This window comes from Chaetodon trifascialis, chromosome 8, assembly GCF_039877785.1.
Source record: "Chaetodon trifascialis isolate fChaTrf1 chromosome 8, fChaTrf1.hap1, whole genome shotgun sequence".
In the NCBI taxonomy this organism is placed as follows: domain Eukaryota; kingdom Metazoa; phylum Chordata; class Actinopteri; order Chaetodontiformes; family Chaetodontidae; genus Chaetodon; species Chaetodon trifascialis.
In genome coordinates this window covers 18435419-18577812 of record NC_092063.1, presented here as the reverse complement: position 1 = coordinate 18577812, position 142394 = coordinate 18435419, and the positions used below count along the sequence as shown (strand labels likewise).

The 142394-nt window shown below is 42.7% G+C and overlaps 10 protein-coding genes across 22 annotated transcripts in view; 4 read left to right on the top strand and 6 right to left on the bottom strand.

Moving 5' to 3' along the window:
• The window catches only part of slc6a17 (solute carrier family 6 member 17), a 21881-nt gene extending 3404 nt beyond the window's left edge, over positions 1-18477 (top strand). The window contains exons 2-12 of one of the 2 annotated variants that reach the window (XM_070967950.1): positions 703-1120; positions 4475-4632; positions 6548-6674; positions 8089-8270; positions 9107-9217; positions 9992-10233; positions 10328-10520; positions 11769-11961; positions 12067-12226; positions 13389-13551; positions 13745-18477. In XM_070967950.1, coding sequence (XP_070824051.1) covers positions 820-1120; positions 4475-4632; positions 6548-6674; positions 8089-8270; positions 9107-9217; positions 9992-10233; positions 10328-10520; positions 11769-11961; positions 12067-12226; positions 13389-13551; positions 13745-14107 — 2193 coding nt within the window. In that variant the 5' untranslated portion in view covers positions 703-819 and the 3' untranslated portion in view covers positions 14108-18477. Of the gene's footprint in view, positions 1-699; positions 1121-4474; positions 4633-6547; positions 6675-8088; positions 8271-9106; positions 9218-9991; positions 10234-10327; positions 10521-11768; positions 11962-12066; positions 12227-13388; positions 13552-13744 lie in introns of those variants that run through there. The other variant, XM_070967951.1, reaches the window with a different exon arrangement.
• A 16872-nt stretch (positions 18478-35349) lies between these two features.
• On the bottom strand, positions 35350-57669 carry kcnc4 (potassium voltage-gated channel, Shaw-related subfamily, member 4). The gene is made up of 4 exons (XM_070969405.1): positions 56343-57669; positions 41532-42468; positions 40622-40798; positions 35350-36834 (listed from the first exon to the last, which is right to left on the bottom strand). Exons 1-4 carry the CDS (start codon positions 56955-56957, stop codon positions 36767-36769), a joined length of 1797 nt encoding a protein of 598 aa, XP_070825506.1. The 5' UTR covers positions 56958-57669; the 3' UTR covers positions 35350-36766.
• A 2488-nt stretch (positions 57670-60157) lies between these two features.
• Positions 60158-62107, bottom strand: hspa1b (heat shock protein family A (Hsp70) member 1B). Its single transcript, XM_070969491.1, has one exon. It carries the CDS (start codon positions 62100-62102, stop codon positions 60183-60185), a length of 1920 nt encoding a protein of 639 aa, XP_070825592.1. The 5' UTR covers positions 62103-62107; the 3' UTR covers positions 60158-60182.
• Positions 62108-63197: 1090 nt separating this feature from the next.
• Positions 63198-80156, bottom strand: ahcyl1 (adenosylhomocysteinase-like 1). 3 transcript variants are annotated; one of them, XM_070967843.1, is made up of 17 exons: positions 79483-80156; positions 71501-71615; positions 70197-70340; positions 69298-69398; positions 69094-69196; positions 68476-68570; positions 68273-68379; positions 67305-67421; positions 67099-67162; positions 66885-66973; positions 66626-66696; positions 66225-66319; positions 65656-65754; positions 65257-65325; positions 65012-65090; positions 64675-64795; positions 63198-64543 (listed from the first exon to the last, which is right to left on the bottom strand). In XM_070967843.1, exons 1-17 carry the CDS (start codon positions 79672-79674, stop codon positions 64537-64539), a joined length of 1668 nt encoding a protein of 555 aa, XP_070823944.1. In that variant the 5' UTR covers positions 79675-80156; the 3' UTR covers positions 63198-64536. The 3 variants fall into 3 exon arrangements, with proteins under 3 accessions (XP_070823944.1, XP_070823946.1, XP_070823945.1); XM_070967845.1 differs by lacking the exon at positions 79483-80156 and adding an exon at positions 74340-74441; XM_070967844.1 differs by lacking the exon at positions 63198-64543 and having other exon boundaries at positions 64671-64795; positions 79483-80151.
• Positions 80157-80378: 222 nt separating this feature from the next.
• nfyal (nuclear transcription factor Y, alpha, like) lies at positions 80379-87560 on the bottom strand. 10 transcript variants are annotated; one of them, XM_070967494.1, is made up of 10 exons: positions 87406-87560; positions 86490-86594; positions 86236-86322; positions 85153-85299; positions 84656-84787; positions 84454-84556; positions 84168-84337; positions 82978-83151; positions 82207-82317; positions 80379-82040 (listed from the first exon to the last, which is right to left on the bottom strand). In XM_070967494.1, exons 2-10 carry the CDS (start codon positions 86568-86570, stop codon positions 81972-81974), a joined length of 1074 nt encoding a protein of 357 aa, XP_070823595.1. In that variant the 5' UTR covers positions 86571-86594; positions 87406-87560; the 3' UTR covers positions 80379-81971. The 10 variants fall into 10 exon arrangements, with proteins under 10 accessions (XP_070823595.1, XP_070823598.1, XP_070823600.1 ...); XM_070967497.1 differs by having other exon boundaries at positions 81008-82040; positions 86239-86322; XM_070967499.1 differs by having other exon boundaries at positions 81008-82040; positions 86239-86322; positions 87265-87417.
• Positions 87319-90063, top strand: ngrn (neugrin, neurite outgrowth associated). Its single transcript, XM_070967505.1, has 3 exons — positions 87319-88233; positions 88346-88456; positions 88561-90063. The coding sequence occupies exons 1-3, from the start codon at positions 88001-88003 to the stop codon at positions 89147-89149; spliced, it is 933 nt and encodes a 310-aa protein (XP_070823606.1). The 5' UTR covers positions 87319-88000; the 3' UTR covers positions 89150-90063.
• sort1b (sortilin 1b) lies at positions 90033-103615 on the bottom strand. The gene is made up of 20 exons (XM_070967493.1): positions 103007-103615; positions 101417-101476; positions 101096-101169; positions 100914-101016; positions 100625-100786; positions 100226-100299; positions 98956-99005; positions 98421-98548; positions 97629-97773; positions 96785-96940; positions 96208-96314; positions 95844-95943; positions 95579-95750; positions 95087-95277; positions 94785-94974; positions 94209-94325; positions 93335-93443; positions 93110-93222; positions 92817-92946; positions 90033-92106 (listed from the first exon to the last, which is right to left on the bottom strand). The coding sequence occupies exons 1-20, from the start codon at positions 103277-103279 to the stop codon at positions 92092-92094; spliced, it is 2469 nt and encodes an 822-aa protein (XP_070823594.1). The 5' UTR covers positions 103280-103615; the 3' UTR covers positions 90033-92091.
• A 3554-nt stretch (positions 103616-107169) lies between these two features.
• sypl2b (synaptophysin-like 2b) lies at positions 107170-110876 on the top strand. The gene is made up of 6 exons (XM_070969501.1): positions 107170-107295; positions 107439-107516; positions 108257-108375; positions 108493-108697; positions 109180-109368; positions 109462-110876. Exons 1-6 carry the CDS (start codon positions 107278-107280, stop codon positions 109582-109584), a joined length of 732 nt encoding a protein of 243 aa, XP_070825602.1. The 5' UTR covers positions 107170-107277; the 3' UTR covers positions 109585-110876.
• A 1321-nt stretch (positions 110877-112197) lies between these two features.
• atxn7l2b (ataxin 7-like 2b) lies at positions 112198-117070 on the top strand. Its single transcript, XM_070967517.1, has 10 exons — positions 112198-112316; positions 112904-112969; positions 113062-113383; positions 113843-114084; positions 114348-114430; positions 114609-114820; positions 115028-115199; positions 115335-115456; positions 115846-116545; positions 116740-117070. Exons 1-9 carry the CDS (start codon positions 112220-112222, stop codon positions 116540-116542), a joined length of 2013 nt encoding a protein of 670 aa, XP_070823618.1. The 5' UTR covers positions 112198-112219; the 3' UTR covers positions 116543-116545; positions 116740-117070.
• A 1064-nt stretch (positions 117071-118134) lies between these two features.
• On the bottom strand, positions 118135-125761 carry amigo1 (adhesion molecule with Ig-like domain 1). Its single transcript, XM_070968840.1, has 2 exons — positions 125232-125761; positions 118135-123898 (listed from the first exon to the last, which is right to left on the bottom strand). The coding sequence occupies exon 2, from the start codon at positions 123793-123795 to the stop codon at positions 122251-122253; it is 1545 nt and encodes a 514-aa protein (XP_070824941.1). The 5' UTR covers positions 123796-123898; positions 125232-125761; the 3' UTR covers positions 118135-122250.
• Between the last annotated feature and the right edge of the window lie 16633 nt (positions 125762-142394).

Below are 142394 nucleotides of genomic sequence, written 5' to 3'. Positions count from 1 at the left end.
ATGGGCTCTGCTGTGAAATGAATTGTAATTCAATCTTAGGACCTGATTCACCATAATGAAGTAGATTAGTGAAATACCTCACTTATGGCCCTCAAGTGCTGCAGTTTTACTACCCTTTTAAAGTACTCTGTGTACTAACTAGCAATCAGGAAAAGCAGTGCACGTGATTCTGAACCAAACCAGTTAAACTGACCGTCTGGCTCCTAAGCCATTTCCCTGTGATGTTGTGAAGGGCTGCAACTAATGATTATTTTCATAATCACTTGAAAATCTGATTATTTTCTCAATGAATTAATCAATGTCCAGCCACCACTTCAAACCCCAAAAATGGTTTTGCTAATATCACAGAAGAGTAAAAAAAAATCAACAAATGTTCCCATTTGAGAATCTGAAACCAGAGAATCTTTGGTAGTGTTACTATGAAAGACAAAAATAATCAAAGCTGCATGACTCATTACAACCAGTTCAAGTTTCATCACAAACAGTTTGTTTGATGATGCATTTAAAGTGGACAACTGGAACAGCAACTGACCTTTTACTCTTCTACTTTCTGTCATTCACTTAGTTTAAAGTTTTCAGTGCTGGTCGTTTCCATCTTGGGTCTCTACACATGAAGTGCTGTTCTAATAACATTCATGGCTTAGGCAGTAAAAAAGCTCTTTAGTTATTCCTACTTTTCCTGTCTGTCTCTTTTCTTCACAGATTTAAGAAAAAAGCACAACTTTCTGCTTCTTCCTGATCTCCCTCCTGTCAGTTACCTCAGGCTCCCCCCCTCACCTCCACCACCCTCCACCTAAAGGAGCTCCTGCTCTCGCAGCCATGCCAAAGAACACCAAGGTGACGCAGCGGGAGCACAGCAATGAGCCGGTCACTGAGTCGGTGGCTGACCTGCTGTCCCTCGAGCACCCCATGGACTATAAGAGCAGCCAGATGAGTATGGGTCTGAGTCCTGGCTCCACTGCTCCAGTGAGGGCCCTGCTACCCTCCCCTGACCCAGACGCAGAGGACGGCCGACCGGCCTGGAACAACAAGCTGCAGTACATCCTGGCCCAGGTGGGCTTCTCTGTCGGCTTGGGTAACGTCTGGAGGTTCCCCTACCTGTGCCAGAAGAACGGTGGAGGTAGGTGGATGGATGAGTGTGTGATTTTGGTGCATTTCAACAGTTCACTGTCTGAATCATAGAAACCTGGAGTTTTCTGCAGCCCAGTGGGCAAAGCGTAGTAACCCTTCCCAGGTTTGAAAGTCGTCCCTAATTGGGCCACTCATGGTGAACATGTGTCCCCTCAGGGTCCTGAGTAATTGTGAACAGCAAGAAATGCTGTGCTGAGTCAATGATGTTAATGCAAATCTTTTTATTAGTTCTGTAAAATCCTCAATAAAGTAAGCTGCCAGATGGAAGTAGTTAACATAATCGCAGATAACAGTTTTTATTTTACCCTTTTGTTTGAGCACGGCTTTTGCATTTTCCTGTCGGCGCTCTTGTCCAGGATATTGTTTTGTGCCTGGCAGCTAATTGCTGAGACGTGATTTGATTGAGAATGTCCACTGGACCCTGTGATTGGTACAAAATTGAATGATGTACTTCCCTATCTCATAAAACCTTCATTTGCATCACATTACAGAAAGAAATACTTCAACTAATTTAGCTCTTAGCTCCTCCACCAGATAAAGTCAGTAAGTACTGTCATGTATTGTCTGTCAGTTGTTGTCTTTGACTCACACACATAACTCTGAACAGTGAACCATCTGATTTTAAGATAGGAGTCAGTATAGTAACAAGAAAATGGTTACGCCCTGGAAAACAGCCTTTCTAAAATAATCCAGGATGTGATAAAGAAGATCTCTTTCATTGCTTTCACATTACTCTATCCTGTAAATACTTGAGTTCATCGTTGGTGGCGTTTGCCAGGCCAGAATTTGACTGATAGAAACTGTGCATCTGTTCTCAGCCTCCATCGTCCTATATTTTGATTAAAGGGATAGTTTGACATCTTTGGAAATGCATTTATTCACTTGATGAGAGTCAGATGAGAAGATTGATACCACTCTTGTCTGTACTGTAAATGTGAAGCTGCAGCCAGTCTGTTAGCTTAGCTTAGCTTAGCACAAAAGACTGGAAACAGCTAGCCTGACCACAGCTTTTCATTTTTACGCTTGGCTTTTTTGTACTTTGTAAACAAACAAGATATAATCTGTTAATTGAGGAGCTTTGGTGGAGCTGGTAAATTAATTCTCTGACCTTTGGACAGAGCCAGGCTAGCTTTTCCCCAGTTTCTAGACTTTGTGCTAAGCTCAGCTAACTGGCTGCTTGTGGTAGCTTCATATTTGCTGTACAGATTATTTTCCATGTAATTGTGCAAACGTTTTAGTATACAGTATACCAGTATCCAGTGCATACGGCCTGTGCCGCACCTTTCTAACTGTTCTCACATTAAAGTCCTGCTCAGCGTGCCTGCTGATGGGGCTGCAGCCTCCTCCTCCTTGATAAATTGCGCCCTGTCAGTAAATTAGCCAACTAATCATGCGAGTCAGAGGGGCAGTCTCTTCAACATTTCTCAGTCTCTATGAACTTGTGCCGTCAGCGGCTACAGGATGAGATAATTTCTCCTCAGAGGGGATGATGAGGGGAGATTGAGGAGTCTGGTCTAATGCTGTGAGAATTTCTCGTTATTTGCTTTCCTTGCAGGTTTCTCAGCCTTATCTCTTTGCTATTATGATTTGCTGGTATTGTGGTGAGATGAGAGGGTGTTGGTGACTAAGATGGAGGAAGTGGAAGAGTAAACACTGGTTTCCTGGCCTTTCAGACATTGTCGGCTCTACCCCGTGGGAGGTGTGCGTAAGGAGGCTGTTTGAAATGCATGATATAACAAAGCTGGATAATTTTAATCTGTGTGTATGTGTGTGTGCATCGTTTGCGTATCCCCCGCTGAATTTTGACTCAGTATGCTGTGCTGCATTGTCTTGTCTGGGCTTGTCTTAGAGATGAGGACAAAGTGTTTCCAGTCCATCTTTGTCCATGGCATCTGACTCTTTATCACTGTTTCTCATCAAGCAGAGTTTCATATTATTGTCAGTTCATTTTAAAAGAATATAAACAATCATCAATCACAAAATAAATTAATGTTATGTAGTCCGCAACAAAATCAAAAATATGGAATAAGAAACATGTTGACAGGCTGACTGACGATCTGCCTCAGTGAAGCAGTGGCAGACAAGGACAAGTAGGCACTTTTTGCAGGTCACAAATGTGTTAATGTTGATCCATTAACCTGGGATGCATGCAGTTAAAGTACCTACATTTTGTATATCAGATCAACAGTAAAGAGGCATTTATGGTGGCAACAACTGAAACCCTTTCGACAGCTTCCTTTAAATAATGTGTTTCTCTCATCAAAAAATACTCACCATATATAATGGTATTTGTCTCCTTGATCTCCTGCTCATCGCCGACACACAGCAAAGTATCATAGACCTCAATGTGCTAATCATGAAGATCTATAGCCTTGAGTCTCAGCTTAATCTCAAACGTTCTGGATCTCTTGCGTTAATCTGTTCATTTTTAATTCAGACGAAGGGTCGAGGTGTCATTAAAATGACCATCCTCTGATGTGCTGAGCGACATGCTGTTCTCAAAGTTATTGATGAATGGACCAGTCAATTTCACCATCCTGTTGCTTGTCGGTCAAAAACCTCAGGTGGGGTATTTCATATATGGATTCCAGCGTGGCTGAAGTGCAGTACATGTAGGGAAAAACAACAGAAGAAGGCAGTTACCTGGACAGCGTACCTCACATGTTTTGTTTTCCTCTCGTCTGTCTGCTCAGAATAGACATCAAAGATAATGAAAGTAGGCAGCAACGCAGAACTTCTAACAGTTAATAATACCACTGTGTAACATGACTCTGTGTCCCTGTCTTTGTGTCCTTTGTCTGCTGCTAGCTCTAATAGCCGCTCGTGACGTGATCAGTGTTTTTGATTGAGCCACACGTCACAGTTGCTTGTGTCCAGTCTGGAAACAGGCCACTCCCCCCAGCTGTCCATCAGTCTTAGCCCGCCCCATCCCCTGTGGCTGTGGATGGCTTTGTCACCATGGTGCCCCATCATGTCTTGACGTAAGCAGGACTGAACGTGACTTGTTGTCTTTGCGTGCCTGCTGCTCTCTCTGCGTTGTCCCTCTGCAAAAAGATGGTCCTGTCTGACAAAGTGGTCAATGGAAGCTGACGGTGACGAGGAAAAGAGGACCAAAGAGAGAGAACGTGTGCGAGGGAAAAGAGGAAGAGAAGGGAGTGGATAGAGTGAAAACAGAGTGGCAGAGGATAATAAGAATAGACTCCAAAAATAGGAGCTTTAACAATGAATGTAACAACGTCACCTTTGTTTTAAAATGAGCCTTTGTCCTTTACTATGCATGCATATCAGAAGTAGCTGAACACTCTATAGTAATGCCTCGCTCATCTGTCACTTTCTGTTTCAGGTGCATACCTGGTGCCCTACTTTATTCTGCTCCTCCTCATCGGCATCCCCTTGTTCTTCCTGGAGCTGGCGGTGGGTCAGAGGATCAGGCGTGGCAGCATCGGGGTGTGGAACTACGTCTACCCACAGCTGGGGGGCATCGGGGTCTCCAGTCTGATGGTAAGTGCCAACATGACCTCATTAACCACTGAAGTCATCATGGTCGCACTTCACAGCGCGGTATAATAGGGATGGGAAGGGAGGGGCCACCTTTTCAGAAACAGTGGTTCATCAGTCTGTATTCCCGTTTCAGTTTTTTTATTTCAACAATGCTTAATATGGAAACACACGGCTCTCCTGGATGATGTGACGATATTATAGATTTACAGTAGGACCAACCGTTCCATTTATTTCAACTTTGTTTCTGAGGAATTGTGTTTTATTTGTGATGGCCCTAAATACTACAATACCCATGAGTGCCAGCTGCCATTACCAGGAAGAATAAACCAGTTAGAATCAGAGCAGTACACAGTTCAACGTGCTTTGTTGTTGCAGATCACAGATAAGTTCTCCCAAAAAATCTTCATGTGCACAAGCTCATACTTGACTTCTTATCAAAGAACCAAATATTTTCTAATGCAGTTGTTGTTGTTTTAATATTAACAACTGTGTATTAACTGTTAGCTGATATTAAATGTGATTTAAAAATGTCTTATTATTTACCAGGAGAGTTTCATGCTCATCCAAGCTTCAGGGGAACATGACTGTCTGTACCAAAGTTCATGGCAATCCAGTCTCTAGTTGTTGAGACATTTCATTTAAAACCACAAATATTAGCCTCATGGTGGAGCTATAGGAAGAGTCAGGGGATCACCAAAGTCTTCAGGGATTCTTCTGGTGGAGAACATGAATATCTGGATAAAATTACATGGAAATCCTTGCTGCAGTTGTTAAGATATTTCAATCAGGACCAGAGTGGTGGTCCATATGTCACCTCTCCATAAAGGAGCCTGTCTCATTAAACTGTATGAGTGCCTACCTTCTGCAGGAAGGCTGATTTATTAATGACTTGCTAATAGTTGAGGTCTTCGTATTAGTGGAAAAACCCATGACAGCGAGCCATTGAAGCTGCAAAACAATCAACGAAGCTACAATTACAAAAGATACACAGCAAGAGGCCTTTGTGGCCTCACAAACTGACAACCAAAAAAGGTTTTTTCATTAGTTTTATTGGCTTATTACTGACCAGTTAGGCATTAACGAATGAATGGTTGATTTACCATTAATAATCCTACTGGTGACAATTTATGATCCCTTTTGTAAAATACAATACACAGTAACATCGTGTCATAATATGTTTACTTAATGATCACAGTAGGCATTGAAGAAATGCAGTGTGTGTTTGTGACCAAGATCCTGAAGCACCAAGTCCAACTGTTATTGAACTGGTTTTGTATCTAAGATGATAATTTTCCCACTTTGACTTCTCAACAGTCAGATATGTCATGTGCAGAGACAGTAAACGTGCTGTAGAGCTCAGTCACTTGAGTCCCTCTGCCTGCTCATATTACGTCCTCATGCTGTTTTACAGCTGGCAGCATGCAACGACCACTGCCGATCACTGTCATAATCTGTCCCCATCATCAGTCACCCATCACGTCCCCATTGCGTCAGCGTCATCGGCCTACAATATAATCAAGTCGGCAGTTGAGTCTGTCAGTCAGTGATCTGCTGCATCACTCTTTCTGTTTGTCAGTCCTTCTGATGGTGATTTCACCAATCGGGTGCAGAAGAAGGGAGTGCCTGGCCTTGGGCAGTGAGGCGTGTGGCAGGCCGGATATGGCAGAGGGAGATTCAGCAGCTATAAATACCTCCTCATAGAGAACCCCAGCCTTTGCCGCTGAGAGCAAACAGCTCAATAATTCATACAGAAGCTGTATGCTCAGTGTCTGTGCCCTGGCTCAAGAGGAGGCGTTCACCTCGACAAACTGCATGCTGTTTGGCCCCTGTGCTGTCAGTGTTTGTATGTCTGTGGTGGGACAGTGATTGTTTTTAGCAGTGGTAAGTCTTGCTGTTTTCTCTCATTTCCCCTCAGGTTTGCGGTTTTGTGGGCCTCTATTATAATGTGATTATCGGCTGGAGCATCTTCTATTTCTTCCAGTCTTTCCAGTATCCACTGCCTTGGGCTGAATGCCCCATCCAGAGGAATGGAACCCAAGCCAGTGAGTGCACAGCACAATTCACTGCACAACACACGTGAAAATGCGATAGAGACAACAAGAGACAAGCGCCCGCACAAAACAGCTTTTTATTGTACAGCCCTCGACACCGCATCAAGGAAAAATGAGCACTGCAGAGTCCTGAAAGAAAATTCCATATTCAGCAAAGAATCTCAGCAGATGCAGACACACACACACACACACACACACACACACACACACACACACACACACACACACACACACAGGCTGTCCAGTGCTACGCAGGGCGGTGCTTAAAGCTGCAGAACGTGTCTTTGCATCGAAGCAGCTTGCCTCAGTGTGGCTCGGCAGTCAAGCAGCAGGGTCTCAGTGGGCTAACAGAAAAGTGCTTGTGCTGTCTATATAACCGAGATGGCTCCGCTCTCCATCCTACAGAGCAGCTCTGTTGGCGAGGCCTGTCAGATGGTATGACCCGGCTGACAGTGTCAGCTGGTAGCCTGTGGTGGAGGCACATGCAGGTTCTGGCAGAGTAAAGGGCATCAGCCTTCATTATCATTCAAGGACAGCATGTCGACTCTGCTTATGATTACGAATGCAGCTGGGATGCTGTTCAGCGTCCAGTAGGATTTAGTTAAGCTATGTGCAGAGGTGGAACTGTGCAATTCTGAAATACTTGTACTTTACATGAGTATTTTTTCCCTTTCTTTGTACTACTGTACTATACTTTCTACTCCGCTTACATTATCTGAGGGTCACCAGTACTTGTTACTTTGCAGATTAAAAAGTAATTTTGCTGCTCATGCACACGCTCCATACACATTCCTGTCAATGGTTTCACACTATTACACTGAATGACACATGGCGGCTATGCTAAACATAGCATTGCAGCAGCAAAGGCAGTGAAGAAGAAAACTGCAAACTATCAAAAATGACTGTCAACAAATGTTCCAGAAATCAGTTTTGCAAAGGGAGGAAATGTACTCAGCACTGAATGTAAACAGAAACGTTCTGCTTTGGCAGATTGTTGCGCTTCTTTTAAGAAAATAAGGCTCAATAATGAGTAAAGGTTGCTTGTTAGGATGGAGGTTTTTGCAATGTATGATAGGTTTAAAAATATGAGTCATTGTTAGAGCATAAAATACTGCTTGCGCATGAATGCAGCAGCATAATACAGTGATTACAAGACTTTAAAAGGAACATTTCTGCATAATGTGTACCTTACCCATAATACTTACAAGTACATTGTGCTGCTCATGTTTTTGTAATTTGAGTCACATTGTGTTTGGCTTCTGGCTCTTTGCAAATACATTTAAGAAATAAAAGAAATATTTCAGGCTTCCTGTAAAACTTGGAGCCGAATTGGATGTCCATCACTGAGTCCGCTGTTGGAGAGCTATCTATTCCATCTCCTTCCGTTTCTTCGTTGCTTTTGCAGTCGTGGTGCCGGAGTGCGAGAAGAGCTCAGCCACCACTTACTTCTGGTACCGCCAGACTCTGAACATCACCAGCTCCATCGATGACACGGGCGGTCTGAACTGGAAGATGACACTGTCCCTGCTGGTGGCTTGGATCATGGTCTGCCTGGCTGTCATCAAGGGCATCCAGTCCTCTGGGAAGGTACGGGGTCTGCATGGCTTCACAGCAGGGGCACATCCTGCATCTATAGAGATTACCACACCACAGACCACTGTACACCACCACTGTATCAAGATTCAAGCAATAAGTGATTGTAAGAAAATCTTTAAAAGTCTATTTTTAATCAATGATTCATCCTAAGTGTTGTATTCACTTTGCTAATGCTTTCCAGTCAAAGGTAAGATGCTAAAGCCTGTCATCAGCCTGAACCTATTTTTGGATCTCATCTATATTATGGAAGAGAGACACATGCAACATTAATAAGCTTAAACTGAACCAAGCAAAGACCAGTTCAGGATGCAGATGGGAAATTCTCCGTTTGGCAACAACTGCAACAACATCCTGTAATCTCGATCCAGAGAGTGAGTCACATACCACAGTGCAACATCCAGCCCACATTTTCAATAGGAAAATACACAGATCGCCAAGGTTTGACACGGTTTTTTAAACACTAAACTTAGTAATCCAATTATCATAGTCAGTACTGCAATGATTCCCCGAAATGCTGGAGGAAGGATTTTTGACTCATCTCTCCAAACCTCAAGGAGTCCTCTCCACATTTGGTAAGATTTCACAGATTCAGTTTCAAGCGAGCACAAAGCAGTTTTGGAATTGATTCATCGTGTGTGTTTGTGTGTGCACGCGTGTGTGTGTGTGTGTGTGTGTGTGTGTGTGTGTGTGTGTGTGTGTGTGTGTGTGTGTGTGTGTGTGTGCATAGTTGCAGTTTGGTCCTCCTCCATGTGTGAGGCCTCAGAAGAGCGTGTCCATGGCAACACTGCACTGTAATGTACTTGACACTATCTCCCTCTCTCTCATAGGTGATGTACTTCAGCTCTCTCTTCCCATACGTGGTGCTCTTCTGTTTCCTGGTGCGCGGTTTGCTGCTGAAGGGAGCGGTTGACGGCATTGCTCACATGTTCACCCCAAAGGTGAGAGAAAAACTGGCGATTTTGACCCCAAAATGGAGTAACCTCAGCACAATAAAGATAATACCATATGTAGTTTAGTTGCTGCCCTGTGACTGATCACTCATTCATGGCTGTTCTAACAGATGTGTAACAGAAGTGACACTTTGTCTGTGCAAGCTGTTCAGCCATGAGTGGTTGATGGTTTTAACAGCTTTACCACCAAGGCCAGTCAGATTCACTCAAACAAAAATGCTATTAATAGCCATACTGTGTGAGGCGTTGGTTGATGTCTCCCTCTAGTGGTGAATATGTATAATTACGTAGAAAAATCAGCATCGTTGCATGCTGTGAAAAAAATTACTCTGTGATCATGCAGAGTGATTTATTTTGTGGTCTGCTGACATCAGATGTCAAAGGAGCAGACCAGATAAGATAAATTGTTTGTAGAAGTTTACTGACTATTTCTTTTTCCCAATTTCAGTTCCCACAAACTCACATGTGGGTCTGTTATTATAAACACATGGTGCGTAGCCAACTAGTGTTCAAACCCACAGAACTTTATTTTCAATTCTGTTCACAATCCCAGTGTCGAGGGAATGATATACAAACTAATGAAAAAGAGATTTTTCAATTTATTTTATCAGACCGTCTTGGAAAACAGTGTGTCATCACTGTGATGTAGTATATAAATATTGTCATAAAGTGACTTGAGGGAAGAGCATCAGTCTTCAAGTGGTTTTTAAGAGGATAAATGACAACAAACCTGACCGACATTTTTCCCCTTCTTCTCTCCAGCTGGAAAAGATGCTGGAGCCGCAGGTGTGGAGAGAAGCAGCCACGCAGGTCTTCTTCGCCCTCGGTCTGGGCTTTGGAGGCGTCATTGCTTTCTCCAGCTACAACAAGCGTGACAACAACTGCCACTTTGACGCAACGCTGGTCTCCCTCATCAACTTTGTAACCTCCATCCTGGCCACTTTAGTTGTGTTTGCCGTCCTGGGCTTCAAGGCGAACGTCATGAACGAGAAGTGTGTTGTCGAGTGAGTGTGTCGCGCTGTTCCAAACGCTGCCTGACCAGTCTCTCTTTGCTATAACCTTCACGTACTAACAGCCCACTTCTCCACATGCATGCAGAAATGCAGAGAAGATCCTGGGCTTCCTGAACACTGGTGTGCTGAGCAAAGAGCTCATCCCTCCTCACATCAACTTCTCCCACCTGTCCGCCGAGGACTATGCAGAGATGTACGGCGTCATTAAGACGGTGAAGGAGGACAGCTTCGGCCAGCTGGGCCTGGACGCCTGCGTGCTGGAGGACGAACTCAACAAGGTCAGAGGGGGAGAGTACACAAGCTGAAATGAGAATGTGATCGTTGGATATTTCTGAATAAGCAGAAGTATGTTTAGTTGTGGCTGCACGGTGGCGCAGCAGGTAGTGCGCGTGCCTCACAGCAAGAAGGTTGCCGGTTCGATCCCCGGGTCAGGCGGGGCCTTTCTGTGTGAAGTTTGCATGTTCTTCCCATGCATGCGTGGGTTCTCTCCGGGTACTCCGGCTTCCTCCCACAGACCAAAAACATGCTCATTAGGTTAATTGATGACTCTAAAATTGTCCGTAGGTGTGAGTGTGAGCGTGAATGTTTGTCTGTCTTTGCATGTGGCCCTGCAATCGGCTGGCGACCGGTTCAGGGTGTACCCTGCCTCTCGCCCATTGTAGCTGGGATTGGCTCCAGCCCCCCGCAACCCCGAAAGGGATAGGCGGTATAGATAATGGATGGATGGATGGATGTTTAGTTGTCAAAGTGTTTAGGTTTAAGTGGGGATGCACAACAAGTTGTTGTGCTGTTCAATCAAAAAATAACAGAATGGGAGGTTAAAATACTATGATACTAAATTAGTTTTTCTTCTGGAGCTGCAACAAATATTCAGTTAATCAGTCAATCAATTTGAGAATCAATTCACCACTTCAGTCATTTTTCTAGCAAAAATTCCCCAAAACAGTTCCTGTTTATCAAATATGAGAAATTGCTTGGTGTTGAACTGCTGATCACATAAAACAAGCAACAATCACTTTGGACTCTGGGAAGTTGTATCGACCACGTTTGACTGTTTATTCAAATTTTTGTGGAATAAACTTTTAATGGATTCATGGAGAAAACAAAGAGACAAATCGATAATGAAAATATTCGATAGTTGCAGCCCCAGTTGTACTTTGAGCACAGAGTGACATCAGTGTGTAAAAAAAAAAAGCTACTTTGCAGATGATGGGATCAGTCTATACCCTGACACTGACGCAGTCCCTATTTTTCTTTTTCAAATCACAGTGATACTGCTGACCTCTCCAGGCTCAGTCAGTCATCAGTGGATGTTTCCAAACTAATATCTTGAACTGAAAAGTGACCTTGCCACCTTTCCTCATTAGATAATAATCTCAGTTTTGGGTCTTCAGCTCCACTTTGCATCTGTTTCGATCACATCTTGAAATTAAACAAAGCTTGTGAACCTAGAAATGGAATTCAGTTGTTTACTTATCAGATAGTGTCAGTATTTTCCTTTAACCCTCTAACTCTCCGTCCTCCAGGCAGTTCAGGGCACTGGCCTGGCGTTCATCGCCTTCACGGAGGCCATGACGCATTTCCCTGCCAGTCCCTTCTGGTCTGTCATGTTCTTCTTCATGCTCATCAACTTGGGTCTGGGCAGCATGATCGGCACCATGACCGGCATCACCACACCCATACTGGATGCTTTCAAGATCCGCAAAGAGATCCTGTGCGGTGAGCAAACAGTCTTAATACAGTTCTTTTAATCAAACTTCAATCTCTTTTATTTGATGAAATTGCTTTTGATTCACGCTGTTTGCTTCTTCTTCTCCTCCTCAGTGGTGTGCTGTATCATAGCCTTCCTGTTAGGCCTGCTGTTTGTGCAGCGCTCAGGGAACTACTTTGTCACCATGTTTGACGACTACTCAGCCGGCTTGCCTCTCACTGTGGTGGTGATCCTGGAGAACATATCTGTGGCCTGGATCTACGGCACTAAGAGGTAATTTAGACTGAAGTCATATGTGGAAATGATTAATTTTCAGGCAGTGTGTTTGTTTCCAGGAGACATTTGCAGTGTTTGATCAGTTTGAGAAAAGAGCTGCATGTGCATGTGATCTGTTTCAAAACTGGCCTTCATCCAAAAGGAAAATCAGTTTAATAACCGCTTTTGTCCAGACTGAAAGAACTCTATATTGGATGGATAGCCAGGAGATTTTAATGGTAATTACTTTTGATGATCTCACGGGTCCCCTCTAGTGCCACCTTGAGATTAACAGTTGTGGTTTTAAGCAAAATGTCTAAACAGTTGGATGGATTGGAAAATCAGATACAGACATTTATGTTCCCCGCAGGATCATTCGTAATAACTTTAATGATTCAGTCACTTTTCTTTATTAGGTTGCAATTTCAATTTGCACAATACTTTGTACCAAACAGCTGCAAAACTAATTCCCATCAGCTATACTTTGTGTTTAGTGCTAATTAGCAAATGTTAGCACCACTCAGCAATACAGAGCAGCTAGCACTCCAAAGTGAGATTATGAACAGAGTAAACATTTCCTGCTAAATATTAACTTTGTCGTTGTGTGCATGTTAGTGTTCTGATACGAGCATTTAGCTCAAAGCAAGTAAAGCCTCACAGAGCTGCTAGCTTGGCTGTAGACACTTAGTCTGTGTTCAAACTTCCACAATGTTTACGGTCACAAAGCAAAAGTGGCATCCACGGCTTAACACCACTTTCTGCTTACAATCCCACAATGCAATACTAGGCATGTTTAGAGATGTGAAAACTACAGTCACCTGTCACCTCGAGGCACACTGTGATGATATAAAGTGATAATGACTCACAAGTCTTAGAAATCTCTATACACTGTCTGTATATAAGGAGTAATATTGGTATTGAGTGAACGGGGAGGGCATTTTGGACACAGCCATGACAGAAAACAACAAGCAATAGAGCCTCTCACAGCAGATATTTTGACTTGTCCTATAATGAAAAGCACAGCTGTGATTAATAACTGTAATGATGACTGCAGTCCCTTCAAGGTTTTCCAGTTCCAGGACTCTGGTGTTGAGCATGTTTGCTCATTGGCATGGCCAAACGGGACTTTTACTGTAAATGCAACCCCTTCCCTCTCTGTCTTTCTTTCACTTGCTCACAGATTCATGCAGGACCTGGAGGACATGCTTGGGTTCAGGCCATACTCCTTCTATTACTACATGTGGAGGTACGTGTCTCCAGCTGTCCTGCTGTTGCTCATCATTGCCACAGTCATGGAGATGGCCATCAGTCCTGCAGGGTACAACGCCTGGGTGGAGGCAGAGGTTAGTGTTTGGTTTCTCTTGTTTGTGTGTTTACAGAAGGAAACAAAGACAGTGGCAAAAGAGATAAACAAAGAGTGGAACCAAAACCAGATCTGCAAGATTATTCCATAAGTGCCCTTTTCCTCTTTCCCCTCCTTTTAAATCTCCTCGTCATTGTCTTCATCCTCTCCCCTCTGCACTCTCTCTTTGACAGGGTGCAGAGCGTTTCCATAGCTACCCTCCCTGGGCTTTAGGCATGGCCTACGCCCTCATCGTGGTGGCCATGCTGCCTTTACCCATGGTCTACATCGCCCGCCACTTCAACCTGATCTCAGACGGCTCCAACAAGCTGTCCGTCTCCTACCGTAAAGGCATGATGAAGGATATGTCCAACCTTGAAGAGCAGGACGAGCAGCGCTTCATCCTCAGCAAGAACCCCAGCGAGGCTCCTTCCCCAATGCCCGCCCACCGTGCTTACCTGGGCCCCGGCGGCACCCAGGAGATGACCAACACCAACTATGGCACCAGCACCAAGACGGGCTACCAGAACATCGGCTCGCCCGAGTCTGAGCTATGATCCACTGAGCTCATAGATCCTCCCATCCATTAAACCCCGGCCCTGCTTGAAGACAGACGAAGAAAGGGAGGAACGTCATGAGGGAGAGAAAACCCACTGCCGGTTGTTGCAGCGTTCATCACACCCTAACCCCCAGAGCTGAATCCCTCTATCCCCCTTTTCTGCTCCATCATTCCTTGCCTGTGGTTGTTCCCTTCTCACTTGCCGTAGGATCTGTGCTGCTAACTTCCTGTCAATCCCAGCTGGATCATGGGAGTGTGAGTCCCACCAGATATGATGACCTTTTTCCATCTGTCAACATTTTACAGGGGCAGAGAGAGAGAGGGACAAAGTGAGGAACAGAGGGAGGAATGAGGCTTACAAAGGCCCGCTGAGGGCTCAGATGCAGGATTTGTTTTGTGATAAGCTCTGGCCGAGGTTAAGGTGTGTGCAGCGCTAAAACGCGTGTGTAATCGCATGTGTTCACCAGTGTGGAGAGGGTTATTTTTTAGACGGTTGGATGTTGCTAGATCTAGGAGATCATCATCTTATTCTGGTTCAGTTGTAGAGGATTGTTATTTGTGGGGAGAGGATGGAAGGAGACTCCGGAAAAAAAAGACACTTTGTCCTGATCTGCATCAGCGAATAAGAGCATTTGTCACCGAAATCAAATTGATTACAAATACGTCCATAACAGTATAGGTCATTCTGATAGTGTAAACAGTGTTAAAAGCACATCTAACTTTATTGTGCCTATCATGCATCAGCAATAATAACCAGTCAAAGTAGGTTCCTCATAAAACTGTGGATCTCCTTCTATCCCTGCTTTCCCCACTGATGTAGAATACTGTACATATGTGTTGTGCAATAGTCTGAGATGTCACCGTAAATCGTGTATATACAACACAGTAGTGCAAAACGAGGGAAAGCTTTTCGCCTTCATGTCTTCTCCGCGAAAACACCGAAGCACAGGCGCCGCTGTTGTTAGAGCATCTTCAAGCCTTAACACAGAGCAGCACTTTCCTTTTAAACAACCTTTCTCCTTGACAAACAAGGCTCTGAAGTTGTTGCCAGCAGCGCTGCACACGTCATCTCTGTGCTGTTCCAGTAGCAGCTGGCCTAGAAGAAGCTTTTCCATTTTAATCAATCATTTGAATTAAGCGTTTCCATTTTAATCAATGCCTTAGATGGGCAGAGGTGGCAGTGCACGAGCACACATAAGCAGAGAGCCTTTCTGTGAGCCCGTCTGGCTGGGTGTTAGCGAGGCAGAGCTGAGCAGGAATTGGAGACGCGCGTGCACGTGCAGGTGTGCATGTGCCAGTGCACGTGCGCCAGTGTGCTGTCTGCCGCTGAATGAGAGTTCACGGTGACCCTGGCTCTTTAAAAATAGCTGCGTTACCCAGGGGAAGCCGTGGCAACGCACCATAGATACAGATCCTCTTCTGATGTGGAGGAGGAAGAGGAGAGCGGACACCTTGCTTTGTCTGCTCCACCTGCACGGCTGTTTGTTCAGCAATACGGAGATGAGATATTTTACTGTCCGACAAGAATATGTCTCTCGTGTCGTTACAGTGCACTGAGAAGAGGTTCAATGCCATGTGGATTTATCATACTGCGTCCCTCTGAGGATGTTCGGGTTTAATTATACATTCCTCAAATCGTGACCACTATGGACATCATTTCATAAGCACTACAATATACACTTTGATGTCTTTATGTGAGGTGTGAAAACTAAAGACTTTTTTATTTTCTAATGTGTACTCTTGTATGACAATGTGTGTTTAGGGGTATAATGTGGAAAACGTACTGTGATATACATGTTTGCAGCAACTGATAATACACCCAATTGACCACTGGGTGTCTCTGCTGGCCAGCAGAGGAGCCAGTGACGCTCTCCGTGAGTCTGGCCCCTCCCTGAGACAGCAACAATACTTGAGATTGAACAGATGTAGTGCGAAGCACAGTCAGTCACATTGTTTGGTGCCTGAACAGCATCTCTGTTGTCTGTTTGCCTTATGCTTTGGTCGTTTTGTTTTCCTGATCATGTTGTGCATTTGTGTAGAGTTTGGACAGGTGTCTCGTCTCATTCACTTGAGCACTTTAATTAGGTAGAGACCCTGGAGTTGTTTTTAAAGTGCAGATTCAACAAAGGTTTTGTGGAGTTTACACGTTAAACACAGAGTATGTATTGGTTAGCAATATTTATATATTTCCATATATATAGAAAGAGAGATAGAGGGTTGAATGTCCATGAAAGGCGTCTAGCTTCTTGTGTGTTAGATGTCTTTACACATTAAATTTGAGCATTATAGCAAGTTATAATGTGCCATATTATGACGTTAAAAGTACGTTAATATGTTGATTCGGCCAATGTTGATTGATGCTTCCATGCCATTGGCTGGCACAGCTAGATCCCCCCTGTTTTACATAATGTGTGTCTTGCATCTGCTCAGGTTTCAGGCTGCAGTACTTGGCAGTGCCTGCATCAGCTGTGTATATACTTTTGTATATACTGAATGATGATGACTAGTACCATTCCCTACAGTTCGACCATAAACCTACCTACCTTTAAATCATTCACCCCCCTCCCCTCATCCACCCACCCCGTCTGTCATAGATTTGTTATTTTTAGATATTTTGTAATCTAATAAGATGGTTTAAGTAGAGAAAGTCTGCATTACAGGGAGTGAAGAGCAGTACTACAGTGCTGTGAACCACTGTGAAAACAAAATAATAGAAAAATGAAGGGATCTTTCCACACTGGTTACCCCTAAATCACAGGAAAAGTGGTGGCTATCCACTTTGAATGTGTTAAGATGTTAGAAATTAACAACACACACTTTTCACATCATTTAACACCAGATTATCACAAAAATCGCTCTGATTTAGCATGCAAAAACACATATGCACACAAGAAGCCAGATGTTTTTGGCCAATTGCGACACAGCTGGCACACAACCACAGGTGAGTGCACTCACTTGCAGCTTTGGCTTAGAGTTCAAGCACATTTAGGAAAGCACAGGAAAGTGAGCACAAAGGAATTTCATGTCTTAGTGAGCAATCAGTCTCACCAGTCAATGAGTCAGTGTGTCTGTGTGGGTGAACAGGACGATGATTTGTAGATTATGTTAGTTATGCTCTGTTTCCTGCATACTCTGAGGAGTTGCTGGAGGATAAGGCTGCACATTGAAATGCACTGCCATCTTCACATGAAGCTAAAGTGCACCATCCATTTGTTCTGCACCTGTGCTGTGACTGCAGACTGATCTGCACAAAAAAAATCGGGAGAAATGTCACCAATGACATACCTGGACTGACGAGGAGGATCCTGCGCACAATCAAAACACATGAGTTTTTTGGAAACAGCAACCTCGCGTTGAAACTCAGTACATGATGCACAGTTTGCCACATTTTGCCAAGGAGTTCCCTCATCTTTACGCCAGGCACAGCCATTTAAAAATACTTCCAAACACTTGTAGTTCTCTGCACAGTGGAAAAAATATCTGCTCATATTGGTTCGGATTTACTCAATAATAAGGTATTGGCACATAGTATTGATATTTGATATTTATTGCTGAAAAAGACTCAACTCCAGGGTCTCTTTGTCTTCTCCGTGTGTTGGCTGTGTTGCGTTATGTACTACAAAGGAACTTCTAGAGATTAATCCAGTTAAATTACTGAGGTTAACTCAACAAAAGTAGAGAAATAGTGTATTTATTTAACTGTGCAAATAGTCTGTATGTGACCAAACCCATAGTTATATTTATAGTATTTAAGACAATTTAATCTGTACATATTGATGTACATTCTGATAAAATCACACTGAGTATCTATAGTAAGAGTGTATACTTGAGCTGTACATAATAATTGTATATTTTGAGATATTTTTTGATTTTTGTACTGTAGGTAATGTTACTTTGGTGTCTGTTGGTTTCTGGTGTTAGTGTGTGGTTGTTCCCATCAAAATAGCTGAGCAACTTTGTGTGTGTGTGTGTGTGTGTGTGTGTGTGTGTGTGTGTGTGTGTGTGTGTGTGTGTGTGTGTGTGTGTGTGTGTGTGTGTGTGTGTGTGTGTGTGTGTGTGTATAAAGTAAAGTATTTGTAGGTTTTTGGTGTTTAAATGTGTGTTTCTTTCTCCTCTCAGTGTTGTGTGCTGCTGATCTAATCCAGTAGATTAAATCCTGTTGTTACAGTGAACTGGGACCACTAATGTAAACAATCACTTCTCACTGTTTCTCACTGGAACTGCAAGTGGTTTCCAGCACAAAACCGGCAACACAACCAAAAGCAAATGTTTGACTATAACAATGAGCAGAAGTTTTTGATTGAAGAGAGTGGACTGTACAAACATGAAAGAGCGAACAGGAAATTAAAATAACCACTTTTATCAAACAGACCGTGTTGTGTGTCTCTTCTGTTTCTTCTGATTTATATGGAAGTCCAAATGCAAGGAGTTGTTTTGTTTCTACTCGCATGACTTCACTGATGCAGTACATTTCCAATCTATAGATCACTGGAAATATTGTGGGAAGCATCAACATTTTTGCACATTGTTGCATCATGTCTGACAAAAAGGGAAAAACAACATGTAAGACTGAAGACCAAACTGTGATGCTGTTTGGTCTGCCCACGGAACAAAAAGAGGCAGGAGGTAATATCATCTGACCATGATGGATATAATCCTAAAATCTAGTCTTCTGCCTCCAAAATGAGTCATTTCATATAATCCTAAAATATGTCATAGAGCAATAGATAATAATAGTCGTTCTTACCTGTTTATTAGCTGACTCTTATTGATAAAGTGATAATCATTTGCTGTATTGACATTCAATAACCCAAGAAGATATTTTGTTAAGTGCACTTTCAGCCCACCGCAGCTCCTTTGGAATATTGTACTCCTGCGGCTTCCTTTTAACATCTTCCCACAACTGAATTGACGGAATTGTTTGTCTCGTGTCCTACTGAGACAGACAGTCGGTCGGAAATGGACAGTTTGCTCTGGTAGCCCACAGTGGTTTGCAACATGTGCAGTTTAGCCGACCAAACCACCATGAGCTAAACTACAGCGTGTGCAGAGCTGTGCAGCACAGATCCAGGTTCAGCCAGCTCTAATAAGGCAGCACTGACACAAATTGGGCCTTCTGCCAGTGTAAAGGCTGCACACGTTCATATAGCCATCACAACGCGGACTGATTGTGGACTGTTGACAGGAATACATCATCTGCCTTTTAAGCTGCGAGGTCCATCACCTGCTGGCTCTTTACAGCTGCTCTCAGTGGCTCAGAGTTTATACAAGTGCAGTCAGATGGTACAGATTTACATCAGGGTCACACAGGAGACATATTTGCAGAACACCAGTGGTCACAATGGTGTGGAAATGTCCTCGCTCCTGCTTCTAAACATGTGGCTCCTGTTGCTTTCATGCATGCTGAAATTGAATGATTGAGATGAGTATTCCAGTCTAATTCTGCTGACTGGTGGATTTAATAATATGCTGCTTCACTCCCACAGGCCATCTCGGAGTGATGTTGCTTTAATTGATATTGGACTGCATGCACTCAGGGTTCCCATAAAGCAGGGACTGGTGCTGCTGCTGTGTTGGTTTTGGCCGCACAGATTGTGTGCGTAAATGTCAAGCTATTTGTCTCCCAGGCTGCGTCACACTTCCTCTCGGCTGTCCGGTGCACTTTGAAGAACATCCCACTATTCTGCATCCTGTAAACAAATCATTTCCCACCCACAGTGTAGAACATGAGAGACACAAATAGGCTGAGGTGACTTGATAATGCACACACAGAGTGTATATGCACACGCATTAATGGGAATCCCACCTGCAGGTTCCCTTACAGATGTTTATCTAAAAACAGGCCGCTTCCCATTTTCCCACTGTCCCGCCAGCTGATCCAGGAAAACACTGTCGACATTTTTCACACTTTGAGCGGCATTTTTCTGGCAGATTGGGATTGCGTGGGCAGAGATCCATCAGTCATATTCTCACATGGCTCTTTCAGCTGCTTCCACAGCAGAGGCCAGATGGTCCTCTGTGAGGCCTGCTCAGACGAGTAACCCGACAGCCATGACAGCTCATTAGTGTTTGACCAGCAAGTCTCACTGCAAACAATGATGAGCTTTAACAGCATTTTCAGTGAAGGGGTAAATGGTAAGTGGACTGTCTTCATTCACCCACTCACATACACACATTCATTCAATGGTAGCTAGGCCACCTGCTCATTACGATTTAACCATTCACACACATTGCTCAGTAGACAGGACGACAGTGGTTTCATGCTCTGGAAATGATGCTTTCTATTTCACTTACTTTCATTCTGATCCATTTTAAGGATCAGAACACAGATGTCAGTTAATGTTACTTTTTAGCATCGCAATGTGATAGGGAAGCAGGTTGGAGAGATGTGCATAGAAATAAATGCTGGTTTGAATCCTTGGACGGTCTGCAAAAGACTTCAAAATGTGAATATGTAACCATGTGAATCCCTCAATGAATTAAATAGAGCTGTTTTTAAGCCTTGCTTGCAGAATAGGTCCTAGGGATGGCAATGGTTGGTCTGTCTGTCCAACACCAGACTGAAATGCCTCAACAACTGTTAGATGGGTTAACATGAAATTTTGTAGACATTCACATTCCCTTTAGGATGAATTGTAAAGATTTTGATGATTTGCTGATATTTTCTCTGGCGCCAATCATCATCTCAAAATTTTTATTTGTCCAGTAATTTTATTTTATGACCAAATACCTGCTGAACATAAAGACTCTCCCATCAGCCCAATTGTACTTTGTGCTAACTGGGGTTGAATCAATTAATTGATTCATTTTTAACACTGATAATATTTTTAATCCAGAAAAATAGAGCTCTCTCGTTTGAGCCTCGCAAATGAAGTTATGATTGGCTGATTTCGTGTGTTTTATATCATTTTAAACTGATTATCTTTGGGTTTTAGACCTTGAGACTGTTGCTGGTTAGTTGTTCATTAGTTAGTTGTTAGTTGCAGTCCTCATGCTAAGTAGCAAATGTTAGCATGCACCTAGCCTTTTGGATTAGATGTGTCCTCAAGAATCAGCTGAGCAGTTACCTCTGACATAGCACTTCTTGATATACTTTGACCTGGATGGCTGCAAATCTTCTCTGACATAAGCAGGCTAGCATGCTACACAAACACTGTGAACTTGGTAAACATAGTGTGTTATAACATGTTAGCATGCTGACATTAGCCTTTCCCTCACAGAGCAGCTAGTATGGCTGTCGAAAAGAATCCAGAGACAATTGCAAAACAGTTCTTATGTTTTGCAGCCCTGTTTGTAACTCACACTTGATTTTCATTCTTCCACGTGGGACATGATTTGTTCATGCTGTTTGTCTTTGTCTACCAGCAGGACATCCTTAAACTTGTCAATGCAGTTCCATCACATTTACCTGACAGGCACAGCTTTGAGGCAAAGAAGCACTGTGCACATTTAGAAATTTCTGCCACCAGACACATACCGTTTCTGAACCATTACTTTGAAACACAGATAGAGATGTTCCTGACTGTACCCCTGCAGGGTCAGAAAATCCATTTCAGTAGCAGGACAAAAACAAGTTGGCGTATTGTTGAACTTGGATGGAGAGGTCGAAAACTGATGATTAAATATACTGCATAATCACGGCCAGCTATGTCATAACATTATTATGTAGAATTGTAAGAAGGTGAAGTGCTGATGGATATAGATAGCAGTCATAATCAGCTGGAAGACTATTCAGACACAGAGAAACAGGTAGAGCGGGTCACGAGAGGCGGCTGTTTCCACTCCATTTGTTTTTTCCTGTTGGATGAGCAACAAGTTGTGTGCGAGGCTTCATGCACTGCTGTGAGAGCTGCAGAGGTCAATTATCTGACGTGAGTGAAGGGAAGCAGGAAGCAATGAGACGCTTTTAAGAAACACCCAAATTTATCTCGGAACATTTGGTTTTCTAAAATATGATGGGACATACAGGATGTAAAGGTATAGCTGCTTAAGAAACAGTGGTCTTTACCTTCATGTTAAATACAAAGATCAAATTGTTGAGAATAATCCTTCACCACAGCAAAGCTTCAGGGCAGAGCAACGTAACAATTATCTCCACATCCAAGGCCTGCTGGACCACAATACACCTTGTCTTGCTGGATCCCAATTAGATGGTTGAGGCGACTGTGGCCCCAGACACCCACTGACAACCAGCTACCTTTAATAACGTAGGTGTATTAAAGAAGAGCCAGAAATATCTATGGACAGACAATAAAGACAATGGACTGTTTTTGACAAGAGCATCTTCCCAAAGCAGGGCTCATAAAGCAGACATTGGTGCACTGAAAACCTACTTATGCTGCGGTATGTGAACAACACTCAATTACAGAGAAAATGCTGCTGTTATTTCAGCAATCATGTTCAAATACACATACAGAGCGGTTCCATTCATCTTCACGTAAAAGCTGTGTGTGTGTGTGTGTGTGTGTGTGAGGTTGAGAGGTCACAGGTAAACAGGAAGACGTTTAAAATGCACCAGGAAGAGATAGGGGGGAGTGCAGAGGTCATGGATCCATCGGAGTAATACAGTTTAAACAAACAAGGCCATGGACAAACACTGCCATCTGACGCCATCAGTCATTTCTGTGAGTCAATCTGGAAAACATTTGTTTTCAAACTGAGGCATTTACACTGTTCAACTGTTTAAAAGCAAAAAAGAAGATAATTTTTCACCATGCATCCTTGTAAAGGAATACATATCATTCTTTAATGATAGATGCAGTCTGTCCTGAGAGTAGACGAAACAGAGAAAGGCATAATATGTGGATCTTGACGTCCAGTTTTCCCCTTAAAATAGCTTTAAGTTTGGTGGCAACAACATTTTCCCTTTGACATAAGACAGGGCTCTGAATGAACAGCAACCTCCAGGGCTGAAAAATGAAGCCAAAAACTGCAGTTCTTCAAATGGCCACTTGAGGCTGGCTCCAAAAGCGAATCAATCCCCATAGACCCCCATACTGAAATGGCCATAAATAAACAGCCTGGCATTATATTGGTCACCGTAGCTAATTTCCTTGTTTTTGACAACTGTACAAGCAGTAAGTTTTTATACAACTCACTCATTAAAATACATTAAGGCTTAAAGTTAGGCATAATTATGGGCATGGCTGCTTTGAGTGACAGCTGGTCACTAGGTTTCAGCAACCAGGCTTCATTCCACCTGCCTCAGCTCCACCCATGCTCCACCTCTTTACCATTTTTGACTAGCCAGCCACGATGGCGAATGCCAACCCAGTCTCACTCCGAATGCTGGACCACTAAACGGTTCCGCCATTTTACAGGGTTCACAGTGGTGTCAGCAGATGGACAGCATAACTCTGGTAATCTAAGAAACAACGACACTGAGACGCTGACATATGACAAGCCAACGAATCCCTCGAACATAAAAAGCTCTAGTTTCTGTAAAAATTGGATATTGAACCTATTTTGTGGCAAAGGGTTCTTTCAATTAGGTTATAAACCCCTTGGGTTCCTTACTGAACCTTTTTGTGAGGATCTTTTTTCTGAGTGTTCTGCGCTTCTAATCACTTCATTGCTTCAGGCTGTATCACGTTTACATTGAGTGAAACATTAACACCCAAGACTCTTGGGGTTCTAGAAATACTTGCCATGTCTTGTGCATCATTTTATATGTTTTTCCCCAGAATCCAGCCCGACATATTCCCCACTTCACAGGAAAGTTTGAGACCTCCCCTGGCATCTACAAAAATGTGTGCAACATGAATTTGTAGTGTGCAAATGCAACCTCTTTTACAGCAAAACACTGACACACCTTCTGCTTTTAAAGGAAATCTAGAGTTAAGAATGAAGATTTGTTAGACAATGTGAAAAAGAATTCCACCAACAAAAAAAACATTACTCATCAGACATAATAGCCTAAACCATGAGTATCGCCATGGCTTCCTGCGATGAGCGTAGTGAGATATCTGGCAGGAAGATCACTGAAAATATTTGGAGTCTGTTCATTCCTTCAGATTCATCTCCAGCAGCACCTGGCAGGAATCTTGTAAGTCAATATTGTGATATTGATCTCACTTAATCGCGGGTCTTAAATGAAAATACTACATCCTCTCACACGATGACAGCTCACACCAATTTCAATGGCAGACATACTGAATTTCCAACTCATGATCTCTACCTCTAATTTCCTGGAGGGAAACGTCAGAAATGTGAGAAATTGCATTTCACTGCAAGAAATGGCTCTGTGCTTGTATTGTGAAACACTCACACAAACACAGATAAGACATGGATCAATACAGAATATCCCCTATTGTCCCACAGTGGCCGGGCGTGAGGTGTGGGGTCTGGTGGTATCCCCTTTGTGAGTCTTCTGATGGTTGATGAGGCTGATTTGTTGCATTGATCACTGCATTGATTGAGGCTGCTCCTATAGAGATCCTCTTCGGTTGCTATGGTTTCAGGTCTACACTAAATCTGTCAGTTGATGCTGCCTCACAGGAGCTTTGGCTCACACCAGACAGGTTGGTGTGAATGAAGAGAGGGAAATCACCACCAGTGAATAAATAATCCAGATGGTGATGGCAAATGTACAGTGCCGACATTATGCTGCCAGTCCACTGCATGTCTAGTGTTTCGGTGTTTGTCAGTTTTAAAGTGTATATGGCAGCAATAGCTAGAGACATGTTGTTTTTTTTACAGCCTGGTGCTGCTGTGTAGTTTATTTCTTTATTCTTTAGAAACATTAGTGGGTCAGAATTTGAGACTTTACATTTTTTGCTTCTCAAGTCAAGTCTCAAGTCAAATGAAGTTAAACAGTTAGGTCCAACTCTAGTCTCAGATCATTTTATTTCAGATTAGATACACTCAGAGGTTTTGCTGCTAAAGCCTGACTTGGTCTGTTATGACAATTAGTGTTTGGACCCAATAGCAGACACACAGACAGGGATGAAGGGTAAAATAGGAATTTATTGAGCAGATAAGGAAGAAAAAAGGGAGAAGGAATTGAAGTCCAGAAAGCCTTAGGGTAGGGGCTCTTGGATAGATGATCAGTGGTCGTGGATGGAGGCAGGCTGGAGACTCCAGGTTTGCAGGAAGCTCATAGCTGAACCCGGGAATAGCAGGTAAGGCACGAGACTCTGAGGTGGAGAGCAGCTCAGAGAAAAGCACAGAGCTCAGGTGGTGTGAGTATAGCGTTGAAGGCACATGGTGATAGAGACGCTGGAGCTGGAGATCAGTGCAGGAGAACTGAGCACAAAGAAGAGAAACAGGCAACTCTACCACTCGACAGCAGAAACAATCAGGCCTCGAGTCATCGGCAGTCCACAGTCTTTATGCTGTGCTTGATTGTGATGAGTCCCAGCTGTGATGGAGTCTGCGTCCAAGCCACCTGGAGAACCACACCCAACTTCTGCCAAAAAAGGACACACAGGAACCAAAGGCCACATCTCTCCACAGCACACAAGAAAATACCAGAATGTCCCAAAACACCACAATTAGCTTATGGTGGCTGTAATGTTTCATTTGGCAGGTATCCCTCTTAAAGCACCACTTTCTGAGGAAATGGTCCCCATAAAACTGATAGTGATAGTGAGGACTGTGGATCATCTAGAGTAACAGGGACATTCGTCCTCCAAAAACACTGTGCCTTTTTTTAAATGCAAGAAGAGCATTTAAATTCCATTCGCATGCATTGTTTTAGGGTTGCAGCTGATTCCTCTTAGATGACTACTGTGAAATCTGTGCAAAAAATAGCTAGAAACCACTTGGTAAGTAAGGAAATAAGATTATTAAACATGCTAACCAAATAGCTCCGTTTAAATGGCATTGCCATCAGCCTCAGCTGTACTTTGTACTTTTAACATCAGGCATGTTAGCATTGTGGTTAGCATTTTCAAGGTAAGAAGGTTAGCATTCTGATGTTAGCATTTCATGCAAGTTAACAGAGCCACTAGCATGTCTCTAGACTCTAATGCCGCATTTCCACTAGCGCGGCTCAACTCAACTCGATTCTACTCTACCCAGTTGTTTTGTGTTTCCATTAGGGATAGTACCTGGTACCCGATACTATTTTTGGTACCTGCTCTGGCGAGGTTCCGAGCGAGTAGAAGCGATACTATATGTGTGACGTCAACAGCCTGTCGGCCACTGATTGGCCGGAGAGTGTCTTCACTGGTCTGCGATGTCCAGTCTAGTCTTGTTTGTAATTTGCAAGAATGGATCCTTCCATGTCTTGAGCCCACAGCTCTTTTTTTTCACTTTGCCAGATTCTCCAGGAGTTTCCTGAAACCCGGCTTGAAATCACATAACCCACCCACATGCAATCAAATTTTGCCTGACAAAGCTGCAATCAATACACAGACAGCAATATTAAATATTTAGCAACTTTACATTGTATACTGAGGAGCTGGAGATAGTACAATAAGTTTTTGATGAATAACGGTGGCGCCTTAATGATTCTCCACCTACCTAGGTATGGCCTCATCACTAATGCATCAGCCATTTAGTGTGTGCTGCCCTGTCAGAGGGGATGATTGCATCCATTCAACCTTTGTGCGGGAGTGCAGCTCTGACACGCCCCGTCTGTAACGACAGCTGAAGAGCAAGTGGCCACTGATTAGACCACTGCTGAGGAAGAATGCATGTTCCTGTTCTCTATCACTTCATTGATTTCAGGATGATGTTAAGACTTCATTATGCAAAAGTAATGACATACTGTAACTTTGGAAATTTGTAATGTGCTGTTATTGTAAAGAGAGCTTAGACCCTGTCAAGTTTAAAAAGAGGCCTTCACAGCACATGACAAGGTGTAAATATTCATGAGCTCCTACTTTTCACTTCTATTATATATTTTTTAATCATTCCCTTTCAAGAGTGACTGCATGAGAATGTATCTAAATGGGCATTAGTAGTAGTAGAGCCTTCAGAGGGAGTAGAGAAGAGGGAAATGCACATACTAATGGATGTGTTATTTCCCGCCTGTCTTTAGGCATAATGGCCAAGCTCTTACAGTGCGCAAACATCCCTCCCATCTGGGAGGAATATCATGCCCCTAACATGAATTTGCTAAATGGCAGTAAAGAGCTTTAAGAGAGGCTGTCCAGAAATGAAAAAAAGCTTCTTAAAACTTTCCGGCTGCTTAGTTGACACCAGATTCAAAACAAAGATATGTATAAAAATGTAAAAATGGTCAGTCAGTTAATCACTCGTCACTGATTGATGACATTGTTTGTAAGTTTGTTCAGGATATATAAATGTTTCTTGGAAAAGCACCCCGTGATTGTCGAACTGTTTACATACATAATCCACCTGGGAGATATCTGCGTATGAGGGGCTGACTTCTTGGAAAAGCAAAAAGAAGCAGCAGATGTTTTTTTTTGTGTTTTTCTTTTTTTCACCAGCTGGCACAAATCCAATCAGCCGGGTCACTTGGTGAAGGTTGATTGTTGAGACTTCCAGAGCAGGAACATGACTAAAATGTTCGACAGTCAGGAAATCACACATGAGTCAGACTGTAGCTCATAACGTACATTTCTGTTATGTTAATCACTCTGTATGTCATTATTCTATATGTAGAGCCTCTTTTCACTAAGACGCAAAACAAAATGCGAAAAACGTATTTCATCTGATACTGAATCCATGGTCTTATATAAGATGACATTTTCAGTTATAGAAATACAAAATAAAAGGCTCAATAATCTAAATGTCCTGTTACAGAAGAAGTTCATGTCTGTGCAGTCAATATGAAGCAATAGCCAGCAGCCGGTTAGCTTAGCTTAGCACAAAGACTGGAAACTGAGGGAAACAGCTAGCCTACTCTGTCCAAAGCGAACACAATCCACCTACCAGTAGCTTTAAAGCTCATTCATTAACATGGGATTATCAGTGGGACTAAATTTCTTGACCGGGTCCAGACACTGTCTTTGCTGGTTGTCTGGTAAATTCATGGTGAGGACGAGGCTCCAGCTCAGCTAACTGCTCGTTGTCTGTAGCCTCACATTTAACGGACAAGCATAAGAGTGCTGTTGATTTTCTCATCTAATAATCCCAAAATGTCAAACTGTTCCTTTTAACTACTGCATGTGAATATGTTTGGCAATGAAGTTTTGCATCATGAGAAGATCCACTTAAAATGCTCTGGAAACACATCTGTATGAACTAGATTCCTCATCACAAATCCAGACACCACCACCACCTCATATTTTTCTCCCTCAGTTGAGGCCAAATGATCTTATAATGAAGCAGCTCTGCTGCCCAACCTTTCCATTGGCTTGCAAGCTGCAGCTCTTCAATCACTTATTAAGATTTGGATGCACAACAGCTGAGTCTTCTGGACAGCTGATGGTAACCAATTAACCACATTCCCAAATGCAAGTATCTATACTCAGTCCTTAAAACAAAAACAACGAATGAAATCATTTACTCGGCTTCATGCACATTTTATTATTTCCATGATATCTATGTGGGAGAATAGCCATTAGTGGTAATATATCACTGATCAAACTTCTCTTGGATTATTTTAGTCACAAACTGTTTGTAAGTGACTCAGCTCTTTCCCATATGTCCTGATGACTGCTCTTGGCCTCCTCTTCACGGAACGTCATCACAATACTTTTCAGTGTCAGTAGCGGCCGGTTGTCATACATTATATGTTGTTTATCCAACTAGCCCGGATTAAAGTGCTAGTTTGAATAAAATGCAATGTTGTTTCTGATTACAGCGTTTCTGCATCCAGCTGCTGGTCTCATCATTATATGAAGGTGGCAGGAGTGAGGGAACCGGTGTCATTTATAGTCCATCAGGGCCAATGATGATGGAGCTCCCACTTTTTACCCCTCTCTCTCTCTGCCACCCATGATGCACACACACACACACACACACACACACACACACACACACACACACACACACACACACACACACACACACACTGGGACACAGGAGAACAGGGAGTGCTGTCCATTAGTGGCCCACATGAGACTGGGCTGCTGAACACATAATGCTTCTGCGGCGGAAGGAAACTCCCTTTAGGGTAGTTGACTGACAAATAATTCTCCTGCTCTTCACAGATCATTGCATCTCCATACATGCTCGCAGGCTTGGATTGGTTCTACTTATCATTTTAGGTTTCATTGTCATGGTCAGTGGATTTCACTTTAGGACAGTCATGATCATGACGCATTCTAGCAGAAACGTGGTGAAAAATGTTGATAATTGGTGACCTGATGAGAATATAGCTGCAAACAGACAGTTTGGTTCTAGTTGAAAAGACTCAGATTTCACACGTGATATTCTTTAAGAGAGTCTCTTTAAAAGAGTGTTGCATTATGGGTTACTTTTAGCCTATTGCTACGCTGGCGCAGTTCAGTCCTAAAAATGTCAGGAAGCCCAGTTCAAACTACTGAGCTGACAGTTTGTGTAATGTGCTTCACTGCAACTGAGAAAATAAACTCCTGCCTGGTGAAAATGAATTGAAAGCATCTCCCAGGGTCAACTACAGAAACACACCAGGAACTGAATCATCTGTCCAGCAGCTATTGGAGTTACAAATACCACGAAGTTGGAGCTCAGAAAGACAAAAATGTCAGAGAAAGTCATTCTGGCTGAGCCTGACAGGAGAATGTGTGACTATGTGACTGTGATTTGATGAAGCTGCACAAATGTGGGATTTACATTATGTAAATATTTCATGTTTTACTTTTACATCCTATAGTCAGAGTTGGCGAATATTCCGGCCAATACAAATATTTCTTTTCCGTTTGATTACTCGTTTTGGAAGGCATTTGGAAGCATATTTCATCACTGTTCAATCTGTGAACAACGTGAGATTCAACATCCCTAATAATGAGCTGCGAGCTGAGATCTTCTGCACCCCGTGATGGCGGCGGTGAAGAGCTCCTGTGGCTCTACATCCCCTCAAGTTGTGAAGGCTAATCGAGGTTAGCTCTCCATATCAGGATGACCCTTGAACTCAGACAGTGGAGCGCCCCAGAGCTCCATCTGCATAGCAACCACATCGTGCTCCTGTTTTCTCCCTCCTCTCATCTGTCCCTAAGAGGCTGGTGGAGCTGGACTTACAAATGTCTGACAATGTGGCATCATTGTGGCTTCGCTGTGGCTGGATTGTGATTTTTAATGAAGCCTGATGAAAAGTATTCAAACAAAATTTAATGAAGTATTAAATTGAAGAGAGTCTAATCCCTGTTTGAAAAAGCTGTATCTTCTGATTTAAATGAGAAAAACAACTATGTGTTTCAACTAGATTAATGGACAGACTCTTATTCTAAACGGAATGACTTGCACAAAGCGAGTTCAATACATTGATCCAAATCTCACTTTGCACCAATCTTCATTGTCCGAGCGCTCTTAGAGTTTGCAGGCCACAGCAATGCAATAATGATGCATAATTTATACATACATGGGAGGTCCTTATCCCTTATCTATAGTGGAAAGTCTGCATCTCCTGTTATAGGCCACCCTCTAAATAACATCATCATGAAGCCATAAATAAGTGGAAGTTCATTATTCCACCAGGCAAGATATGAATTCAAGATGGACCCTTTTCCACAGCATCGCACCAACGAATGAAATGGTGAAATGGCTCAGCTCAGCTTTTCTCCATGGAAACAATATTGTCATGACAACCTCTGACGGAGGGGAAAAAAATAAAACAAGGAATTGAGGAAACAATGAAAGGGGAGTAATCAAGGATGACAGCACAAGCCCTGACAGATTCTCCCTCTCAACTTCCAGCCCCGGCTCCTTCTTCTCTGCCCGAGCTCATCTCGTTTCACGAATCACAGTCTCACGAATATGTCAATCACCTCTCCTCCGGGCCCCCTGAGCAGGAGATGCTGCTTCACTAATGGACTTATTCAGGTGTGGGAAAACTGTCAGCTACTAGCATGATGACTGCTTTGTGTTGATAGAGTCATCAAAATGTGGCATTCAACCAAATCAATGGATCCAGATGGGCAATTATCACCTCTGAGCACAGAGACATGCACAAGTTTAAAGAGGACTGTTAATGTGCTGGTTCCCTCTGGGGTTTGAGATCATTTGTGCCGTATGTTATCGATAGTGTCGCTGCCGCAGTGCTGTTCAAACCAGGTGATTATGACGATACCTGTGATGTATGACCATGATATTCACATAGCTAAAGCAAAAATGACAAACATTAAGCGGCAGTTTGTCGACACAATGAGCTGCAGAACATCCGACATTGACTGTATGGAAATACATTTAAGGCTGGTGCTTAATTTGAACTACAGGTTTGATGCAAACATAAAGTAAAACATGTAAAGTTTCTCTCCTGGCGATGACTAACCCCCTAAAAACTCATTTCTGCTCATCAAAATTACGTATTTAGACATTTTGTTCCATGAAAACATCCCTTCGTGCTTTAAATAGATTAGATGGAACTCTACACCTTCACTTCATTTAGAATGAGCGGATCTAAATAGTCGTCATCTGCACCTCCACCCATCCCCCTCTCGTCATAATGATATAGCCATCATCTAATTCAGCAGCTTAGCTATCTGACAAACTGTTCAGAGTAATGTTTCCTGTAATTCTCAAGCCATATATAATGTCTTGTCAGCATTTGGCATGAATCATCCCGTAATTTGGCAGGCTAACAATAGCTAGCACACTGCAGATTTATTAGAGTCGATGGATAAAGCAGGAAAAATAAACATACTCGCTGCAACACCAGGATAAATACATGGAACAGCATCAGTCTTCAGTGGAAGGTTTATGGCAATATTTATCCGTTTTTGTGTAAAAGTTTCAAAACAGTGCTCTGGGAAAAGGCTGCTGCTGGCTACAGTTTGGCTCTCGGACTTTCAGATCCATATTACATGAAGGCTCATCATTTCTCCTTTTGAAAACAGAACACTTCTCTGCCATCGCTTTGAAAGTAGTGAAACTTGTAAAACCCTGATACAAAGCTCCAACCTGGCTTCTCGTCTGATGGCCTCGTTTCACCCCGCAAGTTGACAGGATTGGCTCCTTAGGTATGTGAAGTACAAAACTCTGGCTGTCTGAATCCATGTTTGTTATTGGCTCAGTGCAGTTCCAAGGCAGAACTGACAATGACTACTTTTTTTGCTCACGATATGTCTTGTAGCATGTACGAAAAAAATCAATTGGACATGTTAATGAGGTTAAAATCTTTCATTGGCGAATATTTTAAACAAAGAAGCAATGACATTATCACAGAAACGATGGAAAGAGCGCAAATCATCTGAAATCTGTTCTGTGGATTATTCTGAGCAAGAGGAACCTGCATCTGAAAAGAGACTTTTGAAATGATTGGGTGGCCTACCTGCCTGTTTGTCTACCTATGCATCTGCGTATGTGTATGCACTCTGCTTGTGAACTCACTGCACATAACCAGAGTCTTCCACAAGGCAAGGCAGATATATATGTAAAGCTATAGTGAGTGAGTCAGACAGGAACAGCAGGGAAAGTGCAAAATTTGCAGCTCCAGCTCTAGCAACAGCTCGCACTGCTAAACAAAGCAAGAAAAGAAAAACAGAAGTTGAAAAGGGACTTTGCCGTGTTCCTTCTTTCATTCATTATGATAATGTTGGGTGTTTTCTCATGAGGTAGCTGGATACGGTTAGCGATGACAACGATGAGCCGTGCTCCTCTCTCCAGGGCTGTCATGGACTCGTCCTCAGAGGGGATGGGATTTTTCCCGTCAGATTCTTACAAATTTAGCTCGCTCTTGTTGGTTCCTCTTGGTTCCCCAGCTTTCAATTCCATTCACATATACAGTTTTGAGGCGGAAGCAGAAATCTAAGAGATCCATATTTCAGAACCTGAAGAAACAAATTAAAACTGTCTGCATGCCAAGATACCTTCAGAGGTAGGTGAGAAATTTCATTTAATGCATTCGGCATATGAAAAGCCACCAAGCAAAATCCACTTGTCACACAAATGTTCAGTGTATCATAATGCAACCATGATTTCAATCAGATCTCAGGCTTGAGATGTCATCACCTGAACAGATGTGATGTATGCACTGCAATAACAACTGGAACAGAAAATCCCTCATGATGATCTTGTATGAACCTCATATAACCCCAGACGTGTAACACAGTGTAAAACTATTCGATTTCTGTTCTGCTCTCTGCCACTCTCACCCCATCCAGCTCTGACTGGTTTCATGACCTTCAAACTGATTATAAAGACACTGATACTCTCTGTATTCTTCTTCTTTCACCAACAGACTCTTATCTGTGTGTCTGAACCCCTTGCAAGGCCAAAATAAAACTCTCATGGACAAGCTTGTTTCAGCAATCTTTATTTCAGATTTCCACCACACTACAGTTTGTGGAGATGAGCTGGATATTTCTATGTATGTGTTTACATCCTTCAAGGTAAGAGTCACTATCAGTGCAGCCAAGTACTGTGAGAGACCATTTGTCACAGCTCCGCCCTGCTTCTACCTGACCAGTCAGTCTCTCTGTCCATGTTTAGCTTTGGTAAAAGACAGTGTCTGTTTTTTGTATGAACACATGCTCTCATGTTCATGCAGCCTTGATGGTTTAGACACCCAGGACATCTTGAGCCCCCCGCCCTCCCCTCCCTTCATCACCACAGTGCACTGCACAATACATCCCTAAACATCAAAACGTTCCTCATGGGCAACAACAGTAATGATGATCACGCTGAGGTGAGTATGTGTGTGTGTGTGTGCGTGTGTGTGTGTGTGTGTGTGTGTGTGTGTGTGTGTGTGTGTGTGTGTGTGTGTGTGTGTGTGTGTGTGTGTGTGTGTGTGTGTGTGTGTGAGGACAAAGAGAGAGTGGTGTTTCTTTGCATGTGAAAGGCACAGGGAGGGGGGAGATGGAGGCAGCTGAGCAGTAATTAGCGTTGCCTGTCATCCCAGATCTCCATGGAGATGTTTTCTGTATGCCATCTACACCTTCGATACATAATCATGGAGGCACAGGAGAGCAGGAGGCATGGCTGTGACTGCTGTTACACCACTTGGAGCAAGCACAAGATCAACCACCAGACTCCACTTGTGTCACCGCTATAAATAGCCATACAGTAGATGACACAGCAGCAGCACTATGCAGCCACAAACTGTGCGATTAATGGGAAAATTCCTAATGCACGCTATGAATGAAAATAAAAAATTGACATTCGATTCCCGGGTCGGGCCTTTCTGTGTGAAGTTTGCATGTTCTTCCCGTGCATGCGTGGGTTCTCTCCAGGTACTCCGGCTTCCTCCCACAGACCAAAAACATGCTCATTAGGTTGATTGGTGACTCTAAATTGCCCCTAGGTGTGAGTGTGAATGTGTCCCGGAAAGGGATAAGAGGCATAGAAAATTGATGGATGGACATTAACAACAAGATTTTATCTTCAACACCGGTGGGGAGATGGGGTGGGGGGAATTTTATTTCTATTGTGCATAGACACACATGCCTACATGAAACAACATCACACACACGCACACACATACAATATCTCACAGCTGGAGTTCAAATCCATCAAAGTCACCAATACAATCCATAATGGTGGGATATGAAAGTGATGTGCTGTGTGCTTCTCCATCACATTGAAATATATACAACAGAGAAAAAAGGAAATGAGGTTAAAAAGGTGAACTATCAAAACAATTATCTTTCATTATTGATTAACAACTACTTCATGATGCATACTCATATCATACACAGGACAAAATGGTTTAAGGAACAATCCAGAATATTGTACTGTGCTACATACGTACAACTGTGCTTATACATAATTACAGACCTCTGGGTCAGCACAGGAACAGAGCTGGAGTGTGATGAAGATGACATGGACTTTCACTTTGTTTATCAAACTTAAGGCCACTATGGTAGACCATGAGGAATATATTATAAGTCACAAGTGAAAGAAACGGCACTCCTCCTTCTCCTCCTCCTCCTCCTCCTCCTCCTCCTCCTCCTCCTCTTCTTCTATCCATGGAAACATGTAACAGGGTTTCAACAGATCTGACACAACCAGAAGTGTTAAGGAATAAATCTAATTACATTACTGCACATTTAAGCTCCATTACTAAACATGAGGCACAAGTGGAACTGATGGCATTGCACTGTCTGCATTTTTTACTAAGGATGGTACTGAAAATCTACCACGTAATCTAAGAGTCTACATTTGGTCCAAAGTCAACCAGTAGTGATGCATCAATTGTATACACCTAATGTAAAAGACAATACTGCTCCATTCATTTTTTTTTCTTTTGTTAAACTCTCTTATTGTACAAGGATTTACAAACAATGTGTTGCCTGAGCAGCATTCATACCACGCTGTGTCTCAACAAAGTATCTGTATGTTGTCTCTGTGGCCAGTGTTAAAGAGCAGTGGCACGACAGAAGGGAGAGACTGGATGACCAACAAAGAACTCAGGGTCTGTTTTGAAGAGGATCAAACAACGATTTCAAGTTTTCATCTAATCCTAGTTCACAGTAACTGTTTTGCTGGATAAACCCATATTTACAAGCAGTGGATGCTACTCAAAAAAATAATGAGTCATGATAACGAATGCAAAGGCATCGACAGACAGTTAAAACAGGCTCCTCTCTAACGTTAAATTATTGTGACTAAACAAGTAAGAGTCAAGGCTGACCAATAACTAGTAAGTTAGTTATTATTTATTGAAGCCAATCTGCCTCATGATGACTGCGTGGGTGTGGTCTGATCAGATCTGATTGACAGTGGCAGTAACAACCCACCAGCTGTCGCCAAAGTCTGATTCAAGAGTTGCTAAATCCTGATTGGACCCTGTAAACACATGACACTGCCTCTTTCCAATGGAGCCCCACCCACTTGAAATCAGTGAGAAGAGCGCAGAGAAAAAAGCAAACAGAAATCTGGAATATGAGATCATTTTGAGTTGATGGATCAACATTAGCAGAAAACAGCGTGTTTGTGTTTGACCCTGTAAGTTTTTATCAGCATATTTTTATGTCCTTTTTGAAGAACCTGTTAGAAAAGGTTGACTGAAACAGGAACGTTTACAAAAAAATTCCTCAATTTTTACATTTTGTTTCATTGTTTGAGGTTCAACTGGCACTCTTTAAAGACATCTTAATGTCATCTTGTTGCACCTTCTTCTTCTGCACTGGTATTATGGTTTTCTTGAGAATTGGCGCCACCTACTGCTTACTCTCGCTGAACCAACTCCTAATAATCGTGTAACGGTACTGAATGGAAACAAGCATTCATTCACATTTCCTTTCGCAATTCAGTTAAAATTTGTGATACATTTGGACGGAAACCATCCTGTCATATCAATCATAACACAAAGCTAATTGAGAAAATACATTGTCAGGGCCTTTAAGTCAAGCGATGACTAGATGACAAGCATATAAATAGTAGTCACTTTTGAACAACATACAATGCTAGATCATGCAAAACATGCAAAATGCTTTGTAACATGTAAATTAGTGTAAATATGATAAATCTGCTGTGTAACCGATTTTTTGTACGACAGGGATTTGAATGTATGACAGAGACAAAAAAAATCTTGTCTTGAATAAAAAGAATCCGGTCTGCAGTGAACTCAGGAAGGAAAAGAAAGCAGTGACGAGAGCTGAAGCTCTGCACAGCATGTGCTCTGCCACAAATTCAGGCTCTTTCTTCTTTTCGTGGCCAATCAGCATCAGGTCAGCGTGGTGACCTCCGGCTGAGTGTAGTTTCCAGTGGCGGCGAGGATGTCTTTACAGCTCTCTGTTAGGAAACACAAAAGACAGAAACACAATCATACACGGTGACTTACAAATATGATATGAGCACGATAGACCAAGAAAATGACTTTTTTCACATCGTCTCATGAAATATCTCTGCCGAGCCTCCTCAGGCTCTGAGTCAGTAATATTTTAACTCTACTCCACGGACAGAGAAATCCTGCAGACCTGAACTTCATAGACCAGCAGGAGGCTTCAGCTTAGACCACCTATGTTGTTAATGGAAACCTATTAGTGGTGATCATCCGGAGGAGTCACTTGGGAATATGGACGATCATCTGAGCTCAGAGGCCGTTTCTCTGCTTGTCTGTATATCCGCCTGCTGCTTCCTATTACAGCACTTGAACAGTTTGCCACAACCATTCTGCACCCATCGTACGGAAGCGAACTGCTGATTGTAATACAATGTGCCTTTCGACCAGGACAGTGGTTACTTTTCCACGTACGAATTGTGACGGCGAGCGTGAGCCCTGTGACAGATTCCCTGTGATGACCTTAATTGCTTGAAGTCCACGAGCATTTTGTTCCTGCTGCAGAGAGGGTGACCGTTTCCTGTCACTGATAACATCTGAGCATCTTCAGACCTGCTGCATCCATCTGTCCTTTTCTCTGTTTCCTGCCATACTGCTCTGGTGAAATATTATCTATACCATATATCCTGTAGCCCTGGAATCAAGCGAGCACCATCCCCTATGGGCATAGCTCTGAAGAGCAGAGCCACATAATCTCTCTCCATCTAGCCAACTCAAAATGGCAGCAATCACAAAGGCATGATTTTTTTTTATATATTCTGACTCTGCCATAACAATTGAATACTTGAACATTGTCTGCAGGTAATATGGACTGAAATGTGTTGTGTATGTGTGATTTTCCCCTGTAAAAGACTGAGATGTCATTATCCACATACTCACCAGACACAGGGCTCAGGATTGAATTACCCCCCTCCCATCTCTCTCTCTCTCTCATGTCTCTCTCTCTCGTGTCTCTCTCTCTCTCTCTCTCTCTCTCTCTCTCTCTCTCTCTCTCTCTCTCTCTCGCTCTCTCTCTCTCTCTCTCTGTCTCAAAGATTAGTTTTGAGGTGTTCTGGCTTAACTCAGCTTTCCATTTTTTTGGTCTCTGTGATCAGAAGACATCTCACTTCGCAATTTCACAAGTTGACCAGATAATTTAGGGTATTATTAAAGAAATGAGTGTGAAACTGGTTGAGTCGATCTGTGTTTTCTCTGTATTTGTGTCTTTCCCACAGCTGTGACTGCGAGGCTTTTATATTAGCGGATGATTTGCTATGAGCATTACTATGCGTCCACAAATGTCCTTCTTCTCCTTTATCTGACAGATTTAACTGAAGTTGTCTGTTTTTTTTGCCATATGCATATGACAACATGCCATTGAACCTACACCAATCTACCGCACTCAACGCATTCAGGGATTGATGAGGCTTTCAGGAAACACATCCAAATACAATTTCTTGTAATGGGCTGTCAAAAAAGCATGGGTATATACTCTCATAGGAGCCAAGCTGTAGTAAGTGCCCCATTTATGTGCTGTTTTTTCCTCCACAGTGATGTGCTAATGAGCTTTGGTAGAAAAATGTGTCTCGGTAAAGTGCAGTTCTGCAGGAAAGCACCTTCAGTTTTGGGCTGTTTGTGGACCGGAGTCAGGATGTTGACTTGGGTGGGATGTGTGCTCAGGATGTCAGGAATGAATCCATGACTGCCAAATATAGAGCCTCTTCTCACAAGGGGCTTTCGGCTACTTTGGGAAGCTCAGATGTGAGATCCAGTGGCCATTCAAGCAGAGAGAGACGGCAGGCTGACAGCGGATGTCAATTGAGAGAATTGAAGGAGCTTCGCCTTCTCCTTTGTATCCATGTTACCTGCTTCAGATCTTAAAAGAGTCAAAATGACAGGATACTGGTGGTACATGTTAAAAATGTGCAGTTTAAGTTGCAGTCTAATGTATATCAAAGCATTCTGGATGTCTACAAGATCCAACTTAACATGACAAATACTTGCACACAACAGGTTGTTTGGGACCTTGTGTTACTACTAACACTAACGTAGCTCTGTGAAGACGAGTATTGAAAAAATGCTCCTTCACTGAGCGCACACAAACAGATAAATGATGCAATTAGTACTTCAAAAGCTCTTCCATTGATTTCCTTTTAATCTTTCCTCTGAATAATGGCTAAAATCTGCTTTCAGTCAGATGGAGATTTCAAGAGAGTTTCCAACAGAAGTGTGTACATACAGTGGAGATTTTCTCACTTCTTAATGAGAGAACTGAAACCTTGTGGTATTGATTACAGACATAGACACAGACTCAGACTGACATGCACTGGGTTTGTTTTATCCAGACTGGTAGCATGGCTCTAGGGATGTCAATCAGTTACTTTGGTTGTGACTGAAATATCTCAGCGACTGTTAGATGGATTGCCACGAAATGACTTGAACACACTCATGCTCGCAATACCTGCAAAAATAATCACACTAAACTGGCCAAGTGAACGTGGTTAACATTACATCTGCTAAACATCAGCATGTTAACATTGTTAGCCATTAGCTTACTCACTTAGCATTTAGCGAAAAGCACTGCTGAAGTACAGCCTCACAGAGCTGCTAGCATAGCTGTAGAATCTTGGTCCTGTTTAAAGTTTGTTGCTGAAGCTGAGTGCACATGTTGTAGAATGTAACACTTTATGTCACCCGTAAACCATTTTTATTAACACTGTGACACCTAACAATTCCAATACATCATATCACATAAAATAATAAAACTGCTCACAATATCCTAACAATTGGATGGACTATCAAAAAATTTGGTCCCCAGAGGAGGACAGATTCTACTTTGACCATCCCGTCATTTAGTCCCATGAGTGTGTCAGAGTTCAAGGTGGGATTCAGTGCCTCTAAAACTTCAAACAGAATGCACATTATACTGAGGATAAAGCTGTTTAATTAAGCTAACGACATCCTCCAACAATATCTAGCGAACAACATTCCTCTGTCACAACCCTGAGGCCAAACTTAAAATGTTTTGCCAAACTACCGGTGAGATAGTGTACAGTAAGTATAGTGAAAATTTCCCTCGGTTTTTCATCTATCCATCAACTGTGTTTTCTTGAGTGTAATTACAGCAGGGGCTGCAAGCCTGGCTGTGGGCTTTTACTCTCGTTAAACCTTTTGACAGCTCAAAAGAGAACAAAATCATAAATACTGTATGAAGTCCACAGTTCATGTGAGGTTAGTTTGAGTGGGTCAAGAAATAAAAATCTCCAGTATGATGTCTCCACTATACACTATAGCTACCAAAGCCACCCTCAACACAGACATGCACGAATGAAAAACAACTTAAAGGAATAGTTTTATGCATTATGCATTTTATATCATTCTGGCCAGAAAATAGTCAACAAACATTGTTACAGTGAAACAAACAAGACCTTGAAAAGTTCTTTCAGGCAAATATCTTCATAATTAGATAACAAACATGAGTCATCAATCTTCTCACCTAACTCAGATGTATTAAGCAGATTTCCCAAAATGTTAAACTGCCAGGAACTAGTTGCATATAGTTTATGTCTCAAACCTAACCTCAGCTAACAGGATTTTCTTGAATACATCGTTCAATTCCCAGAGAGCACCAATGGAAGAAACACAAATGACCTGACCCCTAAAAAAACCAAGTGAACTGAAACCACAGAACAGCTAAAATGCAACACTACAAACAGTAAATGTGTATATTCAATTATGCACTTTATGTATGTAACTTACCATTATGGACGTTGGGATCTCCGGAGGTTAGGAGGAAGCAGGTGGCCTCTTTCTTAGTCTTGTCTCGCCCTCGGGGGCACCGCAGGGACCACTTTTCACTGGGGGACAGCGGCTGGGTCAGGCTGCAGCCTTCGTCTTCTGAAAGGGCCACATTTGCATCCCCGTTCTGTTTGGAGTCTGACAGGAAGACAAAAACACATGGCGACGTAAATGCCAAAGCTTTTACTGAAACTACCCTGAGGGCCCAGACAAAGGCAGATGTATACTGCATAAAATCGGTATTTTTCTGTGATGAAATTCAATTTGACTGAGATGTTATAAAAAGTAATTTGATCCCGGTGTGTTACTGTCTTTATGACTAAGTATAGCTCATCTGTCAGGCTGTTTGTTACTTTTAGGCTCAGGGCCACTAAAATACAAATGTTTCATTGATTAAATGTGCAGGTTAAATAAAACAATCTTTCTAAATTAAAAACCTAATGAGTAAACACAAACGGTAACATTAACATGAAGAGTCAGTTCACCCAGATTATAAAGAATCACTTTATCACTCGTTGGTATTCTACCATGCATATAGTTTTGTTTTTGAGGGATTCCACACTGCAACAAGATTTAGACAGAAATACAATGGAGACGAACAGAATTTTGAAATAAAAAAACAAAAATCTAAAAATTCAAACAACTCACGATTTCCTCACAATGCTGAGAAATCTACAAATCTACAAATTAAAATTTTTATATGGTAGAATTGAGCTTCAAAGAAAGCTGCTCACAGTGACGTCTGTGAAATATTCTGAGTAACTAAAACATCAGAAGTTAAAACTTGGCTAAGTACCTGAAATGGTGATGGAGAAAGTGTTTTTGCTGCGTTAGGGTGAACTGACCCTTTAATGTTGCATTGCGGCCTGACCTGAGCGGTTCCTGCAGACGCTCTCCTCTACAGCCAGCGGACAGGTGTCGCTCTGAGTGCTGTCTCTGTGGGAGTTTGTTTCCGATTTCCCAAACGAGGCCGAGTCAGTCGGAGCATCTGGGTTCGGATTGTGCTTCTTCTTCTTTTTCGGCAGCTTCTGTTTGGCCATAGCCAGCGAGTAGTACATCCCAAAGTTATTGACGATGACAGGGACCGGCATGGCAATGGTCAACACCCCGGCCAGCGCGCACAGCGCCCCCACCATCATGCCCAGCCACGTCTGTGGGTACATGTCTCCGTAGCCCAACGTCGTCATGGTGACCACAGCCCACCAGAAGCTGATGGGGATGTTCTTGAAGTGTGTGTGGTTGGAGCCTGTGGGGTCATCGGGCTTGGCTCCAATGCGCTCGGCATAGTATATCATGGTGGCGAAGATGAGCACACCCAGTGCCAAGAAGATGATGAGAAGGAGGAATTCATTGACACTGGCCCTCAGCGTGTGGCCCAGCACGCGCAGGCCGACAAAGTGCCGAGTCAGCTTGAAGATCCGAAGGATCCGGACAAACCGCACCACACGGAGGAAGCCCAGCACATCGCTGGCGGCTTTGGATGACAGACCGCTCAGGCCCATCTCCAGGTAGAATGGAAGAATGGCCACAAAGTCAATGATGTTGAGCATGTTCCTGATGAAAACCACCTTGTCTGGGCAGCAGATGATACGCACCAGGAATTCAAATGTGAACCACAGCACACAGATGCCCTCCACCAGGGTGAGGATGGGCTTGGTCACCATCTCCCTCCTCTCCACTTCACTTGTGACATTGCCAACTACAACCAGCTCCGTCCGGTTCTGTAGTTCATTGAAGGCTTCGTGGGTCTCCAGGCAGAAGGTGGTGATGGACACCAGGATGAAGAAGAGAGAGGCAAATGCAACTCCCTGGATAAGACAGATGAAACAATTAATCAACACAATTTCATGTTTTCCTGCAAATTAATGAGCAATCAGTACTATTTTTATTACATCAAATATTGTTTAATGCAACATCTTCCATTAAATCCTTTGTCTGCATGACTTGTGCCTCCAGTAGATTTTTCAATCTATGCCATAAGTAATTATATCATATTATTCTTTTTATCCAGCATCACAAATGAGAAGACATGGATGTGCCAATCATGTCTGTAAAGCAGCATGTTTTGGGGAATCATTTTCTGGTGGAGGCAGTGAGTGTCAGCTGATTGACAGTAAGCAAAGACTAAAATACTAAAGACTAAAACACCCTGATATGTGAACACTCAAGTAAGGCACAAAGAAAGACGATGAGACAAAGTCTGACAACATCAAAGTAAGGATGTAAGTTTACTGTGATGGATCATTGTCTGTGAAGTTAATTTAGCATGAACAAGAATGAAAGGCTGCAAAAAGCTTCATCTGAAGGGGAGTAAATGAGGCCAGCTATCTCCAACTATGCTGACTGCAGTGTGCAGACACCAGCAGGGAAACAACACCAATATACCAAATAATACAAAGGGGCTACCCGGACCACTGTGACAAACCTTCACCCACCTACCCCTAACAAATACCAGTATTATTCTTTAAAATGGAACAGCCAGTCTACCACATGGGAAAGAATATAGAGCTTAAATTGACTAACATTAGATAAATGCAGCAATGAGCAAAGTGGGAAGAACTGATTGGCTCAGTGTTCGAGAGAAAACACTGCAGTATAGGCTGAATGATATCTAAATAGATAATTTTATAACATAACAAGATCATAATAGGAAGATTTTTAGCAGCTGCTATTCAGCTTTGAAAAATATTTTAAAGGGGCTAAGAGTCCATGCTAGGCTAAGTTTACAAACCATGGTGCTTGGAGATACATGCTAACATCAGCATGCTAACATGCTCAAAATGCTAACATACTGATGTTTAGCACGTATAATGTTAACCGTGTTCACATCTTAGCTTGTTAGCGTATGAGCATTTGTTAATTAGCACGTGCTAATGATTAGCAACTCCTACACAAAACAGCTGAGACTGAGGGGAATGTCATTAGTTTAGCAGGTATGCGTAAACCAGTCTCGGACAATTTGGGCTCAACAAAGCTACACTTCATCCTGAGGAGGAAATGAATGCTTGAGTCAGATTTCAGGGTAATCCAAGTAACAAGAAGTAGTCTGCTGCTGTTTTGCCTGGTTCATTAGTGTTTCATTAGTTAGAATCCAATAGAAACGAGTGTCTCATCAAAAGGCAAGTATGATCTCAATATCTAAATATTATCATTTTAAACCAATCATGCGCCCCCAAAAGAAAAATCATGGGAAAAGTTTGAAATCAAACATAATCTACTTTGTTCTTTTTCATGCCATCCTATTACCTGCCAGGAAATAACTCATTGGCCACTCTACATAGAAGATTAGTGAGTGAAGTTTTTATTTTTTCTTTATTTGAAGAAGCACTTCGTCCACAGGAGTGTCAGGACAATGTTCTCAGAGAAAACAGCCCAATTTCAAAGCAATTACTCCCATGAACACAGAGACTGAATCATGCTGAGAAGAAACGTGATTCTATTAGCATGAGACCGGCCAGTCACGGACAGCAGGGGGCGCACACATGGTGCCAACACTGACAGAACGGACTGACTTGAAGAAAATCAAATATATCATGAGGGAAATTGTCTCATGGTTTTTGGTTCATTTAGGAACAACACAAGTGGAAGTGACAAATTGCACAAGAAGAAGGAGAGCTGAGTCATGAAAGATTTACAGTCACCTGTCCTGTTGTTACGTTGATCAGACATGTTTCAGTGATCTACTGCAAGCACAATATAACGCAAACAATGTCCCTTAATAACATAAACCTAAACAAAATGGTGAGTCAAACCACTTTTACAATTCATGGGAGGTAAACTGAACGATGTGGCTGCATGGTATTCACCTGACCCAGCACAATGGCCCTGCCTGTCTGTGTTTGTGTTAACACTGTGTGCTAACTCATACCCGATATGTCCTTATTGTTTACTAAAGCCTGGATTAATTGTAATGACTCTCCAACCTTTCTAATCTTCCAGCTGGATAAATATGTACCTGTACCTGCCTTGCATGCATGATTTTCTCCCTCTGGGGCCTCTCACATATCATTGCGCTTTATAATGTTTGGGTCTGTGATTAGAAAAAACAAATAAAGCATGTAATGTCTAAAGGGGGCACTAATTCATTGCGGAGCAAACAAAAGAAATAAGAACTGGACAGTTTATGGAGTCTAGAATAATAGCAGCTCATATTCAAGACAGCAAAAACTGAGACAGTGCACGCATGGAAATATACAGTATAAAACACATCTTATCACATCTCTATTGTGCACTCATGTAATGTGCAGCTTTCTACCGTGACAATCTCCTTCAGCTTTGTCCCTTCAGAGCTCCGAGGCGCTTGCAGCGCAGATCCCCTGAGAAGATGAGCCGCGGGACAAGGAGCTTCAACCTTGCCCCTGGAGAAGCTCAGAGTTCCCCCTGTTGGACATGGTTTCCCTGAACATCACCATGGCTAACTGTGTGCAGTGTGTGTGTTACAGGGCTGAGTCACGGGGTGTATCACAACAAGCCCAACAGCATAGAAACTAAATAGAAACTAACAGAAACATATGCACACGGGTGGATTTGCAACTAATTTGGCCAGTTACAGTGGCTGAGATTAATGACTGTTAACATAAAAGGATTTTTCTACAGTTCCCTACCAGTTTACAACCAATAGTGGAGGAAATACTCAGATAATTTGCTAAAAATACGCACTTTGCACAAGTAAAAGTACTGAAGTATTGCCAGAAAAAATTTATTTTAAGTATTAAAAGTCTAAGCAGATTTCCTTTTAACGCAGAGTTGCTTAGTTTAATCCGTAATCATCATCATCATCATCATATTTTATATGTTAAATTATGTCTTATCGCATTAAATCCTGCATTACGGAAACAGATTTTTTTGTACTTTCATTTGAAAATTGAACATCTCAGTAACACTGAATTTGTTTTACAGCCTTCATTTACTAAAAATTAAGCACTTCCTAACATGCGGCCACAGTTTCTGTGACACACAGAGAGAGACACAAAATATGGCTTTACTGTGTCCTCTCATCCATGTCTTCTGACTGGAAAGCCAGACAGATGAAGAAGAAGAGCCAGATATAGTTACTGCCAGATAATCGTGGTTTCCATCAAACCAGAGGGTTCAGCCTCTGTTGAAGCACCTCGGCAAGACAATTTCCAAAGTCCATTAATAAAATATGACCCTGGCTTTTCATCAACCCTCTCTGGACTCCTGAGTCCCACTTCTTCACTTGACAGACCTGAATAATAACCTGAATAATAGCCTGAATAGTGGAGCCCGATGTAAACACCAGAAGAAGAGCTGCTTAAGAAGGAGGGATATGTTACTGGTCAGACATATGTAGAGCAGTAATCAACATGTGGGACCATGACTACATCCCACCAGTTGCACCACCACAGCCCAAACCGTCGTTAGGTTGTGCAGCAAAAGCTTGACTTAATTGAATTTTGACTCCAAATTCTTTACACTGACCTCTGCAGCAGGTCCAGTGTGATTCTGGTGTTGACAGGAAGCACAAGTGAGAATTTTACAGGAGAATTCAGACAGCTCTGAAATTCAGCTGTCCGATCCACCAGATGTCACGTCTGGCAGAATATCAGGGAACAAATACAATGAATACAAGGTTAGAACATTTACACTGTCATTGTTCCATCCGAGTGATGCAGTCCAAGGCATTATTCTGTGAAATATGACAGCTTTTTGGGACTTTTTTTGTCATAGCTTCTGATAAGTTCTACAAAAACAGTTGGACTGGTATTCAAACAGGATGAAGGCTCAGTAGCCAGGCCGAATGATAGCTGGTGATGGACTCGGGAAAACAAAATGTGATTAGGCACTTCAAAATAGAAAGCAGTACCATCTCTTCATCTTAACAGCCCTTAATAAAAGCAGAAAAAGACTGAAGTAACAGAAGTACATTCCCTGTCCAGAAAATCTGATCAAATTAATGTCATAGCACACGTTGTACAGATCACAGTATGTGACACACCTGGGATTCGAAAATCACCGTGGCACACCATAGCAGACACACTCTGAAAAGTAAAGAAAGCAGTATTTTGTCATGCTAATGATCACCGGGAGCGTGTTCTGCTTTCACTGCACTGAAAAAAAAAAATCACTCCAGCACAGATGAACACACTCAGAATGAGTGATTGAATAATTTATTGCAGCACTAAAAGCGAATGAATTTACAAGCTTGATACTAATAAAACCCTGCAAACAATCCTAACGCAGCATTTAAAAATGTTACATCATTTGCTGTCCTGTGGACTCGACGATGGTCAGTTCTCAGGTGATCTGGCAGCTACGCATCTCCTACCTGACTAAATACCAAAATGTGTATCAGGTGGTTATCGTGTTTGACTGTGAAAAGGACAACAGTGATCATTTATGAGACTTAATTTATATACTCAAAACACAAGCGACCTTGAATTACCGCAAATTAATTCACCGTGAGAGCCTCAACACATGCAGGCTACAGGAGGTTCAACTGTTTACATGCATGTGTCATCGTCAGCTCTCTATACTGGGCTCATGCATCTATTCACATGTTCATTCCAAGTGACATTCATCATTTTGGATATTCTCAATCCCACTTTTCGAACTTTGCAGCACATCACACAGAAACCGCTGCTGCACTGAGAGTCAGTTTGATAACAAACCAGCAGCCATTAAATAAAACTGAGTCCTGCTGCTGTTCAGATGCTTGTGATGAGCCTGACAGGCTCTGACAGAGTTCAGTTTACTCAAATGCCAAACAGTTTATCCCAGGACTAAACAGAGCTGGGTGTCTGCGGCCAGGAGCACCTCCGCAGGGAAGGTGCTGGAGGTCCTGGCACACACGAGGACAATTTGCTCTGCTCACAAAAGGTTCAAAACCAAAGTCTAACACTAACACGACACGGCTTAACCTCACACTTGTGTGTGTTTGTGTCTGAGGGGGCTGCATGACTGCCCCTTCTCGTTTCAAAGCACTTTTGGGTTTGTAGTGAAGTGCCTGTCTCTCCAGCTGTTTGCATCTTCATTGTCTGCGTGTGTCCATATCTGCAAGTCTGTGTCTTGTTCAATAAATCGTGCAGCATTTAAACGTGTCTGTATGGTTTATTTGAGGCCTGACACAAAAAGGAGACCACAATCTCATGTTTACAGCGCAGTAGTGGAAACTTTCAACACAGCCACAGCGTCTTAGTGATTGCCATAATGTCTCTTTGCCACCACAGAGTGTTTCCATGTCGGCCGGCTGTTATACAAGCAAGAATCATTATGAGGTCAGATGAATGTTAACACGGAGTGTTTTGTTTTTCACTTCCTGAGAATCTAAATGAAGGCTCTACAATCTCGCTCTGGGGAAAAGCTGATTCAAACATATCTTCATTTATAGAGCATATTTGTTAATTGCCTACTGTATATCTTTTCTGCTTATTGCTGTCCACTTACTTCCTACCACTAAGTGTCTGTTTGTGTAGCTGTAATGGTAAATTCCCCAACTGGGGATCAACTGTTTCTTAGATTTTGGACTTTTGTGAAATTTTAAGGTACAACCACAATTCCAAAAAAGTTGTGATGCTGTGAAAAACATGAATAAAACAGAATGTGATCATTTGCTGATCCTTTTCGACATACAAGACACTTCATTTTATGTTTTATCTCATCAGCTTCACAGATTTTTGTAAATATCTGCTAATTCTGAATTTTGATGCCAGCAACACATTCCGAACAGTAAATAAAGACTGGGAAAGATGTGGAATACTCTAAAAACACCTGTTTGGATCATTCCACAGGTAAACAGGATCATTGTTAACAGGTGATAGCATCATGATTGGGTATGAAAGGGGCATCCTGGAAAGGCTCAGTCATTCACAAGTGAGGATGGAGAGAGGTTCACCACTTTGTGAACACATGACTGTATAAAGGAGATTACTACACTTTGTAAAACTTGTCGGTAAACACAGTTTGTCTGCAAATGACTGCATTTTATTTTAACATTTTTGGAATCTGGGTTGCACATGTACATGTTTCCATTTGATGCTACTCTGCTACATTTCAGAAACAATTATTTGAACATCTATTCAACTACATTTGTTTGACAGCTACCGTTCATAAGTCTGACTTGAGCAGCAATGACCGTCATGTGACGACAACTGAACCATCTACCTCTGCTGCTGGAGACCATGTACTTAAATTCAAGTGGTGAAATTTCACTTTTAATTGAGAGATTTTGACACTATGGAATTACTTCTTTTGCCTGAACCTGCAGTAACTGACTTTTGGGTGCTTTCATCAGAAACAAGCTATAAACACAACACTGACGAATCGTCACCTCCTAGAGAGTCAGAAAAGCGAATCTGTTCACATACAGCTGTCTATGCACACATCCAGCAGAGACTGAGTAACATTAGCATTGATTTAGAGTTGTGTTTCTGTCCATTGGGTGAGGGTAAGTATATAATATTCACTCTCCACCAACTCCTGAGGGCTCTTTAGCTGCTAAATATTTCGCTGTGCTCACCTGCTACTTTTGTTTTGCCATTTGGTGCTAAGCAGGTAGTGTGCAGTGGATTTTCACTGAGAGTGTTGCTATGAGAGCAGTGAGAGTGAACCAAAACACTAAAGTTGCAGCAGAACAACAAAAGAAAAGACGCTATAAAGCTGAAATAATGTTCTATATGAATGATGATACAGATGATATCAAAGCCTCTGAGGCCCACATCTACAGGAGTAGAGTACAGTGAGGCCTTTGAGGAAATGTAACACCAAACACTGGTGCTAAAAAGACATCAGTCCAAGGTCATCAGGTGTCAGTGTCCAGACTGAGCGTGGGTCCCTCGAAGGGACGTTCGGCCGGCCCCAGCTGGGAAAATCAAGAGCGGGAGGGAGTGAGGCAGGGTGCACGACAGGCAGCAGGCTGTGCATCAGTGTGCAGCAGCTGGGGAGTTCCATCACAACCATCACCTCCAGCTGTTCAGCATGACGCTCTGTTACTAACACGGACACGCCACACGCAAGAAGCACAGCGACGAGCCCACTGAGCAGTCAGCAGCTGCAAAGCCAGCAGGAGAAGCATCTTGTGGCGTTTTCTCAGAATACACGTCACACCTGAGGAGGACTGATGTCCAACAACAAGCCTGTCCGCTGAGAGAAGTCACTCATTATCACGTTCACATGTCGTGGAACCAGAAACATGAAGCAGAAGAAGTGTGATGATCTGAAATGTGATGTAAAACAAGATCAGAGGTGCAACCCCTCCGACACAGAGCAGATCATCATATTAGTGAGGAAGAGGAGGAGGATGGAGAGAGAGGAATTCAAGACCAACAGGTACAAGACAACGATGATGCCATCCACAGCCGACAGCTGAGGCCATTTTGGAGCAGAGACTGGGGATGAAGACCATGAGATGCACTGTAAAAAGGAAACACAGATCTCACCTGAAGAGGTTACACTGTCTGTGCCGCGGCTTCGAGACAAACCTGTGTGTGCCAAATCTCAACATAAAGAAAAATAACCAGCATATATTAACTGATCACCAGTCAAAGCCTTTCGTCGCTCTCCAAACAGTCGGCCAGTAAAAACACTGCCTGCACGTATTTGACAAAGATCTCAAATCTGCAAATGCATTAAAGTGAACAGAGAGGAACTTTTTGTTTTTCTTTCACTCTGGAATGTAAATACACTTTCAGCAACCCTGCTGAGGTTTCAAGCTGATAACAGCTGCTGCCTCGGCCAATCTTCCTCACTGATGAATACGCTGTTATTTCATAGTTATTAATTCAGCTGAATACTCTCTATCAAATTATTTCCAACTTTTTTTGACCAAATGGATTTTTTAAAAGGGAAAATCACAGAAAATTACCAGTTAAAGTGCAGCTAAAATATAAACAGTCCGCATCACTGATAATTGCTCGTTGGTTTATGTTGAAGATGATATTTTCAGTAATAATTATTTATTTTTTAAAAGACTCTGCAACTCTGTGCAGACTTTGTGATGCATCGCTGATCTCACAGCAACACAACCGATCTATTTTCAGCAAACAGGCTTAGAACCGAGCAGAATAAACAACCACCATAATCACACAGGATTACGTCCCTCTTTCACTGAGAATTCAGCGCTATAAAAGTCTCCTTAACGAGGCTGTGCAGCTTTGATGATGTGTGAAACATCAAACCCCGTGTTCCATTCACGGAGCAGCAGAGAAAGGTGTCAGCGGCGTGAACGCCGGGCCCAGAGGAATAAGAGGTTCTGCTCAGAACGCTCCTTTATTATTTATCAGCTGGGTGTCACACTGAGACAAGATGCGACGTGTGAGAACAAGCTTCAAAATCAGCAACGAGCAAAGCAACTCGCTGAAGGATACTGACCAATATTTTCTTTTTTAAAATCAACTGTTTTCACCACAGCACTTCAGGCAGACATGAGGTTTTGAGGAGACGTGGTGACACTTCTTCTGCAAAACTTCATAAGCAAATATATTGACATGATCCCCTGAAGACAGAGGAGAGATGATTTAGTTTGTCTTAGGGTTAGACTTTCCCCCCGATGTTAACATGCATCAATATCAGTAATATCTTGGCTCATATGACATTCTAATCCAGGTGATATGTTTGAATGTAAATGGCAATCAATAAAAACAGTCTTCTATTATTACCAAACACGCTGGTTATTGGAAATCTAGACTAGGATAATACGCATCAGCCCTCAAGACTCTCACATCTGTTTATCCCTTGGTCTCACAACAAAGACCGATTGATTTCTTTCTCTATGTGGGATACAATGCGTTGCTCTTTTCTGTGGGAAAGGCAGTTATAATTGCTCACCACTGATAACAAGTTGCAGCCCATTACCACAGCATGATTAATTAGAGGCACCATGGCTGTGGACTTCATTAAATATTGCATTAGGGAAGGCTGAATAAAGTTATCAGGTCTGAGTTAAAAGTTACTGTCAAACCTATTGCGACATGTAACAAAGCAAAGTTGGCTACAACAAGGAGCGTCATGAAGTTCTCCAGGTGTTTAAACTGAAATAACATTTAAATGAACCGCCTGTTTATTTCTATAGCAATGCTACCTGATCAGTGATGTTTGCAGAGTTTTGGCTCTGTGCTGCAGTTATTTGGTTTAAAAGTGAAAGAATCACTCTGAGGTTAACGTTCTGACTTTCAGTTTTAGAGGCACTGGAAAGCGCTCGCTCCACATTATCTGGGAGTGAAGAAATTGTCGACCTTTTAATACTCTGTTCCCAGCAGTTAGGACAAACAGCCAAGGAGGCTTGAAGGCCAGGACAGGAATGTTTTTGACTGGCCAAGTCAGTCACCTGACCTCAATCCATCTGAACGTGTGTTTGACAATATGAGAATGACTGCAGTCCATTCCTGACGAAGCACAGATAAAAGTCTGCAGATGTCTCTGAGTGATAAACCTCATGAACAGAGAACTTAGAAGCAAATATCAAACATGAGGAGTTAACATTAAGGTTAACTTATACAAACACTGTCTGTCCCCTAAAACTGGAGGACTGTGCAGAGTCTACAACCATGCTAGCAGCTCTGGAGCCAGTAGTACTTTGTTAATTCTTCTGAATTCTGTGTGATCCAAGTACATTTTGTCATCAGAAAGGGCGTCTAATCAGGTGGTGGATGAATAAAAGGGTGAATAAAATTTCAACAACTCCATAAGAAAATATCCAAAACTGAATGAACATCAATGGATTTGATGTGACACATTATTCTCTGCAGGACGGCCTCCACATGCAACTGAGCACACCATGGGTCTGACTGAGGCTACTCTCGCATTCTGGCAACTCTCCTCCTTGTTTCATAGCAATCCATCTCACAGTTGTTGGCCAACGAGGGCAAAAAGTCACACAAAGTTCATCTGATGTAAACGAAAACACCCTCAAATTAAAGCTGAGGGTCAACACCTTTATCTCGCAGCCATTGTTTCATACTGGATCTACTATGCTGGAGTCAAGAGCCATGACTGTTCTAACACCTCCTGACTGCACTGAGTGTTGCTGCTCTTTGTGATCTTCTCATGTGTTTGATTTGTGATGGTGCCATTATCAGACAACGCTCAGAGAGCTGCACCTCCAGTCTCGGATGATGGTGGGGAGGATGTGGCTTAAATGATGGACGGATGAACATCCCTCCGGCTTTCAAGAATCACATTACCTGAGATGAGCGTGGAGGCGCTTTGACACAAAAAGGCCATAAAGGAAACGTGAGTCCCTGAAAATTCCCTCTGCATCCTTTCACGATGCACACACAGCAAACATACATGAACCGGCTGCAGAGGAAGTGGACCGAGAGCATGATGGCGGGGTCAATATGTACCCGCCCGCGCTCATTCTTCTACATACTTCCAGAAAGATCCCAATCTGATTCGTTTACAAATATTCCGCGGCGAGAGACGCGACAAACATGGCAGGCTTCGCGGTCATCCTCAGATGGCACCGACGCGGCGGCAGCTGTGACTCAGAGACGCCGGTTGTTCCACGGTGACAGCCTGCAAACGCCACCTGGACGAGAAGCTAAAATAAACACTATCTGTAGTGAGACTGGCATGCGAAAAGAACACTATACTTCTGCAACGCTGCGAGAGTCTCTGAATAGACCATTCAACTGCACAATAAGGCAAACAGAAGTGAGGGTGAGCACCAGCCTCTCTTTCTGGACTAAATGTATTTTTCTTTTTGATGAGAGCTGCTGGCCCTTTGCCTGACAACTCCTGCTATAATGACACTCGATACTTGCTTTCACGTTTACTTCACTAAGCACTCTGCCGCTTTTGTTGCTAATCCATTAGGCATAGCATACTTTCAAATACTTACAGCTGGCTCATATCCCCTGTGGAAGAAATGAGAGCAAATTGATTTTAATTTACGACACAGCAACATTTCTTTTGTTGATAAACCAAACAGCAGTGTATCTTGTTCATCGTGAGAACTTTTTCGTGGGGTTGCGTCTGCTAAAATCACGAATACATGTCAAAAACACTTAAGCTGTGTCACGATAATGATCTTTCAATAACATAAGAAATCCAGAAATCTGCTAAAAAGAGCCAGCGGTGCTTCGATCAACGTGGCACTGAGATTCTTAATGTTGATTCAAACGGACGATTCTCTTTTCTCCTTCCTCGACGTGTATCTGGACCCTGTTCTTCTGTTTAATACACTGCGTGATTAACTGTATATGGATGTACACTCCAGCCTTTCAAACACTCATGTTTTGAGGACCTTTGAGTGCAAACCTTGAACAGGATGTGTGGGAACACTTCAGCATCACTGTATTTTCGCCATGAAACAGCATTTTCTCTATTTTCAGCATTTTGGCACGATTTCATAACCTAGACTGAAAAAACTGCTTATTCATATGACTGACAGAAACATTAAGTTGTCTAGAGAGAGCCTTGAATATATATATATATATATATGAAAAAGGGAATTAAAAGACCAGTGTGTAAGACTTAGGGGACCTATTAGCAGAAATGTGACATAATGTTCAGAATTATGCATTCATAAATCTATATTCACCTGAGAAAAAGAATCATTTTGTCTCCTTAGAAGGAGCTCTTTATATCTACAGAGGGCGGGCGGGTGGAGTTAGACCTCTGTGGGGTTTAAATGACTCGGGTGCCGATACTGATGTAACCCACATCAGATATCGGACAGACGTCACTGATCTACATACCGATCCGGATTCCATTGTCTACTTACAGTTATAAACATTAATTAAAGGAGTTACCAGAGCAATTTGCCTTCCAACAACTGTTTGCATGTGAGGCCAACTTAACCTACAGATCCAATATAATATTTCGGAATACATTTAAACTTAACATATTTTTGTATATTTCTTGCTTTTTTAATAAGATGTTCTGTGTGTGTGTTTACTACGGCTTCCTGTAACCTTACACATAATACTGTACCAACACAACAATAACAAAAAATTAATCTTATCATTAATAATGATAAGAAACAAGAGCTCCGGTCTCAGAATCAGGACTGAAAGGTTGAGGTTGACGTCAAGGATCTGTGCAGACAAATTCTTCCACAGCAAACAGGGAAAACAAATCCTTTACAGACTTGTCTTTGTGCACAAGGACACTGACTATGTTTACATGCTCATTCATTTTCCACTATTATTCTGAATATGGCCATATTCAGAATTGGATATGAGTCTTGTACACAGCATGTGGATATCACAAATTAGGCCTTGTTCCAAAGCTAGCATTTTATTACTCAGGTTATACGAGCATTCGGTCGTGGTTCTGAGTTTGCGACCCTCTGGCTCTTGCCTGTTTGCAGTCAGCTCTGTGCGCTGCCTGGACTGACGTTTGCAGGGCTGGGGTAGAGACGCATGCACAAAAGAAAAACCCACATTTCTGGTCAGAAGGAGAAACACACCTGCTTTTAAACACGATGAAAGACTTAGAAATCAACAGCTTTTTGGATATGTGTAAACACTGTAATGCTAACCTTTCCCTGTTTATTTTGTAGGTGGGAAACCACTTCCCAAAGTGGACTCACAGTTTGGTAACAGTATCCTCTTGTATTTATTTCTGTTTTCTTTCAGTGGATTAATCACTTTCACCACAACAGTGATACATGCTCATCAGTCATGTGTGTGTTTGTGGTTCTGAGTTACACTCACAAACAGAACGCTACTGCTTTTGTAGAAGTGACCAACTCAAACAAACAAGCAAATGTTTGGTGTGAGATTTTCCTCTAAACTGTTGTTTAAAACATTAGCAGAGTAACACCGAGGATGTTCATCAATCTTCTCTTTTAAGGATGTTCAATCTCTGGTTGGTGTGTGGGCAAGTCCACGTCTGTTCCTGGCAACGCAGTCAGTGGAACAGATGTGAAAATGTGAATGTGGCCAGAGAGCAGACATGTCCCTGGAAAAAAAATAATAAAAAACACCATCCAGACGAAGAACCTCATCGAGCATCAACTCAACCTGCCAAAAACTTCCCAGAAATGTTTCATATTCAAGGAAATCCAGTGAGTACTTGGACTTTAACAGTCACATGGATGTTGGTGTTGCCAGAATGAAAAACCGCAGATATTATTGTGAAATGCATGAAAAGTAGGATTACTGGCAACGCTCATATACAGGAGTTTTTGACTTGGTGGATTTTAAACCATAAAACATTTGAGGCCACTGAGGAATAAAGTGAAATGTGAACACCAGCACACTCGACTGGCAGGCTGTTGCTGATGTTTTATTGTTTTATTGTGTCCTGTGTTGATCTTGTGTACCCTGGAGGACTCAGTAGGCAGTACTGATATTGAGTGAATGATCCTGGTGAAATGGAGTAAATTGAAATTGACCCTTCAGACAACAGTGAGACAGGGGCGAGCTGGACTGAAACATCTGGTCCAGACAAACCCCGACTGTGCGGTGTAAACAATGAAAGCCTGGATGTGAGAGTGTAAATACAAACCCTGATAGCTTACACACACACACACACACACACACACACACACACACACACACACACACACACACACACACACTCAGCTGTACCTGGAGCTGGAGCTGCAGCTGCCTGATTGGCTGATCCTCGTGGGGACACCTGTTGATTAAGACAACGTGTGTGCCCCCCCCCCCCCCCCCCCCCCCCCACCAACGTGGAAAATCACTTTTAAGGCTTTATGGTCACACTGACATCTTGCTGCCCTTTAGAAAGAGAGAACACCTGGTGAACTCACCCTGGCTGCTCTGGACGAGTACGGGTCGTCAAACAAGGCCCAGACCTTCGGCTGCCAAACTTCGCAGCAGCCCCTCGACCTGTCGGGACAGTCCTCGATGCCGAACCGTCTCGGTATCTCTCGGTCGTCATCGGTGTCATCCGGGTCCGGCGGTTCAAATATATCCAGGGCCTCCTCCGCGTCTCGGTGTTGCCGGTAGGTCATCCAGCAGCACGGCTCCACGTCGGTCTCGTCAATCCCCCAAAACGCCAGCTCCTCCTCGAAGAGCGGCCCGCAGACGTCTGCCGGGCAGTGCAGCTTGCCGGTTCGGTAGTAGTTCAGCACGTAGGCGAAGATGCCGGGGTGTCTGTCGAAGAAGAACTCGGTGGCACTCGGGGGCGCAGCGTCCGAGTCAGAGCTGACCTGCGTGTCCGGGTCTGCCAGCCATGCCAGGCGTGTCCCCGGCAGGGTCCTCAGGGTGCTCTTGTAGGTTTCATGTCGAGTGCCGCCCACGTTGATGATAATTTTGTCCGAGTCTTCCCCTCTGGCCATCTCCTCCTTCAGACATGATTTAGACGGAGGTTTGTTGCCCGACTTGCGCCCCCGGTAAGACGAAACACACACCGAGCTTATCATTGAGACGCAGGGGTCTTCTGGCTGCTCGCCACTCCGTTACAAACTGGAGTCCAAAAAAAAAAAAAAGACAACTAAAAAATCAGAAAATCAACGCCAAGTGCGCCCTCATTTTAGACCCCAAGTCTTACAATGACCTATGTGTCTCATTTCTCCAGAAATAACAGCCTGATGGTCCAGACAGCCGGAGTGAGACGCTCAATAAAAACCACCTGTTACTAAACTCTGTCTGGTTCCGCAACAAAACACAGGCGGTCAGTGAGCCTCACTGTGTTCTTAATAGATTGCAAAATGTGACTTGAATTGATGCCTCCAGATGTTGCACTTATTCCCCGCCCCTGAACACGAGGTTGTTTCCAATTAACAAAAAAAAGCTAATTACGCACGGTAGCACGGACCTACAGGATGAACCACTTAACCTGACGTAATGTGTCACTCCTCATCCCCTTTTCACAAATCTTCGGCAAATTCTGCAACGCCAAAATCCCCAACTACTCCTGACAACTTTTCTCTCCTCCACACAGGACGAGGACGCCTCAGGTTGATCCGGCCGCGCATGTAATCACGCACTGAGATTATTCTTCCAGGTCCTCCTCTTGTAAAAACGCTCGGCTCAGGTGCCAGATGTGGGCTTGTTTTGCAGCTGGGGATCTGTTGCTTCTCCACAAGTAGCTTGTCTTCCCTTAGCGACACAGCCCGGTTGGATGGTGCGTTCAACAACAGGCTCGACAGATTAACTCTTTGGCTGCTGGCGGAGGCTGGCGCATTATTGAACCACTCCCTCTAATCAGACTGAGAGGATGGGCTGATGAGGAGAGAAGAGCAATATCTCAGGTGTTTCATCAACCCTCGATTTCCTGATTGAAAAGGGTAATTATTTAGCATATTGGAATCTCGATCATCATGGGAGCATGCTGAGCTGCACAGACAATGAGCTTCACATTCTGAGTCTTACAGGATATCTGGAGTAAAAAGTAGAACCAGCACTGAGCACAACGTGTGAATCGATCCTTTTGCTATTCCCATGACTACAGGATTTTTTGCACATTGGCAGATGGAGAAATACTACAGAAGAAGTGCACGGACACAGCGACATGACGTGCAAAGACATCTTACAGAACCTTAAATTAAAATTAGACCATTTCATTACTCTTTATTATTTGTAGGGATTAATGTTAACGTGGACGTTCAGCAGTCAAGTGAAGGCCCAGAAAGATGGGATGTTACCGTAATTTTAGGAGTATACCGAAATTATAGTTGTTTTTATGAAGCGACTACAAAGTGCGATCCAACAGGTAGCTTTGAGTCCTCTAGTGTGTTTACTACAGTCATGTGTTGCTGACGCCAACTAAGATCGCCACCTAGTGGATCCTTCAGTGAACAACACGTTCAACGAGCCACTGAAGATTGTCATTTGGTGATAATCAGTGGCGGAAGAAGTGCTCCCTTGCTTTAGTCGAGGAGAAGTAGTACCACAGAGTAAAATAAAAGTAAGATACAAAAAATCACCTGCAGAAGAACCTCACTGATTTTACACGTTTACACCTGTTTACAGGTGTGTATTAGTACTAACATTTACTGCTTTATTTTAAAAACAAGTTGTATTAAAGTATTTCATGGTTCCAGAAGGAGCTGCGTAGACTCTGATAAATGTTTTAAAGACGTCAACTTTGAAAATGACATAAATCTGTGCGTGTGGACATAGAAAGAAGTGAGCTCAGCAAACCTCTGTAGCCCACTCCTCATCTCTGCTTGAGGCTACACAAGCTAGCCGCTGCTAGCATAACAAACCCGTATCCCCGCTGAACTGTCGGCGGTCGAGTTGCATTGTGGGTAATGTATGCGCCAGGTTTTAACGAGGAAGTAGAAGATAAAATTAATAAAAGATACCTCTGGTTTGCTGCTTCGATTTTTGCCTCTTTATTTTCTTTTCTTTTTTTTTTCTTATATTGTCCATCGTCAGTCATTTATAGCAGTACAGTGCTGGAATCAATGAAGTACTTATTATTATTAATATTATTATTACTATAATCAGAATAATGTATGAAGTGTTACAAGTAAAAACTCATTATCTAGCATGGACCCTCTCAGTTGTATATCTTTTAATTTGTTATGATTACAGATGTGTAAAACTTAAGCCCCTGCACACCCATAGTACACCCTCAATTTTTTTCACTAATGTTGCCATCATACATGCCATCATACATCCCCTAATTCCCAGCATGCCTCCACCTAACCTACACCTGACAAGAGAGCCAATCAGCCAGAGTAACTGAAAACATTTGAGTGGGTGTGCAGAACCTTTAATTTACAAAGTAGATGATAGGTCTAATGAAGGTAGTGGAGTATAAGTAGAAATGAGCAGACAAGTGGAATGCTTAAGTAAAATACAAGTACCTCAAAACTGCAATTAAGACCAGCACTTGAGTAAATGGACCTAGTTCCATTCCACCACTGTTATCAACCCATGCTTTCTCTCTGTTACTATTTATTGCTATGAAGGCTCTCTGGAGTCTGTCTAAGCATAACGGGCTTAAGTCAGGAAAACATGCTTGAGACTTTGCCAGTATGTACAATGAAGCTAAAACACAAAGACACAGAAGCTACATTTGATTAAATTTAACTATTCATCTTGATGATGAGCTTTCTGGCATTAATAGGCAGGATATGTTATTCTGAACATTGTTTGTTTTCTTTTGACACCACGGTCAAAGAGATTTGCCAAATTCATAAAACACAAAGGTAGCTAAGTAGGAAAGGTAGAAATGTAGCAATCAAGCATCGTTACCAAGTTAGTTAATGATTCCCTGAAATAATTTTCTGGCCAGAATCACAAAAGGAAAAAGCATTAAATCTGTTCTAAATTAAGATAAATAGATAAATTGGTAGTCTAATTAGAAGAGTCACAAAAATAAACAGACACAGAGTTTCAGATTGGAGAAAGCTGTTGTCTTATTGTGTTTAATGTAATGTTTTATTGCACAGTGACAAAAATATGATTCGTTGATTATTGGAGTGAAAAACTGAACATTTATCATCAAAATCATCTGTAAATTCTGCTTTGCGTATTACAAGAAGAATTTTTAAAGATTAAAGAGAGTTGTATTTTTTAACCATTTTAATTATGACGTTAAGAAAAAAACAAAAATGTGAAATTCCAGTTTTGCTATCAACCAACAGTGATACGGCCAAAGTATTTATGTAAACAAAATGCTGACGCCCATGGTTTTAGTCCACTTCTTCAATAGTGGGGCCTGTGGAGCTGCCCCCTGCCTGGCTGCCGCAGCTTCCTGATGGTGCTGCTCCCTGGTACAACTTGGTCACAATCGGCTTGCACACTTTCTCTAGTTCTTTCTGCTGATGCTCATACTCGTCTTTCTCTGCCAGCTGGTTGTTCTCCAGCCAGGAGATCGCCTGGTTGCACTTGTCAATGACCATCTTTTTGTCCTCTTCGCTAATCTTTCCTTTCATATTCTCATCCTCGACACTACTCTTCATGTGGTAGCAGTATGACTCCAGTGAGTTCTTTGCTGCTATCTTCTCCCTCTGCATGTCATCCTCAGCTTTGTACTTTTCAGAGTCCTGCACCATCCGCTCAATTTCCTCTTTGCTGAGGCGGCCCTTGTCATTGGTGATGGTGATTTTGTTTTCTTTGCCAGTGCTTTTGTCGACGGCAGACACATTCAGAATGCCATTGGCGTCGATGTCGAAAGTTACCTCCACCTGCGGTACACCTCGGGGAGCAGGAGGGATACCTGTGAGCTCAAACTTGCCCAGGAGGTTGTTGTCCTTGGTCATGGCTCTCTCACCCTCATACACCTGAATCAGCACACCTGGCTGATTGTCTGAATATGTGGAGAAGATCTGGGTCTGCTTGGAGGGGATGGTGGTGTTTCGTTTGATTAGAGGTGTCATAACCCCACCTGCAGTCTCAATGCCCAGAGACAGGGGAGCCACGTCCAGCAGCAGCAGATCTTGGACGTTCTCAGAGGTGTCACCCATGAGGATAGCAGCCTGGACTGCTGCACCATAGGCCACAGCTTCATCTGGGTTGATGCTCTTGTTCAGCTCTCTGCCATTAAAAAAGTCTTGCAAGAGCTTCTGAATTTTGGGAATTCTTGTGGAGCCACCAACCAGGACAATTTCCTGGATCTTGGACTTATCCAGCTTAGCATCTTGCAGGGCCTTCTCAACTGGCTCCAGTGTTCCCCTGAAGAGCTCTGAGTTGAGCTCTTCAAAGCGTGCCCTTGTGATTGAGGTGTAGAAGTCAATGCCCTCAAACAGAGAGTCGATCTCAATGCTGGCCTGGGTGCTGGAGGACAGGGTCCTCTTGGCTCTCTCACAAGCTGTACGCAGCCTCCTCACTGCTCTCTTATTTTGGCTGATGTCTTTCTTGTGTTTTCTTTTAAATTCCTCTACAAAGTGATTGACCATCCGGTTGTCAAAGTCCTCCCCGCCAAGGTGTGTGTCTCCTGCAGTGGCTTTCACCTCAAAGATGCCATCCTCAATGGTCAGGATGGACACGTCAAAGGTGCCTCCGCCAAGATCAAAGATGAGTACGTTGCGCTCTCCTCTTTTGCCTTTATCCAGACCGTAGGCAATGGCTGCTGCTGTTGGCTCGTTGATGATCCTCAGAACATTCAGTCCAGAGATCACCCCAGCATCCTTGGTGGCTTGCCTCTGGGAGTCATTAAAATAAGCTGGAACTGTGATGACTGCATTTGACACCCTCTGTCCCAGGTAGGCCTCAGCAATTTCCTTCATTTTAACCAGGACCATAGAGGAGATTTCCTCTGGGTAGAAGGTCTTAATCTCCCCTTTATACTCCACCTGGACTTTGGGCTTTCCATTATCACTGATCACCTTGAAAGGCCAGAGTTTCATGTCAGACTGGACAATGGGGTCGTTAAACTTTCTCCCGATGAGCCGTTTGGCGTCAAAGATTGTGTTGGTGGGGTTCATGGCAACCTGGTTCTTGGCAGCATCTCCAATGAGTCTCTCTGTGTCGGTAAAGGCCACATAGCTAGGAGTGGTCCTGTTGCCTTGATCGTTGGCAATGATCTCCACTTTACCATGCTGGAAAACCCCAACACAAGAATAGGTGGTGCCCAGATCAATGCCAATAGATATTCCCTTAGCTGAGGACATCTTACTTGTTGAGTTCCTAGAAAAAAATAGGGGATCAGTTTTTAATTTTGTAATGCCACATATGAAACTGCATCAAACACTGCAACTGAAATCATTCAAATCTAGTAGACTATTGAGGTTAGTAATATTGATAAAACACTTGTTGTGCCATCTCTCATTTTTGTATCCAACACATATGTTAGAGGTTCAGCTAAAGTTAAGGAAACACTGACTGAAAAACCTCAACATTATTAGTTATGCTCTGCTGAGCAGACTGTTTCTTGGCATAAGTTTAATCTAATGAAACTGCTCCACTGTGGAAATATAAATAAATAATAATGGTAATAAATGTTACACTCATCAATTTGATTTATGTAGTGCCTAAAGTAATTATCTTTTCTATTTTCAAGTAATTTTAACACATTTTCTATAATTAGATACTCAAATTCAACAGTTTCTGTAATGTACTGTGGAATGAACTTCATACCATCATTAAGAAAGACATAATATAAAACAGAACTGCCGCATTAGCAGTAGTAAATTTTAATGACACCTTTCAGTGGATTGAAATAATGTCCGCAGATGCATCCTGCACTACAAAGATTTGTCACAACAGGAAGAAGTCTGCACTGATGTTTCCATTCAGATTAATTCAACCACAATCTGATAATGAATCGCTACTTACTGTCAGTGATAATCTCTCTGTTGCTCAAAGCTGTTGAAGGATCTCAGCAGAGTCTCCTAGAGCAGTTTCCTTGGTGTCTTGAGCTTTTGCCTCTGTGGTTCTTCTTGAACTAATGCCTGGACTGACTCAGGCCCATTGCTTATATAGTTATAACCAGATTTCCAGAACACTCCCACCCCCCAAACCCGCCCCGCCAGGCTCAGTGACTCAACTGTTAATATTAGCAACTAATGCAGCTGGTCTGGTGCGAGAGAGCCGGTGAATATTCCAGAGTGGGACAGCAGTCTGACGCTCGGCCAGCAGGGCTGACTGCGAGGGAACACAATGTAGTGAATGTAGCAGTAAGGCTCATTTAGGGAGGTATGTGGAAGAGTTAGCAGGCATGAAAGCAAGCTTTACCCTCAAAAACCACTGACCTAAAGAGGCCTCTTGCTTTCATTCTCTGGTTTCATTTTACTTGGCACCAACACATCATGTTAATGTTATTTTTCTCTGTTAAAAGAACTAGCTTTATTGCTGATTTAATGCATTCTTTTACATACATAAAATACACTTATGCATTTTGATCACATGAAATATTACTTTAGGTGACCCCGTTGGATCAAATTAAGACAGCAACAATCATATGGCAAACATAATGTCTAATATTTTTTGTCAACATAGCTCATACATTAGAATTACAATTAATACCAGAAGCAGTGGAAGGAAGACATTAAATGCACCACTAATAGATGTGGTTTTACAAAAGAGGAATGTTCATTTAATTAAGGTCGGTGCTGATATTCACGTGTTGTAAATGATTTAAAAGGCACATTCATACCATGGCCTTAAAGGTATTATCCAGTCAAAACACTTGCCAGCTGACCATGTTGCTCTTCAGTCAGACAGATCTCAGCTGGAATGTGTGTGAGGAAACTTGGTTTTAAATGAGGGAGGTCATAGTGGTTTGAAAAAGTCTCCCCAACATTTTCAGTAGTTCCTTTTTTAAGAATTCATACAGCCTGTTATCCTGGACATGTGACATTTTAATCTGGGTTGCAGTTTTTAGGATCTTTTTAGGGTGAGTGTTTAATGCCAACACCATGAGTCAGGGACTTAAAATGCACTTAGCCTTTTGCAGGCTATTAGAAAGTCTTAAAATAAACAACACTGGGTCATAGTGTTTATGTAACAAGTGCTATATTTCATCACTGTACTTGTAATGAAAGGGATGACTGGATGTTACCTTTTAGGGTGTGTATGCAGATACCATTCAATGAGATTATTCAACACATGTACAACAAACATTTCTAAAATCATGTACATTGTAATACAGAGTTTGTTTTGGCTAAGCCCAAACCCTGACTCATGGAATGTACTAACAAATTCTTAATGTCATCGACAGACAAAACATAAATCTGTCCCATTCTTATGGCCATCCTTTGGCACTGTGTGTAGGGTAAACAAACAAATCAACAAGATTGTGATCCAGACACAGAAGCATTAGCAACTAAATAAGTACATACACATGAAAGCATGCAAGCAGGCTTTTCTTTTAAACACGTGACAAGACATGTAAAATGTTAGTTGGTTATACAGTGTATGTTCTCTACGAGTCTTACTCTTATGCTTCATATGTAAAGCCATGTCTGAAGTGCTATTAATAAGTTACATTCAGCATAAGTAAAATAATTCCTCCGTTTTGTAGCAATTTAGAAAATAAAATAGATATCTCTGTTTATCCCAGGGCAACTGTGTGTTGAGGATCACACCATCAGTCAGACAGTCTCATTAATACCTGTGAACAAAATGCAGTGTTATTGTACACATGTGACTGTGATCAGTGTATTATACCACACTTAATATGGAAAAAATATAGGAAATGCAAGACAACCAAAGATCGTGACAGAGGTGTTGGGTGAAACCTACCTGTAATAATTCGGTTTGAAGGGGCCGTTCTTGTTGAGGCCCATGTACTTGGCCTGCTCATCAGAAAGCTCTGTCAGGTGGGCATCGAAGTTCGGTAGGTGCAAACTGGCCACATACTCATCTGGAGGAAAGACACAGAATGAAATCTCGAGCACACTCATTGGCAAGATTGTTCACCTGAGGGTGGCATTTTTAGGTCCAGTCACAAGGTGGCAACAATGAGCAACACAAATAAAGGTAGGCCTTGGTGACTAGGACACTGTGTTTTACATGAAGTTATATGATCATTCTTATACTAAAGCTAAAATCAAAGCATAGCAAATTCTGTTTTTCTTACCCATTTTCTTAGGCAGAAGATACACATCCTGTTTGTAACGCCCCTCTGGAGCATTGAACAACTCAATCAGGGCCAGGGCCTACAACCAACACAGACCACACAATGGTTGTAAGGCTCAAGAGGAATGCCAAGAAACTACATCTTAACTACAGAACAGCAGGGTGGGGTGGTGAGAGGGAAAAGTGTCCTTCACCGGCCCCAGAAGTGTCAGTGAAGGGCTCTTCAGAATGGGCTAAACTACTGACCTGAGTTGTAGCAGTGATGGACAACACGAACGTAGGCACTGTGGAGCAGCTCAGATTTAAGAGGCGACCCTGAGAAAATAAAGAGAAGCAAAAGCGGGGACAATATGACAAGCCTTTTTATACTTGAGCGGTACCCAGGGTTCAATTGGGATGTTATCAGGACAGATGACCCACAGTTATCATGACAATTTTTAGTTTTACAGCAACTGTAGGTTCTCAAATATGCTTGAAAAGGGAGCAGGGAGGCAAGGGGGATTCATTTGGTTGTAATCTGCTACCTCACTGCTAGATGCCACTAAATGCTTCACACTAGTCCTTTATGTGTGGTTTTAAAAGACACTAAGTGTGATGAAACTCATCGTAAGCTTCTGAAGGTGACAGAGTGTAGAGGGACAGTACCTCTGCAAGCAGAACAACCCTCTTTCCGTCAGGCCAGATGATGTGGTCAACCTGAGAGCGCACCCTCTCCCAGGTCAGCTCAGGGCTGCGCAGACTTGCCTGAAGACATAAAAGACGGATCAGGCCTACAACGGCATGACAAACTGAAATAGATTACAGGTAAAAGAACAAAGCTGAGAGGATTTGGAACAACAAAAGGGGTGACATTTATTTGTTATCATGTCCATGAAGAAAAGCACATGCAGGAAAACATCAAGAGAATTCAAAGAAAGAAAAGCAGAACACAAAAGCATGAGATGTAAAACAAAAAAGATGTATCCAGAGAGAGCTTGCTCCTTAAGTGGGGCGCCTTCTGGACTTCTAACTGGGCACTTTAAGGTTGGGGGGGTTAAATGAGGAATTAGACATGAAGCCATTTTGGAATTTGTCTCAAAGAAGAGGATTTTTTTTGTAAAACAACTGGAAATGTACATAAGTGTCTGGCGAGGAATATAAAACACGGTGAGCTGGAGAAGAGTTGTGACACTCTTATCTGCAGAACATGCATACAACACAAATGCACACGCTACCACATCAATCTCAGTATTGGAGTGTCCCATGTTGCACACGATGCAGCCATTCTTCATCCGATCGAGCTGTTCTCTGGTAACGACATTCTTGTTGCCTATGAAAAAAATGAACTTAATTAAAGAAGACTAATTTACTGTGTAAGTAGTATCATTGCAGAGGGTGTGGCAATAGTGACATCTGTTTCTGTCACAAGAATGGTTTTGCAGCTACATGTAAACTGGGACTACTACTATCTGACTAGCACACTGTCTCGAAAACGCATTTTAGCATTCAGGTGAAAAGTCTATTTTTGACCCAGAGACCTAAACTAGGATACTGTAATGAGGCGTGCATTTGTTTGCTGGAAACACTGCGATTATCAAAGCAGAAGTAATGGATGTCACTGCATGGGGCACAGTACCAGTGCAAGTTATCACCACGTCCATCTGGCGGATGACTTCGCTCAGCTTGACCACTCGGAAGCCGTCCATGCTGTGTGGATACACGCGGAGACATGTTTCCATTAGATTAAGCAGCACAAACACAGTGAAGACAACTTGAAACAAATGGTGAAGATAAATAGACTTTTGGGAATTATCATCAGCATGGAGACAAAAGCACAGCCATGAGAGCACATTTACTGATGGAGCAGCGCTGACTGGTGATGGCTAGTGACTCACCATGCCTGCAGGGCACAGATGGGGTCAATCTCTGTGATGCACACAATAGCTCCGAGGGCCTTTAGAGCTGTGCAGCAGCCTTTGCCCACCTACACACCACAGGACAGTGAAAGGTTGTAAACAGAGTTATAAAACACATGTAAACAGGCCTGCTGCACCTGTGAACATTCATCCATCAAAAGTGAGATTTTCCTTAAATCAAAGAATGATTCACCTCTCCGTAACCACACACGACTACTTGTTTCCCTCCAAACATTATATCTGTGGTCCTCTTCAAGCTGGCAGAGACAAGCACAATGACACACACTTTAATCCATCTGCACGACGCGAACACAGAAACTCTGCATGCTGTGAAAAAAGCGAAAAGCTGCTGAGACGTGTTTGCAAGCCATGGCGAGCTGGACGATGAGTTCCCCTCACCCATCCAGGATAGATTCACGGCAGCAGTAAAGGTTGTCAAATTTCTGCTTGGTGACGGAGTCGTTCACATTCATGGCAGGGACACACAGCTTGCCAGCCTTCGATAACTGGTACAATCTGAGAGGACACGGGGGGGGACATGAGAGGGGGGCATGTTCAGGCAGATACGCACACACATGCACATATCCACACACAAACTGAGCTGTAATCCTATGTGCCCTTATACTTTCCAGAGCGTCAGGGTAATTGGTTCCATTGAGAGTTGTACATGCACAGCTGCTGTGACCTGTGCTGGAGCTCTGTCATGTTTCTCAAATAGGCTCCGGTCAAATTCGGCCAGTGACCTTTTCAATCTACAGCGGGAGTGTGTATTGATACCACTATGACTTATATAACTGCTTTTGATACTGTGTGTGCTGACACAGTATGCATATCGTTCAGCAGGAAGCTTAGTTTGCCTCCAGGTCAGCTCCAACTAGAGGACAAAATACTGTTAAATGTCATGAAGCCTAACATGATCCACCTTTGTTTGCATCTTAAATCTTACATCCTTATTTATCAAGTGTTTACACTGTTGTCTCGTTCAGTTCAGTTCAGGTTATTTCCGAGTCATTGGAACAAAATGACCATAAAACAACTGCCCAGGTTTTAATCGATAGTAATAACTCAAAAAATTGCCAGTCTTTATGATTCTTTATGAGCTGTTCTTATTAATAGTCCATTACAGGCTGTCATAAACTGTGCCACACATGTCAATGCTGTAACTTATTGGTGGCTAAAAGATTAATGTTTTTTATTCTCATATTTCTGGCCATAATTGGCAGCCGTCATGGCCGTGGCCACCATCCATCTTTGCTTCGCTGTCTCCAAAATGTTGGCCAAAATGACAACAGGGACAAGATTTAACAAGACATTTTTCCTTCAATTCTCACTTCTCCAAAACTCATCAAAGCTACAGCCCACTTCACCTGTGCACTCCAGTGACACTCTCCTCCACGATGCCCCGGACCTTCTTGAAGACGCTGGGATACTTCTTGTACACCCAGTGGGTTAGGTCTCCACCATCGTCCAAGATCTAGGAAAAAAAAAAAACACAGAAGAGTTCATAGCATGAAGGATAACCTCTACAATCTATGATAGCACAGCAGAGCCCAGATTGTCAGCTTGATACCATATTGGCCTGCCAGCCCTCCGTGTTGACACAGCGATCGATGCACCACCAGAAGTCATCCTCTGACTCACCCTTCCATGCAAACACAGGTACCCCTGCAGGAAACAAAACACACACACTTAATGGTGAAGACAGGCAGCAGAGAACAAGAGGGATGGCCAGCTGCATGAGCAACAGGTCCATTAGAGCTGCATTACACAGAGCACATGCACAGATTGGTGGCTTTTAAGTTGTATTGGGGCGAATCCAACCTTTACAGAAGATATTTGAAACAAAATACATACAACACCACTCTTTAATGCATTCAAAACACCAATTAAGGCTAATATATATATATATATATATATATATATATAGGCATATGATTAGCTTATTTTCAGCTAACAGAAACCCTGGTTGAAAGTCATCTTGTTATTAATACTGAAGGTAATGCAAGATAACATCAACTGCTGGGTTAACTTAGTTTTAAAGGTTATTTAATTATCAGAAATACATGATTTATATCTAATGATAATCCACAAATCATGACAAATCTTAGTAATTCCTGATAACAGTGATGTGCACCTTGTCCTTCACAAGCTGACTCTCTGATGAGATTTAGGTGCAAACAAGACAAACCTGTTTCAGCAAGAGCAGCAGCCACCTCATTCTGAGTGGAGTAGATGTTACAGGCAGTCCAGCGACACTGGGCCCCGAGGGCCACCAGAGTCTCAATCAGGACCTGAGTGGGAACGATGGAATATACAGACAGATGAACACCTAGCAGAGGTGAAGAGGACAACAATCAGAGTGATCTCCAGTGAAAAGGATGAGAGGACGTACTGCTGTCTGAGCGGTGATGTGGGTACAGCCCACGATCTTGGCCCCAGCCAGTGGCTTTTCCCCCTGGGCTCTCTTCCTCAAGGAGATCAGGGCAGACATGTCTGCAGAGCAACACATTGAGCAAAAGTCAGTGGAAGCTGAAAGGACATGAAGGTCAAGTTTTGTTTGGGAGGGAGAAGAATGGTGGACCACTCTGAATACAAAAAGAAGCCCTTTCTACATGGTGGATGTGCAGTAAATGGCTGTAAAAAGGAGACTGATTAAACAACGATGTCAGCAACAGCTGCTGCTGCCCCGGCTCTGAGCCTGAAGAAGACTCGTCAGGTGCTCACACCTACAGATCACTCACATGGGCAATGTAAACAGCCAGGGACACAGAAGAGAGGAGGTGATTTGTACACACATCAAAAAGGAAAAAAAAAACAACAACAACCGCCTGAGATGGGAGAAGAAGAAAATAAGTAACAACTGATGAATAGAAGTGAGAGAAAGAAGTCTGATCATGTTTCCAGAATCATACCGACACGGCCCCAGCCTTGGGTCACAAGCTATTCTGAAATCAGGAGACGACCTTTATCAAACAGTGTCTAAGGAGCAGAACTGATGCCATACGATACAGATCTGGGAACAAAGTCACAACAGGTAGCACAAAATTCTCCTTGTATCGATGGAAATGATAATTCTCTCATCTGACTGTATCACAGTAAAATCAGAGAAAAAAAAACAAATTTTAAGACTACAAATCCAGGCTCAACTCAAACCCATTTAAAAACACAGCGTGCTTTACGGAATGATCAAAAAAGGATCTATTATTATGTGATATCCTATCTCATGTTCAGAAATGGGGGAAAAAAACAACAATCCTTTAAACATGAATGTGCCTTTGAGGTCAGACGTACCTTGTTCTGCGATTTCTATTTCGCGGCGGCCAAATTCGGCCTGCTTGATGTTCTTCACACAGAAGTCACTGCTGCCGTGAGTGTTGACCTGAGCTTTGTCCCGCGGGGAGGTCTCATCGTCGGAGCTGTCGGTGTAAGATGCAGCTGGGAAATGGAGAACACAAAAGGTCACTATTGTGGGAAAGAATGCCAAAGAGCCAATTATGAAATATACACTTCATATCCATTGTGTGTAGGGTGAAGCTTGTGTGTGTGTTTCCTGTGTGTGTGTGTGTTTCCTGTGTGTGTGTATACTGTACATACATGTGTTTATTACAAACAAGAGTGTGCTTGTGTGTATAGCCAAACTGATGATGGACTGATTGTTGACATTTGGAAGAAAAAAGAACGTTTTTTAACATAATCACACAATATGAACAACATTTCTTGAAGAAGAGTTCAGACTGATTCATACAAGGCAGAATATTTTACAAAATAAACAATGTTCAGGTTACAGCTTTTTGAGGGTACAATTCAAGCACTTTTCAAGCACTTTCAAGGTATCTAGACGAAAAATTTCCAGACTCTCGATGCCTTAATCATCACATCTAAGTTCTTACTATCATCGTGAAAAATGAAGTTTATAGAATCCCTCTATACTCACAGCTCAGCAGCTCATTTTGACTGTATGTCTTGATTATGATTATTTAATGTTGGCTAATTTCAACTCCAGGAGACAAACAAATATGATGACAGGATCATTTCATTTCAAATAGCAACATTTTTTTGCTTTACATGAGTAATTTTGTGGATGGAAACACCAGGTTATGTTGAAAATCAAGTATTTTTCAAGGACTATGTTCAAATTCACGCATATCCCTAACCTTGAAAACAACTGTTAAAATGAAGCCTTTTCCAAACTTTCAAGAGTTTGTATGAACCCTGAATGTTACTAAATGACCTAAAACCCAGTTTGGTATTTATATGCTACAATTTCTGTTTAGTTATTAGCTGATTTATCAGTTTACCTCCACTTATGTCTCTTCATGTGCTTTCATGCAATAATGAAAGCTTCTACATGCTGCCTTTGTGGGTGGGTGTGCATACTTCATTCCAAAAGACGACATAAGGACTTAAAAAATAAAAGCATAAAATTCATCAGTCAGCTTTCCAAATGGACAAAACGAACTATTACGATGAACATTTGAGAATCGAGGTCTTACAATGACCTTGAATCTCAACAGCAGTCGTTTTTAATTACTGCAAGTCGGTAAAAACATAGTCTGAGTTTCATCATCTCGTGGAAACCTTCAGGTGCGCAGTACCTGAGCTGTAGCTGTCTGTGGAGGACTGCGAGATGGAGCGAGAGAGGGAGCGGCGGCCTGCCTTGGTCGGGTACTTGCTGAATTCTTGTTTGTCCTCCGTGTTGGCGAACTGGATCTGGAGAGAACCAGAACAAAACGTTGCACAATGTAAACATAAAGGGCTGACAATGAAACCAGGGGAGGAACAAAGTGTACCATCATCATCATCAATCATCACGCGTTTACAGCGATGACACGCTCAGTTATTTGTTGACGTCATTTGTTCTCACTCTTCACGTTTATATTTGGACTCATTTCACCGTTTCAGCAACTAAAGCTGTCCTTTCAAAGGTAAATCAGAAGATCGCAGGTGGATCAGGAAGAAGGGAGCTGAAGACTATTTTTAGACGCTCCCTCCTGCTCTGTGATTTATGCTTTGTTCAAACACACAGGCTTCAGTTGTTGCTGTGGTTCATCGTGTCAACCCAACCCTTCAAAGGGCCCAAGATCAAAGACCTGGAAACACATAAAGTGGATCAGCACAGCTAGCTTGGCTATTTTCTAGACTAGCCTTTAACAGAAGATTAAAGTCTCAGCTGTCCAGTCTGAGGGGTCACTGAACCCAACCACAGTTCATCCAATATTTTCAAATCATATCCTTCACATAGTAAATAAAAGGCAGTGCGTGGAGTGAATCTAGCTCTATTTAGGGACTGGCAGGCTACAGTAAGACTTAAGATCTGACAAATCCACTAAGTGTCATTTTAACACCCTGAAACTGTAACAGTGAGGCTGCACCAGCAGACAGTCGACCGAAAGCTGGGTTAGTCAGGACAGGGAGGAGTAAATGGTTCAAATCCAGCAGAGTAATCTCAATACAAAGGTTACAAATGTAGAAATACTGTATTTTCATATACGTAGAGGTCCAGGTGGGCTGCAGGCTGTAGCTCCTATTTTGCTTACAAGAGACTGTTTCTAAACAGAATGATGAGTTGCTCAGCATTTTACTTAAATAGGAAGTCTGCAGGTGGGTTTCAGGTCTGAAGCTCATGGAGTGCTTCAGTTTTAGTGCATGTCGCTTTCATTGATCTGTTCCCATTTAAGGCTCTATGATCACATATGAAAAACAAAGGTGTACAACTGCTTCCCGAGGCAAGGTGTTGACGTATGAACATTATCCTGCAGAAAGGAAAACCGACACCTTTCCATGAAGGTCTACTGGTGTCTCAATGGCAAGTGTGTTGGCTCAGATCCAAGCTCATACTCTGATGTTGTGCCTCTTGACTTTCTCACAACTCTGTGTCATGTCACAACACTGTATAATGTCATGCAATCAAGAAGGTTGGATTTTTAACATCTACACACAATTTTGTCATATCGACCGTTTACATGTGCTTTTACGGGTTGTTCAAAGCTCATGAAAAACGTTCAAATGCCTCTTGTTGCTTGGACTTTCAAATTCCTGATCATCTGACTTATACAAAATGCTTTCTTTAATGGTAGTCTAAGAATCCAAGCGTATACTCGATCGTCAGCAGTAAACGTCTTCACCTTTACTTTCTGCGCTGCTTTGTTCTCGTCCTTTCTCTCAGTGATGAATCCTTTCAAGTTTCTTCAGTCGTTGAGACAATGCCACAGGATTTCTTTGTTCTCTTATTTTAGATGTCCATAGGATGTGTTTGGACTGAAAACTAATGTGCAGGCTGGCAGAGTTGACACAACACACAGATGATAAATCCGGGAACACATGAATGCCGGACTTTCGGCGCGTCGGGTAACATTTGAGTGTGATGTGCACTGCACACACAGACGTCAGCCTACCACAGTTCGTACAGGTAAAGCTTAGCGTTAATGATGATGACACTGAGGAGTAATTACCCTAAATGCAAATCAAACACACCGATGAGAGGATATTTCTTAGAGTGTCAGCTGGATGACACTGGCATGCATGACTCAGTGGCCTGGTGGTCATCGCAGAAAGGAAGCCAAGGCTGATTGAATGTTCTTCACATGGACAGAACCGACATGACTTATAATCCCTCAGGAAATACCTCAACACCAGGGTACAACTTCTGCCTTGAGTGACACTACATGGATACACACAGTTTTCACTAAAAATCTGAGAACTGTCATGATCACCGCTATGGCTCCCATTCTTTTAAAGCTAAAGAAACTCTGTCAGAAATGGCTAAAACTGCACCAAGGGTTTATATCTCACAACCCCCCCTTCATGTGGAGTGACACCTGGGCTTCAACAGTCCTCTGTGTCAGTATAAAGAAACTCAAGAAGCTTGTGAGACAGTGTGAACCGAGGAGATCTCTGCATGGCTCTGTTTTCACAATTGAGAGTGTGCTCCGTCTCATACACTTGCAAAATACTTCTTTTATGTTTGCTTTGCATCAGTTTAGACTCTGGAGGATTCAGCAGAGGTTCTGCACAGTCTCTTACATTGTCCTCCCCTAATTCACGGGCATCTGAAAAATCAGATACTCCTTCTGTTGCGGTTACGGCATTAAGGAAAACAAGAGGTTAATCTGATTAACGATGAGTTACTCAGTGTTACTTAAGACACTATTCTGCTTCTGCTACTGTTACACAGTGAACTACCCCAGAGGTGAGCTCTGTGAATAAACCTTGGCCTTCTCAGGTGAACATTTTTGTTGCAAGTCAAAGAAAAACACTTGTGTGTGTGGTCCGCATTGTTGCAAAAGATGTACAATCATTCTACATAACAGCAAAAAGACAGAAAACTTTAGACCTGCCAAAAGTAACTCCAGCACATCTGTGTGTGGGATAAGCAGTATCTTTAGGAATAAATGTGCTGGATGAGTTCCCGCTGATGTATTAGTAGCGACTCACCCTTTCTTTCCCGTGCCCATGTTTGTGTGCCATGGCTGCCAGTCACTGCCTGCTCTCTGCACTTTTCCAGCCTACTTCCCTGTGCCTGTGTGTCCTCTGTGTGATGGTACTAGGTGTCCCTGATGCTATTATCCCAGAACACTCCCAGGCAGAGCTGGGGGGAGGTTCCCACCTATTATCATGATTTCTAATGGCCAACCTGGAGAGGGAGAGCGAGGTCTAGAGAGAAAGGGGAGGTTGATTCAAACTGAGCCCCCCCCCCCCCCCCCCCCCCCCCCCGTCCGGTTCTGCCCTTGATGACCAGCTGCTAAACTCAGTTGCTTGTATTTTATGCTAGATTTTTTGAAGTACTGAGAGAGCAAACAAGTTGTCAGATTCAGACATATGCACACACAAGAAACACGTTCTGAGAAAAACAAACATGTACACACACAGATGAAAAACAAATTTGCTGCAGCTATTTACTTTCAGGCTCCCGATTTGGACTACTAAATAAAAGGGGATTGACAGCAGGAATTAAACCCTGTTTCCATTAGCCTTCTGCTGCATCAATAAGCGGCCCATCTAGTCCCATCCTACAGCTAAAAATACCCTTTCTCTCTTAGATAGCAGGCCAGGTCACAGACTTAAGCTGTTGTGTGACCGTAAAGGGTTCAGTGGAGGCCTGGCATAAGGTAACACAAACTACTTAGCCAGTCACCACCAGCGCTCTATAGTACCATCTAAGAAGACACAGCCTAATCCACACAGACCTTTAAATGCTGACAACTCACAGTCGTCATGTTCAACAAGTCAAAAGCAGACGTATTTGGCTTGAAGATTTAATTGAGTACAGACAGTAGAGCAATGCTCAAGTCAAAGAACTTCCTCAGACAAATAATCAATGTGTACACTCACTGTACTCCCTCCAGTCTGCAAATGCGCCTGTTTAGATCAATGCATGCATAACGGATTACACAGTGTTGTTCAAAAAACATACACTGTGATAATCCTTCCTCCAGAGCTCTGTGACCTTCAGCAGAAACCACTGTACTTCTTACCATCTACCTCAATCATCAGTGAATATGTACATCGAGGTAACCCACGAGCTTTTTTCTACCCTAGCATCTACAACATCTGGATAATTTTGTTCTAAAAAGTGTAAAATGGGAGGGCAAATATTAAGGAAGCCAGAATGCTTAGTACAGCTGACCGACAACAGCTGGAACGTGATGAAAGTAGTCAGTATGGATGTGTTATATTTCTCATCTTATGGAGACTTTCCCCTCAATGTTAATATTGGTCACACTGTGCTGCAAAGACAGCACTTTCCTTATGTGGACTACGGCAGACTGAGTTCCAAGAAACACTGGAAAAGTTGTCTTTTTTAATACTAAGCAGATGGATTTAAGGTCAGACATTTTTTCATGTGACCACAACATCTTTCAAATTAGTCATTAAGTCTGTGTTTGTCAGAAAATGTAACAGTACTGACGAATGCGATGCTTTCAGCCATTCATTGTCAGTGTGTCCCAGTCTGATCCCACTAGGGGTCACCAAAGTCACACATCTTCAGATCCCACACATGATGTAGAGCAGGGGTCCTCGACTCCATCACACAGACACTGTGTATATCATGTATGGTCTATATCTGAAAAAACATGGAAAGCTCATAATGATCACTACTGTAGATGCTTCACTGGAAAATGCTCAGACCTCCATCAAGGAGGAAGTCAGTGTTCAATATAAAACCCACAATTCAACTAGCAATGAATTAGTCCCGATCTCAACAAAAAACTTCCTGGGAGCAAACAAAAATACTCAGTCTGAGACTCAATGTAACAGTTGGCCAACGAAAATAAACCCAAGTAGTGCCTCTTGCATCTAACAGACTAGCTGAGTGATTCTCCCACAACTCCAGAGTTTCCTCCCATAGTCCAGCCAGCATGCTGCTGTCGGCTCCAGGGAATGGAGGGCCTGGGAGTCGAGTGGTTTGATGGAGGATCAATAGAGGACAAGGGATGGGGTTGGAGAAAATCTGATTCTGTAAAGCAGCCGACTATGAATTACAGACTTTATAACTCACTGCCAGGGGTTTGCTAATCGACGCTCATTCTCAGGATGGACTAGGCCTCTTAGATGTGCACATTTTCCTAATTTATTAACATTCTGTGGGCCATATGTGGCCTGCTGCTGGGGCTTTAAATTGACATTTTTAATCTGACTCTGTGCCAAAGGTGCGAGGCTGAGGTGAGTAGAGACTTAGTTTTACATAACTTACTGCGCTGTATGTTTCAACACCTTCATTTAAATTTGCCAGAAGGGAAAAAAAAATCTGCATTGACCTTCATGAAACTCTGCCGCCATAATGTTGCCAGATGAACAAGATGAGTTAGAGAAAATAAGGTATGAACATTTTGGAGAATCGCTGTAAAACAGCCCACAGGGATGAGATCGAAACGATGATGCATGAACAAACTCACAGTGAGTGAGTCCCATTCCCAGGGGGCGTATTGTGTAACTGCTGGATGGATTCACAGAGAGGAGGCAGAGTGATGGTGTTCTTTGACTCACCCACCCCCACACTCTCTCTCTCACACACACACACTCACTCACATTCATTTCATTTTTAATTTGTAACACTGTTTTTGTTCACAGCACCTGTCGGTTGATCATGTGACCAGCACCAGCCTCAGTTCAACAGTCATCCAACGCCACTTTTTCGTGCTGTCGTCCTAAATTTGAATCAGTTTCATCTTGTTTTTCATTTGCATTATTTGTTTCACTCAGTTATTTGTTTCCATGCAGACAGGTGGCTCAGTTTGACACAAGGCTCTCACATTTATTCATAACACACTGCTTTGTTTTCACGAGCGGAGTGAACATTCCTACCATCCAATATGTTTTCAGTCAGGCTCCCTGAGGCGGCTCACGGTCCACACGTTATTGCCTCGACAGACAGGGGGTCTGAGCGAATGTTCTGAAGTCCGCGAGCCCTGCTGCTGGGAAAGGTGATACTTCTGTTACTCTGATTCATTTGTCCACCTCTCGTCGACTGACTTGAGCCAAAGATTTCAATTTTGCTACAATCAAATCAGAAAGGCTGCTTCACAGGCAGGACATCACTTAGAATAAACACTGCTGGCCAGGATTAGTTAACAGAAGTCTTGGGACATTACAAAGTATTAGCCCGCTGTTCTTTCAAATTTATGGTGATTTTTAAGGCTGTATTTATTTGTTTGTTAGTTTATTTAACAAGGATCATACAGAAAAACATTGTTATATAAGGACAAGCAATGCAAATTATGTAATTTACATAGAGACGTCTATAATCTGCCCATAATTACCATTGGCAAATACTCAGTCTGCTGTCATTTAGTCCCTGATGGTGCTGGTCTGTGTGATTGACTGTCTGCCTGTGCCACTGCAGCTTTCCTGTGCGAGGCACAGCTTGTCGTGACTTCTGATTCTGCAATGCTTGTAACTGATATGCAAATTCAGACAACATCTATCATAAATTACAGCTAATAACGCGAAGGAGCCATGTGAATCTGAGCCACAAGTCTTTAAGGCAACATAGAGAAGTGCATAAGGCCACAAACATCCCAAACCATCAGAAATCACACAGCATGAAGAGGAGCAGCAACCACCACTCCTGCATGTGAGACAGAAGAATTATATGAAGTTCAGCAGCTGTCAGCCACAAGCACCACAAACTATTTCATGTGTCATGTCTTACCAGACAATACTGAATTTGTAAGGTCATAAGATTCTGCGCACAGAAAAAAATCGAAATATCTGTAACTAAAAAACAGGAGTACAATACATGAAAATGAACAAAAACTGAGGATGAGGAGGACATCTGCAGTACATGGTGGTGTATTTACCAATACTTATATATATAAGGCCATGACATTCACACACAGTGACGGATCAAGCTCTAGCTCTTAAAACCACGCCAACATGTGCGTCAATAAGGACGACAGTGGTTACCAGTTAAAGGTCACCTTGAGGTGTAGGAAAATGTTTCACAATCAAGTTGACAAACTTGACAACACCATGGTCTCAGAAAGTCTCTGTGACAGTCTGGACTAAAAGTGCTCACAATAAGTGTAAAAAAAAACCCCCAGCAACATAAAAAGGGTGCGTTTCTTTTCAACACCTGAAACACAAAAAGAAGCCATTCACTGTCTGCTCCATGTTTATCCACCTCCTGCTGCCAGCTGTTAGACACGCTGGTGGATCTGTAACGAGATGAGCAGCCACCTCCAGGGACTCGTTCATTCTGATGATTGTTATGCGCCGTTGTGTAACAGCCAAGGAATTCAAGGCCTTTTCTCACAGGTGCATCGTGTGCCGCTGATTCATTTTCGTCATGTCCTCATCATGTTCCTAATGTCACTGATTAATTTTGGTCAATTCAATTCATGACAGCAATTCATGGATTGAAATTGTCTAGAAAGCAGAGCCTGTGCCTTATTAAACAGCTCGGAGCGTGCAGGCCCCCTGTCCAGGCTCAGGTATGTCAGGCCATGTATTTCCTCACTCTGCACAGGCCTTGAATCAGAGGTTTAAGAGCTCAACTCGGCTTTTAGTTGTTTCCTGCCTACAGAACACTGGCATGATGTAGACATTGTGACTTAAATAAACAGGAAGGCAGATTTGAACAATAATCCAGTCTTGATGAAAGCGCCATTGAAATTATATGTTGTTACCTCAGTAATCACATAGCAAACGCTATGATTAGACATGTGAGAAAGTGAAGCAGAGCTTTTCTTTGGGGCCCAACTTCCCCAGATTCTTCAGCTGACTGTGTCTATTTTAAGTAGTAAATAATATTTCTCATGGAGTGATGCCTCAGTCACTACAGTACAGTACAGTACAGTCACTGCTATGTGTGCTGCTGCTGCATCTGCATCTGCATCATCATCATCATCATCATCATCATCATCACATCCATCTAAACTCCATTAAGCTCCCTGCTGTCAACTTATAGGGCCGAAAATGCAGACGGTGCCTGTGAATACGTGATGAATCAACACATTGCACGGCCTGCCCTCGCTGTACAGTAGTACTTCATTGTAGTACAGTGCGTACCGATGTGGATGTCTGCCTCCAGCACACGGTCTTCGCAAAGACTGATGGCGAGCAGCACGTTTCTTACCTTCTTGACGGATTTCAGAGTGGGGACTGCGGTGAACGCCGCGGAGGGCATTTCCCCGACATTCATATTCACATCACTGCTGTTCTTGCTCACAGTCATCGCTGAATATTTTTCTGCGACGTTTTCGGTCTCTTTGACATATTTCGTGGCTTGTTTGACCTCCGCTTTGCTGTCCACGGCCGAGTCGCTCATTGCATCCAGGTGGCGGTGATGCTGTGACTGGAGGGAAAATGCCGGTTCTGGACTGAGGTCGGACTAACGTTAGCTTCGTCTATCGCCTTCTTGCTCTCCTCGTCAAGCGTCGTGGCTTAAAATGGGCGAGCTGAAGCACTTCCACTGGACTAGTAAGCTTAAGTAGTCTGCTTCAAGAGAGATTAACCCTTTTTCTGTCTTCAGTACTTTGGAAAAGAGCGGGTCCTCCGGGTGTGCTGTCATCCACAGACAGCAACATCTCCAGCAGGGGGGGCGGTTCGTTGCGGCTGTCACCTGAGCAAGTGGGCAGTGTGTGGGCGGTGATGATCCAGTCAGCGCCGGTGCGCAGAGGAGACTCGTTACTCGTAATAAAAATGGCGTTAGTTTGGGTTAATTAGCTGCTAAATTCATTTTAATTGTTACTACTTATCAGACTGCTGTTTGCTTGCCAGTTGAGTCTCCGAGGAGGCCGAGAACAAGTCCCGCCTCCTTTACTATGATTGGCTGGCAGTGGCACAAACGTCTAAACTTTGCAGCGTTTGATTGGCAGAGCTTGCTTGGGACAGTAATTAACCTGTGAGGTCTAGTTCCTCAATCGTCCCATACGTGGAAGAATTTAACTGAACTGTGTTCAATCCCGGGATCTGACCCAGGCCACACAGACACTGATAATGATAACAGTTACAGAAGATAACTATGTTATTGATAGTCAGAGTCTGAAAGAAGTTTTATTTTGAAAATCAGGTGCATCTGCCTGTGCCCTTGTGTACATGTCAAACCGCTCGTGTCGGTGACGTGATACGGTAATAAAAATGTAAGCCCACAAGCTGGCAAAAATTAGTGAAACACAAACGGAGCTTCTTCGGAAAGGGGAAAAGGCCAAATGATGAGACAAAAGAAGAAGACCCTGCAACTTCCAAGAAAAAGAAAGCTGCATGTAAGAGACAATATCAGCAGTCCTGCTTAAACTACGGGTTTATCGCTTCAGGTGATTCTCGCGCACCAAACCGCTCTGGGTAATATGTGGCGACGGGCTCGCGAATGAGGCAATGAAGCCCTCTCGTAGAAGAGAAACAAACGCAGGGCTCCCACTAATTACAACAAATACATTTAGGGTAATGGTGAGTTGTATTTTTAACGATTAGTTTTTATTCGTTTCTATGCCGGTCCGGCAAATTACTGCTTTACGTGAAACCGGTCCGTGGCGCGAAAAGGGTTGGGTACCGCTGAAGTATTGAACAAAGACAGCTGCCATGAGGTTTTGACAGTATAACAATGCATACAACTCACGGGATATACTGAATGAATGGTAAAAGAACAATTGTACAGAACAACATTTAGTCACTTAATAAAATTTAATTGACATAGATTTCATGAACTCAATGTCCAACCTTTTTTTATTATTAAAAAAAAATAATATTGCAGATCTGCATCTGATGGGTAAAAAAAAATCTATTATCAACAATGAAAAAACGAAACACTTGAGTGGACTCACCAATGAGGAAGTAACTACATGGATTGAATAGGAAATATGATGTAACACAACAGTCTTTTTTCTACAAACACTATTTCTAACCACAAAACTGTATAAAATGCATCCAGAGAATTGGGAAAATTAGTCAGCACATCTGATACACACAGGGGAAGAAAAGAATCTCTGTACAATATCTTCACATTTGTATCACATTTCAGTTTTTGCTCAGTGGACACAGGTTGGACGTATGATGCTGAGTCCATCCCCCAAAGAACACGGGTTGAAAAAAATTAAACATCAAAATATCACAAGCATCACATAAAAGATATTGGACACAAGTGTAGCATCAATGCTTAATGAGTGTCTCTGAAAAGAAAAATTCTGTACCATTTACAAAAAATATTTAAAGCAAAAAGTATCCACTAGTGACAAATTCTCATCTTTTAAACAGATCAGGGTCTGACACGGTATGGCTTCGCAGCTGTCTTTTCCTCTGCGTGACTAGCCCTGGTTACCCATGACTTCATGTTTCATTATTGTCCAAATTATGAAAATAAAAAGCTGGTCCTAAGTGCTCGACCAGTTGAGCTGAACGTGGAAGCATCCTCCATTTTAAGAGACATAGACCAGAGCGGTCCACAGGCTCAGCAGCCACATGGTCAGCTCCCCGGAAGACCGGAGGATGACAAAAGAAACCCAGTGGCAGTGCTGTGGTCTGGTGTATGGTGATGGAGGGGCAGAAGGGTGCAAGAGGAGGTGATGCGCCTGACGTGTTAGCTGGGATGAAGAGTCTCAGGCAGAAGAGATGATGTCGGCGGCGGTGCTACGAGACTCGGATCATCTGAGCCACCGTCTCATCTGCTGCCTGGGCAGCATCCTGCTGTTGCTGCGCCTGAGGAGGAGAACGGATCTTCGTAACAAATGATGAGGTGTTTCATGTCGACCCCAAACTGTCGCCCAATTCCACATCAATTACAACTTAAACAATCTTTGAGAGGAAGTCGAGCGTTGAGTGGAGTGGAGATGTAGGTGATGCTTTTCTACACAGAGCTTCTTACCTGCGCCAGGGCCAAAGCCATTTCCTCCTTGTCCTTAGGTGAAAAGAAGCGTCCTCCATCTCCTCGCTTACGCTGCATGGCGTGACGGTGACGAGACTCATGAAGGTATTTCTGCCAAGAACAAAGTGGATGTATTGGATATAGGGTTTGCATTATCCGGTATTACTTTTTTTTTTTTTTTTTTTTACCATGAAAGTCCAACATATTTAAATCTCTCTGGTCATAATATGATATATAATATGAAAATAACTGACGAGATGTGAAAGTAGTCTGGCTCTACACGCTGGTTTAGCTGCTGCCTCTCTGTTGCCTGATCCAAAAAGGTATATCTCTAGAGGGATCCTTTCCATAATGCCGTCAGACATTGCAGAAACAAGCACTTTTAGTGAATGTACACTGGTGGTGTGCAAATGATAATAGGGCCCATAAAAACACAATATTTGACTGGAATTTCTCCCATTGGTCCAGGATATTGAAATTGGCATCAATGGAAACCCTGATTGGATCATGGCCAGTTTAACATTGTGAATGCATTGTGCCACCTCTGAACCAGAACTTGTTTCAAAGGTTGCCTCACCCACCCCAGATAACAAAGCCCATTTTCTTACTCGTCTCTTGTGGTATTTAACCACGCAGGCCCTTGACCAGGTCTTAGATCACATGGCTAGATAGCACTAAAAGTAGGTGTTGCATACTTTTTATTCTTTTGTATTTATCTGGGATATGTTTAATTTCACCCTAAATGCAGAAGGGTTGGAAACAGAGGCTTACCCTCCTCTCTTTGGGGATCTTGCCCTCAGCCTCCAGCTTGGCTCGGGCCTGTCTTCGCTTCAGGATGCGATGGTACTGTTTGGCATTGACATACAGAGGCTCCTCCTCAAGCATCTCAGCCCCTGGCAGGGGGATACGCTGCATGGTGGGAACTGCACCACCTCCAGGTACCATCTGATAGAGGGAGAGACACAAACAGGGACGCAATGCTTAGAGCATCAGGCAAGGAAAGCATACATATGCTGTATATTAGCATATTGCACAAATGAGCAATTCCTGTGCAAATAGTTAAATCGTGGTTATCAAATACTGATATATATTACTATATCACAATGCAGCTTTCACATTTAGAGTCTTTAATTAGAGGCCATGCACACCCCCACAGGTGTTCTCAGTCATTCTACCTGAACAGACTCCTCTGTAGCCTACACTGGATGGAGTTATGCTGGTAACTGCATGACAAACCCAAATAGCCTAAACTAATAAGAATCACAAAGGTTCAAGTTGTCCCTCAGTGTCAAAGTGAAGGAGATGTCAATCGAACACAAATCGACACAAACACAGTCCTGAGAAAAGGTCTGTTCTGGCAAAATAAGTGAAAACACTTGTGTGGGTGGATAATGGGTGTTTGGGGCTTTGAATAAACAGTTATACTCATTGCAGTTAACAGCATGGTTCAATACATTTAACTAAGCTGAGACTAAAAGTACAACTTTTCAATAATGTTGGTCAGGACGTTCCATGGTTACATTACAATATGAGTTCACTAGAAGAAAATAAATACATTATTCCACATTTTCACAGTCTCACAATGCTCATTATGATTAGCACAAAAATTAGAAATTGATAAATGACCAACTACATTTGGTGCTCTAAAAAGCTCTGTGACCTTCACCACACTGCACACCCTTGTGAGAGTGTAGATCAGGGGTGCCCAAACATTTTCTCTTAATGGAACAAAAGCAAACTGACATCTAGCACAAAGTGCCACTCTGCCCACCATGCTCAGATTACGGGAAATAATTAATCAGGGATCCAAAATATTTAAAGAGCCTTTTAACTTGCAAAAATTAAAACTTTTTTTTCCCCTACAAAAACCTGGCGGGCTAAATCAAACCTCACAGTGGGCCAACTTTGGGCAGCCCTGGTCTAGATTTAAAAAGAGGGGGGGGTAATAAGATTTTGGGTACCTCTGCACAGGGTCTTACCATGACCATTCCACCTGCATTGACCATGTTGCCAGAGACGGGCAGGGTGACGGTCACAGTGCCTTGGCCGCTGTTCGTAGTGTTGGTGTTGGCACCCCCTGCCTGCACAATCTGGGCGCCTGCCAAGCTGGCAGCTGGAATTGTGATCATTCCTGCAAACAGATTATCATCACCATTCTTATTCAAAAAGACAACTCAACAGTGCCCCTGTTTATAAAGTCCACAAAGCAGAAGGCAAACACAAGATGTAGGAGAAAATTGAGTGTACCCTGCTGCAGGACGGTACCATCTGCATTGACGGGCTGGTACACAATGGTCTGTCCGTCGGCTGTCTGTGCCACCTGTTGGCCCTGGACACTGATCTGCTGCCCCTGTGCAACCATAAGTAAGGAGAGAAGACACTCAGTAACCTAATATGCTTAATAATTTGATTACATGTATTTGCCATTACATTTGTCAGAATTTAACACCTGGTTCTGTCCAGCCGTGATGGCTGTCTGGGGCTGCTGGATGATGATCTGCTGGGGCTGACCCTGCTGGCCCTGGAGCTGGAGAGTCTGACCGCCCTGCAGCTGGATCTGACCCGGCTGCACCAACTGGATCTGCACATGGACAAAGCGCCACAGTACACAGATGAGCCACAGTTCACTTTTGAATTGGATGGTAAATTCAGCACACTGCAGCAAGGTTTTATTTACATTTACCTGCAGTTACCTTGAACATCTACACAAACACACCTCAGGAAAACACTTTAAATGAGAAACACTCAAAAATAATTACACATGCACAGCAAAATCTAAATCAAGTTATCATTACGTAAATACACAAGTCAGCTGATAATGAAAGCCCAGTCACACTGTGCTTTTCATACTGAAGTATTCCACCCAGCCTTCATGTCAAGCAATACTATTCCACAGAGAACACTAGTGCAACACAATTAATCTGGTAAATGACCCTCATCCTCTACCTGCTGTAGTCCCTGGGCTCCAGATACAGGGACCTGCATTATGGTTTGACCCTGACCTCCTGACATGGCCTGCACCATTATGGGTTGCCCTGATGACGTGATGAGCTGCCCACCGCTCACCTGGACCATTAGAGGTTGTCCCTGGACCTACAGAGAGAGACAGAAAGCTGTTGTAGGTATACTACCAGTATTTGTTACCTCAGTATCACTTAAAGGTGACTCAGATGATAACAAGCAGATGATGTCACATCAGGTGCATCTGGGATACAACGTATTTGATGAATAGCTGTCATTCTTTCAGTTTTGGGATGTAAAAGCATGAGACCTTCCCATCCAATAGTGGATCCAAACCATAGCCCACAGTATAGTCAACTATTTTTGTCATATACTGCAAAACACAAAACCTCTATACTCACTGGTTTTGTACTTACTGGAGTACTGCTGCTGAAGCAAGAGGCTGCACAACATTCATTTCAACTTGATGTTCTTAAGATCACATGTTTAGACAAGATCCTAACATCAAATTAAATTGCATTCACATCTGCAACTTGACAAGTACTAATGGTCCAACTTGCATCCATAAATGAATAGATGAAAGCTTGTGTCAGCAGCCGTATCATACAGAAATAAATGGCAGCAGGAAGGAACCCACTGACACGGTGCAACAGTAAGAAATATACAGCTAGATGATGGGAAGTGACAGCCAGTAATGACTATGAATCCATGCTGTTCAATGCTGGTCTTCTGCTGAACAACAAAATGACTCACGTTTCAAATGGCTTTCATCGTCATCGGGAAGAACACTGTCTGACTTACAAAACTTGCTTTTAAAAGCAAGAGACGAGCACAACAGTAGTCTTTTGACAGTCATGAGAGCATAAGCTGAAACCCGAGGTCGACACAAAACACACTGTGCTGAGAAACATGCAGTACAGGCAGCTGCAAGACATGCCAGGGGAGAGCGGATGAACCAAACAGCACAGATGGGTCATGAAAAACAGCCCTGGTTGTTGCATGCAAGCTCATAGGCTGTAACACTGTCATCACTGTCATTGCACTGACACAGGGCGGCGGTGACACCACTACCTGGAGTGTCTGCACCTGCTGGCCTGAGGCCGTCACCACTGGCGCCTCTGTTTGCAGCTGCACAGCCGTCACTGTGCCTTGTGTCTGCAGGCAAGGCAGGACAATACAGTCTCAAACAAGTAGCTGTCAGGATAATAGACTGGATGTGGAATCCGCTGGAAGGTTTTAATTCTGGGTACCAGGTACCAGTGATCTTACAGTAGTGGATTTGATTAATTGATTGTATTTACCTGGGTAAACTCTGAGCTCACCTGCTGCTGGATCTGTCCATTGGCTGTCTGCACAACTATCTGCTCCCCAGTAGTAGTGGTGGCAGTGGTGTACTGCTCCATAGCTTGTTATTGTCACGGTCCTCTCTGGAGACAAAAGAAAGACACATATACAGTATTGGCTAACATTAGATTTGTATGTCTGTATTTCTGATGAGGCACATGACCTTCTTGGACATCCAGATGAAGAAAACATACAAGGTTGTTGATCTTTGATAAGCAACCCTTATCAAAGATAACGTTACTGTTGCCAACTCAGTGTTAACGTTAGACATTAAAATAAGGACAGGTTGGTGGCCTTTTTCATTTCAACTCAACGCGCTGATTTATGGCATACCATCAAATATAATGTATAAAATTAAGAGGTGGCATGTGTACCTCACAGTGGGCGGTATAGGTCAGTCGCTGCCTTGTTTTAACGGGGTGTTTCGTGCACACGATGTTTAGATGAGCGCTAACAACGCTAGCGTCAGTCATATATAGCTAGCTGAAAAGCGTGGCAAATGCCAGAAAGCATAGAGCGGAGATAAGCTAACAGATACAATGCTAACATGAGTCTTTACGTGGGCTGCTGTTTATTAACGTTATCGATGAGAGTTTGCCGGGCAACGCTTCGCAGACGTCGGCAATATCAACCATTCCTTTGTTTGAGATTCGATATTTTAGCTAACTAGCTAACGTTAGCTCGGGCTTGTCGACTACCAGAGATCATGTTTCTTTGTAGGAGCCAACATTTCGAACAAGAAGCTGCTCGCACCCTAACCAGCCCGGGACGAAGCGGTCGAAATCACACTGCCATTCGAGTTTTTTGCATTTAGCAGGGTTAGTAATTTGGTTGGTCCATAGCAAACCAATCCGTGCTGACAACTACCAATGCCTTCAATCGGGTCTCCCTTACCGTATCTTCGCTGTCCGGTTTCCCTCTGATTGGCTCTAGTACAGCTCGCTAAAGCCCAATCAACAAAGTGAGCGGACAAAATGGCGCAAATGAAACAACGGCGCCTGGGAGGAGGTGCGCAGCTGCATGACACATGAATATGGGGACGGAGCGGGGTGCAGAGTCTGTGACGCCCGGCAGATGTCGCCATTTGACTGACTGTATTTTCTTTCCCTTTGACATTTCCCCTGGGATATATTCTTTCTTCAGTTGATTTATTGATCCTATTGTTTGGACTTGACATTACATACATATCCGTCTAATCATGGGATGGATGATGTCGTTGCGTGTCGTGTTACTAGTGAACATATTTCTTCAAGTCAGGCCAACTTAATAATTGCACCTCCAGTGCGCTAGGTGTCAGTACTGCACCGTCTTTATGTTGTGACAGTGATAGTCGCGGAAGTACATCTACGATATTTCACGGTATTGGCAGCATGTTGACTGAGGTTACCAGTTATGGTGAAGGAAGGTACTCCGTTGTAAAAGAGCGGACTGTTTGGCAAGATAAGACAATCATACCGGCTCAAAAGCGGAGGACACACCGTCTGTGAGCATGGCTCTCCGGCTCCTGTCCGTCCTTCGCAGGCTCGGTGCTCAGACTGTGACTCCCTCAGTTTCCATTAACAGCTGTCGATTTGCAAGCAGAGGTGCCGGCAAGGCATGGATGGGACAAAACCATGCGCACAGAGACAGGGTGTCAAGCAAAGCTTCAAGATACGGTGATGATGAAGAGCTTCGACTGGAGGATGTAGAGGATGTGGAAGACAAGCTCCAGGCCTTGGTTGAGTAAGTGTCAGCAGGAGTAACTACACGTTATTCTATTGTAAAAAGAACTTGATGTGCAATGCTTTGTGTGTGCTGTCAATGGAGAATGAAGTCACTTCTCCATGTTCTTCAGTGAGGGGAGGAAGAGGCAGAAGACTGTGAAGTATCACATGCTGAGAAGGCAGATGACTCCATCAGGAGCTCCACGGAGACGGTTAACCTGGGATGCTATCGAGCAAATCAGGTGAGGAGCATTGTGATCTCAGTCCAACCATGTACCTGAGAAATTGCTTTTCTGTCTTCAGTGCGATTGCGTGAGCACGGCTTAAAATGTCCCTCAATTGTCAGATATCTGAAGCAAGAGCAGCCGGAGGAGTGGACAGTTGAGCGTCTGGCTGAGGGCTTCTCTGTCACCCCTGATGTCATCCTGAGGGTCCTCAGGAGCAAGTTCGTCCCTGCTCCTGAGAGAAAAGTCAAGCAGGACGCTAAAATAATCGCTGAACTCAGCAGTCAGCAGGTGCTGCCTTCAGGTGCCGGGACAGGGCCAGACAGGCTCAAGCTGCCTGGAAGCCGCACACCGGCTGTGCTTCCACCTGGCAGCAGAGGTGATGCAGTGGTGCCTGTGGCTCACCAGACTTTGATGCTGCGAGGTGCAGGCTCAGGATCCCTGACCAAGAGTCCTGCCCCTGTTACTCAGTTCAGAGCTGGTATTAGTAAAGATGCTGCAGTGACAAGATCAACAGAAGAGGACAGAACCACTAACGTAGATCCTACAGAGGAGGAGGAGGTGGAGGTGGAGGAGGAGGAGAGCTGGGATGGACGAGTGTTTACAGAAGAAGAACTGGAGGAGTTTTTGGAAATGAAAAAGCCCTCCCCTGCCGTGCAAGTCGGGAAAGGCTTCTTTGATGCAGAAGGCAATTTTCTGTATAGAATCTGAGCACTTTGTTTGTTGAACTGTTGGCTAACCATACGAGATGTTCAGATTGGCATCATAACACTCAGTGACTTTCTGAACAGATTATTGTGCAGACTAAGCAGGCAACATAAAAACATGTCTGTCATTTATTTCAGTGGTAGAGTGTAACTTAGTACATTTACTCAAGTACTGTACTTAAACAGTAATTAGAGTTTGTCCTCTCCGTCAGTATTTTCTTCTCATGCCACTTTCTGCTTCTACTCCACCACATTTCAGAGGGACATTGCAAAATAAGATGTGTGCACACAAAACATATGAAGAACAAACAAAATCAGATTTTTTTTGCTATAAAGTACACAACAGTTCCACCACTGATTTGTTTTAACGTTTTTCTCCCTGTGCGTTTCCTGATCTCTGCATCCATTCTTATATGTACATTTTTGAATAAATAAACAGAAATAAATGGAATTTTCATCAAATTAGCCAGAGGACACAGATGAACCTGAAGTTGTACTTCAAGAATATCTTTCCCTGCTTGCAGCAGCCATCCCACAACCAGAATGTCTTTTCTTAACTGATCCCTTTGCAAACTGATGACCATCATGTAAACTGTCAGTGAGCCACAGTGAGCTCTTCTGCAAGCCTACATTTCTATTTTTATTTTCCATCGCTGTTTGTAAGAAATAAGAATCAGGTGACAAAAATAGAGGAACATATGAATTTATTGGCAAACCCAAAGAAAATTGCCTCAAATATACAGAAGAGAGAAACATAGCAGATACAAAGATGTAACCTTGTATATTTACAAAACCATCACAATGACTTAATTTATACAGTAGTTTTAAACTGTAAGAAAAATGTGTTACCTTCACTTAATGCAATGAACCATCATTAAATATGAACTCTCCACATGGCTCCCAGTGTAAAGCAGCTACAAAATAACCCTGTTTTCAACCTGTGTTTTCTTATTTGAGTTCACTCTCTTGTCAAAGTATCACAGCCAGATTTTAGTCTCATGCTAAGACATGAAGGAGCAAATAACCAGATGTGGCCATTTACTTCACAAAGCAACGTGGATTTAAATATTCAAGATGAACATGCAGTTCAATGGGAGCTTGTATGAAACCGATTTACTGCTCGAGGATTCATCTTAGGCAACAAGTGCAACTGAGGAATGACACTCACACACTGGATGAAGACTGGCTGCACGTGATATAAATAATTATCAGTAAATAGACGCTGGCCACGCACTGGGAGGGCCTCACATCATATCCTCACACCAGGCACTTGTATAACCACATCCCATTTACTGCACTCTGAACCTGCTAGTCACAAATAAATAAAACCGCATTTAACACAAGACAGACGAACAAATGTGCAGCAGATGTTTAAAAGAAAAAACCCTATAAGACGAGATAGATGAGAGATCTGTTGAGAGGCATTAGCCAATCCAGTCTAGCTTCAAAATGTCAGCAGTATCAGGGTGATTACAAAACAAACAGTTCACTGTCAAACACACGGATGAGAAACTTGCAAACACTCTGTTATTTCAGAGAATTTGCTTTGCCTCAGAGACAAAAACCAATTTAAAAAAAGTCTCACACGGCATTGCTGCTTATACAACCTCGTGTTACCTCTTCTGAATGGCTACGTTAATTATGCTATACAACATTTACATAATTGCTTTTCCACATCACCTGTGTCGCCAAATTATATTGATGCATTCATCTGATCGGATGTAAAAAATATCTCTAGATATTTACTATCAAACTAGAATCATTTCTGTTATTTCTAAACGTCCTTGAACGGCAATTTGTTACACGAGTTCAAAAGTCTGTTAGTACAAAAACTGCTCAAGTGATTATAAACACGACTTGAATATGACTACAGTGATTATTACAGTCTTGTCACGTTAATCATTAGGTCACATTTAGGAAAAAGGTTTAAAAGGTGAAGCTCCAAGCAGTCAAGGGAACTTATGCTTTAGACGGAACGGCAGACATTAATTTCTGATGGGACAAATCCTGTCATGAAACAGACACACTTCACCATCCTGCACATTGATGCTGATGTGTTCCACAGAACGACATCTCGATTCATCCAATGCAGCAACTGGAGACAGAAGAGATATCATGCCAACAGGATTATTTAACGTGCGTGGGCAAAGATACTGAACATATCTGAGCATGTTACTGCTATGAGCCTAATGCAAATGGACATTTCCACTTGTGTCTTATTTCTTCTCCATGGATCTTTGTGCCATGCAGAACTGAAAGTATGCAGGCTTGGACTCCAAATACAGACGACAACAGGGGATTTCACAAATCAGTGCCCGGAGAGGAGGAGGATTAAAAGCTAACATTTACATATTCTTGGCCATCTGAGGGCACACTGCAAATACTTAGTTAAAAGTAGGGATTAAGACTCAAGTGGTTTGGGAGAGTTATTAGCCAACTACCAACAGGAACCTTTTAAACACCTACCAAATTGACACCACATCGAAAAATGGCAAAGAAAAACCGGTTTATGTACAAGTGCACAAGAAAAAGGACACAGATCTTCAACAGATGTGGGAAGTATTTCCAGGAGCACTCTCAGGTGAATGGCAGGACCCGTAATGCAATGGTGACGGATTTATACAACTAGCTTAGCTTCAGAAGCCGTTACTGCAGCTCTGTCAGTAGTTCAGATGAGTTCTTCGTTGCCTAAAATAAATTAGATTCAAACTCAATCAAAAGAATCTAAAGCACAACACTACGAGACCTCCTTCATAGTTCTCCTCAAGTGTGTCATCAGTCCCAGGAAGCCTCCATTCATTCATTATACTTCATAGATGACAGCAGAGTGACACAGACTCTGTCTGGTAGCTGAGGCCAAACTTCATACTAGAAAAGAAGAAGCAGCTGGAGACGAAAGTGTGACAGGAACCGGCCAGCGGGTGAACTGGAAACCTGTTGTGCCTGCTATTCAAGCATGTCCTGTGTAAAGACAAGAAAAGAATATGCTGGTGAAGCCAGAACCAATACAAGTCAGCAAAGACACCATTATGGTTATGTTTACACATAAACACCTGACTTCATTACTCAGTGACCGAGCAGTCGCTGAATTCAGGTTAATGTCATAACTTTGTTGGTATAATGTAAAATCACTCTCTGATAAAATAATAACAGTCAGGACTGACTTACTCTGAAGTTAAAATAATTGTTTGAACATGGTTTCATTTTTAGAGAAAATGATGTGTGATCAACAGCATGTAGGCAATAATTTGGAGTTCAAAGCTGCAAAGCACGAGTGTCCCCTCGCATGGGCCTTGTTTCTGACTGCCCGCATCAGCAAATATTAGTTTATGAGGGATTTTAGTATCAGTGTATATGTTGCCTGATAAGTAACAAGAAATAAACTGTTAAGAAAAGGTTTGAGGTAATTTAGCAACGTGTTATTACACAGTTTGTCCACCAGGGAGCACTGAAAGGTTTTCATCAGTTTTTTCAGACATAACCATCAGTCACAATTCTCAAGAAAGCACAATTAAGAGATCCACGTCAAGTGTTTGTACTCATAAAAAGAGTACAAACACTTAAAGATACACACACATTGTATTAATGCCACTGCTTAACAATGGCCCAGTCCTGATACTCATGCTTTTATCTTAGCCTGTGAACAAAGGAGGAAAAGATATCCACTGCACCTCATCTGAGTCGTCATGAAACTCGATCTTGCCGTTTTGAGTGTGGTTGGTCTCCAGCGGGTCGTCCATCCCTTCAGCAGCGTTGTCCTCAACATGCTGCTGCAGCACAGAGTACCTGTGAACCAAGAACCTGCAGGGTACATTTAGAAGACTGTCAGCTCACTTAAAGCCATGTGAGAAACACAGAAAAACACATTCAACATGTAAAACACAACTTGGGACAGCAAAAGAAAAGGACATGTTGTCCAGTGGAACTACACGTGTATGAGGAGAGACAGGACAGATGCACCAACCTGCCACCACAGACGTATTTCTTGACGAAGACAACTCCCGCCGCGGCGCCAAGCAGCACGATGATGATGACTGTTATCACAATGGGCAAAGACTTGGAGGAGCGACTGTCCGTCTGTGAAAAAACACAGCCGACCAGATCATTAGGAAACAGCAGCACAGGCACAGATACACTGCAGGCAATCATACAGCACCGATACCAAGTCTCAGTATGCAGAGGTACTGACCAGAAGCTCTGGGCCCACCAGGTCGCTCACACACCTCATACTGAGGTCGATCTCTTTACGCTCAGGCATCTGTCCTCCCTCACATTTGTCCCCAGGGATTTTCCTGTAGCTGTGGACCAAAGACACAATCCAAAGTGTGTGACTGTTAGCTGTTCACTGATGAGCAGATTCTGATGAATGTTCCTTACACGGGTGAAACAATCTATAATGCGCAGTACTTTGGGGGCCAGGTGGTTTCAAATGGCAAATAGTTAAATGAAACATTATTAAAACATGAGACTCACTCTCACCCTCATCTGCTTCCTCTGACTGGTCTCTGCATGACAATTACTTCCTCATTCACATCTCTTGTCTCCTCCAGCTCTAACAAACACTGACACTCTCTGAGGCCTTGCACAAAATATGTTTCTCACTTTCATATTCGCAGTTTAAAGCTTCATTCATAACACTGATGTTCAAATTGTAAATCAACATTTGAATGCAGTGCAGGTGGGGTTTTTTGGCATGTCTATTCATTCTGTTTAAACCAGGTATTTCTGCACAGCTGCAGATGAAGATTATGCTATGCTAATATCATTAATATCATCCTATTTGTAGAAGTAGGTCCCAGTGGTGGCTGCTTAGGACGTGTGACCAAATTCCAACAACTCCAGACGGCTGTCAAGTCCTACAGTCCAAATAATTTAGTTATGTATGTATTTAATGTATTTATGTTGGCGAAACTGATGATTTATACCTCCTATATCTTCTCTAAAGGAAATTGCCTGTTGATGGGATAATATTATTATCATTAATGTTAAACTATAACCTTGTTTTAAGCCAACAAGAGTGACACACAGAGGTGTGCTGGACCGGGCTGAAGCCGGAGCCTTACCCACTCGTCTGCAGTTGCTCCTCTTTGCCGTGCAGACAGAACTCAAGCACTTTGCCTTTCAGGTCCGGCTGCTCCACACACTCCGAGCTGTTCTCCTGACGGTAATATCCGAAGTCGCTGCAGAGATGGCGAGATGGTAAGCAGGGGAGAGAAATCACCCACATTCACTCTTGCCTCTGTATCTGATGAATTGTTTGGTTCAGTACTTTTTGAGTTTTGTTTGAAGCCACAATTCATTTCTACTTAAAGGAAAAATCCACTTCAGGATGCGTTTCCACCGCTTTTCAATATGGGTTTGGCGTGTTTGATGTGGACTCTTTCTCAAGTTACAGTATTTTATATTTCTGCATCCATTACAGAGTAAACATCTTTACCTTTATGCCTCTATTTAAGTACATCTCAATACCAGCAATTTATTTCCAGTAAAATGTCTGACATTGCGTTTCACTTCCTGTTAGTTTAAAGCCAACCAATGCCAACCGCAAAGACAGCTCACTATGAGCATTAGTGTGTACATTAGAGTATACGTTGTGTAGAACTAGTGTGTAATATGGACACGTTGGGGACACGTCTTACCACAGGAAGTCATCCAGGGTGCACGGACACGGGGTTGGCTGGGTGTTGACCTGGTAATCCCGTCCGTTCCAGCAAACAGAGTCTTTCCTGAGGCGGAGGAACTTCTCTTTGTATCCCAGCATGCACCCATCGTTGGGGTCACTGATGTCATCAGAGTGGGCCAACCACTGCACATAGTCCTGGTCGTTGCCTGCAAAACATCAATATTTTTGACCCCATTTACGTATGACCTCAAATAAATTGCAGACTTTGGACAAATTAAAATGGGTTTGTTGTATCGAACATATTATCGTGTCACTCACAGTCTCTGGTGAGAAGATCCCTGAAGTCGATGGTGATGGAGATCCAGTACTGGCTGAGGAGGGAGTTTCTGTAGCCCCACACACTGACATTCATGGAGCGAGCTCCCGGCTCTGACGCCAGCCCAGTAAAGTAGATGGGGTCTTCAGTGAAGGTGTACACACCCCAGCACTGTCCTTCATCAGTAGAAAATCTGTCAGGACGTGGAAGGACATACAAACATGAGCACAACCCCAAGAAAGAAAGCAGCTATATGAGAAGGAGTTAAGCAGGCAATCGTACCACTGCCCTGATGTTAAGAAGGCACAAGGCTGATCTCAAGTGTGTTACTGCTTTAATGCAGTATTTCATTTAACATTCTGCATTAAGCTTTTGTCCTCATGTAGTGGATTATTCCACCTACACATGGCCCACCAGGAACCCTGGAAACATTTTGTAATGGTGCGTAAGAAAATGAGCTGGTGGCTGGTTAAATAAGGGTAACTGTAACTCACTTGATCTTGTCGATAGGTTGAGTGGGGCTGTGCTCCACAGCAACCAGCAGGCCTCCAGAGTCCAGAATAGCATAGTGATGGGGCCCATTGAGGGCCTTTATCCAGGTGTAGCCCCCATCATCAGACACATACACGTCAGGCGTCATTGCTGAGACGGCATCACCAACACTCCCTAATGAGATACACAGAAACTGATAAAATGGCAGAAAACCTCGAGTTTGTCCATTTAATCAACTTCCCGTTTATCCAGAAGAAAAGAAATTACCATGAGCTAAGATGAGGCCCACAGCGTTTGGTTCAGACAGAGGCAGCATGGGGACGTCCAGCACTGTGGTACTGTAGGCTGCGTGGATGTGGAGACTGCACTACACACACAAACACAAGCAGCATGCAGCCCAGTTGACTCTTTATAGTACCAACACAAAGCAACATGGAAAATAACTACAGTCACGATACATGGACTTTGGCCTTTTCAGCACCACAGTTCAAAAGTCATCTTATTAAAACTCAATTCACCATACGTCTTACAATGGAATACAGTCTATAACCTACAAAAGCACACAGTTTCCATCAAGACCAATCAAATTCCCATCTGTTGTTCTGTAGACACACCACTTTCCTCTCCTTACCTTGTCTGGGTCTTTGGCTGTAGCGTCACACTTGCTATCAGCAGGTTTCCGCAGGGGGACCCATTCCCCTCCCTGATCAAAGGACTCCACAGTCTGCACGGAGTTATCTGGAACAACCAGGTAACGACACCTTATTTACGGGTAGTCTAAAGCATTTTGCTGATGATGCCCCCATCCAAAAACAATGTGTGTACCCCAAATTTATAAGTAAGGAATCCAACTGTCAGGCCCATACTGCCCTGGCAGTAACTGTAACCACAGAGCTCTCATGTGGAGGCAAGAAAAGAAGAAGACTGAAGCATAAGGAGAATGATGGGGGGGGTTCAACAGAAAATACAGGGAGCAGCAGACATGATGGAGTTAAGTTTTAGCTGGTGGTATTTCTGGTGAAGAGTCAGCCAGCTGCTTCAGGCAGACAGCACATCTAACACTGAACCACTAATTAAATATTTACCTAACGCCCTGCCTCCAGTATGTAATGGAGAAGTCATACATGTGTGCGTTTTATGGGGGGAATTTGAGTACAGGCGTGTGCTGCTATTCTTTTATCTACCCAAAGGCACATGAATAGTGCTACCTTCAGCCAGGACGCTGGTGATGAAAACTCCTCGCAGGGAGGTCACATTAGTGAAGTCTGTCTCGCCCCCTGTGGTGGTGTAAAGGTGTCGCTCCAATGACTTGGAGTACACAGTGCCCCGGTCATCTGACACATAAATGGTACCAAATCCTGTGTCTGTAGAAAAAAAATGAAATGAGTTAGATACCAGCTGGATTTCATCCAAATGTATTGCACATTTTTGCAGTTCTCCAGTTATAAAAGCATTATAACACTGCAGAAGAAGAGGGCGCAACAAGATGATGTAATTAAAAGAGCACCGGCGAGCATCAGATGGTGAAAAAAAACAAAGAAGAAACACAATGGAAATATGACATTTCTGTGAGGAGGGTTACATCAGATCTGCGTGGAGCGACGAGGAGGCGTTTGAATGTGCAGAAAGAGCTTCTTCTCTCTGAGCTGAGTGTTCACAACTTACAAACTTGCTCGAAAAAGGTGTCTCTATCTCCCGTTGAGTGCATTAAGTCTTCAAAAAAGGCAAAAACTACCACAAGCAAGCATAATTTTCAAATTTAAAATTTTTGAATTTTGCTGTTTCTATCAAATTTGCTGTTTCTATCAACCTTTTCTGATGTGATACTTCAAATTGTGCAGCATGCGTACTGTAGAGAAAATTCAGATGCAGCATTACACTGATAGTATAGAATTGCCCATAAAAAACAAGACATTTATGGAGTATATGTGTTCGAAGTTCACTCCACTGTATGCATCTGATGATTAGCCTTTGTTTTCGTTGCTCTCTTATCATTACTGCTCTGCTACTCAACATGAAGAGTGAGCAGCTGAGGTGTCTGTGTGGACTGACCTCCGGGTTCGTCAACGTGCATGAAGACCATTTCATCATTGGCTGCCAGGATGGAGTAAAACTGCTCGTGACCAACAGGGGGCAGCTGGGCCATGTTCCACGTTTCGCCCTGGTCCACGGACACGTGGATCGCCCTCAGGGTGCCCTGCAGAGAAAGAGGGAAAAATGACAAGACAAATGATTTGCGGAGCAATTAGAGACCTGAACTAACAGACTACAACCACGCTAATATGTTTTCGTTTTAAATCTAAATGAGCTCTGTGCAGACAAGTGTTGTAGCACCATATCAGAAATAACCATCGTCCAGGCTAAAAAGCCAAAAGTCCACCTGTCTGGACTGTAACACAATTCTGGAGTTTTTAACTAAAACGGGGTCAGCGGCTTTTCTGAAAGTCTCTGTTTTAGGGGTTAGAAAATGTCAGAGCAGTGTGATAAGTTCACCGTTTTAAATCGAAAAAGTATGAATGTAACCACAGACTCATACGTGATAAAATGGTTAAAAGTTCCCCTTTAAAATACCTTTAGTTCATGGCTGATACTTACTGAATAACTTCTCTTTTAAACTACACACAGAAAACAAAAATATCTACTAAATACTACAAAAAAAAATATGCTCCTAGTACAACCCTGTGACATACTATATCTCACCTCAACACAGCCCACTGGATTTCAAATCGAGTCGACTGGAGCTTTTTCTTATGAACACAAAAGTCTAAACGATCATTGTTCTGCCTCTGGATGCCTGATCATGTGTCTGTATCTGCTGGTGAGTTGGGCCAACTGTGCACTGACCTTGCCTGTCATGACAGAGGCAAAGAGAAAGCGTCCACCCAGACCAAAGGAGTATATTTTGTTGGCGACCGTCTTGGTGGTTTTCCCATAGTCTGTCGTTCTCCTCAGATCCAGCATTCCCCGATCACCTGAAAATAAAACAAAACATGGGACATCTTAGTAATCAAAGTGCAACAAAACATGGAAATTCACGAGTGAGTACACATAGTATTTAAGAGGAATATGAGACTTAATCATGAAATAAGGACAAAATATAAATACTTTGCTTCATCTGGCCGTGATCATGTTACCTTGACACCATTTATCATTTTAATTTTCATAATCCAAATTCAGGGTTAATCAATGGAAAGCAGGAGTTTCAATAAAAACATGTAGATAATTATAGTTTAAACTGTCTTGAGGAAGTTTAAGACATTATTTTCCCTGTAATGCTCCTCAGTAATCTACGTGCACAAACAAAAAAAAAAACGATCTGTCTTTAAGTTGACAGGCTAATTTTTCATCTCAGGTTTTACATCAAGACGGGATCACTTACTGCACGAGCCGTTGAGGCTGGCTGTGAAAAAGATGGTGTTTTTGCTCCCCCTTGAACCAGAGTGGAAAGACACAAGCACATCAGACAAGCAGACACGCAACAGTGTCAAGGATATGTAAGCAAAGAAGACACAGGCGGCTTTTCTGATAAGATGTGACAGTTCTCGATGTGCTTAAGTGACAGGGAGGAAATCAGGTCTCATACTGGATTCTTTGTGCATTCTCAGTCCATTCCCATAATAGGTTTTGTTTGTTGTCAAAGTAAGCATCACATGACGTGGCTTATCAAATACAACCATGCCCTTCTTAAATATGTGCTTTCCTTGGAGTGCAGTGTTTTGACTTCAGAAAGCTGCTGCCCCAGTTGAAAATGACCCATTTCCCTGAGTCTGTTCAGATCCTTGGGACAGTAACAAAGGTTATGTTTCAGACCGACTGTTTTGTATATAGAGTACTCTAACACACAGCAACCTTGAAAACAGCCTTAAAATCGAAACTAAAAAGGGATATAGAGCTGCCAAGGTTCGTCAGTGACATGTACCAGGAAGTGCCTCTAAAACAACAGCCAGGGCTTGGCCTGCAATGCAGTTTTACAGCCTGTTTTGCAAAGGTGCAGCACTTATAAAAGTCTGAGGAGAAGAACTATGAACATTTTTGCCTGAGGTTATTACACGTCTTACAACAACCTGCAAGAGAGAAATGGTTAGCATGACACTGAAGTCAAATATGACACATAGATGATAAACAGAGGCAGAACTCCACTGTCTTCATCACCTGGAATAATTCACTTACAGAAGGAACTAAAATGAAAGACTTCACAACAGAGAACGCATGACTTCTTCAAATCTTTGACACTTGCCAGAACAATAAGAACGACGCTGTTCCACTCATCTCTGATCTCACTGAACAGAAATATTTCCTGTGACTCAGGGTGTGGTCGAATAATTAAAAGAAAACTAAAAAATGTTGATGTTACAGACATGGGTGCTGCCAGGAACTGCAGGGCAGCATTATCTCCTTCCCTTCCCTAAAGGTTGGCTCTGTGTATTCTATGCTAAAGGAGAAGAGACAGGAAGCATTTAGGGAATTTAACCAGCTCTTATCATGGTTGTCACTTGGATACCTCTGGGTCATTTCACTCAGTTACGAACCTTCTGAAGCAAAAAAAGACTATTCAACCTCATCCACAGTCACTCACTGAAGAACACCACCGCCTGTTAATGGGCACCTGACAAAGTGTGCTAATATCATCACCTTGTCTCGTCTCTTACCATTTCATCAGACACACCATGTCATGGAGCTTTTTCCAGGTGCTGCCGAAATCTTCAGACAGCCACAGTTCATTCTGAAGACAGCGAAACAGGTTTATTAAATTATGAACTCAACAGTAGTGACACCACAGAGGAGAGCTGACCATAAACACCATGGCCATGTTAATAAATGCACTCTGTGCAAACACATAATAAATGACTGATCATTGGCGTCTACTTGCCATGAGGAAGTGAGATGATGGCCTTTGCTTAAGGTTTTTACAACAGGCCATGAAAACAGTCGCTCACCAAAATGAATGACACGTTTCAAATATCTACCACACCCACTTGTTTATACAGACTAACTAACATTCAGCCTGGTCACTTTCCCAAAACAGCACCTCAATATCCACTACTTACATTGTTGCTGAGGACCACCAGCACATTGGAATTGTCAGGGTTGTATGTGATCTGTATCAGGGGCATGAAGGGCAGGTCGTGGTGGTTGAAACTCCTTCCAAAGTCATCGGAGACAAAGATCCGAGACCCTTGACCTCCAGACACTTCCGCTGTCAGGATGACCTGCAAGCCAGAGTCCAAACTTCAGACTGATGAAACCACACAGGATGGTGTGATGTTAAAGCTTCTTTACAGCAGCCAGTGCTGCGTTTCTAGAAACTTGAGACAACTAAATGAGGATGTGACTTACTTTCCCAGAGTTCTCAGGGCCGATAGCGATGCCAAACTCTGATCTGATGAAGGTGTTGTTGATGAGGCTGGTCACATCCTCAAATGACTTCCCATAGTTCTCACTGACAGACAAGACATTTCATCAGAAAATGAATGCAATCAAATACAAATCATGCGCTTTTTCTAGCTGGTGAGACGTACCTTCGATAGAGTTTGGATTGCCCAAGTCTTATCATGAAGAAGGGCACCTGAAAGGTTGTCAAAGCCAGGATGACCTGCCAACAAAGACGGTTCAGACAGGTTCAGCTTGAGGAAAGTGGAGCACGGATCATTTATTAATGTGCATGAGACCCTGGTGTGAGGAACTCATCATGTAATCTATGAGCTTCTTTGCAGGCAGAGTCCTCTGTCACTTTCATACAGTTCACTGAATAATCCAGCCAAGTTTGTTCTACTCGTGTCACATTGGGAACAACACTGTGTGAGAGACATGTGAGGTGCAGAGAAGAGCATAACACTCACCCCCGTGCCATCTCCAACCCAGGCCAGCGACACTGAGCCACTCAGGTCATTGAAGGTGTACTGAGGAAAAACAGATTAAAAACAAACATGTTAAAAACCACAGCACCGGTTGAGGAGTATGTTTAAATATCTGTGTGGAAAAAGGGGTGAACTGACCACACAATTAGAAACTGAAATTAAAACCTATTCAGGCATTTTTGCCTTCAGACTGCATTTCTGCGTTGACTGGTTTTCCGTGTCACCCTGTGTTCAAGCATAAACGACAATGTGTGAAACATGAAGCACCACTTATCAGACCAGACAAGCATTTCAGCAAGCACCAGGCCCCAAGCCAAGCGCTCCCAGCGCAGACTTGTGAATCCCACCGCTGAATAAAACTGAGGTCAAGAATCAAGTTTTCACTCTGGAAATAATTCTGTGCAAATCAAGTCAATTTAGCAGCGTGACCCTAACAAAAATACTTATATAAATGTCTTGATTCCTGAAACCCATTCAGGAGCCCATTATTTGTTAACTATGTCAACATTCACAAACTGTTTGAGGCAGGTCTCTTTCAGCATCTTGTGCTGTAAGCAGCCCCAGCACCGGTGGGACCTGCAGCAGCAACCTCGAGGGGAGTGACGAAGGTAAGCTTCTAGAAATGCTGTTGACTTCAGTTTACTGAGGCCAAGTACACAAAGACTGCAATGCAAAGTTGATCACATGGCAAAGAGGAGCTAGGCAAATAAGCAGAACAGGCCTCTGCTGAGCTCAGGCTTCTGTTTGTTTGGAGGCGAGCACTGCATGGATCATTTGGCTGCTATCTCTTCTTCTCTGCAACAATGATGAATTCCATTACACATCTGGTGAAACCAAATTTAGCCTGCTCTCATAAGCAGGATTAAAGTGCAACTAAACACAAAATACTGTAGCCTCCCTGTGTGCTAACTCCTCACCATACAGACACAGCTTTTAATTACAAAATAACTACCAACCAGCAGGTCACATGGATTCCCCTGGGCCAATTTCCCTATTAACATTCAGGCAGCTTCACTGTCAGTGAGGCAGAGAAAAGTGGGGAAACTGAAGCACAGACCACAGCTGCATCCTTGAGAAGAATCAGATATAGGTCACGTCCATTTGTGGAGCATTTGAGAGGTAAACCGCTCTGGCTCAGTGGAGCCTACGTAGATCTTAAAGCATGAGGAAAATAGACCTCGTTGCAGTTTCACTACGCTGCCTTCACTGCACCAAATATAAAAGAAAATCATGGCAGTCCAACAGGAAGGCAAGAAGGTACCTTTAATGGCTGTTTGAGCATGAGGATAGGTGTAGGAAAACCCAGAACTTAGACTCTGGCAGGCGTTTTGATGGTGATACATGCGGGTTTTTGCTTTGCAAGATGAAAAATAAATTTACAGAGCAACATCTAACTGTTACCCTGGGCTTCAGCGCCTACACTTGAATGGAAAAGAAACCCATCAGCAGCGAGGTTTGTGAGTACACTGAAGAGCTGATTAGGCCTGTTAGTGCACCTGCGCATCATCTTCTCTGGGCGCATTTAATTGCCAGACGAGCGAAGAGTAACAGGACCTCAGTTGGTTAACTTACACGGTGGGTGTTGTCAGCTAACTTGGTGCCATATCCTTGAAGAGCTTCACAGGAGTCGCCCTGTTGGGTGCTTCTTCGTTTTATCTTGTGGTTTGGTGATCCAGACAGCCATGCAGGCAGAGACCTCTTGGCGATTTTCGCAGCTTTCTCCTCAGTGAGTGAACGCCTCACAAAAACCGACTGTCCGAAGGGCTGCGATCCCTGCTGGAAATCTACACCGGCGGTGAAAGTGGAGACAGATAGCAGCAGGATACAGTGCAGCAAAAGTCCCATTCTCGTTGCTAGTGTCGCTGGCAAAGAAAACTAAGCAAAGAAGAAAAAAACACCCCAAAACGAGTCTTTGCTTATGCCGGTCTTGCCTGGAAATTGAAGGTCGCTACAGCTCTGCCGCGGATGACATCAACAAAACAGTAGTCCTGACAGCGACTATTTCGGTCTTTGAAAACACGGAGCGTCCTTAAAGCTCCCACTGTCCCCCCGCACAGCAGCGGGAAAAATTGTCAAAGCAGGAGGGGGAAAATTGCAATTTTCCAAATCAGCCGCAGTATTTAACACCAATTAATCGCGCGGTAACTCCTTAGCTAACATGATTCATTGTAACGATGGGGCAAATTGTGTCTGCGGGTCGTAATGCACTATGCAGAGAGGAGCCACTGTGATTGGCTGTTGGTCTATTCTGGTCCACCTATCCGCTGTTTTGATTGGTTCGACTCGTAAGAGGCGGTGTCAAAAATAGGAGCAGCATAATTAGATGTCAAAGCCTGTCTAGATAGGTTGAGCAATACTACCGTGTAACTCCATCCAACCAGAACTTAGTTTAAAGCTGAAAAACTGCACTTATCGCTCGCTATTATGTGTATTTCGGGAGGGGCTTTAAATAAACACAGTTAGCAATATTGAAGTTTGAACAAATTACGGTACACACAGTAATAACAGTGGAGTTGCACCCTTAATGCTGCGTTATAGTTAATTGGCTCAGCATAATTACTCCACCCACAGGTTAAAAAAAAAAAATACGCCCAAAAGGTTTATTAAATAAAAAGGACGAAGGTATATTGTGAATTTTAGCACATGTATACATTTTGCCATATAGTCTCAGCTGATGAAAGCCATATTCTCTCGTTAACTTATTGTTACCTGTCATATCATAATATTCATTCATTCATAATTTATAGTTAATTTCTTTATGCAAATAAACAATTCACAGGTGAAAATGGCATTGGGAAATACTCCATATGCCCACACATGCAAACCAACAGATGTCCAAAAGTAATGTAACATATATAACATAATGTAATATAATATCTGATTCCATGACATTTCACGTCAATTCCTTGAATGCATTAACAATTAAATGCAATGATAACCTGTTCATCATATACCATGTACCAATGAATTTCTTCACACTATCAGGGATTAAACATCTGGGTCTGCTGATGTTGGGAGGCTAAAATGAGACATTAAATCACACTGAAACTCAGTGATCTGTCCATGAGTTCAACAGTCTCACCATCAATGAATTGAAATCCTGAAGAGAGAATATTTCAAATGCTCTCTTTGTGCAAGTGTTCATGAACACTAGAGGAAGAAATAGCTTATATAATGAAATTTGTTGTAATGAAAAACATTTCCTGTAACAAGGGACTAGCAACCCCTATTTAATAGTAGGTATTTTGGAAGAAATTGCTTATTACGCAGACAAAGTTTATTGAATGCAGTATCTTATTTATGTGTCTGCACTCCAGTCTCAGTTTTCAGTCTCTACAAGTCTGCGGTAGCTGAGGGAGTGAGTTTATGATTGTACTCATCATTATCAAGAAAAACAGGAAAGGGGGAAACTAACCTCTCTATCATATGATCTGTAAATGAATTAGAGTGGATGTTTTTGTATAACCTGCTGCATTCTTAACCCATATTGATTAATTGTGTCAGTTGCAATGAGTGAAATTGTGCTCTTGATTAAGTGTAGGCATGTGATTGGGCAGTGGGTTGTAACAAACCCATGACTTCAGGTCATGTGTTGCAGAAAAAAATAATAAATCCCTGTATCCATAGCTGCCATAGGCCTGACTGAATAGATCTGAACAACAGAACACAAACTGTAACCTGCATGTAACAATATGCAGCATGAGGTTTTCCCTTGTGGTCTGCCATGTCATCTCTTCTGCAAACCTCCAGTTGAGCAGGATGGGACATTGTTGCTTAGTCACATCAGCAGCATAACTGAAACTCTGTTGGTATAAGCTGGAAGAAACCAGGTCACAATGAGTATTTAATTATCCTCATGTTTACCCTTCGGTGTGGCACAACCTGTCTGACAAGTTTGCAAGCATACAACAAAAAAAAGGTGTCATCTCACCACAGCCAACATTAACAAGCTGTTGAACAAGTTTTAATGGTTTCCCTGAAAGCCTTAACCTGAGTCCACAACTGTGCCTCATAGCATTAGGAATGTCCTTTGTATGTGCTGAGTCTTGCTTGTGTTTTTTTTTTTTTTTTAATTCCCATATTCTCCCAGAAAGCCAAACAATCTGATCTGGAGAGCAGCATTCCTCCACAAAGGGGCTGTACAATGGAGTTGCAGCCCCTCCCCCATGGCAGCCCAGTCAACTATTAAAAGGTGGGGAACAAAGCCACTCTTATTCCTTTGAGATGTACTCTGTTAGCATGAAAACGGCGCCTTTCAACAAGGACCCTGGTTTTACTGTTTTGGCTGCATGGTGTGTTGAGAGAAGGTTGGCAAATTAAGGGATGGAACTGAGTCTACCTACATTTCCCTGCTTACCAAACCCAGGAACAAACATTTCCATTGAACCAAACTGAGGGAATTACATGGACAGGCTGTGTGTGACTGAGTTCAGCCCAAACTGATGGGAGTCATGGGAAACAGATGGCTTGCTTTGGATACAGGGGGTTGGTTCAGTGATACTCGTGTTGTGTCTGTGGAAATGGTGACCTCTAGTGAAAAGTTACGACTATTACCGTGCATTAATTCCCAGAGCATTTCTGTTCTCTCTCCAAGCTCTCATTTCAAATATTTCCATTTTGTAAAAATATACATATGAGCACTACCACAGCCAGATGAATCTGTCAAGGGGCACAAGGGTAAAAAATAGTTGTTGGGCCCTGACAGACCCCTCAAATCTCCTGCCCTCTGTGCACTGTGTATAAGCCCTGCAACCTCCAAGTTCTGTATAAGTACAGTGCACACAGAGGACAACACATGATGTCATCACACACCCAAAAACCAAGAAATTAACGAGTATGGGCTTGTGAAGTGTGAGCACAATATAAACTAAAATAAGAAAGATTTCCTCTAAAAAGCTGGACAACAAGATTAGAATCATGGTGAAACCTCTTAGCTGATATTGCACCTTGGTGTTGCAAGTTCTTATAAAAAAAAAGGCAATTAATCAAATTATGAGCAAACTAATTAGCATGCAGTTTGGGGCTCTTGAGGTTCTCAAACACATATCACAGATTTAAATGAGACATTATATAGATGAAAATGCTGCACAATAACATCAGCTAACAACATAACATCATACATCTCAGAAACATCTTTGCTTGCCAAGTATGTTGATAAATACAGGAATTTCACTCAAGTTCTGTACAAGTACTGTAGCTTTCAATGTACAGTGCAGAGGACCAATTCATAGGGTGGCACAGATACAGTCACACAGCTATGCAAAGACACCAAGTAAATAAATAGAAGCGAACTTAAATATATAGCTGTCATATACAGGCAATCTATATACAGATTATAGAGATTATATATAAAGCATGCCAGTAGAAATTATGTGAGAAGGCGGTCTTACGTTCTGATGTAAATTATATAAAGTAAGACCTGTACAGTGTTAAGTTAGTTCCACTACAATGATGCAATAATAATCCAACAGTGTATTTACTTCGTTAGTCACTCATTTATCCATTCATTTATGCTCTGACAGGAGCCCGTCCGCATAATGAGTACTTTTACTTTTGATACTATAATCAAACATTTACATGTGATGAACAGTTTACACAACGCGCAGGACAACGAATTTAAACACAGACACACAAGCGCTGGACTACAATTTCAACCATTTTTCACCCCTGCGGCCACTCTTGTCCCAGTAGCGCCCCTGCCGACGCCATAACGTCACTGGTCACGTGCTCTTCCTACGCTCCGCTGAAGTTGGAGAAAAGTTTGACAAGCCCCGAAAGAGCTGACAAATACCCAGGAAAGGACACACGTTATCCATAGTTGCCGTCTTTTCTCTGGACAAACGATGGAATCCGTCGCCCAGGTAACGGCGCTGACAGGAAGCGTGAAACGTTTGATGGCGCAAAGTGATTGGACGTTTTTTTCCAGCTCACACACCTAAGTTTGTGTGACTTATTTCGCAACGTAACGGCTTCTTTCTTGCATCGTGTCTTTGTTTCCTATCAGAAAGTGCTGACTTCAGGCTTCAGTCTTGACTTGGGTCCTCTGAAAGAGCCGCTGGCATTCATCCGTTTGCTAGAATGGGTAAGTTTTTTCTTTTCCTCAAATCTTTTTTTTTTCCTTCTTGCCATATGGTCTATGGCGGTGTATCTTCAGCACGAGCCCTCCATCCTCTGCAAGCAGAAATAGCTTCCAAATTGATTATGTTGTTTGTCTTGTGACCCGCTGCACGCCTGCAGAAGCTGTGTCACTCACCCTGTGAGCTGTAACACCGTGTCAAACATGGTATGACCGGGGGCTTCATTATGTTTGAGCACAGCACATCAACATGTCAGGCTGTGAGCTCCCACCCATAGGAAACGGTAGTTCGTGTCAATGCACGTTAGCTTATTCAGTGTGACACCTATGGCCAATGATGTGTCTTAAAATGTTGAAAAAGACTGTTTGATATTAAACTTTTTTAAACCAAATGGTCGAATATGTTAGCTTTTATTTGCAGGTACGTGGTGTTGTGTGTGTACCACTTCCGGATAAACTGTTGTATTCTCAATGTCAGCAACTAGTTTAAGATGCTTCTATGTGCTTTTAAATTTGAGGACTTCATTCTGCTTTGAACTCTGCACGCCATGCACAGAGATGGCACCCTGTGATTAAGATGATTTCCTGTTAAAACACGTTGCGTAAAATAAAAGGAAGTGTGTGTGTGTGTGTGTGTGTGTGTGTGTGTGTGTGTGTGTGTGTGTGTGTGGTAGTTTGACCAGCACTGTGTCCTTAACATCCTCATTACACCTACATCTCCTCTTATCTGGTGTCTGTGGTTGTAGGTGTTCTCCATATTTGCCTTTGCTACGACTGGAGGTTACAGTGGCACCACCAGCGTCAATGTCCAGTGCCAGGGGAGCAGCAGTCAAATAGTACAGGCACACTTCAGCTACCCGTTCAGGTGTGTGCGTGCAAACAAAAGCAGTCTCACACTCATTTACAGGGAGTAATCATCTTACTGGAAAGTGTGTGTTTACTTTTAGCGCTGCCATGATTAAAACATGCTGTGTTTGCACAGGTTGATGCAGAATCCTTATGATGCTCCTGACTGCAAAGTCAATCAAACTACCACCACTGCTTACTACCTGAGTGGAGACTACTCATCCTCGGCACAGTTTTACGTCTGTATTGGAGTGTTGGCCTTTCTCTACTGCACTGCCACACTAGTTCTCTACTTGGGCTACCAGCACGTATATAGAGAATCAAGTCGTGGTCCCATTGTGGTATGTTTGTCTCTGTCTTTTTTTTTTTTTTCAGTTGTTTGGTGAAATGCTGGCACTCAGCCAGGTTCTCCTCTCCATCTATAAATAGCTTAGCATTGGATGCAGATGAAATTACAAGGTGCAAGTGTTGCATGTGTTTCATTTGAGCTGCTATGTTAATTCAGTGGCGACAACACTGATCTGAGTGGATGAATGTAGGTCTGTCGACGCAGGCAATATTTGTATTTTAAGTTTTGAGTGTAAAATGTTGCATCTAACGTCAGCTGATGGATTTTGAGAAGTCTGCCTCATCCTGGAATCCAACTGGAGGTCAGAGAAAGTGCATTTCACAGAGTTGTGTAAATGAAACCACGGGAAAGGTGTGGTTCCCAGTCAACTAAGGAACATGTACTGGGCAGTCTCTGTCCAAGACAGCTCCTTGAGTGAAGCTACAACTGTGGTCAATTTAATGGTTTAATACTCATCATTGTTTCTTCTCTAAGGACCTGTTGGTGACTGCGGCCTTTGCTTTCTTGTGGTTGGTGTCATCCTCTGCTTGGGCTAAGGGCTTGTCCGATGTGAAGTTGGCCACCAGTCCTTTAACCATTATGACCGTTCTTGCTGGTTGCAAGGGTGTCAACAAGTGCACCCCAGGTGCTGTGCCTCACATGGGCCGACTTAACGCCTCCGTGGTAAGTTGTATGCAAATTAGTCTTTTCCAGACATGCTTAAATTTGTGCATGTAGTGGCTTGTAGTATTTGACTTATTCCTTATTCTTTGGCAGATTTTTGGTTTTCTTAACCTCATCCTCTGGGGCGGCAACTGCTGGTTCATTTACAAGGAAACACCTTTCCACAAAACAGCCACCCCGCCTGCAGATGTGGAGGGGGGAGCCGGGCCAAAGTAACAGCACAGCTTCCTCATTTGAAAATCTTAACATGTAGTGTTATTGAATCATTTTGAGTCATTTTGGTACTAATTGTTCAAAGACAAACTGTAGATTATGCAGCATACATTTCCAAAACTGACTGCTCCTTTTTTGCTATGTATTCATTTTATACTTAGGGTTTTGTATTCTCACGTACATTCTGGACACTAAAATTACATTTGTTCTTAGTGAAATCAATACAGTCAAGAAATCGCAGCAGTCAAAAACATTATTGTCATAGATGCTCAGTTTGTATGCTTTTCCTTGTTTATACCCATGTACCCAGAAGTGTCCCTTATCTAAAATGGTACTGCAGATGTGGACTGTACAGCTTTATTGGTGATAAATCATAATGAAGCATCACTTTGTCAACCTGCCACCTAACAGCAGTATTTTTGTACAGTGCATCATTTCTGCATCAGCATTTTCTTAAAAACTCAGGGCTATTAAGTGTACAAATTATAAAAGACCTAGTAAATATAAAATACTTGAAGTTCGTTTATTATTAACACGAGTCTTGGCTGTAGACTAAATTAAAGTTTAGTCCGAAAACATCTAGTAGGCATCAAAAAGTGTTGCTACAGTGAATTAATGTCAACTAGTTTTTCATCAGAAAAAAATTAATTCAGTCGCCAATATGAGATTATTTATAATGGGTGAAAGCAATTTTATTGAGTCCCTTTTTTTTGTCTTAACTTGCACCTCATCATCTCACTATGTGTGGCTAAATTCACCATTTTTGCCTGGCAGCCGAATATTCTGTTGAATGTAGTGGATATATCTGTTTAGAGCATTTAAAACGGTTATGCCTATGTGTAGAAATGTGTTATCTTTTCTCTGAGAGGACATGATTTTTTTCCCTCTTTGTCCTCCTTTTTATAATGTTTAAATCAAGGAATTTCTTTTCCCAGAAAAGCCATGTGGAATTTCAGTGCCAGTGTACTATGGGTTGTCTAGCCTTAGGTAGTTTGTTTTTCATAAACAATGGACTGATCTCTAACCTGTTAACAATTAACTGCATATGTTTTTTATTGCATTTGCCTGGCTTCTACCTCCACTTTGTTTCAATGGAAGGCAAGCTGTTTTTCTTTGTTACCGCCATCATTTTGATTTCCTACTTTGATACAGCCTTGCTTGATTCACAGTGTCCAGCTTGATCCACCACTATGTTGATGAAAGTGTCACATAGATGAGATTGGATTTACAATTACAGTCCAGGAAAACACTGCATGGACATGAAATGCTGTGCATCATTAAAAAGAATAACTGGCTTTGCTGTTGTGTGTCTGATTGTTCACTGGTGGTAGCACACACACTGATAGTGTTGTCATGGGACTGGTGAACAAGATCTGACACAAGATCTGACACCTCAAACGTGAGCTGAAGATTCACAGAGCAGATATTCAGCAAGCAAGGCTGGGTAATATGCAATACAATTTGAAACTCACTAGGGGGCAGACATGCTGTTTCTACCAGACAACATCATCTGACAGCACAAACGTACAGACACATCCTCAGCCTCATCAGTCCTGTCCAGTTTGGCTTATATTAACAATGTTTTGCTCTGTCACTGATCAGATGTGAAAGCATTAGTACCTGATGCATTGGTGTTAATACTCAGCAAGACTGTAACAAAACACCTTCAGGCTTTGGTCAGGCTGCAATTTACAAACTATACACAAGTTTGCCGTATTGTTGAGCTCAATGATCAAGATAAATCCTTCATCAAACAAAAATGGCAAACATTCTCCAGCTTCTTAGGTGTGAAGGATTTGCTGATTTTCTCTTTACTAACATCTTTGCATTTTGATCTGTTGGTCGGACAAAATAAGCAATTTGCTAACATCAGCTTGACCTTTGTGAAATTGAGATGAGTATTTTTCATTGATCTTTTAACATTGAAGGGATTCAAAAAGATAATGAAAACAGTCTCTAGTCTTAGCCCAACAGATTATATGGTATCTCAAAAATGAAAAATCCAATAGGTTATTAAACTGAGAATACATACAGCAGGGTACCTACGTAGAGCATAGCTGTGTTAAGGCCCTTTGTGTTATCAGCTCTGCATCTGCACAGAGTGCTCATATGTGTGATCTCTATCCATTTTTTAATAAAAAATGTATTTAGTATTCAGCATGGCTGCTGTGATGCATGTATACTGTAAAATCCTGTAAAGATACAGCTGACTTTCCAGCTGCTTCATCGGCAAGGGGAGATGTAACACCAATTAGCGGCCCCTGGCATCTCATGATTCACACTCACAATCTATTTTAGCATCTATATGTAATCTGATAGTTATAAAAAAAGAGTTTAAAGGACATTTAGCTGGTAGCGTTAGTCTTACATGGGTGACATGATTTTTTGAAACTATTATCATTTAGATTATTCTGTCATTTATTTCTTTAGATAGACACGTTTAGAGATGTATTCGCCTTTCCATTTCAGACATTAGAACAGACTGTGCTATGACACTACTGCAGACTGAGAGGCCTGGTCGGGTTCAGATGTGTACAGCAGTGCACAGCCACGCGGTTTAGCGCGGCGGCGAGCACGGTGACGCGGATGTGATGCACGTGAACAGACGGTGTCATCGCGTGAGCGCGCAAGAGCAGCAATGGCCGCTTTGGATCGGCGAAATCCTAATCTCGACGATTTTGTCGGATTAAGCTGGAGTTGTTGGGTAGATAGGGTGAATATTTTGCCGTCTGACGGTGAGTCGCACTCCCTGTCCCAGACCTGTTTTTATCAGGTCACAGTGTCAATATCCTGTGATTTATTTTCGTTACATACACATAGAAGCGGCATAAAGGGCGACCCAAACAAAAGACCCACTGGGTCCTAGCGCAGGGTGAGTTTGCTAAAGAACAACAAACAAGAAAAAACACATTTAAATAATCGTTTCTTAGACATTTAGTAATGTAGTGATAAAACACTAGCTAGTAAATACAACACGAGCGCCTTACCTGTGGACAGGTAGATGCACCGTTAGCGTTAGCCTGTCAGCTACTCTCACACCAATCACAACACAAACGTTCACGTACTTAAGGAGGATTTGTCTAGTTTGCTAACAGCAGAATTGACTAGCTAGCAGCTTCCACTGGAGCAGATAGCAAGGGCGTGCATGACAAGTTTCAAGAAGAATCTCCTCCAATCTGGAGCACAGACTGATGTGAATGACCTGTTCCGGGTTTTACTCGGCAAAGCTTTCTAGATATCTTAGTACACCTGCCTTTTGGAAGAGGCCACAAGAATGTCCCATCCCAATATTTCATGCTGACTGTTTTTGCCTTTCATGCAGCCAATTGTGAAGACAGCAGCAAACATGTGAAGAACCGCTCTGAGGCCATGACTCTGAGGAAAGAAGGTGAAGATGTTGATTCATGAAACTCAATAGCTGTTCAGTATCACCAGAGATGTGCATTTCACTTTAACTCTATTTTGTGATCTTTTCTACAGACATGCACATATATGGTCACTGCCCAGCACGTGATGAGATCTACCTGGTGGTGTGCAGCCACTGTGGGCAGGTGGTGAAGCCTCAAGCCCTCGAGAAGCACTGTGAGAGGAGGCATGGTGCTCTCATGAAGATGTGTGGCCAGTCATCTGCTTTGGCTCCACAGCAGCGACCTCGCCCTGGCCGCCCTCCTTCACATCTTTCCTCCTCTAGAGAGAGGCAGAAGGATGGCAGATGTCATGAAGCCAGTGCCAGTGCCTCCTCCCCGGCTGCATTACCTGTCCACCAGCACAGGCCGACCAAGACCCAGAAGGAAGCAGTGAGGTACAGTTTAAGATTGTTTACGTCATAACACCACAAGAAAAATGTGAACTACACTGATATCGGAGATGCTCAACTTGCTGAAAAGTTTATCTTAATAGATGTGATCCTGTTTGCATCCTTTTTTTTTTTACTGCTTTGGTTGAAACTAACTAGAGCTGTAAGAAGATAGAGGTGGGTTAGACAGTAGAATGCTTGTTAGTATCATGGAGGAAAAAAAATAAGTAGTTTGACTTTGAATGCAGTAGCTATCTTTGTGTATATGCAAGTTCAATATGTCACTGACCCAGCTGGCAGAGCATAAGCTAAGCTGTTCAATCTGATCCCAGATGGAAACTGTCATAAGTTTTATGTCATTTGTGATTTGCACAAACCTGAATTCTGTCACTTCTTGTGTATTATATATATATATAATTGTAAGCGTGTTGATTCTGAAGTGTACCTCCCCAACTTTCTTTGCAGTTTTCCTTCAGTGGAGACATTCCCTCAGGACAATCCTCCCCCACCACAGCACTCCTCCTCCATGCCTCGCCCACGGGTTCCTTCATGGCACTCAGCACCCAGGCCCCCTGGCCCCTGTTCTTCCTCCACTTCTCCCTCAGAGAGACCCTCGGTGCCAAAGCACACTATTGGGCAGTCCAGTAAGTCTCACAGTCCTCTGCGGGGAACGAGAACCTACAGCCGAATCTACAAAATCACAGACAGTAAGCCTGCTGCTTTTCTGCCTTAATGTCTCTAAACTGTCGAGGACCCTTAAACATTTGGTGTATTAACCATTGTATGCTATGTTGTGTGTAGTATTTGCATAATAATATAATTCGGACTGTGTGCAGAAGTGTTGCCTATTTCTGTATTTTGGGGTAATGACCATGTGGTGGTCTGTAATCTCTCCACCAGCATGGATCATGTTGACTGTCTGTGTCCTCCTGCTGCTCACTGACTACTGTGTTTGCTTTTTTTCCCACAGAGAAAGAATGTGACCTGAATAAACACTGCAGAGTTCTGGATCCAGAAAGGAAGAAGCTGTGCAGCCGGGAGCTTATATGCAGTGTAAACTCTCCATGTTACTAGTATCTGTATTGTTGTTCATTATTAACGGAGATACAAGTCTTCAGTTGTAGAGGTTGCATTTGTTAATTGATACAGAAACATGGACAATTTACTCTTTTTTTGGGGGTATGGGATGTAACGCCTCTTTTTTCTCCCCTGTGCTGTTCTGTCTACACAGACTGACTCCATCCACCAGCAGCAGAAAGTGATGGGAAGGACTAAGACCTTTGATCAGTTGGTAATGGAGCAGAGAACGGCCTCGGCAGGTCGAGATATGGAGCAGCTTCTTGTCAAATCAAAAGACAAAGAGCAACATTCGGAAGCTTTTGAAGAGAAAGCAGCAACTCAGGGCAGTAAATACAACTTCAACAGCAACTGTCATATTCTCAGGTATGAGGTTTTTTTTTTTTTTTTTTTTTTCAAAGTTTAATTACTTCACCAAAATACGCTGGAGATCATCACCCAGATAGGGCCATCCTGATGTTAATGTGTTTCTATCAGAGTCATTCTTTTCCACGTAGAATCTGGTGCTCTTGCGCTGATCTCTTGCATAAAGCATCACTTGCATTTGTATTCTTTTGCCTTTTGCTGGTCCAGGGATTCATCAAGCAGCTTTCCAGAGGAGGAGGGTGACAGCACTGTGGATGTGGAGGTACAGCCTCCCTATCCCTTCAACCAGAGCCTGCTGTCAAGTGAGGAGAGTGAAAACGATGAGCAGGAGGAAGCCACAGACCTGCCTGCCACACCCTGGCACCCCAAACCTCTCGGGGTGAGTGTGCAAGTGTTTGTTCAGCTATAGTTTTGTTTGAAGATCAGTGTAGAAGGTTAGGGTTAGGGTTTGTGATAAATTTACAAAATGAAAATGAAAAGGGGGTCCGTACATAAACCTGTTTCTGCTCTGTAGGTGTGCACTTTTGGATGCCGCACATTAGGCTGCAGCATCTTCACATTCGACCGGCGTTGGCACCACCTACGGTTTGCCCTTGGTGCCATGTTGGAGCACCATGTCAGCACACACTTGTGGAAGTGAGTATCACACATCTGTACTTACCAGAACTGTCACCTACTGGAGCACTGAAAGGTGAAGAAAAGAGATGCTCTGTGAGTCGGGAGACACCTAGCCAGGATCCAGTATCTGCAAGTGTCTGTCCTTGAGCTAGACACTGTACACACTACAGGGCACTACCCTTCAGCTCGGTCTGGTTTCTTTTCTCCAGGTTATTACATAGCAAGGCTTAATTTTAAGCTGCTGGTTGATCAGACTTGATCACGGGGAAGATAGCTAACATTTTGGGAGAATCAGCTGCTGGATAATCTGTCTCAAAACAAAATGAGACTTTAGCTGATGCACAAAAACCACTTCAGAGTACATGAAAATATCTAACCAGTGTCATGTTTTTCCTCCTAACTTACAGGAAAATGCCTCAAGTATCATCAGGTCTCAGGTTGCATCACGCCACAGCTCCGACTGTTGGATCACCTGTCAGGACTGGGGCCAGACCCTCCAAATCCACTGGCTGCCTCCGCCTTGAGTCTACCTCCCAGGGACAACTGGAAACCAAAAGCAGTCAGCACGGTGCTCACAGTACCAAACCACCTTCTTCCACCACCTCTGTGAGCCTTGGGCCTGGCCGACGGCGCAACCCTGTCGGGCGGCCCAGCAAAGCTCAGCTAACAGAGGTGGAAGTTATGCATGATGCACCCGCAGCACAGAAAGCTGCCAAGGTTTCACACAGTGGTGCTGACAAATCCTCCAAATTCATCAGGGACACCCCCTTCTATGAGAAGGGCCAGACGCACGTACCCTCCTCTCAAGGGCCAGTAAATGGTACCTTCCCACATGGAAAGAAGCCATGTCCTCCTCTCAACCGCTCCCCCCACAGCAGAGGGAGGCCCCCAGGGATTCAGCAGAAGGTGATGGGCTATGACCACTGTAGTCTTTCCCAAAAGCGCAAAGGCAGCAATGAGTCGCTGCCCCTCTGCTCCTCACTATCCAGAACCTCCAAGTGTCAGCGCTTGTCCTCACCTTCCCGTTCCGGCCTCCCTGCCTGGAAGGGAGGGAATATTGGGGACGTGCTTGCTTGGGGCATGGAGAAAAGATCCGACTCCTAAAGAGTGAGTAGTCTAGCTAGCTGTGGCGAAAGGTTGCATACATCAGTGTTTTTCAATGGTGTTGTGGATCTATCCCTTTAAACCTAAAAAGACACAAATGAACATGTTCTTGAGCTGAACTTGACTGTGTGTTTTTGTTCTTTTAACAACAATGAATGCACTTGAAGGTGACAGTTGTTCACGTCTCATCTTCGCAGCCATTAAAGAGGCCGTCTGCCTTAAAAAGACCACTTGGAGAAGAGGCCTGCTGCAGGCTGCAGTGGCTGTGCAGCACAGTATGAGTGCATGAATGTGTTTAGTGTGTGTGTGTATGTTGTGACTGTTCATGTCTTTTTTATACACAGACATCAGGAATAAATATTTGTCCGCATATTACCGTATGTGTGTATTTTTGCAAAATGTCTATTTTTCTACATGATTAAATGTGTTTATAACCTTTGTAATGTAAAAATACCTCAATCTTCTCGTCATGCTGCTAAGATGAAAAGTCATTTCATGTCAAAGCAATTAAAAGCAATTCTTGAATCTTATCACCCTGTATCCATTGTTATTTTGCTGTGGTTCTGTGCTAATGGAGCATTGAAGATAAGAAAACTGCGATTTTGGTCAGTTTAGTTTACTCAGACTTTTAAAACTGCCGTATTTCAAAACTTTTCTCAAATTTTGCCAATTGCCTCTGGGATTGTATTTTATTTTGTAACACAAGATGTCTATCTAGTATTTGGGAAAAACAGTCAAGTAGTCTGGCAGAAAGCATAGATTTATTCCCATTTAAGCAGGGAGGCTCAATTAAACTTAGATTATTTTAGAAAAGTGAAAAAAACACAACATGCCACAACATTTCCTTCTATGTAGAAATATATTGTGTATGGTCTCATAACTTTAATAAGCTGGGCCGCGCTCCAATGCACCTGTCAGACATTAAGGTTATTCAAGTAGTTCTTTTTACATGTATTTATTATGCTCATGCTTGTTTCGATTCTTACCTCCTCAAGTAGTTTCAGGTGGATATAAACATTCAATTTTTAATTTTCTACTGCTGTATAAAACAGGAAAAAAATTGGTTCAAATTTCTCAACTCTTGTACTGATCACTAATTCTGTAACGGTTGATGGTAGAAGTCAGTGTTTACATGCAGCAGTACGCTTCCTCACTTGGCCACTAGATGGCAGAAGCCATCAATGTTTCTCCTTGGCAAAAGCAGAATGGTAAGCCTTTAACCATTTTCACAGTTATATAAGTACAGTGTTTATAAAGCTACTTCGCTTGTTATACTGTGGTCACATGACACTTATTAAAAAATCATCAAAAGTATCTAATCTTTCAATGTGATAAACAGTTATAACTTACAGCAAGTTTATACATCACACCCTCTGTCTGTGCAGACAGCAACTCAGCTCTATATTTACTGTTGGCACTTCTGAACATTAGTCATAGTAATTTTGGCAAAATGTCACAGCTTTGTCCTTAAAACACTCCATGAGACATGATCCACAAAGATTTAGAGGCAGATCAGTAAAGGACCATGTTCCTGCTGTCGATGGTGTCTGTAAATAGCAAGAAGCAGCAGTAAAAAGAGGCAACACAAGGTGTAAATGTTGATCTTTTATTCAGTCAAATGTTATATCAGTATTCTTATCTTTAATGCCTACAAGGTTGCCCCTATCCTGCAGTCAGAGAAGCTTCTAAGTGTACCATGCAAAGCCATTCCACTAGCTGTGAGACCTTTCAGATTTTATGGCAGTGACCACACAGCTCATTTTTGAAGCTGTGGTCAATCAACTCAGTGCTTGTAAAGCTCTTAACAGTTCCATTCTTGAAGTAGCACATTCTTAAAGTGGTGAGCTTTTAGCCCCACCACCTCAAAGATGTTTTTCCATAATGGCCACTCCATAGATGAATGGAGACAAATGGATGTCCGGCAGTGAGAGACCGCTCCCTTCTCTAATCTGTGAGATGTGATCGTTAAGGGATCAATTAACGTGCTATTACCACAGACAGCAAAGGGCCTGTGAACTGCACAGATCTCAAACTAAAGATTTAGTCTTACTGATGCTGCAAATGTGAAAACCATTCAAAATGCAGTTATTATGTTTTCACATCGCATTACATTAAAACTTAAAACTGACATAGTCCTGAGAAGATTTATTTACCCTCTGTCCTCAAATCCATTCAAAACCCATCATGTTTCAGGAGTTCACTGGTGAGGGAGGAGAGATCAATTTTCCTACATTTCTGGCTGTTATAAAAATACTCATTGACTTTTCTTATAGACTGGCATTAATTGTCGTCAGGTATCCCTTGCTGAGCTCACCTGCCTACCTGCAACTCCCTTCATCACCCAAAACAGCCACCTGTCTGATAAAGCACCATGCTTTCTCCTTGAATTCCTTATGGCTTTATGAGCAAAGTCAAATTCGGACTGAAAATAACTGGCAGCTACATACTCACAGTCCATTAGGATGTTCAGTGATTTCAAAATTTGCCCTCTTCCTATGCACTTTTTGACGCACGTTCAGTCTTTTTTTTTTTTTAACCAGTATTCTTCAGCAGAGTCAAGTGTAAAATACAGCCTATTTCAATAAAAAACTAAACCCCACCCCGCTTAAAAAATAAACATTTATGTCAAGACTTGAATGTTGAAACAACTAACAGTAGCACGGCGGCAGACGCAATGCAAAATGATCAACAACAACAGATTATACAAGAATACAGTCAGTACACTGGTAGAACATAGCAGTACACAACTAATCAATACTGAACACAGAAAAGTGGGTCTTAATACATATATATATACTGTATATAATATATAGATATATATAGGAAGGCAGATTTGCTTTGGAGAGAACAAAGCCACTCTTCTCATCTATGTCAGGACATTCGCAATAGCACTTTGTTTTCCTCTGTACAACTTCTATTTTAAATGACAACCCAGAGGAGAAGACCACATATTAGCCACGGCAGATTTAACTCAGTCCACAGTGGGGAACTGCGCAGCAGACACGTGCTAAACCTTGATGGTCTGGCAGTTCAGCGCGTGCTATTCAACAGCCAGAATATCTGGGAATGATTTTCATTTTTAGCCATTTCACATTCTGGCATTCTGCAGCCTCTCGTGCTGCCTTGAGTGAACGGGCCTTGAAATCCGAGGGATTTTAGATTGATCCCGCGGTGAGAGAGCAGGGAACAGCACATTTATTTCATTTGTACGGGGCCTGGATCCCTAAAAATGGGACAGATTCTTCGCCAACAGCAGCCAGTCTGCAGTAGAGCTAAATGTGGCTTCATTTAAGTGAGTCTTGTGGTATTTTTGCTGCTCTCTATTTCTCCACCTGGTATTCCTATGTGTGAGGAATGGAATGATTCACACACCACCTCTCTGATAAGTGTGACTTCCTTTTCACACCCACACAAGAGATGCTGTGGTGCACACTGCGACTGTGAATATAACATCAATTTTGCGTAAAAAAAACTACTGCACCCAGAAATGTGTATATCTTAACATTTGAGAGCTATACTGGCGTTTAATTGCAAGATGTATGTGGTTTTGCATAACCCTCTGTTCTTATATATATAAGGTGAAAAACTAAAAGGCAGTGAGGATTAAATTAATATTTTCCAAATTCTTATCTTATACTTTCCAGCCACGTGACTCAGAAGGAGAGCAAATGTTCAATGAGAGCTGCAGGCGTTTCCCTCATAAACAAATTACAGACTACTTAAAGGGCATCACATTCATCGCCTGGCTGAATGGCTGCTTTTGAACGAGCAAGGGCAGCCTCGTAATGCAGGTACACAAACAAAGCAAACACATCTGGGCTGACAGCGTACAGGGAGCCAGAGAGAATGGCTTTGTGTTGCCGTGACTCATGATAACACACCTATCCCCTCCTGCTCAGAGGGACAAAGACATGGAAAGCAAAGGGAAGCAGCAGCCCATCAAAAGATGCAATTAGCATTTACGCCAGGCTAGCTTTGTTGTATTATGATACAAACAGTTTAATGAAATCACTCTTTCTTGTCTGAGCCAAGACACAGTCCCCGGTTTAAAACATTGTTCATGAAATTTGCATGTGAGGTTATGGTTATGATTGCAGGAAATCAAGGGATCTTCTGAAGGTTGCAATGTGTTTTCTGTCAGTAGCTACTAACTCTAAAACCAGCTCTCTCCTGTCAAATAATGTACAGCTTCATCAGCACTATTCATAAGCTTCATATTCTGGAGGAACCCTGCAGGTTTAATTATGTGGCAGACTCTAATGTTTACCTGCCAACATGATGTACAGCTGTTTCTACCTACCACAGGGCTAAAACAGCTACATTTTTCATTAGTGTGACACTGCTAATTGTCCATCTGAGCAAAATGCTAGCTCACGTCAATATATGACACAATTCATAACACATGAACACACTAAGCTTTATGTTTCGTTGATCAATGTACATTAAAATATCTAAGAGTTTTGTGTAAGCTGCACATTTTACAAACAGGAAAGACTAAAATTAACTCAAGCTGGCAGCTTTTTAGCTTCCTGCTAGTGTGACTGAGGAAAACAAATGCTATAACTTGGCCAAGAGGAGGAGTAAAAACTCTGCAGTAAGTGGCACCTCAGTGGACAACAAACACCAAACACTAGCCTGTGTGTAGTTGTGTGAACCATGGTACCTGTCTGTATACAGAATTGAGACAATAAGTTCATTATCAGTCATTACTACAGTAATGTCTATCTGCTGGAGGCATTCCATGTTTTTAATCGAGTAAGGCTTCAAAAGTTTCTATGGGTTACACTATTTTGACTCCTTTATAAAGAGGGATGTGCTTGGAGCCGTTCAGCTATTAGCTCTATGTAAATCCACCTCTTAACACAGCAAAGGAGAAAATATATATCATTACACACATGACTATGAATACGATTAACAATCTGTCTGATGAACTACATGAGTGCAGCAAAGTACTGGCTATAAAGTAGGCTGGAAACGACCTGCGATGGCCTCTTAATGTAATGTGAGTGTGCTTTCTCAATATAAATGACTGAACATCTAGTGAGTCGGTTGTCTAATTTCCGTTGGATAACACAGATCAGTCTGGGGCCGCGTATAATGTGAGTTTATGGCATGCTGTTTCTCTACAGATGACTCAAGGCTAATGACAGATGTGTTCATCGCTTGGTGACAGCGGTCTGTCTATTTAAATCTGTATCCCTGCGATGATAGAAGAGGGGTAAATGGATCAATTGTTTACATAAGATGCAATCTATTCTAGTCCTGGTAATAAATATAATTCTGAGCCAGCCATGGTTTCAGTATACTGTATGCCTTTTTCTAATCTAATCTCAACCTGTGTATTGTACCATATGTATTCCCCACGCTTTAGCAGTTTAACTGACCACTTCCTGAGTGCTGATATCAACAGTATATCATCTTTTTACGCTCACTTCAGTAGTTTCCGCTGTTCATGTACACTGCCATTCCTTCACAGTATGAATATTAAGTGCTACAGATTAAAATGCTGGAAAAGTCCTGCTCATTGTCCATGTCGACAACAAGACAGTTTGTATTTTTTACTCTCTTTGAAATCCTTGTTTCCACTTGCCAGCAACTACAGATGAGCACCCTTCCTCCGTTTCACAGTCTACAAGAATAAAAACATGGCTCACGCTGTACCATACACATCCAGTCATGTTGCATCCATCGTCTTTACCAGTCTGGTCTCAGACCACCATGGGAGTGTCTGAGAAGACGGAGCTGATGGACTCTGCTACTGACTTCTTCCTCTTCCCCTTCATAAGAGAACCAGCCTCTGCATCTACATCATCATCATCATCATCCTCATCCCCAGTGGGGTTCAGCTTGCCGTTCTGGCCCTGCAAGTCCTTGGAGTCTATGAACGCCACATGCCTGTTCAGCTCTGCCTTGAGCGCTGGGTCCTCATGGGTGGGTGTCACACTGAGCATGGACGAGTGGATGCTGTCCTCACCCCTAGCCTTACCCTTACTGGGGCAGCAGAAGCAGCGACACGGCGTCAGGTAAAGGTACATGAGAACCAGCACCACACTGGCTAGACAGCCCACCAAGGTGGTGTACCCTGTGTTTAGGGTCTCCCCGCCCCCATGCATGGTGAAGTTATGAACCTTTAGCACTACATAGATGGTCTCATTGAAGACCTCACTCATCGCAAAGCAAGTGTAGGTCCCAGAGTCGTCAGACTTCACTGGACTGATCTGCAGACTGCCATCTGGCAGGACTTTGGCTGTCTGGTTGCTTCCAGGTGTCACCACAACATTACCAGGCATCATCCAGGTCTTTAACATGTTCCTGTGTTTGGTGTCGCAGCTGAGGGTCAGTGTTTGGTCCAGAAAAGCTTCTTCATCTGCCTCCTTGAAGGTGCTGCAGTTCATGTTGTCACCGCTGAGATCAAAAACACCTACTTGGGTCTTTTGGGGACCAGGAAGAATACATGTGTAGTCATCTTTAAAGTCCATAGCGGAGTTGAGCTTTCGAATGTACCAGTGGGCCAGGAGTGTGTAGAGATCACATTGACACAGCAGGGGGTTATTGTGGAAGTAGAGGCCATTTTTAATCCAGGCAGGCAGTACCTGGAGCTCATCAATTGGTAACATCTTTATCTTGTTGGAGGACACATCCAGGAGGCTAAGTTTCTCCAGACGGGATTTGTCCTTCACCAGCTCCAAGGGGAAGCGGGAGATTTGGTTCTGGCTAAGGTAGAGCTTCTGAAGGTTGATCATGCCGACAAAGGCTGAGCGGTCAATCTGGGAAATTTGGTTATTGTAAAGCAAGAGGACCTCCAGGTTGACCAGTGGCTCAAAGATGAACTCATCCAGCAGCCGCAAGTTGTTGGAGGACAAATCCAAGTAGCGCAGGTGCTTCACATATATGAACGCCTCTGAAGACAGGAAGTGGAGACCATTATGGCTGAGGAGGAGGTTATGGAGCTTCAGGAGCTTGACTGGGGTCCACTCGGATCGCAGCCGCGCTATCTCATTGTAGCTGAGATCCAGCACAGCGGTATAGAGCGGCAGACCTGTTGGGACGGTCGTCAGGTTCATCTTGGAGCAGCTCACTATGTTTGAAGCGCAGATGCATGTCTTGTGGCAGTTTAGGGTAGATCCTGCTGTCCCTGGAAGCCAGAGGAGAGCCATGCAGAGGGAGAGGGAGAGAGTCCATCTCGGACGCTCACTCCACTGAGGTAATGTCTCCAACAGGCTGCCACCTGTTCTGGTGGACGGCTGCAACATGCTAGCAGGTGATCTAAATCCCACAGAGGTTTACTACGATCCCATTCTCAGAGAACAGCATGGGAGAGCAGCTGGAGGATTCCCAGGCATTTCTGACTGAAGGCTGAAAAAAACAGAAACACGGGTGATAAACAGATATCATTATTAGACAAAAGTACATATTGTGTTCTAGATAGATAGATAGATAGATAGATAGATAGATAGATAGATAGATAGATAGATAGATAGATAGATAGATAGATAGATAGATAGATAGATGCATGCACATTCATGGCAGGGAGGTAAAGTATTCAAATCCCAACGATACCACAGTGCAAAGTTTTGCACTTTTCAGTCACAATCTGTGACACAAATGTAAACAAAAGGGCTGACCCACCTCCACAATTCAAACACATGAACTTGCGTCACTCCTACATTGAACATCTATTTTAATACAGGCACAAACACTAAATAACTAATGCTGATGCCGCTGTTTCAACGTCTGTTTACATCTGTAAGGTGTATACAACATGTAGAAAACATGACTATATGTTCAGTTAAGACATATATGAATGCTTATTTTTCATCTATAGGTAACATTCTTCTAAATACACCTGCATGCAATTAACAAAGTAACAAATATTAGCTGTTGTTATTAAGAATAATTGTTTTCATTAGGAAGAATGGTCCTTTTTATCCACTATTTTCATGTTGTGGCACTTAATATAACTGCTCTACATCGCTGTCGAGTAGTTAAACCTTAAATAAATAGCCATTGTTCTGCAAGTAAAAGCGTTATATGCAAATAAAGAAGCGTGCAGTCTGGAATGAATGCACAGCACGGACTGACTGCAACATCTCCCTCCAAAATACCAAGTCGCCCACAATGAAAATATTTAATTAAAGTGTCGATGCTGTGCATACTGTACAGTACCTGAGTACATATCCTCAGTTACTTCCCAGCTCTGCACCCATGTGAACATGCAGTATTACATCTCCACTAGCCATCGTCCCTCTGCCCTCCTTGTAGCTTTCTCGTGCATACATCTACAACACAAACTTTCCCCTGCAGCTCTGCACAATGTCTTCCGCTAAAAGAAATACACACGCACACACTCTGCACTCACGCTAACCCATGTGCATTCACATGCATTGATTTTCCTCCTCTTCCCTCTCTCCCTCATTCTCTGCATCCCTCTGAGGTACAGAAAAACAAACAAACAAACAAAAACTGTTGTGCACTAAATCACAAAGACGCGCAAATAATAATAATAATAAAAAAACCCAAATGTGAGATCATACAAATGTCCACGCTCTGTCCCATTCTGAAATGCCCTTGTCCGTTTCCGGAAGGAGCTGTGCAAACGTTGCATTGCACCATTTCGTCCGAAAACAAACGCGCACAACGCGGAAACGTGAGCCGAGAGATGGAGGAGGAAACCGTGAGGGCCACCTACCTTCAACCGGGACGCAGCGATGAAGGATCTCATTAAAACAGCTCCTCGTCTGTTTACAATGGAGCTCCACACAGACAGTCCCCCGTCTTGAATGAGTGTGTGTCTGCTGCTGAGGACAACGGTGGATGCGGGGAGGAGGGAGAACACTTGAGATATCCTCGCCAAAATAATTATGCTCCACGCGGCATCCAATACCCGGCACAAAATTACGCAAAAACGATTACGTAAAGAGCAGACAACAAACGTCCTGTCAACTACACTGACATCCACCTACAAGCAGCTCTGATTTAATCAGCCGTATTTGCTTTCAACGAAGCATATTGCTCTGCATACACACGAACGCGCATCCTCTCCTCCAGATAATTGGCGCAGAGGTCCTGTCGAGTCTCATCAGCAGCGATGGAGATCATTAAGAAAGAGCAGACTGTAGCTGACGAGCTTCCCCGTGGCTCCTCGCAGGCCTTCTGCTGTCTACGTGCGGTACTGCTGCTGCAGTAGTTGGCGTGTTGTTCGGCAGAGGTAGCGCGCTCAAACCCAGAAGGCGCTGTTTATCTGAAGTGGCCGCACCGAACATGACGCTGCGGAGACGCACAACTGAAAGCCACGCGGAGATGAGAAATGGGGCGAGATCAAACGTCGAACCGGACAAGACATTGTAATAGTGCGGTTCAGAGACATGCTTAAAGGTTTCTAATAAATGTATGGTTGTAGGATCACAGGTAGCCATATGGTAAATTTACATCACTATCATCATCATCATCATCATCATCATCATCATCATCATTTGTCTATGATGATCCACTCCGCCAAGGTGCAGCGGTCGTGTCATCACCAGTTTTGTTGAGCACATTTATGCTCCAAGGAGAAAAAAAGAGAGAAAAGTCTCAGTGACACTTCAGAGTTTCTCCTTGAAACACACCATGAACACTACAGTGAAACCATTCTGTATGCTCCCTCCTATCCTTTAAACACATGCACTGAATCTTCATGCTGCTCTGTTAACCTTCCCCATCTGGTCTGATATGGAGACATCAGTCTGTCAGCTAAAGGTGACACAGCTAAGAGGATTTTTCATAAAATTTCTGTGAATGTACAATGCCTAATATTTGGCATGACCTCCAGGTGGCTGCATGTTCATGTTGGCTTGTCTGGTAAAAGAAGACTTTCACTTACACGTGTGGCTGAATGTGGCTACTAAGCCGTGACACATTTTTCTCTTCACAGCACCATCTGACAGCTGAATATGTTAACAGTCACGGCATGTTCGGACTACTGCCACTATTTTTATTTTGTCATCACACACACAGGTTTCTGTTCACAAACTCGACTTTTCCAGGCTGATTAATCATCCTCATGGTTCATAGGGGGGGCCACTGGAAATCACCAAAAACCAAAAGAGTTGTGTCATGATGTTGTAGTATATAGACTTGTTGAAAACTATGTCAATATGGGAGTTAAAGAGTCTCACACTGATTAGTGTTACTAATTATCTGATGTACATAGGCCAATAATATCGGTACAATTAACATTCTGAGTTCCACATCTATCTTGTTTTAATCATTAGAGCAGAGTTTGATTAAAAAACCTGATTAAGGAAAAAAAAATCAAATTGGACATAACTGTTTTTACAAATGAACCCTTCATATGACTCAGAAGCATATTATGCCACTCACAAGGCGGGGTCAGGGATTGCATCAGGATGGCCTTGGCCCCCCTGGCCACCTCTTGGTGACCATTGATTATCCTGGTGCCTGGAATGAGTAATACATGCTGTATTTGTTTGTCTGTGACTGACAAATTGGTGATTGAGCTGCAGTTAAACCATTCTGTTAGGCCTTGTAGCTGGAACGTGCACAAAAAACTGCCAACTTCAGAAAATAGCTAAATTAAAATGACATCCAGGGGCCTTTAAAACTCAGACATAAACTACTCCTTAAATTCTATAATGTCTGTGAGTATATAGTAGCTGATTATCGCAGGTGACATACTGTTTTTTATATTTTCATCTTTGCTTTATTTTGTGGATGAATGCTTCAGGTAGGCGGGCAGCCACCAACCTGTCCACTTTCCAACAATGATTTCCTCTCACAGCACATGCCATTCTTGCTCCTTGTGCAGACTCTGTTTATGTATTTGATTCGGTCTGTTTATGAGCGCCGACTGAGCGGGGAAAACCTTGTCATTTTTTACTCAAGTGAATCCACCCACATGCTGCTTTTTGAAGATTTTTTCGGGTTTTCCTCAATTCACAGATCTGCTGCAGCGAGCCTGCTTTGGCAAAGCTGTGAGAGCCTGTGTATTGCCAATAAGCTGCTACACCAGTGTAGCCTCCTACTCAGAATGCCACCAGAAATCATTTAATAAATCAGATTATAGCAACAGGGACACAGGATACATTAACAGTCATATGAATTATTGCCTCATTCTAAAATGATGTGTGAGTGAGCGCGACTCTTTTCTGCGATGTCAGGCGAGCACATCAGGTGATCAGCACTCTGGCACCCCTTTGATATTGGTCAGACCCTGAAATTGGGGTCATTTTGAATTGGATCTCTGTCATTTTGCTGATATGATCCAAGGTTCAATCTCATTTGTGCAAGAGCAGAGTTATCCATGGCAGAGAAAGCAGCCCACATAAGATACTGTGACCTTTTGTGCCTTCTTGTGCTTTGAATGTCACTTGTTTTTTTCAGCGGTTTAGCAGACTTTAAGTTCAAGCTTTTTGTTGTCTGGGGTCCCATCTGTGTGAGACAGACGAGCCTGGAGGAATAGATATAATTGCAGAAACTCTGCTGGAGCTGGAGTTGCCTGAAAAGATGTGCTTTGGCAGGTGAACCAAACAGATTTGAAGCAGGCTGAACTGCAGACAGACGTCCCTCATGATTTGCTTTAAGGAAATTCAGTGCCAAATAAATTTTCTGTGCACAAAATAAATCCTATGGAACAGATTTCCCTCTGAAAGAAAATCGTGTTTAGACAGTACTCTCCCTCATATGTTGGACTCAGACTTGAGTTGAGAAATAAAGTGGGACAAAAATGGACTAATATGATATTAATTCTCAGAAATGTATTCCATTAATTATGTAAACATAACTGCTGAACACATCTCTTTCTCACTGATGCCAGGAAACACAGGTATGACCCGGAGCGGCTGAACATTGTGAAACCTCTGTCTGACCGGAGCATTGTAGCACTGTGACTCTTGTGAGATGGAGCTGAAAGTGATTAATGTTCTGTTCGACTCCACTTCCTGCTGTGATAGTGTTGCCTGGCAACTGCCTGCGGCCGTTCGTTGACTGTTTTGGCTCCATGGCAAATCTGAGGTGGCCTTGTCTTCTCTTGCTTATCTGCATGAACCTGCTCAGACAGGGTTTTTGGCACAGATCGGTGTCTTGATCTCTGCAAAAAAAAAAGATTAAAAAAAAAAAGCATTGAACCTCTCCATGAGCACAGGGACTGACAGACAACACAGCAGTCACCAGATGTACTTTCCTGTTCCTTAATTCATCACCATATATTGAAATATTTACTAAAAATGTGACAGAACTTCTTTCTTTCTCTGCAAGGATGTCAGCAAAGGCAGGCATGCAATCCCTGAATCCGCCACTTCTCAATCACTAAGTGTTGGTGTTGTTGAGGCTCTTACAAGCAGCACTTCAGCAGCCAGGAAGCCATTTCTTCCTTTGATGATCATTTAACCCAAATGATAACATGTGGAGTTACAACAGACTCTGTTGTAGTGTTCTATAAGCTATTGACCTCATCCAACGCTGGGGAGGATTATCAGCGTGATCTTTTCAGTTTTGAGGCCCGATCGCCCCGATGTAAATGATGTTTACATACAGCAGGCTCTTCCTGTGCTCCACCTGGCTTCTGTGCTGACATGGTAAACACACACTCTTGTCTCCAAGCTAACTGGTTTACACAACATGCACAATTGGATGCAATAGACGACATGCTGGCTGCACACATTAGACCAGCAGCTGGGTCCACAACATGACACAAAATACAAGGGTTTATCTTGACTTGTGATTGCTCTTATTGTCTCTTTGCATTTGTGAACATGGTTTTTAAACCTGCAATAAGTCATTTTTTGGCCACTTTGAGGCAGTGGAAACAACACAGTGTTAGTATGTCATCATCACCTTTTAAGTTGACATGATGACTTTGTTAGCAAACAGTCCCTATTTACAGACACAGGAGATACAGATCAGCATTAGCATTTACTTGGAGTTGTTTCTCTGGTGGCGTGGCAAACAGTTTAATCTCTGTTTTTAGTCTCTACTGAGTCCTGAGGGAAATATCTGCCTCTTTAAACAATGCTGATGAGGTCAATGAGAGTGAACTGACACAGTAAAGTTCCAAGCTGGAAGCAAATCACACGCCATCACCTCCACCACATCTCACTCGCTGCTGTGGGTTTGTGTGTTGTATGAAACAAAAAGTCTATGCCGACTTATCAGTTTTAGACATATTTTCAGCTTCGTATTGTTTTTTAATTTTAAGTTTTCAGTGATAGTTTGATTTGGTTTAGGCACCAAAACTACTTGGTGAGGTTCGGGAGACGACGATGGTTTGGCTTGAAATAAGTCAACGTTGACATTCGGTTTCACATTGTACACAAACTGTGGCCTCCTGGCTGAAAGTCCTGTGTTTGTCAAAGGCTTGCTGGAAGAAAGGCAAACTTGTGCACTGATCAATCCCTCCTCGCCTGGAATACTACAAAGCCTTGCAGAGCAAATTGCTTGTGTCCCATAGCGAATGAATAGAGACGAATTTGGCCTTGTGCTGCGTTCAGTGGGCCCTTACCATAACATTGAGGGGAGCTGCAGACTCAGATAATAATCCTCTGTCGACTCCTCATAACGAGCGACCCCAGTGTCTCCTTGCTTTCACCTTGTCATTTGATACATTGTTGTTATAGAAATATTAAAAACATTCAGGATTATTGCTGCTTTAAATTAATTGAAATGTAAAATACTGAATGGTTTGTAAGCGCACATGATGGTGAATCTCCAACTGTTTGCTACACATTAAAAACTGCTTCCAGATGAATTTCTGGGTCATTTTCTCACTTGAAGGTGTTAATCTGCTGAAGTGTAATTATTTTACATCTGGTGTTGATCATGCAGGAAAACACAAGGACAGCTTGGACCAAAGACATTGTTAATAATGTATTTGTTCTAAATAAATCAATCAAATTGTACTGTGTCTGATGCAGTTAACTGGAGCTAAGTGAGGTGTTCAGCTCTGCAGGGGTCAAGTGGCCCTTCTTGCAGAATCGCGTCCCTCTGGCTTGACAACAAATCAGAGACATGCAGACTGCAAGGACGTCTCAAGAGGAAAGAGCAAAATAAAGACATAAAGAAATAAAAGAAATAATCGTAATCTTCGTTTAGCCTACGTCTGGACTGCTCTTGGTTTCCATGGCAACACTTTCAGTTTTGCATTTGATGAGAAGTGCAGAGATGAAACAAGGTCACTCAACAATCACATCTGAGAGAAAAAGCCCACATGGATGGCACATGCTTCAATAAAAGCAAAGCTGTTTGTAATCTTGGCACGTCTTATTCTCCCATTGCTTAGCAACAGGCCGTGTTTTAGGCGTGTGTGCCTTCGACGGCGGAGGCCTCTACTCCAAATCACGGAGAAAGGACTGCAGGTGCCAGCCTGCGCTGAGGCGCTGTGAGTATCAACAGTGGATGTACATTGTTTTCACGCGCTAATTAAAGCTGTCACTAATGCAGTTACAAGCTTTGCTGTAATAACTGAACATAATTTCCTCTGTCAGGTGAGCCAAGGACCCATCACAGGTCTATTTAAAGCTGGATCTGGGAAATATTAAATCTGCAATCAAGTGGACCATAAAGACAGACAAAACAAAGGATCTAATTTTGTTTTGTTGGTATTCTGAATGGAGAGCAAATGAGAGAGAGAGAGAGAGAGAGAGAGAGAGAGAGAGAGAGAGAGAGAGAGAGAGAGAGAGAGAGAGATATCGAAAGACAAGGCATTTCCCAGTCTGTCACTCTAATACCTGTTAATCCGTTCCTCAGGGCAAAGATAAAGGAGTTGATGCATGCTGGCTGTTCCCAAAGGAAACAGAGGATTCTCTGCTAATTAACTATGTGGAAAAACAATGATAATCTTCTGTCTTTGCAATGAGAGTCATGCCCCTGCACTCGGCCAATAAAATGAAGTCGCCTGGAGAAGGCAGGAAAAGACTAAATAGTCAGTGAGTCGTTGCCTTTCAAATGTTTGGCTTCCTGTGTCAAAAAGAAGAATTCAAATCTGGCTTGTGATAAGGACATATATGCTGCTGCTTAGAAATCACAGCAGCAGTTTTAGCCCCCAGCACATCCTGTATTCAGCGCCGAGCCCCATGTGCTTCTGTGTTTTCTCCTCATGTTCAGTTTTTGACTCAGCGTAGCTTAACACCCTGCTCTCGAGCCATTTTGGGAGAGTGTCAAAGAGGTCCTGCAGGCGAGGCAGCAGCAGTCAACACAGAGTCCATTACTTGGCAGAGAGGACTTACTGTCCCTTGCAAACGACTCAGTCTGTGAACATCTCAGAGTCCCTATCATTATCGTTGCTAAAAGCCCATCAAGCCAGAGTGGACAGGTTAAAATGCTGACCTGCAGCCTTATTTGCTGAACGCTGGGCTTCTTTTTTCTCCTCACGTTACTCAGTGACTGTGTCTGTGGCCACTAGTGGCACATCAAGCCTGGATGACGAGGTCTTCTCTACAGCTCTCCAGTCAAATGGCAATGATTGTGCTCCAGGGGAGACAGAAAATTGCATCTGCGTTTTGGAGTTGAGTGCAGTAATGAGGCTGAGAGAAAAGCATGCATGGAAGTAAAAGGGTGCAGTCCTGGATAGTTTTTTTAACCATGCTGAGACACAATTTCCTTCCTTTTAAAAAGAAGATGCAGTAATTCTCACACTAACACAGTCTGAATTGTGAATAACAATGATGCAAAAAACAGGATGAAATAAAGATGCTTTTCCCCAGTTTGCATTAATAAATTCACACTTAATGGTGGATCATTTTTCCAAAACCTCTCCCAGCCAAATATGGAAACATTACATTATAACGGGGTGAGTGCTATATGATACAGGAATAGAGTGTAATTGAGAGGCTGAGTTTCTATACCTTTCGAGTCATTACCCAGAAGAAATAAACGAGTATGAAAACATAAATGTGTCCAACATTTGCACGAAATGCTGATGAAACCCTCTGCAAACCACAAAGCAAATGACTGGATCATGAGCAGGAATTGACGTTTGCCAGGCTGAAACAGGAGATCTTTGATGGGATGAGAGGGGAGGGCGGCAGAGAGAGAGAGAGAGAGAGAGAGAGAGAGAGAGAGAGAGAGAGAGAGAGAGAGAGAGAGAGAGAGAGAGAGAGAGAGAGAGAGAGAGAGAGCTGGCCTCAATGTCCTTCTCTAATTCAAGTGTCCCATTGCATCATTAGATCTGGGGTGTTTATTGTGTGCCTTTATTTATTTAGCTCTGGGCTGTGAATAATGGAGCACACACTGAGCAGGTTCCTTGTCGGCGGAGGTGAGGAGGTGAGGACCCAACCAGCCATTCTCCAGAGGTGGAAAAAGCGCTGAGATCTTTTCCTTAATTAAGAATAGCAATGCCACGCTCTATAAAATCTCCATTACAAGTAAAAGTCCTGCATCTGTAGTTAAAGTACAGAGCACTAGCAGCTAAATGTACTTTAAGTATGTAAAGTAAAAGTTCTTTTAGGCGACAGAAAAGCACCATTTCATACTGTGACATCATGGCATTATTATTACTTACGCATTAAGGCACATTTTGTTGAGGTAAAGAAAATGTTAACTATATATACTGCTGAGTAATTCAATATATAACAGCACATTTTAGTGACCTGTGCATATGTTTTGAAATGTAGTGGAAAAGAAGTTAAAGTAGAAAGGTAAGTAAAGTACAAGTACTTCAAAATTGTACACACACTGTTGCTTGTGTGTGTGTGTGTGTGTGTGTGTGTGTGTGTGTGTGTGTGTGTCCAGACAGCTCACTTGTGTAACTGAGTGCACACCTCTTCGATTAATGGCCATGCTCTGCAGCTTCTAAATTTAGTCCTCATTCTCAAGGCACTCAGGCACACCTTCTCCATTCCCATCATTAGCTGGTTGAACATCAGATACTGAGATGAGGTCATCCCCCCCTGAGCATTGCTTTCTCTCTCTCCCCCCGCCCCCTCAAAATCTGGCCTTCACAGTGCCAGCCAAAACAAAACCTGACCGCCCTGATTGCATAAGACACACACTTCACGCATGAACGCACTGCAGCGACTCCAATATGAGTAAGAGGATTTTATAAACAGGTTTCAGACTTTCTCCTATCTCATCAACTGTTCTTCTTTGCTTTATCCTGCCAGCATGTGGTTTGGTCCATCCTACAATGCACTAGCAAGAAGTCAGCCCAAAAAGGCATTTCAGCATCAGCCTCAGACAGACAGACAGACAGACAGACTGCCCCCTGTTAAGCTGGACCTGGCCTTTGCAGTTGTTATGTAATGGCTGCTGATGCTGATGGCAGCGTATGATGAGGGAGTGAATGAGTCAGTTACTTTGGTTCTGGAGGACATATCTATTATTCAGATGTGGGTTTGCCCGCAGGTGCTCTCCCATGTGCCCATCTTCCAACCAAGACCGGACACTCACTCAGAGATACAGCCTGCGAACGAGCTTCAGGGGTGAGGGGCTGAGTGAGGCAGAGCAGTCCTCCAACACTAATGCACAGCTCAGTTTAAAGGAGCAGAAAATTGTTTTTATACACACAAAAAATCCTCAGATTCATACATTTTAAAGTTTAAGGTGCCAAATGTACCAGAGCATATATGATGATAGGCCTTCTTCACAGCAGACATGCTGACTTGTTGTCATAGTAGGTAAAGCACAGGCGTAGTGATAAGAGTAATGATGTCTGCAAGTGCCGCAGTAAGCCATGAGTGGGACCAGCATGCTCCACACCGGGACCATGAAACTGAGGCAGCTAAATGGAATCCAGCCATCATTAATTTTATTATACACCTGTGCTTTTACAACTGTGACATGTCAAAGGCCTATTGGTTAGTTAGTTCTTACTCAAATAGCCTTAAGATCTCTCTTTATTCTCAGCTGACCTTTAAGACTACTTAAAATAATAGACACCCACTCCTAAACTTGCCTTTCTTTTCTGTTTCTGGCTCTCAAAGAGACATTAGTAAATACTGATCTTTACCAATCATTGTTGGCTTTGATTCTGAGAAGTTTGAACGTGGTGTTGTGTTTTAAATGAATGCAGGATTCAGAGTTTTAATAAACTGCATACATCCAATTGCTGCATCCTCTGCAAAAAGGTGCGGCTGTGGGTTGTGCGTCGCTTCCCTGTTGTGGTCTTGTCATTCTGAGAGACTATGATGGAGACTGATATATTTTCATCGCAGTGCTCTGTGGTGGACATTAACTGAATACTTCCACTAAAGTGCTGTTGTACATCACCACCTACATTTATTTGACAGATGGAGCAACTCATTACTTTGCAGATTGAGAAATGTGTATGAAAAAAAAAAACCCCATATGATCAACATTGTAATACTGCTTATATGTTAATGCATCAATAATAATCCAACAATAGAATGATAGATTATAAATCAATAATAATAATATACTTCTACTTTAAGCTGCATTATTTGGGAGGAAGTAGTACGCACAGCAGAGACATATTATGTCCCTTAACGCTGCCGAATTTACACATCCAACAGTTATGGAGCAAAAATAGCATTAATTTGGACTCCTGTTTCTGAAAACCTGATGAATGCAAGTCCAATATTTACTCTCCTTTTAGCTCTGTTTTTGTTCTCCACCGACTCCTGAGGGAAACACCTGGCTGCCAAATGCTCCACTCTGTTCACCACAAAGTCACTAACTTTCTCCATCTGCTGTTTGGCGTTGAGCTGGTTCTGCTTATTGGATTTTTATTCAGATTTTTATTAACAGCTGCCTGATGCATCTAAACAACACTGATGAGAGGAATAACAGTGAACCATGTGGGTCGTGAAAACCACAACAGCATTATTAGTCTCTGTATGAGGTTCATAATTCTCTGTGAATTTTACAAAAATGCTGATTGTAGTTACGAAAACATCTGAAAATGACTTTCTTCATTTCTTGTACCTTTTGTTCCACTCTTTTTTACTGTTCCCAGTGATTAAATTGAGGTTTCTTTGGCCTTCAGAGGCATTGGATGACTCATTTGGAAACCCACATTGCTACTTAAACCCCGGCACCATCAGATTTGGTGCCTGACATCCGTGTCATGATAATGGCTATCCAGGGTCCAGCAGCATCCTACACCCTGCAACCAAAACAACCACAATTGAGAGAGGAAGCCCTGCGCTACGGGAAGCTACTGTAAATTAAACAGATTTGTTTCATGCCTGTGTCAGTCTGTAATAATCTGCTGCTTCAGCAACAGCCTTGCAGCAAGCTTTAAGGGATTTATAGACTTCCCTTGCTGTGGCCTCTATTAATCACAGCTCTCTGCTCTCTGTATGGTGTGAACGTTTTCTGAGAAAACAGTGGTTTAATGCAGGGTCATTATTACAATTCCATCCTGTTTCTGCTGTCAGTGTCACGGCACTGTGTGCTCGCTGACAAGTACAGACATACACACAAACACACATCTTTAAAAAATCACAATTTACAGAAGATGTGGTTCCCTCGAGCACACAGCTGTCCTCTTTATAACCTCCTTAATTGATTTGGAGTCTATCTTTATATCTAATTCAGCTGTAAACACTGAAAGAAAGACCCCGCAGTGGGCTTATGTTGAAATGGAAATCCTGTAGTTTCAGACCTTTGTCCTTTTGACTAATCTGTCTCAACACTAATGAATAATCCTGCAAATGTACACAAGCATAATATTTATTTCCAGACCCTGAATATTGCATTATGGTGTTATTATTCTGTAATCTGTGGCCAGGCTTGAATCACATTTGAAATGCTTTGGCTTTGGGTTAAGCTCCTTATTATTTGCTATTTTTAAACAATATTGAGGATAATACACATGGTGTCCCTGACACATATAACTAATTAGAAAGAATCATATAGCGGTTTTATTTTCATGATAATATATCAATTAAAAGTTTGAAAAAAACATTGTAGTTTCATTGATTGATCACATGTATCAACATGCTGTCATATGAAGGAAGAAGGAAGCAGGTGTTTTCACTCAGCTGATGCTAATTGTTCTCCACAGAGGAAAACAAGTGATCCTCAAAGCCTTTCTTGTCTTTTATTTATGTATGATGCCCTTTGTTTTATCTGAATTAACACGATGTGGAAGACATACTTCCTGAGGAGGAAATGATCAAAATATAATCATGACCACATGTAATGATAGAGCAGTTTGTTGCCTGTGGATATGCACCTCCTGATGACCCCTACGTCGAGTTAAAGGAACAGTTGAACATTTTGGGAAATCTCTCCGTTGGCTTTCTGACAGAGTGTTAGGTGAGAAGATTGACACCACTCTCATGCTTGTCCGTACAATGTTAGCACTAGAGGCAACATTTGGTTAGCTTAGCTTAGCACAAAAACAGGAAACAGGGAATTCTTCTTCTTTTTCCCTGAGTGTGATTAAAATCCAGCATTGTATGTGTGCATATGCTGCTGTGGCAGAAGTCAAAATGTGTTTTGGGCTGTTGAACCAGTGTGTCTGAGCACCCAACTAGCTTGAAGGCTGCTTGGCTGATTTCCAGTTTCTCACCCTTCTGAATGCTGACAGCTGTCTTGCATTATTAAGTGTGCAGCATCTGTCTGGATTTCACAACATCACAACACATCCTTCCTCCCCCCCCCCCCCCCCCCCCCCGGCCTGCAGGACTCAGCTCTCTCTAATGAGGTCAGAAAACAAGAACGAGATTGCAGTGGAGAGAAAAGACAGATGATGGCTGAGAGTAAAAAAGCCGTTTGACGCACTGGTGTCTGACTGCAGTCCTACCTGGTGCTGTTTTCCAGACGAACCATCTCCAGCAGACCCACTGACAGAGCTACATTCGGTTTGAGTGAAAAGCCCACAAACTGCACTGAAGACGTGTCAAGTTGCTGCGTCAGTGCATCACTTTTGCAGACCTCTGGCATTTGTAATGTTCTCATTAATATGTATGCTATGATTATTTCTGTCACATAACGTTCGTTTGGAAACTTAGAGTGAGTAATGCTTTTTCATCAGCTGTCAAATCACAGATAATAGGTTGTGCAGTGTGAACCAGTGTGATACTGTCACACAACAACTTTTTATTTCACTATTCACTCTGTGGCTCTTACTGAAAACTAACATCAAACATGAAATTCAATACAGATATTCAAGATCCTCAGAGGACGAATCTTAATGACTTTGGTGGTTCCAAAGCTAAATTAGCTAAATGCTAATGTCAGACATTAGCGTATTGAATATGTGTGAAGCATCTGCGTTTTAGACTTTGTAGCTTCTTCACAGTCACATCAATGTTTGAAGCTTTGTCTCCTGTTGTTGCCACAACTTTGTGTTCTGTCAGAGTTGGTTTTATGCATCAAGTGTGTGAGCACATACAAAGACTCTGACTCTGTTTACACACTAATAGACATACAGCACAGCAGTAGTCCAACACAAGTCCATTGTGTTCTGCTGATATTGAGCTTCAGGTGATTGTTGTTGCACCATGTGATGAAGCTCTGAGCCTCCATGCTTGTCACTCCCTGATCTCTGAAGACACACGTAACTATAACCTCCATAAGTATTCTGTATTCACACAGTAAATTATTCCATAGATCGGCAGACTGAAGTCGATTCGGTCTTTTTGCTGGACAGGCTGTGTTTTAAGTAATCTTGGATTTACATGTTACTATTTACACTATGATAAACAAAAGGGAAAACAATGAGGTCATAGGTTATGCAACTACACATTTTCTCCGAAGAGAGAGATAGAATAATCCCTTTCTGCTAAATTTACAGATTACACTGATTCCCATAACATCAAAATGGATAACCCAGCAAATAAAGGGTGGCCTAAGTGAAGAAGCTTCCGGGCTCAGCTGTGCTGTCACTTAGGGCAGATGCTCACTCAGAGGAAATGCACTTCCATCAAAAGGCTCTGAGTGCTCATATTTATGGTGGATATTGATGTTACATCTAATACTGCTGAGTTCAAGCTTCCTGATGTGAGCGAGGAGGGGAGAGAAGAATGTAAATCCAAAAACACCGTCCTGACCAGAGAAGAGTGATGTGAGGTCGGTAACCCACAGAGGGGAGGGGATGTGATGGCCTCGGCCTCGTTTCTGCTTGATGATGCAGCCATTGATCAGCTGACTGACTGCACTGATTGGTTTCTATGAAAATTACACTGCGGCCGTGGGACGCCCTTTGAGTTCGCTGTTCATTAATTACATGCACAAACATCCAAACACTGCAACAGTAAAATTCAAAATGCTAAAATTATATTAAAATCAAAAACTAATGTTAAGAACTCAGAGACAGGGGAATGTGACGTTCTGAAAAAGGCTTTAAAGGCAGAGCTGCACATTTGAATACAAATAAAGTTGACTAATTTTAGTATGTATGATTTGAGGAAATAAACATATTCAGTTCGATACCATGTATTTTATAGGAACAATGGTAGCTAATAAAGGGATAGAGACTGGTTTGTTTAATCTGCACAAAAGCCTGGGTGGGATGGGGGGTGGGGGGTTTATATGCTGGACTACTTCTTGGAATCACTGTACCCGCCAAGAAATAGTCCAGCACATAACACCGTCATAAAACAGACTGATGCTTTTATACTTCCCAGTCTTTATGCTAACTGAGCTACACAGCTTCTCACTGTAGATTCATAGTTACTGTTCAATCGTCTCATCTAACTCTCAGCAAGAAAGTGAATGAGCACATGTCCAAAGATGTTACACTATTCTGTCACATGTGACACAACTCTTATCACCCTCTGATGAAGCTTTCAGATTAAAACATGCTGCTTTCATTCTAACTAGTTTGCAGATTCAGAACGCCGAAGATAATTTGATCTTCTCTCCAGACATGTTTTGAAGCCTTGCATGTTTAAACACACCTCAGATAGTGTAAAGGCACCACAGTGTTCATGTTTCATGGCTTTGTTTTATAATGTACTAAAATAAAAGTGTGGGTGATTTCTTTGAAAATAAATGTAGGTGGGCTAAAAGGTATTTATCTGACGGCTTCGTCCTTACAGGAAGAACGATCACTACTTTGTTCAAGCCATGTACATAAAGGCCATGGACAAAATAATAGAAACACTTTATGTAATCCAACACATTACTAAGACTCCTACCACCCTGATACAGTTTTAACATAAACGAAGGGGATGTTTGTGCTAGGTCTGATTTATACTGTACAGATGTCCCCCTGCTGTTTTTCTGGTCCACCAGGCCCATTTGTGTGGTTCTGAGCTGTGTGTCCTTCACAGATGAAGGTCGTGTCTTGCTGCAGTGTAAAGCACCAAACCCCCTGTAGGCCATTTGTGACTCAACTAAGGACATCTCACCTCACTGCATCATCAGCCAGATGCAACAAATACAACTGAATGTTCTTATTCCCGGACTCTGCCACCTCTGGAGAGTCAGCGACTGAAATGTTTGAGGAGGGAAGAGTTTTACTCCTACTTGTGAGCTGATGTCAGGATGCAAATCTGTGTTTTTACGTATATTCAGTCAGCTTGGAGTTGCACTGAAAAGACACATTTTTCTGATGATCAGAAATTAATAAATGAATCAGCCTAATGACATGAAATTACTCACAGTCGGTGAGTGAATAAAAAACTGTGACTTGGAGGGGAGTCATGTTCTCACAATAAAAAGTGTGACAATGAAAAGAGTCACGGAGCATCTGCGGGCTTGAGGCGGTGCGTTGTATTTTTCCAGCCAGCATATCAAATAGTGAAAGGTTACATTTTAATTAAATCACTACAAATCTGAACATGCAATATGCTGTCACACACTATAGCCGTGATGAAAACAAATGATACTGTGGAATCAGCAGCAAGGATTCATATCCAAATGCCTGCAAAAGGCCCTGTTACCATCAGAATTTTATTTTTATTACAGCCTTGGCTCCTTTTTTGAGGCTCAGTGTTATTATGCATCCCCAGACAGACAGCGGCCAGGAACGTCGGCACTCGTCAGTGACTCAGTGTGTGCAGAGGATGACGGTGCCAACCTGGAGCCAACAGAGAGTGCTAATTGTGTCTGTTTGGACTCCAAAGCATGAGTCTGGGAAGGCAAACCAGTTACCGTCACTGGTCTGTGTATTCTCTTGCTGTCTACAGAGAGCAGGTTGTCCCAGGAGTCTCAGCAAGCTATCCAAAATTATACTTATTATTTTCATTTGTGAAGTCAGCTCTCAAAAAAAGTTGAATTTAGTCACGCAGCATCCACCAAACTCGAATCTTTGCTGTAAAATACATATTTCTTTAAATGAAATGTGTTATTAATGTGTCTGAAACGGTCAGGTGTTAGCTGCAGAATAAAGGTTTAGAACCAGGCAGGAGAAAATATGATGAGATCTACATATTGCATCCCCAGACATCCTACATGCTCCACTAACTCCTTTAGAGTTAGTGGAGCATGTAGATCAACATTTAGTGACTTCTTTCTGTTCATCTCAGTAGATCATGAGGGATTCAACACACCCGGAGAAATCTGTTTTGGATCACTGCTCTTTTCCAAAGTCCTTGCAGCTACACGTATTTGAATAAAATTTTGCATAATCTGTGATCGGCAGTATAGCTGAAATATGAGAGGATGCACCATGTCCCTCTGAGGGTTTTAGCAGCTCACTTATGTGTGTGCACCCTCCCCCATCTGGTGAGACGTACGATGGGGTGTTAGTAATCAGTCTGATGTGACCTTTCAGGTGGATCTTATTCTCTGGGGTACCGTGGGAAGATAAAACTGGAGCAAGGCTAATTTAACTCTGGTCAGACACTTGCTACCCACATGCTGTGTAAATGTATAGTAGACATTACAGAGGATGATACAGAACTCTAAATACTGGTAAATTAATTAAAAAAAAGGAGAATCTAAAAGTGTGACATCATTTATTTTCCATTCATTTGCTTCTAAAACAACGTGCAAACTGGATGGCTGGTTTGATGTGAATAAACATGAGTATGTCAGTCATGGGAGCGACGAAGCCCTGAGTGAATTAAATCTGTATGAAATAATGCAAAAGGATTTTTGCAGATCAAGTCAGCCCTGAGGGTTTGACGTCAGCCCAAACATGAGCTCTTCTTGCTAGAACAGTGTGTTTGTGTGCCTGCATGAGCGTGTGCGTACTGCATCCTTTGTCAAACTGCTGCACTGAATTGCACTGACAGACAGACAAATAGATGCCACTATTTTTTTTATCCTTTATTACTTTTCTACCCTTTTCTGCCATATTCATCTTATAAATCAAAGGAATATTTACCTTTTTCTACCAGTCCTTTTGCCTGCAGTGTGTGCACTTGAATGAGGGCAAAGGTTTCAGAGTGAAACATAAATTTAATGGCCATGATGATGACATTGCTGTGCAACCATAGAACTAACTAAATGTCTTCACAAGTCCTGCTCTGTGAGCGTGGAGCAGTGTTGATGTGCAGAATAAGAAGGACATTTTCTGGGATATCAGGTGCTGCAGTTACAGTATGTACTTGTTAAATGTGAGAGCTCCCCCTACTGATGAGATCTGAGATGACAATGGAAAACAACTTGCGATCAGCTGCTGTAATTGAGCTTGAATCAGCCCACCTGTGTTCAGTGAAATAGGGAAAAAGGAAACTGAGAATACTCACGACCCAACATGGCTGCTGATCACACTGAACACGACTCCTGATGGCTGCTCGTGCACGCAGTGTGTGTGAAAGCCCGAGGTTGATGCACGTTTCTTATCTGCTGTGGGTGTATACCATGGGTGGTGGGGGGTGATGATGGGGTGCAGGTGGGGGATGGGTTTGGGTGAAGTCTGGGTTGCCATGGAAACCATTGTATTTCCTCCCCTGTGATTGGTGCTGCTGGCGTGAGCAAGTATCTGCTATTTCTGTCATTATTCAACACCTCACACACGAGCGCAGTCACAGGACACACACACACACACACACACACA

Excerpts from the sequence above, each read along its gene's own strand:
- kcnc4 (XM_070969405.1), bottom strand. The coding sequence starts at position 56,957 with ATGATAAGCTCGGTGTGTGTTTCGTCTTACCGGGGGCGCAAGTCGGGC. Across the intron at positions 42,469-56,342 it reads ACTCGTCCAGAGCAGCCAGG|GGAGTTGCATTTGCCTCTCT; the intron begins GTGAGTTCACCA and ends TGTCTTATCCAG. Across the intron at positions 40,799-41,531 it reads CGTCTGCAGGAACCGCTCAG|ACTCCAAACAGAACGGGGAT; the intron begins GTCAGGCCGCAA and ends TCTTCCTGTCAG.
- hspa1b (XM_070969491.1), bottom strand. The coding sequence starts at position 62,102 with ATGTCCTCAGCTAAGGGAATATCTATTGGCATTGATCTGGGCACCACC.
- ahcyl1 (XM_070967843.1), bottom strand. The coding sequence starts at position 79,674 with ATGAGCGACTCGGCCGTGGACAGCAAAGCGGAGGTCAAACAAGCCACG. Across the intron at positions 71,616-79,482 it reads CTCTGAAATCCGTCAAGAAG|ATCCAGTTCGCCAACACGGA; the intron begins GTAAGAAACGTG and ends GGTTCTCTCCAG. Across the intron at positions 69,399-70,196 it reads AATAGAAATCGCAGAACAAG|ACATGTCTGCCCTGATCTCC; the intron begins GTACGTCTGACC and ends GTTGCTCTGCAG.
- nfyal (XM_070967494.1), bottom strand. The coding sequence starts at position 86,570 with ATGGAGCAGTACACCACTGCCACCACTACTACTGGGGAGCAGATAGTT. Across the intron at positions 84,788-85,152 it reads GAGCCCAGGGACTACAGCAG|ATCCAGTTGGTGCAGCCGGG; the intron begins GTAGAGGATGAG and ends GTCCATGTGCAG. Across the intron at positions 84,338-84,453 it reads TGGTACCGTCCTGCAGCAGG|GAATGATCACAATTCCAGCT; the intron begins GTACACTCAATT and ends ATCTGTTTGCAG.
- ngrn (XM_070967505.1), top strand. The coding sequence starts at position 88,001 with ATGGCTCTCCGGCTCCTGTCCGTCCTTCGCAGGCTCGGTGCTCAGACT. Across the intron at positions 88,234-88,345 it reads AAGCTCCAGGCCTTGGTTGA|TGAGGGGAGGAAGAGGCAGA; the intron begins GTAAGTGTCAGC and ends CATGTTCTTCAG. Across the intron at positions 88,457-88,560 it reads GATGCTATCGAGCAAATCAG|ATATCTGAAGCAAGAGCAGC; the intron begins GTGAGGAGCATT and ends CTCAATTGTCAG.
- sort1b (XM_070967493.1), bottom strand. The coding sequence starts at position 103,279 with ATGGGACTTTTGCTGCACTGTATCCTGCTGCTATCTGTCTCCACTTTC. Across the intron at positions 100,787-100,913 it reads GCCCTGAGAACTCTGGGAAA|GTCATCCTGACAGCGGAAGT; the intron begins GTAAGTCACATC and ends TCTGGCTTGCAG. Across the intron at positions 95,278-95,578 it reads CAACCTATCGACAAGATCAA|ATTTTCTACTGATGAAGGAC; the intron begins GTGAGTTACAGT and ends ACGTCCTGACAG.
- sypl2b (XM_070969501.1), top strand. Across the intron at positions 107,517-108,256 it reads TCATCCGTTTGCTAGAATGG|GTGTTCTCCATATTTGCCTT; the intron begins GTAAGTTTTTTC and ends CTGTGGTTGTAG. Across the intron at positions 108,376-108,492 it reads CACTTCAGCTACCCGTTCAG|GTTGATGCAGAATCCTTATG; the intron begins GTGTGTGCGTGC and ends GTGTTTGCACAG.
- atxn7l2b (XM_070967517.1), top strand. The coding sequence starts at position 112,220 with ATGGCCGCTTTGGATCGGCGAAATCCTAATCTCGACGATTTTGTCGGA. Across the intron at positions 112,317-112,903 it reads GAATATTTTGCCGTCTGACG|CCAATTGTGAAGACAGCAGC; the intron begins GTGAGTCGCACT and ends CCTTTCATGCAG. Across the intron at positions 113,384-113,842 it reads ACCCAGAAGGAAGCAGTGAG|TTTTCCTTCAGTGGAGACAT; the intron begins GTACAGTTTAAG and ends CTTTCTTTGCAG.
- amigo1 (XM_070968840.1), bottom strand. The coding sequence starts at position 123,795 with ATGTTGCAGCCGTCCACCAGAACAGGTGGCAGCCTGTTGGAGACATTA.